General features: G+C 38.2%; 1 protein-coding gene across 11 annotated transcripts; it reads right to left on the bottom strand.

The window, feature by feature from the left end:
* Positions 1–64401: 64401 nt before the first annotated feature.
* On the bottom strand, positions 64402–127160 carry KLF8 (KLF transcription factor 8). 11 transcript variants are annotated; one of them, XM_058535973.1, is made up of 8 exons: positions 126812–127158; positions 126289–126531; positions 118154–118184; positions 104405–104478; positions 88607–89171; positions 85356–85467; positions 84566–84705; positions 64402–70651 (listed from the first exon to the last, which is right to left on the bottom strand). In XM_058535973.1, exons 2-8 carry the CDS (start codon positions 126352–126354, stop codon positions 70470–70472), a joined length of 1170 nt encoding a protein of 389 aa, XP_058391956.1. In that variant the 5' UTR covers positions 126355–126531; positions 126812–127158; the 3' UTR covers positions 64402–70469. The 11 variants fall into 11 exon arrangements, with proteins under 11 accessions (XP_058391956.1, XP_058391958.1, XP_058391957.1 ...); XM_058535975.1 differs by having other exon boundaries at positions 126289–126472; XM_058535974.1 differs by having other exon boundaries at positions 126831–127158.
* Positions 127161–144179: the final 17019 nt, after the last annotated feature.

Genomic DNA, 144179 nt, shown 5'->3' with positions numbered 1-144179 from the left:
CTATCCTTCTCGAACTCTTCCAAAATATTGAGGAGGGGGGGAGCTCCCTAACTCATTCTATGAAGCCGACATTACCCTGATACCAAAACCAGACAAGGACAACACAAAAAAAGAAAACTACAGGCCAATATCACTGATGAACATCGATGCAAAAATCCTCAACTAACTACTAGCAAGTCGCATACAACAATACGTTAAAAAGGTTATATACCATGAGCAAGTGGGATTTATTACAGGTATACAGGGATGCTTTAACATTCACAAAACAATCAAGGTGATACACCATATTAATAAAATGAAGAATAAAAATCACATGATCATCTCAATAGGTGCAGAGAAAGCATTTGAGAAGATACAGCATCCATTTATGATAAAAACTCTGAATAAAATGGGTATAGAAATAAAGTACCTCAACATAATAAAGACCATTTATGAGAACCCCACAGATAATATCATCCCCAATGCTGAAAAACTGAAAGCTATCCGTCTAAGAACAGGAACCAGACAAGGATGCTCACTGTCACCACTCCTAGTTAACATAGTACTGGAAGTCCTAGCCAGAGCACTCAGGAAAGAGAAAGAAATAAAAGGGATCCAAATTGGAAAGGAAGAAGTGAAACTGTCACTATTTGCATATGACATGACTTTATATATAGATAACCCTAAGGAATCCACCAGAAAACTTTTAGAATTTATGAACGAATATGGTAAAATTGCAGGATACAAAATCAACATACAAAAATCAGTTGCATTTCTATATACTAACAACGAAGTAGCAGAAAGAGAACTTAAGAATACCATCCCATTTACAATGGCAACTAAAAGAATAAAATACCTAGGAATAAACATAACCAAAGAGGTGAAAGAGCTGTACACGGAAAACTATAAAACATTGCTGAAAGAAATTGAAGAAGACACAAAGAAATGGAAAGATATTCTGTGCTCTTGGATTGGAAGAATTAACCTACTTTAGATGTCCATACTTCCTACAGCCATCTATAGATTCAACACAATCCCTATCAATGTTCCAACTACACTTTTCACAAAAATAGAACAAAGAATCCTAAAATTGATTTGGAACAACAAAAGACCCCAAAGAAGTAAAGGAATCCTGAGAAAAATGAACAAAACTGGAGGTATCACACTCCCTGATTTCAAAATATACTACAAAGTTATAGTAAGCAAAACAGCATTGTACTGGCACAAAAACAGACACACAGATCAATGGAATAGAATCGAAAGCCCAGAAATAAACCCACACATCTATGGACAGCTAATCTTTGACAAAGGAGCCAAGAACATACAATGGAGAAAAGAAAATCTCTTCAACAAATGGTGTTGGGAAAACTGGACAGCCACTTCCAAAAAATTGAAAGTAGACCCTTACCTTACACCATACACAAAAATTAACTCCAAATGGATTAAAGACGTGAATGTAAGACCTGAAACTATGAAACTTCTAGAAGAAAACATAGGCAGTACGCTCTTCGACATCAGTCTTAGCAACATATTTTCAAGCACCATGTCTGACCAGGCAAGAGAAACAATAGAAGAAATAGACAAATGGGATTACATCAAACTAAAAAGCTTCTGCATAGCAAAGGAATCCATCAACAAAACGAAAACACAACCTCACAATTGGGAGAAGATATTTGCAAACCATACTTCTGATAAGGGCTTCATCTCCAAAATATACAAAGAACTGATGCATCTCAACAACAAAAAAAAACTAACAACCCAATCAAAAAATGGGCAAAAGGCCTGGACAGACATTTCTCCAAAGAAGATATACAGATGGCCAACAGGCACATGAAAAGATGTTCAAAATCATTAACTATCAGGGAAATGCAAATCAAAACTACAATGGGATATCACCTCATGCCTGTCAGAATGACTATAATTAGCAAGACAGGAAACAACATGTGTTGGAGAGGATGTGGAGAGAAGGGAACTCTCATACACTGCTGGTGGTAGTGCAAACTGGTGCAGCCACCATGGAAAACAGTATGGAGATTCCTCAAAATATCATGGATAGAACTACCATATGATCCACCTATTCCACTGCTGGGTATTCATCCAGAGAACTTGAAAACACCAATGCATAAAGATATATGCACCCCTGTGTTCATTGCAGCATTATTCACAATAGGCAAGACTTGGAAGCAACCTAAGTGCCCATCAAGGGACGAATGGATAAAGAAGCTGTGGTGTATATACACAATGGAATACTACTCAGCCATAAGAAACGATGAAATCCAGCCATTTGTGACAACATGGATGGACATTGAGGGTATTATGCAAGGTGAAATATGTCAGAGGGAAAAGGTCATATACCGTATGATTTCCTTCATTAAGTAGTAGATAATAACAACAATAAACAAACAGATAGAGACAGAGATTGGATTGGTGGTTACCAGAGGGGAATGGGGGAGGGAGGAGGGCAAAAGGTATAAATTGGCACATGTGTGTGGTGATGGGTTGTAATTAGTATTTGGGTTGTGAACATGATGTAATCTATGCACAAATAGAAGTATAATGATGTATACCTGAAATTTATACAATTTTATAAACATATGTTACTGCAACAAACAAAAAATTAAAAAAAAAAAAGAATGTATCAGTGAGCTGGATGAAAGACTAGAGGAAATCACTCAAACTGAACAGATATAACAAATAGAATTAAAAAGAAAGAGGACACTCTAAAGGACATCCGGGACAACATCAAGCACACTGACATCCATGTTATAGGTGTCCCAGAAGGAGAAGAAAGAAACAAAGGAGCAGAGAATCTATTTGAAGAAATAATAGGTGAAAACTTTCCTAACTTAAGGAAGGAAACAGATATTCAGGTACAGGAAGCACATAGAGCACCAAAGAAGAGAAATCCAAAGAAGCCCACACCAAGATACATCATAATTAAAATGTCCAGAAATAAAGCTAAAGAGAGTATCCTAAAAGCCACAAGAGAAAGGCAACAAGTTGCATACAAAGTAAGCCCCATAAGGCTATCATCTGACTTCTCAGCAGAAACCTTACAGGCTAGACGAGAGTGGCATGATATATTTAAAGAGCTAAAAGTAAAAAAGCTATAGCCAAGAACACTCCATCTGGCCAGGTTATCTTTCAAAATGGAAGGAGAGAGATAGAGATTCCCAGAGAAGCAAAAATTAAATGAGTTTATCACCAAAAACCAGTCCTACAAGAAATGGTAAAGGGATTTACTTAAGGAGGAAAGAGAAGACCACAAATAGGATAAAACTACCTATTTCCATGATAAGAGTGTAATGGATACAAATACACAAAATACAACAAATACACAAAATACAACAAAATACACAAATACACAACACTCCTCCCACATTTTATGTTATAAAATCTATATTATGTTATATTTATCTATAAAATGTAGGAGGAGTGTTGTAAAAGAGGAGAGCTTTTAGAAAGAGGTCAAACTGAAGAGACCATCAACTTAATGTAGATTGCTGTATATGTAGGTTATTACACGTGAAGCTCATGGTAATCACAAAACAGAAACCTATAATAAAGACACAAGGGCCGGCCCTGTGGCTTAGCGGTTAAGTGCACGCGCTCCGCTGCTGGTGGCCCGGGTTTGGATCCCGGGCGCGCACAGATGCACCACTTCTCCAGCCATGCTGAGGCCGCATCCCAGATACAGCAACTAGAAGGATGTGCAGCTATGACATACTACTATCTACTGGGGCTTTGGGGGAAAAATAAATAAATAAAATTATAATAAAGACACAAAAAACTAAGAGAAAGGAACCCGAACAGAATACTAAAGAAAACCATAAAACCACAAAACCACAAGGGAAGAGAGCAAGAGAAGAAGAAAGGAAGAGAGAAGACATAATAAAACACCCAGAAAAAAAAGTAACAAAATGGCAATAACTATCAATATTTACTTTAAATGTCAATGGATGAAATGCTCCAATCAAAAGGCATAAAGTGGGCAAATCAATTAAAAAACTGGGACCATATACATACTGCACAGTAGAGACACACTTCAGACATAAAGACACTCACAAACTGAAAGTGAAGGGATGGAAAAAGACACTTCATGCCAATGGCAATGAAAGGAAAGCTAGTGTAGCAATACTTATATCAGAGAAAATAAACTTTAAAAAAAAGCTGTAGCAAGAGACAATGAAGGGCACTACATAATGATCAAGGGAATAATCCCACAAGAGTATATAACACTTGTAAATATCTATGCACACGACATCGGAGTACCTAAATATATAAAGCAATTATTAACAGGTAAAAGGAGAAAGAGACAGTAACACAAAATAGTAAGGGACTTCAACACTGCAATAAACCAATGGATAGATCATCCAAACAGTAGATCAATAAGGAAACAATGGCACTAAATGACACACTAGACAAGATGGACTTAGTAGATATACACAGAACATTCCATCCAATGACCTAAGAATATACATTCTTTTCAAATGCAAATGGAACAGTCTCCAGGTTTGATCACGTATTAGGCAACAAACCAAGTCTCTATAAATTTAACAAGATTGAAATAATACCAAGCATCTTTTCTGACCACAACGGTATGAAACTAGAAATCAACTACTGGAAGAAAATTGTAGAAACCACAAATATGTGGAGGTCAAAACAAAATGCTACTGAACAACGATTGGGACAAGAAGGAAATCAAAAGAGAAAACAAAAAATCACTGGAGAGAAATGAAAATGAAAATACAACATGTCAGGATTTGTGGGATACAGCAAAAGTGGTTCTAAGAAGGAAGTTTAGAACAATACAGGCCTACCTCAACAAACAAGTAAAATCTCAAATAAGCAATCTAACAGGGCACCTAAAGGAACCAGAACGAGAAGAAGAAACAAAGCCCAAAATCAGTAGAAGAGGGAAATAAAAATCAGAGGAGAAATAAATGAAATAGAGACTAAAAAAATAGAAAATATCAACAAAATGAAGAGCTGGTTCTTTGTAAAGTTAAACAAAGTTGACAAAACTTTAGCTAGACTCACCAAGAAAAAAAGAGAGAAGGCTTAAATAGTTAACATCTGAAATAAAAGACGAGCAATTACAATGGACATCTCAGAAATACAAAAGATTGTGTGAAATTACTACAAAAAGCTATACATCAACAAATTGGATAATCTAGAAGAAATGGAGAAATTCATAGGATCAGGCAACCTTCCAAAACTGAATCAGGAAGTAATAGACAATTTGAATAGACCAATCAACAGGCCAATGTCACTGATGAATATTGATACAAAGATCCTGAACAAAATACTAGCAAGTCTAATACAACAATACATTAAAAAGATCATACACTATGATCAAGTGGGATTTATACGAGTGATGCAAGGATGGTTTAACATCCAAAAATCAATCAATGTGATACACAACATTAATAAAATGAAGAATAAAAATCACATGATCATATCAACAGATGCAAAGAAAGCATTTGACAAGACACACCATCCATTTATGATAAAAAAAACTGAATAAAATAGGTATAGAAGGAAAGTACCTTAAATAATAAATGCCATATATGACAAACCCACCACTAATATCAGTCTCAATGGTGAAAAACTGAAAGCCATCTCTCTAAGAACAGGAACCAGACAAAGATGCCCACTTTCACCACTCATATTTAACCTAGTATTGGAAGTCCTAGTCAGAGCAAACAGGCAAGAAAAAGAAATAAAAGGGATCCAAATTGGAAAGGAAGAAGTGAAACTGTCACTATTTGCAGATGACATGATTTTGTATATAGAAAACCATAGAGAATCCACAAAAAACTTTTAGAAGTAATAAAAGAATATGGTAAAGTTGCAGGATACAAAATCAACATACAAGAATCAGTTGTATTTCTACACACTAACAACAAAGTAGCAGAAAGGGAATTTAAGAATACAATCCCATTTACAATTTCAACAAAAAGAATAAAATACCTAGAAATAAACTTAACCAAAGAGTTGAATGATCTATACACTGAAAACTACAAAATACTGTGGAAAGAAATTGAAGACACAAGGAAATGGAAAGATATTCCATGCTCTTGGTTTGGATGAATTAACATAGTTTAAATGTCCATACTTCCTAAAGCAATCTATAGATTCAGTGCAATCCCTATCAATGTCCCAACAACATTTTTCACATTAATAGAACAAAGAATCCTAAAATTTATATGTAACAACAAAAGACCCTAAATAGTCAAAGGAATCCTGAGAAAAAGAACACAGCTGGAGGTTTCACACGCCCTGCTTTCAAAATATACTACAAAGCTATAATAACCGAAACAGCATGGTACAAGTAGAAAAACAGACACAAAGATCAATGGAATAATATCAAGAGGCCAGAAATAAGCCCACACATCTATGGACAGCTAATTTTCAACAGGGGCGTCAAGAGCATACAATGGAGAAAGGAACGTCTCTTCAACAAATGGTGTTGGGAAAATTGGACAGCCACAAGCAAAAGCTTGAAAGTAGACAAATATCTTACACTATACACAAAAATTAACTTGAAATGGATTGAAGACTTAAATGTAAAACCTTAAACCACGAAACTTGTAGAAGGAAACATAGGCAGTATGCTGTTTGAAATCTGTCTAAGCAGCATATTTTCAAATACCATGTCTGACCAGGCAAAGGAAAGAATAGAAAAAATAAACAAAGGGGGCTACATCAAATTAAAAAGCTTCTGCGCAGCAAAGGAAACCATCAACAAAATGAAAAGACAACCTAACAATTGGGAGAAGATATTTGAAAACCATATAATCTGGTAAGGTTTTAATATCCAAACATATAAAGAACTCACACATTTCAACAAAAAAAAAACTAACAAGCAAATTAAAGAATGGCACAAGATCTAAACAGATATTTCTCCAAAGAAGACATACAGATGGCCAACAGGCACATGAAAAAATGTTCAACATCATTAACTATCAAGGAATTACAAAAGAAAACTACAATGAGATAGCACCTCACTCCCATCAGAATGGCTATAATCAACAAGATAGGAAACAAGAAGTGTTAGAGAGGATGTGGAGAGAAGGGAACTCTCATACACTGCTGGTGGATGTGTAAACTGGTGCAGTCACTATGGAAAACAATACAGAGATTCCTCAAAAAATTAAGAATAGAACTTCTATATGATCCAGCTATTCCACTGCAGGGTATTTATCCAAAGAACATGAAAACACAAATGTCTAAAGATACATGCACCTCTATGCTCATTGCAGCATTATCCACAATAGTCTAGACATGGAAGCAACCCAGATGCCCATCAAGGCACAAATGGATGATTAAGATATGGTATATATACAGAATGGAACACTACTCAGCCAAAAAAATGGATGAAGTCTGGCCATTTGTGACAACATGGATGCACCTTGAGTGCATTATGCTAAGTGAAATACGTCACAGAAAGAAAGTCCAATACCACGTGATCTCACTCATAAGTAGAAGATAAAAACAACAAACAATCACATGGAAACAGAGATTGGATTGGTGGTTACCAGAAGGGAAGGGAGGAGGGCGAAAGGGATGATGAGGCACATGCATGTGGCGATGGATTGTAATTAGTCTTTGGGTGGTGAACATGATGTAATCTATACAGAAATCGAAATATAGTGATGTGCACCTGAAATTTATATAATGTTATAAACCAACGTTACCATACAAAAAAAGAAAAATGGATCATTTACCATAATCAAGTGGGATTTATTCCTCGGATACAAAGATAGTTTAACATATGCAAATAAATAAATGTGATACATCACATTAATAGAATGAAAGAAAAAATATATGAACATCTCAATAGATGCAGGAAAAGTATTTGACAAAGTTAAATCAATTCATGATAGAAACTTTAACAATTTAGGTAGAGAAGGAAAGAAAGCCCATTTATAAGAAAAACACGTAAATATCACACTTAATGGTGAAAAGTTGAAAGCTTTTCCTCTAAGATCAAGAACAAGATAAGGATACTTATACTCATCCTTCTTAGTCAACATTGTACTGGCTTTCCTAGCTAGAAAAATCAACAAGAAAAAAAATAAAATGCATCCGAATTGGAAAGGAAGAAATAAAATTGTCTCTATTTGCAGAGGACATGATTTTATATATAGAAAATCCTAAAGACTTCACCAAAAAAAACCTGTTAGATCTAATCAACAAATTCAGTAAAGTTCCAGGATACAAAATTAACATATAAACATTATTAGCATACCTGTACACTAACATTGTATTATTTGAAAAAGAAATAAAGAAAATAATCCCATTTACAATAACATCAGAAGCAATAAAATACTTAGGAATAAATTTAACCAAGAATTTGAAGGACCTCTGCACTGAACACTACGTGACACCAGTGAAAGAAATTGAAGAAGACACAAATAAATTTGAAGATAACCTGTGTTCATGGATCAGAGGAATATTGTTAAAATGTCTTTACTACCCAAAGTCACCTATAGATTCAATGCAATCCCTATCAATATTCCAATGGTATATTTTACAGAAGTAGAAAAAACAATCCTGAAATTTCTATGGAACTACAAAAGAGCCCAAATAGCCAAAGCAACCTTGAGAAAGAATAACAAAGCAAGAAGCACCACACTTACTGACTTCAAGCTAAATTATAAAACTATAGTAATCAAAGCAGTATGGTATTGGTGTAAAAAAAGACACATAGGGACTGGCCCAGTGGTGTAGTTGTTAAGTTTGTGCATTCTGTTTTGGCAGCCCGGGGTTCACCTGTTCGGATTCTGGGTGTGGAGCTACTCACTACTCATCAAGCCATGCTGAGGTGGCATCCCACATAAAAGAACTAGAAGGACCTGCAGGAGGAGAAGTCAAGATGGTGGCATAAGCAGACTCTGAACTCACCTCCTCCCACGGACACAGCCAATTTACAACTACTTGTGGAAAAATTACCCCTGAGAGAGGACTGAAAACTGGATAAGAGGAACTCCTGCAACAAACGACAATCCTACTTGAGGTGGAAGAGGCAGAAATTCCCTTCTGGAGAGAAAAAAATGCCACCTTCACAAGCTGCCAGCTTCACAGTCACCCGGGAGCAGCCCTAAGGCACACAGCCCTGCCTGGAGGAGCGGGGCCCTGAGCCGGGGAGTGCTCCCACTATAGGTATTTTGTGGATCCAGCACAATCAAGACGAGTGGCATAATATCTGACTTGGCCCGCTACTAAAAGACTGGGGAGTACACCCAGAAAAGCTGGTTCACAAAAAAAGTAAAACCAGTTATTAAAGGGCCCACACACAAATTCACCTGTTTCAGAAAGCAACCTAAATTCACCAGAAAGAAATGTACATAGTGCTTTGGTGAAAAGAGACTCACCTGATAGGTTCTGAGTGCATCGCAGTGAGGGATGAGACCTCTCCAGGGACTGGGACTGCGGCGGCGGCCATTGTTGTGGTTTGGTGTGGGCATGCTGACACAGACACCATTGAAGTTCTCCCTGGGGCCTGAGAGCTCAGGGTCCGCCGCACCCACTAGAGCACCAATTTAATCCAATTCAGCCAGGACAGGCAACCCACGCAAGGGAGTGGCCCCACCCAACAAGCTCTCAGGCAACTTGTGGGCCTGCATAGAATGGTGAATAGATTCTCAGAAGCCTGGCGACTGAGCCCACTTCAGTGGGGCAAGGCAAGCACAAGGATTGCGTGGAGAGTGTGGGGCACTGGTGGAGTGTGTGGGGCCCCTGCTGTGGGGAGACTGGGTCCACTTCAGGAGGTTGGGGCACACACACTGAGCAGGACTGTGTTGACTGTGTGTGTGCGGACCAGTGGGTGGCAGGGCTTGTCAGCTGCAGAAGACTTGTGCTTCTCAAAGACCCACATAGGGGGTTTGCCCCACCTTCCAAAGCCTGAAACAATTGAGCACTCCCATGCCTGATACCAGCCTCACCCAGCTGCAATCCTCAGAGAGCTGACAAGAGATCTAAAGGCTGCAGGTTTATAGCAATTGTAAGCCTCTGAGCCTAACAAACTGCCACGCTGGGGGCCTACTCACTTAAAAGAAGTACTGCAACACAAATGTGGTATTAGAACTTGCAGCCAACTGTGCTGGGGCTCCCCACACCTGATAAAGAGACTGAAGGGCCCACAAAAACTACAATCAGATGAGCATTACAACAGCTGATCAGGAGCATAACTCAGCCTCCCTGGGCACCTACAGGGAGACCAAACACGTCACAACAGAAGGACACACGAAGCCCACATAGGGGTCACCCCTGGAACATTGAGAAATGAGGGAAGCACACTGCGGGCCTCCTAAGGCATTACTTATATAAGGTCACCTATCCAAGAGCAAGAGACGTAGCTGACCTACCTAATACATAGACACAAGCAGAGGGAAAGAGGCAAAATGAGGAGGCAAAGGAATATGCTCCAAGTAAGGGAACAGGACAAAACCCCAGAAAAGGAACTAAGTGAAACAGAAAAGAGCAACTTACCTGACAGAGATTTTAAACAAAGAGTGTTAAGGATGCTCACTCTTCTTGGGAGAAGAATGGATGAACTCAGTGAGAACGTCAACAATGAAATGGAAGATAGAAAAAAGAACCAATCAGAAAGAAAGAATACAATACTGGAAATAAAAATTCACTAAAGAGAATCAAAAGCACAGAAGAACGGATCTGTGAGCAGGACGGAAGACTGGAAGAAACCACCCAAGCTGAACAGGTAAAAGAAAAAACAATTAAAAAGAGTGAGGACAATCTAGGGACCTCTGGGACAACATCAAGTGCACTAGCATCCATGTTATAGGTGTCCCAGAAGAAGAGCAAGACAACGGGGCAGAGAATCTATTTCAAGAAATAATAGCTGAAAACTTCCCTAACATAAGGGAGGAAACAGACATCCAGGTACAGGAAGCACAAAGAGAACAAAACATGATAAATCCAAGGAGGCCTACACCAAGACACTTCATAATCAAAATATCCAGAATTAAAGATAAAGAGAGAATCCTAAAAGCCACAAGAGAAAGACAAGTTACATAGAAAGGAAACTCCATATGGCTGTCAGCTGACTTCTCAGCAGAAACCTTACAGGCTAGAAGAGAGGCACGATATATTTAAAGTGCTAAAAGGAAAAAACTTACAGCTAAGAATGCTCTACCCGGCAAAGATATCATTCAAAATGGAAGGAGAGATAAAATGTTTTGCAGAGAAGCAAAAATTAAAGAAGTTTGTCACCAAGAAACCAGTACTACAAGACATGCTTAAGGGATGTATGCAAGGGGAAAAAATAAGACCACAAATAGAAAAATTATTTCTATGATAAGAGGGTAATGGATACAAATGCACAAAAAAGAGGTTAGATATGATATCAAAAACATAAAATGTGGGAGGAGGGGAGATAAAGTGTAGACCTTTCAGACAGAGGTCAAAGTAAAGAGACCATCAATTCTGTATATGGACGCTATGGTAATCACAAACCAGAAACCTATAATAAATACACAAGAAACTAAGAGACAGGAACCCAAACATAATACTAAAGAAAGCCAGCAAATCATAAAGGAAGAGAGCAAGAGAAGAAGAAAGGAACAGAGAAAGATTAGAAAAACACTGAAAAAAAAAGTTAAAAAATTGCTGTAAGTACATACATATCAATAGCTACTTTAAATGTCAGTGGACTAAATGCTCCAATGAAAAGGCATACGGTGGCTTATTGGACAAAAAAAAACAAGACCAATATATATGCTGCATATAAGAGACACACTTCAGACCTAAGGACATTCACAATGTGAAACTGAAGGGATGGAAAGAGATACTCCACACAAATGACAATGAAAAGTAATCTGGGGTAGGAATAATAATATCAGTTAAAATAGACTTTTAAACAAAAACTGTAACATGAGACAAAGAAGGGCATTACATAATGATCAAGGGAACAAGCGAACAAGAGGACATAATACTTGTAAATATCAATGCACCCAACATAGGAACACCTAAATATATAAAGCAATTATTAATAGACATAAAAAGAGAAATAGACAGTAACACAATATTAGTAGGGGACTTGAACACTCCACTTACACCAAAGGACAGATCATCCAAACAGAAGATCCATAAGGAAACATTGGCCTTAAATGACACACTGGAACAGATGGACCTAGTAGATATACACAGAACATTCCATCCAAAAAGCACAGAATACACGTTCTTTTCAAATGCACATGGAACATTCTCCAGGATTGATCACACATGAAGCCACAAAACAAGTCTCCATAAATTTAAGAAGATTGAAATAATACAAAGCATCTTCTCTGACCACAATGGTATGAAGCTAGAAATCAACTGTAGGAAGAAAATCAGAAAAGCCATAAATATGTGGAGATTAAACAAAATCCTACTGAACAACGACTGGGTCAACGAAGAAATCAAAAGACAAACTAAAAAATACCTGGAGACAAATGAAAATGAAAATATGACATGCCAGAATTTATGGGATACAGCAAAAGCACTTCTAAGAGGGAAGTTTATAGCAATACAGGGCTACGTCAACAAACATGAAAAATTACAAATAAACAATCTAACAATGCACCTAAAGGAACTGTAAAAAGAAGAATAAACAAAGCCCCAAATCAGTAGAAGAAGGGAAATAATAAAAAGCAGATCAGAAATAAATGAAATGGAGACTAAAACAATACTTGAAAAAATTATTGAGACCAAGAATTGGTTCTTTGAAAAGGTCAACAAAATTGACAAACCTTTAGCTAGACTCACCAAGAAAAAAAGACAGAAGGTACAAATAAGTAAAATCAGATTGAAAGAGGAGAAATTACAACAGACACCTCATAAATATAAAAGATTATAAGAGAATACTGGGAAAAGCTATATGCCTACAACTTCGACAATCGGGAAAAAATGGACAAATTATTAGAATCAGACAACCTTCCACAACTGGATCAAGAAGAAATAGAGAATTTGAATAGACAATCACCAGTAAGGAGATCAAAACAATAATCAAAAACCTCCCCATAAAAAGCCCAGGACCAGATGGCTTCCCTGGTGAATTCTACCAAACATTCAAAGAAGATTTACTACCTATCCTTTTGAAAATCTTTAAAAAATTTGAGGAGGCAGAGAAGCTCCCTAACTCATTCTACGAAGCCGACATTACCCTGATACCAAAACCAGACGAGGACAACAACAAAAAAAGAAAATTACGTACCAATATCACTGATGAACATCGATACATAAATACTCAACGAAATACTAGCAATTCGCATACAACAATACATTAAAAAGATTATACACCATGATTAAGTGGGATTTATTCCAGGTATGCAGGGATGGTCAACATTTGTAAATCAATCAACGTAATAGACTACATTAATAAAATAAAGAATAAAAATCACATGATCATCTCAATAGATGCAGAGAAAGCATTTCACAGGATACACCATCCATTTATGATAAAAAAAAAAAAACTCTGAATAAAATAGGTATACAAGGAAAGTACTTCAAGATAATAAAGGCCATATATGACAAACCCACAGCTAATATAATCCTCAATGGTGAAAAACTGAAAGCTATCTCTCTAAGAACAGAAATCAGACAAAGATGCCCACTCTCACCACTGCTATTTAACAGATTACTGGAATTCCTAGCCAGAGCAATCAGGCAAGACAAAGACATAAAAGGGATCCAAATTGGAAAGGAAGAAGTGAAACTGTCACTATTTGCAGATGACATGATTTTCTATATAGAAAACCCTAAAGAATCCACCAGAAATTTTTTAGAAGTAATAAACAAATATGGTAAAGTTGCAGGATACGGAAATCAACATACAAAAATCAGTTGCATTTCTATACACTAACAACGAAGAAGCAGAAAGAGAAATTAAGAATACCATCCCATTTACAATTGCAGCAAAAAGAATAAAATACCTAGGAATAAACTTAACCAAAGAGGTGAAAGATCTGTACACCGAAAACTATAAAACATTTCTGAAAGAAATTGAAGAAGACACAAAGAAATGGAAAGATATTCCGTGCTCTTGGATTGGAAGAATTAACATAGTTAAGATGTCCATACTTCCTAAAGCCATCTATAGATTCAATGCAATCCCTATCAAAGTTCCAACAACATTTTTCACAGAAATAGAACAAAGAATCCTAAAACTTATATGGAACAACAAAAGACCCCGAATAGCTAAAGGAATCCTGAGAAAAAAGAACAAAGCTGGAGGTATCACACTCCCTGATTTCAAAATATACTACAAAGCTATAGTACCTAAAACAGCATGGTACTGGCACAAAAACAGACACACAGATCAATGGAATAGAATCGAAAGCCCAGAAATAAACCCACACATCTATGGACAGCTAATCTTTGACAAAGGAGCCAAGAATATACAATGGGGAAAAGAAAGTATCTTCAACAAATGGTGTTGGGAAAACTGGACAGCCATATGCCAAAAAATGAAAATATACCATTACCTTACATTATACACAAAAATTAACTCAAAATGAATTAAAGACTTGAATGTAAGACCTGAAAATATGAAACTTCTAGAAGAAAACCTAGGCACCAAGCTCTTTGACATCGGTCTTAGCAACATCTTTTCAAATACCATGTCTGACCGGGCAAGAGAAACAGTAGAAAAAATAAACAAATGGGACTACATCAAACTAAAAAGCTTCTGCACAGCAAAGGAAACCATCAACAAAACGAAAAGACAACCTAACAATTGGGAGAAGATATTTGCAAACCATTCATCTGATAAGGGTTTAATTTCCAAAATATATATAGAACACATGCACTTCAACAACAATGAAACTACCAACCCAATTAAAAAATGGGCAAAAGTCCTGAACAGACATTTCTCCAAGGAAGAGATACAGATGGCCAACAGGCACATGAAAAGATCTTCAACATCATTAACTATCAGGGAAATGCAAATCAAAACTACCATGAGATATCACCTCACGCCCGTCAGAATGGATATAATTAACAAGGCAGGAAACAACAAGTGTTGGAGAGGATGTGGAGAGAAGGGAACTCTCATACACTGCTGGTGGGAGTGCAAACTGGTGCAGCCACTATGGAAAACAGTATGGAGATTTCTCAAAAAATCAAGGATAGAACTACCATATGATCCAGCTATTCCACTGTTGGGTATTTATCCAAAGAACTTGAAAACACCAATTTGTAAAGGTACATGCACCCCTGTGTTCATTTCAGCATTATTCACAATAGCCAAGAATTGGAAGCAACCTAAGTGCCCATCAAGGGACGAATGGCTAAAGAAGATGTGGTATATATACACAATGGAATACTACTCAGCCATAAGAAACGATGAAATCCAGCCATTTGTGACAACATGGTTGGACATTGAGGGTATAATGCAAAGTGAAATAAGTCAGAAGGAAAAGGTCAAATACCGTATGATTTCCTTCATTAAGTAGTAGATAATAACAACAATAAACAAACACATAGAGACAGAGATTGGATTGGTGGTTACCAGAGGGGAAGGGGGGAGGAAGGAGGGTGAAAGGGATAATTCAGCACATGTGTGTGGTGATGGGTTGTAATTAGTATTTTGGTGGTGAACATGATGTAATCTATACAGAAATAGAAGTACAATGATGTACACCTGAAATTTTTTACAATGTCATAAACCTATGTTACTGCAATAAACAAAAATTTAAAATAAATAAATCAAAATAAAAAATAAAACACCCGCCCCCCAAAAAAATCATATGATCATCTCAATAGATGCAGAAAAAACATTTGACAAAATACAAGACCATTTCATGATAAAAACTCTCAACAAATTGGGTGTAGAAAGAACATACTTCAACATAATAAAGGCCATATACAACAAAATCACAGCTAACAACATTCTCAACAGTGAAAGTTTGAAAAATTTTTCTAAGATCAGAAATAAGACAAAGGTGCCCATTATCACTACTTGTATTCAACATAGTACAGGAAGTCCTAGCTAGAGCAATCAGACAAGATAAAGAAACAAAAGGTATTTAAAGTGGAAAGGAAGAAGTAAAATTGTTTTTCTTTGCAGATGATACGATTGCATATACAAGCATAACTCGTTTTATTCTGCTTCATTTTATTATGCTTCCTAGATATTGTGTTATTTACACATTGAAGATTTGTGGCAATCCTGTGTTGAGCAAGTCTATGAGCACCATTTTCCAATAGTATTTGCTCACTTTGTGTCACATTTTTGGTAATTCTCAAAATGTTCCACACTATTTCACTATTATTATATTTGTTATGGTGATGTGTGATCAGTGATCTTTGATGTTACAATTGTAATTGTTTTGGGGCATCACATACTGCACCCATATAAGACAGTAAACTTAATCGAGAAATGTTGTGTGTGTCTTGACTGCTACACTGATTGGCCATTCCCCCATCTCTCTCCCTCTCCTCAAGCCTCCATATTTCCTGAAACACAACAATATTAAAATTAGGCCAATCAAGGAGTGATGTCAGCATCATGGAGTAGTGAGTACTTCCCTTAGTCTCTCCCCCCTAAGGTATAATGAAAAGGACATTCATAAAGCAACAGAGGACATTCACACAACACAAAAGATGTCTGAGAGACCCGCACAGCCATATGTCTGAAGGTGGAGGTGCGGGACACCTGGGGAGGAAGTGGAAGGAGTTAAGGAGATCTCCTCTCCCTCCCCAACAGTGACTCAGGGCCCAGGACCACGGACATGCAGCTTTGAGAAAAGAAGGGGGTGCAGCTCTCTGTGGGAATGCATTTGCTCTCCAAGTTCCTTCAGAGCTGGTGGGAAAGCCCCACACAGAGGAGGCTAAGCTATTGTGGGGGTGTCTTCATCAAGCCAGCACCCCAGAAGAGCAGATTGTGAGGGCAGAACGAGAACATCCCAAGGATTGCACACTCAAAAGGAAGCACTCTTCCCACTGCCTGGCACTCCAGTGCAGCCAGGTGGCCAGTGTGCCCACACATACGTTAGAAAAGCAGCAGCTACTGATGCCAGGGAATGCAGTGAGCTCCGCATATACAGGTCCTGACCACCTCCCAGTGGTGGCAGGTGGAATCTGTGACCAAATACTATCACTATGCAGAGGCACAGATCCACACCATAAAATATTATGAAGAAATACTCCAGACCAGAAGGAAAAGGACAAGCACCCAGAAATCAATCCTGAAGGCACAGAAATTTACAATGTAAACAACAGAGAATTCAAAATAATTATCATAAAGTAACTCAACAAGTTAAAAGGAAATGCAGATAGACAGTTCAACGAAATCAAGAACAAAATTAATGAACAGAGGGAATTCTTCACAAAGGAGATTGAAACTAGAAAATAGCAATCATATATGCTGGAGATGAAAAAAACAATAGACGAGGTAAAGAAAATCTGGAATCACTGAATAACAGAGCTGATATTATGGAGGACTGAATTAGCAACTTGGAAGACAGAAATATAGAAATGCTTCAGATGGACGAGGAGAAAGATCTAGGACTAATAGTAAATGAGGAAATTCTCCAAGAAATATCCAACTCAATTAGGAAATGCAACATAAATAATATAGATATTCCAGAAGGAGAAGAGAAGGAGAATGGAGCAGACAGCTTGTTCAAAGAAATAATAGCTAGGAAATTCCCAAACCTGGGGAAGCAGCTGGAAATACAATTGGAAGAAGATAATAGAACTCCAAAATATATCAGTGTAAAAAGACATTCTTCAAGGCATATAGTGGTAAACTGGTAAAATTCAATGACAAAGAAAAAATATTAAGGGCAGTAAGACAAAAGAAAATAACTTACAAAGGAACCCCTAGCAGGTTTTCAGCAGATTTCTCAGCAGAAACCTTACAGGCCAGGAGAAAGTGTTATGATATATTCAAAATCCTGAAAGACAAAAACTTTCAGCTAAGAATACTCTATCAGTGAAACTATTCTTCAGATATGATGGAGAAACAAAAACTTTCCCAGATAAACTAAGGGAGTTCAGCCCCAGAAGACCTCCCCTACGAGAAATGATCAAGGAGGCCGTCATGCCTGAAAGGAAAACAAAGGGTCTACAAAGCCTTGAGTAAGGAGATAAATAGGCAGACAAAATCAGGAAATTGCGCCTCTCTATCAGAACAGGTTAGCAAACATTTAATTATAAAATTAAAGATTAAAGGAAGAAAAACATCAAAAATAGTTTTAATCTTGTCATTTTAAAAACAAACTCACAACACAAGATGGAATAAGTTGTGACAACAATAACTTAGAAAGGGAAGATGAAAGGGATGGAATCAGCTTAGAATAGGGAAATAAGAGACTATCAGAAAATAGGCTATCAGAAAATAGACTATCACATCTATGAGATTTTTTTATACAAACCTCATGGTAACCACAAAACAAATAATCAGAACAGAGACACAAATGAGAAATCAAGTGAAAAATGAGACAACCATCATAGAGAACTAACCAATTGAATTGGTAGTCGGAAAGTCACAAGATAAGAAACAAGGGAAAGACAGAACAACTGGAAAACATATGATAAAATGGCAGCATTAAGCCCTCATTTATCAATAATCACTCTAAATATAAATGGATTGAATTCACCAATCAAAGGACACAGCATGGCTAGACGTATTAAAAAAGAAGACCCACCAATATGCTGCCTCCAGGAAACATATCTCAGCTCTAAAGACAAACAAAGGCTCAGACTGAAGGGAAGGAAGATGATATTCCAAGGTAACGGCAAACAAGAGAAAGCAGGTATTGCCATACTTAGACAAAACAGGCAAAACAGGCAATGAGACACAAAGAGGGGCAATATATGATGATAAAAAGGGAACTCCACCAAGAAGACATAACACTTATACATATACATGCACCAAACACAGGAGCACCAAAATACATAAAGCCCTATTAACAAACCTAAAAAGAGATAGTAACAAGACGATAACAACAGGGGACGTTAACACCCTACTTATAACAATGAATAGATCATCTAGACAGAAAGCCAACAAGGAAATAGTGCAATTAAATGAAAAACTAGACCACATGGACTTAATAGATATATGTAGAACACTCCATCCAAAAACAGCAGAATACACGTTCTTCTCAAGTGCACATGGAACATTCTCAAGGATAGACCATATGTTGGGAAACAAGGCAAGCTTCAATAAATTTAAGATGATTGAAATCATAACAAACTTTTTTTCCAACCATAATGCTATGATACTAGAAATCAACTACAAGAAAAAAGCTAGGAAAGTGACAAATATGTACAAACTAAACAATATGCTACCAAACAACCAATGGACCATTGAAGAAAATTAGTGGAGAAAGAAAAAGTATCTTGAGACAAAAGAAAATGAAAACACCATACCAACTCATATGAGATGCAGCAAACGTGGTCCTAAGAGGGAATTCATAACAATACAGGCCCACATGAAAAAACAAGAAAAATCTCAAATAAACAATATTAAACTACACCTGACATATTTAGAAAAAGAACAAACAAAGCCCAAAGTCAGCAAAAGGAGGGAAATAATAAAAATTAGAGCAGAAATAAATGAAATTGAAACTAGAAAAACAGTAGAAACGATCAGTGAAACTAAAAGCTGTTTTTTTGAAAAGATAAAATTGACAAACTCTTAACCAGATTCACTAAGAAAAAAAGAGAGAGGGCTCAAATAAATAAAATTAGAAATGAAAGAGGAGAAATTACAACAGATACCACAGAAATAGAAAGGATTATAAGAGAATACTATGAAGAAATATATGTCAAAAAATGGGACAATCCAGAAGATATTGACAATCTAGAGGTAATGGATAAATCTTTAGACTCATACAAACTCCCAAAACTGAATCAAGAAGAAATAGAGAACCTGAATAGACCAATCACAAGTAAAGAGTTTGAAAAAGTAATCAAAATCCTCCCAAAGTCCAGGACCAGATAGCTTCTCTGGAGAATTATACCAAACATTCAAAGAAGATTTAATACCTATATTTCTCAAACTATTCCAAAAGTTCAAGAGGGAACACTTCCTAACACATTTCACAAGGCCAACATCACCCTAATACCAAGCCAGACAAGAATAATAAGAAGAAGGAAAATTACACGCCAATATTGCTTATTAACATAGGTGCAAAAATCCTCAACAAAATATTGGCAAATCTTACACAACAATACATTAAAAGGGTCATACACCATGATCAAGTGGGACTTATACCAAGCACGTAGGGATGGTTCAACATTCACAAATCAATCAATGTGATACACTACCTTAACAACATGAGGAGTAAAACCACATGATCATCTCAATACAAGCAGAGAAAGCATTGGAAAAGATATAACATCCATTTATGATTAAAAAATCTCAATAAAATGGGTATAGAAGGAAAGTAACTCAACAGTAAGGCCATATATGACAAACCCACAGCCAACAGCATATTCAATGAGGAAAAACTGAAAGCAATCACTCTGAGAACAGGACAAAGACAAGGGTACCCAATATCATCACTCTTATTCAACATAGTACTGGAGGTTTTGGTCAGAGAAATTAAAAATGAAAAAGAAATAAAAGGAATCCAAACAGGGAATGAAGAAGGGAAATCTGAGCATTTGCAAATGACATGATTTTATATATAGAAAACCCTAAAGAATCCATTGGAAAACCAGTAGAAATAATCAACAACTACAGCAAAGTTGCAGGGTACAAAATAAACTTAGAAAAATCAGTTGCATTTCTATAGTCTAATAATGAACTAAGAGAGAACTCAAGAATACAATCCCAAGAGGCGGAGTCAAGATGGCGGCATAGGCAGAGTCTAAACTCACCTCCTCCCGTGGACACAGCCAATTTACAACTACTTGTGGAAAAATTACCCCTGAGACAGAACTGAAAACTGGATAAGAGGAACTCCTGCAACAACGGACAATCCTAACTGGGGTAGAAGAGGCAGAGACACCCTTCCGGAGAGGAAAAACGCCGCCTTCACAAGCCGCCAGCTTCACGGCTGCCGGGAGCAGCTCACAGGTACGCACCCTCCCTGGAGGCGTGGGGTCCTGAGGCGGGGAGTGCCCCCGCTGTGGGCATTTTGTAGACCCAGCAAAATAGAGACCAGCTGCATAATATCTGACTTTGCCTGCTACTAAAGCAGTGGGGAGGACCCCCAGAAAACCCGGTTCACAAAGAAACTAAAACTGGCTCTTAAAGGGCCCGTGCACAAACTCACCCGTTCCAGAAAGCATCCTAAAATCACCAGAAAGAAAGGTGCACAGTGCTTTGGTGACAAGAGACTCCCCTAATAGGCCCTGAGTGCATCTTGGTGAGGGGTGAGACCTCTCCAGGGACTGGGACATTGGCGGCGGCCATTGTTGTGGCCTGGTGTGAGCGTGCTGACACAGACACCATTGGAGTTCTCCCTGAGGCCTGCTAGCCCGGGGTCTGCTCTACCCACTAGAGCACCGATTTAATCCAGCTCAGCCAGGGCAGACAGCCCACCCTAGAGATTGGCCCCACCCAACAACAAGCCCTCAGGCAACTTGTGGGCCTGCATAGATTGGTGACTGGATTCTCTGCAGCCTGGCAACTGAGCCGACTTGAGCGGGCAGGGTGTGCACAAGGAGCGGGTGGAGAGTGTGGGGTGGTGGCGGAGTGTGTGGGGCTCCCGCCGTGGAAAGACTGGGTCAGCTTGGGGAGGTCGGGGCGCTCACACGGAGCAGGACTGTGTTGGCAGTGGTATGGACCTGGGGGCAACAGGGCTTGTCAGCTGCAGAAGACTTGTGCATCTCAAAGACTCACATAGGAGGTTTGCCCCACCTTCCAAAGCCTGAAACAATTGGGTGCTCCTGTGCCTCAGGCCAGCCCCACCCAGCTGCAATCCTCAGAGAGGTGACAAGAGACCTAATAGGCTAGAGGCTTACAGCAATTGTAAGGCCCTGAGCCTAACAACCTTCCACGCTGGGGCCCTACTCAGTTAAAAGAAATACTGCAACACAAATGTGGTATTAGAACTTACAGCCAACCGTGCTGGGGCTCCCCACACCTGATAAAGAGACGGAAGGGCCCACAACAACTACAAGCAGCTGAGCACTACAACAGCTGGCCAGGAGCATAACTCAGCCTCCCTGGGCGCCTATAGGGAGAGCTAACAGGCCACAATAGAAGGACACATGTAGCCCACATAGGGGTCACCCCTGGAACATTGAGAACTGAGGGAAGCACACTGGAAACCTCCTAAGGTATCACTTACATAAGGTCACCTATCCAAGAGCAGGAGACGTAGCTGACCTACCTAATACGTAGAAACAAGCACAGGGAAAGAGGCAAAATGAGGAGGCAAAGGAATACATTACAAGTAAGGGAACAGGACAAAACCCCAGAAAAGGAACTAAGTGAAACAGAAATGAGCAACCTACCTGACAGAGAGTTCAAACTAAGAGTGTTAAGGATGCTCACTGATCTGGGGAGAAGAATAGATGAACTCAGTGAGAATGTCAACAAAGAAATGGAAGATATAAAAAAGAACCAATCAGAAATGACAAATACAATACTGGAAATGAAGAATTCATTAGAGGGACTCAAAAGCAGAGTAGAGGATACAGAAGAAATCATCTGTGAGCTAGAAGAAAGACTAGAAGAAATTACCCAAGGTGAACAGGTAAAATAGAAAAGAATTAAAAAGAGTGAGGACAGTCTAAGGGACCTCTGGGACAACATCAAGCGCACTAACATCCGTGTTATAGGTGTCCAGGAAGGAGAAGAGGGAGACAAAGGGGCAGAGAATCTATTTCAAGAAATAATAGATGGAAACTTCCCTAACCTAAGGAAGAAAACAGACATCCAGGTACAGGAAGCACAGAGAGCCCCAAACAAGATAAAACCAAAGAGGCCCACAGCAAGACACATCATAATCAAAATGTCCAGAATTAAAGATAAAGAGAGAATCCTAAAAGCCGCAAGAGAATGTCAAGTTACACATAAAGTAAACCCCATAAGGCTATCAGCTGACTTCTCAGCAGAAACCTTACAGTCTAGAAGAGAATGGCACGATATATTGAAAGTGCTAAAAGGAAAAAACTTACAGCCAAGAATACTCTACCCAGCAAGGTTATCATTCAAAATGGAAGGAGAGATCAAAATTTTCCCAGATAAGCAAAAATTAAAGGAGTTTGTCACCAAGAAACCAGGGCTACAAGAAATGTTAAAGGGAATGATTTAAGGGGAAAAGAGAAGACCATAAATAGGAAAAATTATTTATTTCCATGATTAAAACGTAATGGATACAAATGTACAAAAAAGAGGTTAGATATGATATCAAAAACATAAAAGGAGGGAGGAGGGGAGTTAAAGAGTACAGCTTTCAGACAGAGGTCAAACTAAAGTGACCATCAATTCTGTATAGAAGAAGGAAGGAACAGAGAAGGACTACTAAAACACTGAGAAAAAAAAAAGTTAAAAAATGGCAGTAAGTACATACTTATCAATAGCTACTTTAAACGTCAATGGACTAAATGCTCCAATTAAAAGGCATAGGGTGGCTGACTGGATAAAAAAACAAGACCCATATATATGCTGCATACAAGAGACACACTTCAGACCTAAAGACACTCACAAACTGAAAGTGAAGGGATGGAAAAAGATACTCCACGCAAATGGCAATGAAAAGAAAGCCGGGGTAGCAGTACTCATATCAGACAAAATAGACTTTAAAACAAAAAGTGTAAAAAGAGACAAAGAAGGGCATTACATAATGATCAAGGGAACAATCCAACAAGAGGATATATCACTTGTAAATATCTATGCACCCAATGTAGGTGCACCTAAATATATAAAGCAATTATTAACAGACATAAAAACAGAAATAGACAGTAACACAATAATAGTAGGGGATTTTAACACTCCACTTACACCAACGGATAGATCATCCAAACAGAAGATCAATAAGGAAACATTGGCCTTAAACGACACACTAGAACAGATGGACCTAGTAGATATACACAGAGCATTCCATCCAAAAACCGAAGAATACACGTTCTTTTCAAACGCACATGGGACATTCTCCAGGATTGATCACATATTAGGCCACAAAACAAGTCTCCATAAATTTAAGAAGATTGAAATAATACCAACCATCTTTTCTGACCACAACGGTATGAAACTAGAAATCAACTATAGGAAGAAAATCAGAAAAGCCACAAATACATGGAGATTAAACAAAATGCTACTGAACAACGACTGGGTTAACGAAGAAATCAGAGAAGAAATCAAAAAATACCTGGAGACAAATGAAAATGAAAATACGACATGCCAGAATTTATGGGATACAGCAAAAGCGGTTCTAAGAGGGAAGTTTATAGCGATACAGGCCTATCTCAACAAACAAGAAAAATCTCAAATAAACAATCTAACAATGCACCTAAAGGAACTGGAAAAAGAAGAACAAACAAAGCCCAAAATCAGTAGAAGAAGGGAAATAATAAAAATCAGAGCAGAAATAAATGAAATAGAGACTAAAAAAACAATAGAAAAAATTAATAAAACCAAGAGCTGGTTCTTTGAAAAGATCAACAAAATAGACAAACCTTTAGCTAGACTCACCAAGAAAAAAAGAGAGAAGGCACAAATAAGTAAAATCAGAAATGAAAGAGGAGAGGTTACAACAGACACCTCGGAAATACAAAAGATTATAAGAGAATACTATGAAAAGCTATATGCCAACCAATTCGACAATCTGGAAGAAATGGATAAATTCTTAGAATCATACAACCTTCCAAAACTGGATCAAGAAGAATTAGAGAATTTGAATAAACCAATCACCAGTCAGGAGATCGAAACAGTAATCAAAAACCTCCCCAAAAATAAAAGTCCAGGATCAGACGGCTTCCCTGGTGAATTCTACCAAACGTTCAAAGAAGACTTAATACCTATGCTTCTCAAAATCTTCCAAAAAATTGAGGAGGATGGGAAGCTCCCTAACTCATTCTACGAAGCTGACATTACCCTGATACCAAAACCAGACAAGGACAACACAAAAAAAGAAAATTACAGACCAATATCACTGATAAACATCGATGCAAAATTCCTCAACAAAATACTAGCAAATCGCATACAACAATACATTAAAAAGATTATACACCATGATCAAGTGGGATTTATTCCAGGTATGCAGGGATGGTTTAACATTTGCAAATCAATCAACGTAATACACCACATTAATAAAATGAAGAACAAAAATCACATGATCATCTCAATAGATGCAGAGAAAGCATTTGACAAGATACAGCATCCATTTATGATAAAAACTCTGAATAAAATGGGTACAGAAGGAAAGTACCTCAACATAATAAAGACCATATATGACAAACCCACAGCTAATATCATCCTCAATGGTGAAAAACTGAAAGCTATCCCTCTAAGAACAGGAACCAGACAAGGATGCCCACTGTAACCACTCCTATTTAACATAGTATTGGAAGTCCTAGCCAGAGCAATCAGGCAAGAGAAAGAAATAAAAGGGATCCAAATTGGAAAGGAAGAAGTGAAACTCTCACTATTTGCAGATGACATGATTTTATATATAGAAAACCCTAAAGAATCCACCAGAAAACTTTTAGAAGTAATAAACGAATATGGTAAAGTTGCAGGATACAAAATCAACATACCAAAATCAGTTGCATTTCTGTACACTAACAACGAAGTAGCAGAAAGAGAAATTCAGAATACCATCCCATTTACAATTGCAACAAAAAGAATAAAATACCTAGGAATAAACTTAACCAAAGAGGTGAAAGATCTGTACAATGAAAACTATAAAACATTTCTGAAAGAAATTGAAGAAGACACAAAGAAATGGAAAGATATTCCGTGCTCTTGGATTGGAAGAATTAACATAGTTAAGATGTCCATACTTCCTAAAGCCATCTATAGATTCAATGCAATCCCTATCAAAGTTCCAACAACGTTTTTCACAGAAATAGAACAAAGAATCCTAAAATTTATATGGAACAACAAAAGACCCCGAATAGCTAAAGGAATCCTGAGAAAAAAGAACAAAGCTGGAGGTATCACACTCCCTGATTTCAAAATATACTACAAAGCTATAGTACCTAAAACAGCATGGTACTGGCACAAAAACAGACACACAGATCAATGGAATAGAATCGAAAGCCCAGAAATAAACCCACACATCTATGGACAGCTAATCTTTGACAAAGGAGCCAAGAACATACAATGGGGAAAAGAAAGTCTCTTCAACAAATGGTGTTGGGAAAACTGGATAGCCACATGCAAAAAAATGAAAGTAGACCTTACCTTACAGCATGCACAAAAATTAACTCCAAATGGATTAAAGACTTGAATGTAAGACCTGAAAATATGAAACTTCTAGAAGAAAACATAGGCAGTACGCTCTTCCACATCGGTCTTAGCAACATCTTTTCAAACACCACATCTGACCGGGCAAGAGAAACAATAGATAAAATAAACAAATGGGACTACATCAAACTAAAAAGCTTCTGCACAGCAAAGGAAACCATCAACAAAACGAAAAGACAACCTAACAATTGGGAGAAGATATTTGCAAACCAAACATCTGATAAGGGTTTAATCTCCAAAATATATAAAGAACTCATGCATATCAACAACAAAAAAACTACCAACCCAATTAAAAAATGGGCAAAAGACCTGAACAGACATTTCTCCAAAGAAGATATACTGATGGCCAACAGACACATGAAAAGATGTTCAAAATCACTAACTATCAGGGAAATGCAAATTAAAACTACAATGAGATATCACCTCACGCCCGTCAGAATGGCTATAATTAACAAGACAGGAAACAATATGTGTTGGAGAGGATGTGGAGAAAAGGGAACTCTCATACACTGCTGGTGGGAGTGCAAACTGGTGCAGCCACTATGGAAAACAGTATGGAGATTCCTCAAAAAATCAAGGATAGAACTACCATATCATCCAGCTATTCCACTGTTGGGTATTTATCCAAAGAACTTGAAAACACCAATTTGCAAGGGTACATGCACCCCTGTGTTCATTGCAGCATTATTCACAATAGCCAAGACTTGGAAGCAACCTAAGTGCCCATCAAGGGACGAATGGATAAAGAAGATGTGGTATATATACACAATGGAATACTACTCAGCCATAAGAAACGATGAAATCCAGGCATTTGTGACAACATGGATGGACATTGAGGGTATAATGCAAAGTGAAATAAGTCAGCGGGAGAAGGTCAAATACCGTATGATTTCCTTCATTAAGTAGTAGATAATAACAACAATAAACAAACACATAGGGACAGAGATTGGATTGGTGGTTACCAGAGGGGAAGGGGGGAGGGAGGAGGGTGAAAGGGATAATTTGGTACATGTGTGTGGTGATGGGTTGTAATTAGTATTTTGGTGGTGAACATGATGTAGTCCATGCAGAAATAGAAGTACAATGATGTACACCTGAAATTTTTACAATGTTATAAACCAATAAAAAAAAAAGAATACAATCCCAGTTGCAATTGCAACAAATAGAAGAAAATATCAAGGAATAAATTTAATCAAGGAGATGAAAGACTTATACAATGAAAGATATAAGACATTATTGAAAGAAATTGACGATGACATAAAGAAATGGAGGGATAGTCCATTGACATGGATTGGAAGAATAAATATAGTTAAAGTGTCCAGACTACTTAAAGCAATCTACAGATTCAATGTTATGCCAACTAGAATCTCAACGACATTCTTCAAGGAAATAGAATAAAGAATCCCAAAATTCATATGGGGCAACAAAAGACTGTGAATAGCTAAAGCAATCCTGAGAAAAAAGAACAAAACTGGAGGCATCAAAATCCCTGACTTCAAAATATACTACAAAGCTATAGTAAACAAAACAGCATGGTACTTGTACAAAAACAGACACACAGATCAATGGAACAGAATTGAAAGCCCAGAAATAAAACCACGCATCTATGGACAAGTAATCTTCGATGAAGGAGCTAAGAACATACAGCGGAGAATGGAAAGTCTCTTCAATAAATGGTGCTCGGAAAACTGGACAGCCACATGCAAAAGAATGAAAGTAGACCATTATCTTACACCATACACAAAAATTAACACAAAATGGACCATAGATTTGAAGGTAAGACCTGAAACTATAAAACTTCTAGAAGAAAATGTGGGCAATAGACTCTTTGACATTAGTCTCAGAAAGATTTTTCAAATGCCACGTCTACTTGCGCAAGGGAAACAAAAGAAAAAATAAACAACTAGGACATCATCAGACTAAAGAGCTTCTACAAGGCAAAGGAAACCAGGAACAAAATGAAAAGACAACCCACCAACTGGGAGAAAATATTTGCAAATCATATATCTGACAAGGGGTTAATCTCCAAAATATGTAAAGAAATCAAAAAACTCAACAACAAAATCAAGCAACTTGATCTAAAGATGGGCAGAGGATACGAACAGACATTTTTCCAAAGAAGATATACAGATGCCCAACAACCACATGAAAGTATGTTCAACATCACTAATCATCAGGGAAATGCAAATCAAAACTACATTGAGATATCACCTTACACCCGTTAGATTGGCTGTAATTGCCAAGACAAAAAACAACAAATGTTGGACAGGATATGGAGAAAAGGGAACCCTCATTCACTGCTGGTGGAAATGCAAACTGGTGCAGTCTCTATGGAAAACAGTATGGAGCTTTATCAAAAAATTAAAAATAGAAACACCATATGATCCAGCTATCCCACTACTGGGTATTTATGCAAAGAACTTGAAATCAACAATTCAAAGAGACTTATGCACCCCTGTGTTCACTGCAGCATTATTCACAATAGCAAAGACATGGAAGCAACACAAGGAGCCTTCTATGGATGAACGGAAGATGCGGTATACATATATACTACGGAATACTACTCGGCCATATAAAAGACAAAATTGTCCCATTTGCAACAACATGGATGGACCTCGAGGGGATTATGTTAAGTGAAATAAGCCATATAGAGAAAGAAAATCATCGTATGATTTCACTCATATGTGGAAGATAAACTAACACATGGACAAAGATAACAGACTAACTTTTACCAGAGGTGAAGGGGGTTGGGGGATGGGCATAAGGCATAAAGGGGTACATTTATATGGTTACTGACAAAGGATAATGTACAACTGAAATTTCACAATGTTATAAACTATTACGACCTCAATAAAAAAAATTAGGCCAATCAATAACCCTACAATGGCCTCCAAGTATTCAAGTGAAAGGAAGTGTTGCACATCTCTCTCTTTAAACCAAAAGCTAGAAATCATTAAGTTTAGTGAGGAAGGGATGTTGAAAACCAATATAGGATGAAAGCTAGGCTCTTGTGCCAAACAATTAGCCAAGCTATGAATGCAAAGGAAAAGTTCTTGAAGGAAGTTAGAAATGCTACTCCAGTGAACACACGAATGATAAGAAAGTGAAACAGCCATATTGCTAACATGGAGAAAGTTTTCGTGGTCTGGATAGAAGGTCAAACCAGCCACAACATTCCCTTAAGTCAAAGGCTAACACAGAGCAAGGCCCTACCTCTCTTCAGTGCTGTGAAGGCTGAGAGGGGTGAGAAAGCTGCAGAACAAAAGTTTGAATCTAGCAGAGGTTGGTTCATGAGGTTTAAGGAAAGAAGACATCTCCATAACTTAAACGTGCAAGGTGAAGCTGCAAGTGCTGATGTAGAAACTGCAGCATGTTATCCACAACATCTAACTAGGATAATTAATGAACACTAAAGAACAGATTTTCTTTTTTTAATTTTTTGTTTACTGCAGTAACATTGGTTTATAACATTATATAAATTTCATGTGTACATCATTATACTTCTATTTCTGCATGGATTACATCATGTTCTCATGTTCACTACCCAAATACTAATTAGAATCCATCACCACACACGTACCTAATTATCCCTTTTGCCCTCATCTCTCCCCCCTTTCCTTCTGGTAACCACCAATCCAATCTCTGTCTCTGTGTGTTTGTTGTTGTTGTTGTTATCTACTACTTAATGAGTGAGATCATACGGTATTTGACCTTCTCCCTCTGACTTATTTCATTTTGCATAATACCCTCAATGTCCATCCATGTGGTCACAAATGGCTGAATTTCATCATTTCTTATGGCTGAGTAATATTCCATTGTGTGTATATACCATGTGTTCTTTATCCATTCGTCCAATGATGGGCACTTAGGTTGCTTCCAAGTCTTGGCTATTGTGAATAACGCTGCAATGAACACAGGGGCGCATGTATCTTTATGCATTGGTGTTTTCAAGTTCTTTGGATAAATACCCAGCAGTGGAATAGCTGGATTGTATGGTAGTTCTATCTTTAATTTTTTGAGGAATCTCTATACTGTTTTCCATAGTGGCTGCACCAACAACAGATTTTCAATGTAGACAAAACAGCCTTAAATTCAAAGAAGATGCCATCCAGGACATTCATAGCTAGAGAAGTCAAAACCTGGCTTCAAAGCTCAAAGGACAGGCTGACTCTCTTGTTAGGGGCTAATGCAGCTTGTGACTTCAGGTTGAAGCCAATGCTCCTTTACAATTCTGAATATCCTAGGACCCTTAAGAATTATGCCAAATCTACTCTGCCTGTGCTCTATAAATGGAACAATAAAGCCTTGATGACAGCACATCTGTTTAAAACAATGGTTTGTTGAACATTTTAAGCCCACTGTTGAGATTTACTGCTCAGAAAAAAAGATTCTTTTCAAATCATTATTGCTCATTTACAACGCATCTGGTCACCAAGAACTGTGATGGAGATGTGCAATGAGATTAATGTGGTTTTCATGTTTGTTAACACAACATCCATTCTGTGACCCATGGATCAAGAAGGAATTTCAATTGTAAAGTCTTATTATATAAGACATTCATTTCATAAGGCTTATGTATACTTAATTTTTTGAGGAATCTCCTTATTGTTTTCCATAATGGCTGCAACAGTTTGCACTCCTACCAGCAGTGTATGAGAATTCCCTTCTCTCCACTTCCTCTCCAACACATGTTGTTTCCTGTCTTGTTAATTATAGCCATTCTGACGGACGTGAGGTGATATCTCATTGTAGTTTTGATTTGCATTTCCCTGATAGTTAATGATGTTGAACACATTTTCATGTTCCTGTTGGCCATCTGTATATCCTCTCTGGAGAAATGTCTGTTCAGGTCTTTTGTCCATTTTTTAATTGGGTTGTTAGTATTTTTGTTGTTGAAATGAATGAGTTCTTTATATATTATGGATATTAACCCCTTATCAGATGTTTGGTTTCCAAATATCTTCTCCAAATTGTTCGGTTGTCTTTTCATTTTGCTGATGGTTTCCTTAGCTGTGCAGAAGCTTTTTTTTTTTTTAATTTTTTGTTTATTGCAGTAACATTGGTTTATAACATTGTAAAAATTTCAAGTGTACATCATTATACTTCTATTTCTGCATAGACTACATCATGTTCACTACCAAAATACTAATTACAACCCATCACCACACACATGTACCGAATTATCCCTTTCACCCTCCTCCCTCCCCTCTTCCCCTCTGGTAACCACCAATCCAATATCTGTCTCTATGTGTTTGTTTATTGTTGTTATTCTCTACTACTTAATGAAGGAAATCATATGGTATTTGACCTTTTCCCTCTGACATATTTCACTTTGCATTATACCCTCAATGTCCATCCATGTTCTCACAAATGCCTGGATTTCATCGTTTCTTATAGCTGAGTAGTATTCCATTGTGTATATATACCACATCTTCTTTACCCTTTCGTCCCTTGATGGGCACTGAGGTTGCTTCCAAGTCTTGGCTATTGTGAATAACGCTGCAATGAACACAGGGGTGCATGTATCTTTATGCACTTGTGTTTTCAAGTTCTTTGGATAAATACCCAGCAGTGGAATAGCAGGATCATATTGTACTTCTATTCTTGATTTTTTGAGGAATATCCATACAGTTTTCCATAGTGGCTGCACCAGTTTGCACTCCCACCACCAGTGTATGAGAGTTCCCTTCTCTCCACATCCTCTCCAACACATGTTGTTTCCTGTCTTGTTAATTATAGCCATTCTGACGGGCATGAGGTGATATCTCATTGTAGTTTTGATTTGCATTTCCCTGATAGTTAGAGATTTTGAAGATCTTTTCATGTGTCTGTTGGCCATCTGTATATCTTCTTTGGAGAAATGTCTGTTCAGGTCTTTTGCCCATTTTTTAATTGGTTGTTAGTTTTTTTGTTGTTGAGATGCATGTGTTCTTTATATATTTTGGAGATTAAACCCTTATCAGATGTATGTTTTGCAAATATCTTCTCCCAATTGTTTATTGTATTATTTCAATCTTCTTATATTTATGGAGACTTGTTTTGTGGCCTAATATGTGATCAATCCTGGAGAATGTTCCATGTGCATATGAAAAGAAAATGTATTCTTTGGTTTTTGGATGGAATGCTCTGTATATATCTACTAGGTCCATCTGTTCTAGTGTGTTGTTTAAGGCCAGTGTTTCCTTATTGATCTTCTGTTTGGATGATCTATCCGTTGGTGTAAGTGGAGTGTTAAAGTCCCCTACTATTATTGTGTTACTGTCTATTTCTGTTTTTATGTCTGTTAATAATTGATTTATATATTTAGGTGCACCTACATTGGGTGCGTAGATATTTACAAGTGTTATATCCTCTTGTTGGATTGTTCCCTTGATCACTATGTAATGCCCTTCTTTGTCTCTTTTTACAGTTTTTGTTTTAAGGTCTATTTTGTCTGATATGAGTACTGCTGCCCCAGCTTTCTTTTCACTGCCATTTGCGTGGAGTATCTTTTTCCCTCCCTTCACTTTCAGTTTGTGAGTGTCTTTAGGTCTGAAGTGTGTCTCTTGTATGCAGCATATATATGGGTCTTGTTTTTTTATCCAATCAGCCACCCTATGCCTTTTAATTGGAGCATTTAGTCCATTGACATTTCAAGTAGCTATTGATAAGTATGTACTTACTGCCATTTTTTAACTTTTTTTTTCAGTGTTTTAATAGTCCTCTCTGTTCCTTTCTTCTTCTATACAGAGTTGATGCTAACTTTAGTTTGACCTCTGTCTGAAATCTGTATGCTTTAACTCCCCTCCTCCCTCATTTTTTTGATATCATATCTAACCTCTTTTTTGTGCATGTATCCATTACGTTCTTATCATGGAAATAGAAAATTTTTCCTATTTGTGGTCTTCTCTTTTCACCTTAAATTATTCCCTTTAACATTTCTTGTAGCACTGGTTTCTTGGTGACAAACTCCTTTAATTTTTGCTTGTCTGGCAAATTTTTGCTCTCTCCTTCCATTTTGAATGATAACCTTGTTGGGTAGAGTATTCTTGGCTGTAAGTTTTCTCCTTTTAGCACTTTCAATATATCGTGCCATTCTCTTCTAGACTGTAAGGTTTATGCTGAAAAGTCAGCTGATAGCCTTATGGGGTTTCCTTTCTATGTAACTTGACATTCTCTTGCGGCTTTTAGGATTCTCTCTTTATCTTTAATTCTGGACATTTTGATTATGATGTGTCTTGGTGTGGGCCTCTTTGGGTTTATCTTGTTTGGGGCTCTCTGTGCTTCCTGTACCTGGATGTCTGTTTCCTTCCTTAGGTTAGGGAAGTTTCCATCTATTATTTCTTGAAATAGATTCTCTGCCCCATTGTCTTGCTCTACTCCTTCCGGGACGCCTATAACACGGATCTTAGTGCACTTGATGTTGTCCCAGAGGTCCCTTAGACTGTCCTCACTCTTTTTAATTCTTTTCTATTTTACCTGTTCACCTTGGGTAATTTCTTCTAGTCTTTCGTCCAGCTCACAGATCGGTTCTTCTGTATCCTCTACTCTGCTTTTGAGTCCCTCTAGTGAATTTTTCATTTCCAGTATTGTATTCTTCATTTCTGATTGGTTGTTTTTTATATCTTCCATTTCTTTGTTCACATTCTCACTGAGTTTATCTATTATTCTCCCCAGATCAGTGAGCATCCTTAACACTCTTTGTTTGAACACTCTGTTGGGTAAGTTGCTCATTTCTGTTTCACTTAGTTCCTTTTCTGGTGTTTTGTCCTGTTCCCTTACTTGTAATGTATTCTTTTGCCTCCTCATTTTTCCTTTTTCCCTGTGCTTGTGTCTGTATTTGGTAGGTCAGCTACATCTCCTGCTCTTGCATAGGTGACCTTATGTAAGTGATGACTTAGGAGGCTTCCAGTGTGCTTCCCTCAGTTCTCAATATTCCAGGGGTGACCCCTATGTGGGCTACGTGTTTCCTTCTGTTGTGGCCTGTTTGCTCTCCCTGTAGGCATCCAGGGAGGCCGAGTTATGCTCCTGGCCAGCTCTTGTAATGCTCAGCTGCTTGTAGTTGTTGTGGGCCCTTCAGTCTCTTTATCAGGTGTGGGGAGCCCCAGAACATTTGGCTGCAAGTTCTAATACCACATTTGTGTTGCAGTATTTCTTTTAAGTGAGTAGGCCCCCAGGGTGGCAGGTTGTTAGGCTCAGGGCCTTACAATTGCTGTAAGCCTCTAGTCTATTAGGTCTCTTGTCAGCTCTCTGAGTATTGCACCTGGGTGGGTCTGGCCTCAGGCACAGGAGCACCCAATTGTTCCAGGCTTTGGAAGGTGGGGCAAACTCGCTATGTGGGTTTTTGAGAAACACAAGTCTTCTGCAGCTGACAAACCCTGCCACCGACAGGTTCACACACACAGTCAAAACAGTCCTTCCCCGTGTGCATGCCCCGACCTTCCGAATTGGACCCAGTCTCTCCATGGTGGGAGCCCCATACACTCCGCCACCGCCCCACACTCTCCACCTGCTCCTTGTGCACACCCTGCCCTGCTAAAGTCGGCTCAGTTGCCAGGCTGCAGAGAATCCAGTCACCAATCTATGCATGCCCACAAGTTGCCTGAGGGCTTGTTGTTGGGTGGGGCCAGTCTCTAGGGTGGGCTGCCTGCCCTGGCTGAGCTGGATTAAATCGGTGCTGTAGCAGGTGGGGCAGACCTGGGCTTGCAGGCCTCAGGGAGAACTCCAATGGCGTCTGTGTCAGCACGCCCACACCAGGCCACAACAATGACCGCCGCCAATGTCCCAGTCCCTGGAGAGGTCTCACCTCTCATGGAGATGTACTCGGGGCCTATTAGGTGAGTCTCTTTTCACCACAGCACTGTGGACCTTTCTTTCTGGTGATTTTAGGATGCTTTCTGAAACGGGTGAGTTTGCTTGTGGGCCCTTTAAGAGCCGGTTTTAGTTTCTTTGTGAACCAGCTTTTATGGGGGTACTCCCCAATGTTTTAGTAGCAGGCAAAGTCAGATATTATGCCGCTGGTCTCCATTGTGCTGGGTCCACAAAATGCCCACAGCAGGGACGCTCCTCGGCTCAGGGCCCTGCTCCTCCAGGGAGGGCTGCGTACCTGTGCACTCCTCCTGGCGGCCGTGAAGCTGGCGGCTGGTGAGGGCAGCGTTTTTCCTCTCCAGAAGGGGGTCTCTACCTCTTCCACCTCAATTAGGATTGTCCGTTGTTGCAGGAGTTCCTCTTATCCAGTTTTCAGTTCTGTCTCGGGGTAATTTTTCCACAAGTAGTTCTAAATTGGCTGTGTCAATGGGAGGAGGTGAGTTCCGAGTCTGCCTACGCTGCCATCTTGAGTTCGCCCTGCGGAAACTTTTTAGTTTGATGTAATCCCATTTTTTTTTTTTGTCTATTGTTTCTCCTGCCTAGTCAGACATGGTACCTGAAAATATGTTGCTAAGACCGATGTTAAAGAGAATACTTCTTATGTTCTCTTCTAGAAGTTTCATCATTTCAGGCCTTAGATTCAAATCTTTAATCCATTTCGAGTTAATTTTTGTGTATGGTGTAAGATAATGGTCTATTTCCATTTTGTTGCATGTGTCTGTCCAGTTTTCCCAACACCATTTGTTGAAGAGACTTTCCTTTCTCCATTGTATGTTCTTGGCTACTTTGTCGAAAATTAGCTGTCCATAGATGTGTGGGTTTATTTCGTGGCTCTCAATTCTATTCCATTGATCTGTGTGTTTGTTTTTGTGGCAGTATCATGCTCTTTTGGTTACTGTAGCTTTGTAGTATATCTTGTAATCAGGGAGTGTGATACTTCCGGCTTTGTTCTTTTTTCTTAAGATTCCTTTAGCTATTCAGGGTCTTTTGTTGTTCCATATAAGTTTTAGGATTCTTTGTTCTATTCCTGTGAAAAATGTTGTAGGAACTTTGATAGGGATTGCATTGAACCTATAGGTTGCATTAGGAAATATGAACATCTTAACTATGTCAATTCTTCCAATCAAAGAGCATGGAATATCTTTCTATTTCTTTGTGTTTAATTTCTTTCAGCAACGTTTTTTAGTGTATAGATCGTTTACTTCTTTGGTTATGTTTATTCCTAGTATTTTATTCTTTTTATTGCAATTGTAAGCGGTATTGTATTCTTAATTTCTCTTTCTGCTGCTTCGTTGATAGTGTATAAAAATGCAACTGACTTTTGTACGTTGATTTTGTATCCTGCAACTTTACCATATTCATTTATAATTTCTAAAATGTTTTTGGTGGATTCTTCATGGTGTTCCATATATAAAATTATGTCATCCACAAATAGTGACAGTTTCAATCCCTTTTATTTCTTTTTCTTGCCTGATTGCTGTGGCTAGAACTTCCAAGACTATGTTACATAAGAGTGGTGCAAGTGGGCATCCTTGTCTGTTTCCTATTCTTAGAGGGATAGCTTTCTCTTTTTCACTATTTAGGATGATGTTAGCTGTGGATTTGTCATATACGGCATTTACTCTGCTGAGGTATTTTCTTTCCATGCCCATTTTATTCAGAGTTTTTATCATAAATGGATGCTCTATGTTGTCAAATGCTTTCTCTGCATCTATTGAGATGATCATGTGATTTTTATTCTTCATTTTGTTAATGTTGTGTATCACATTGATTAATTTGCAGATGTTGAACCAACCCTTCATCCCTGGAAGAAAGCACACTTGATCATGGTGTATGTTCTTTTTAATGTATTGTTGTATTCGACTTGCTAGTTTTTTGTTGAGGATTTATCATCGATGTTCATCAGTGATATTGGCCTGTAATTTCCTTATATTATTGTCCTTGTCTGGCTTTGGTACAAGGTAATGTTGGCTTCGATTTAGGGAGCTTCTCCCCTCCCCAAATTTTTGGAAGAGTTTGAGAAGGATAGGTATTGTCTTCTTTGAATGTTTGATAGAATTCACCAGGGAAGCCGTCTGGTCCTGGACTTTAATTTTGGGGGAGGGCTTTGATTACTGTTTCGATCTCCTTACTGATGATTGGTCTATTCAAATTCTCTATTTGTTCTTGATTCAGTTTTGGAAGTTGTATGATTCTAAGAATTTATTCATTTCTTCTAGATTATTCAATTTGTTGGCATATAGCTTTTGGTGTATTCATTTATAATCTTTTGTGTTCCTGAGGTGTCCATTGTAATTTCTCATCTTTCATTTCTGATTTTATTTATTTGAGTCTTTTCTCTTTTTTTCTTGGTGAGTCAGGCTAAAGGTTTGTCAATTTTATCTTTTCAAAGAACCAGCTCTTGGTTTTATTATTTTTTTCTTTTTTTTTTTTTTTTGGTCTCTATTTCATTTATTTCTGCTCTGATTTTTATTATTTCCATTCTTCTACTGATTTTGGGCTTTGTTTGTTCTTCTTTTTCCAGTTCCTTTAGGTGCATTGTTAGATTGTTTATTTGAGATTTTTATTGTTTGTTGAGATATGCCTGTATTGTCATACACTTTAAACTTAGAACAGCTTTTGTTGTGTCTCATAAATTCTGTCATGTCATGTTTTCATTTTCATTGGTCTCCAGGTAGTTTTTTAAAAATTTTTATTGATGTCATAATAAGGAAGTTTATGACCATATGAGGTTATAAAAATGTGAGATTCTAGTTGTACATTATTATTTGTCAGTCACCATATAAATGCTCACCTTCACCCCTTATGCTCACCTCCCAACTGCTTTCCCCCTGGTAACCACCAAACTGTTCTCTCTGTCTGTGTGTTAGTTTATATTCCACTTATGAGAGCGGTCATACAGTTTGTCTTTCTCTGTCTTGTTTATTTCACTTAATATAATACTCTCCATGTCCATCCATGTTGTTGCATATGGGAAGAGTTTGTCCTTTTTATGGATGAGAAGCATTCCATTGTATATATATACCACATCTTCTTTATCTAATCATCTGTTGATGGAAACTTGGGTTGCTTCCACGTCTTGCCTATAGTTAATAATGTTGCAATGAACATAGGGGTGCACAAGCCTCTTTGGGTCATTGATTTCAAATTCTTTGGATAAATAACCAGAAGTGGGATAGCTGGATCATAAGGTGTTTCTATTTTGAATTCTTTGAGGAATCTCCATACTGTTTTCCATAGAGGCTGCACCAGTTTGCATTCCCACCAGCAGTGAATGAGGGTTCCCTTTTCTCCACATCCTCTCCAACGTTTGTTATTTTTTTTCGTTTGTTTATTGCAGTAACATTGGTTTATAACATTGTATAAATTTCAGGTATACATCATTATACTTCTATTTCTGCATAGATTACATCATGCTCACCACCCAAATACTAATTACAGCCCATCACCACACACATGTGCCGAATTATCCCCTTTTGACCTCCTCCCTCCCCCCTTACCCTCTGGTAACCACCAATCCAATCTCTGTCTCTATGTGTTTGTTTATTGTTGTTATTATCTACTACTTAATGAAGGAAATCATACGGTATTTGACCTTCTCCCTCTGACTTATTTCACTTTGCATAATACCCTCAATGTCCATCCATGTTGTCACAAATGGCTGGAGTTCATTGTTTCTTATGGCTGAGTAGTATTCCGTTGTGTATATATACCAACATTTGTTATTTTTTGACTTGGTGATTATAGCCATTCTCACGGGTGTAAGGTGAGATCTTAGTGGAGTTTTGATTTGCATTTCCCTAATGATTAGTGATATTGAACATCTTTTCATATGCTTATTGGCCATCTGTATATCTTCCTTGGAAAAATGTCTGTTCATATCCTTTGCCCATTTTTTGGTCAGGTTATTTGTTTTTCTGTTGTTCAGATGTGTGGGTTCTTTATATATTATGGAGATTAACCCCTTGTCAGATATATGGTTTACATATATTTTCTCCCAGGTGGTGGGTTTTCTCTTTTCACTTTGATCCTGGTTTCATTTGCCTTGCAGAAGCTCTTTAGTCTGATGAAGTCCCACTTACTGTTTTTTTTTTTTGTTTCCCTTGTCCGAGTAGACATTTGCTTCGAGAAGATCCTTTTATGACCAATGACGAATAGTGCACTGTGTACATTTACTTCCAGGAGTTTTATAGTTTCAAGTCTCATCTTCAGGTCTTTGATCCATTTTGAGTTAATTTTGGTGTATGGCGAAAGAAGATGGTCTACTTTCACTCTTTTGCAAGTGGCTGTCCAGTTTTCCCAGCATCATTTATTGAAGAGACTTTCCTCTCTCCATTGTATATTCTTTGCTCCTTTGTTAAAGATTAGCTGCCCGTAGATGTGAGGTTTTATTTCTGAGGTTTCAATTCCGGGGTTTCTATTCTGTTTCATTGATCTGTGTGTCTGTTTTTGTAGCAGTACCACGCTGTTTTGATTGCTATCACTTTGTAGTGTGTCTTGAAATCAGGGATTGTGATGCCTCTAGTTTTGTTCTTTTTTCTCTGGATTGCTTTGGCTATTCAGGGTCTTTTGTTGCCCCTTAGGAATTTTAGGATTCTTTATTCTGTTTCCATGAAGAATGTCATTGAGATTCTGATTGGGATTGCATTGAATCTGTAGATTGCTTTAGGTAGTTTTAAACATTTAATAAACATTTTAACTATGTTTATTCTTCCAATCCATGTGCACAGGATATCTTTACATTTCTTTATGTCATCATCGATTTCTTTCATCAATGTCTTATAGTTTTAATTGTATAGGTCTTTCATCTCCTTGGTTAAATTTCATCCTAGATATTTTCTTCTTTTTGCTGCAATTGTAACTGGGATTTTATTCTTGAGTTCTCTTTCTGTTAGTTCATTATTAGAGTATAGAAATGCAGCTGATTTTTGTAAGTTTATTTTGTACCCTACAACTTTGCTGTAGTTGTTGATGATTTCTACTGGTTTTCCAATGGATTCTTTAAGGTTTTCTATATATAGCATCATGTTATCTGCAGACACTGAGAGTTTCACTTCTTCAGTGCCTATTTGGATTCCTTTTATTTTTTTCTCTTACCTAATTGCTCTGGCCAGATCTTCCAGCACTATGTTGAATAACAGTGGCAAGAGTGGGCACCCTTGTCTTTTCCCTGTTCTCAGAGGGATGGCTTTCAGTTTTTCCCCATTAAGTATGATGTTGGCTGTGAGTTTGTCATATATGGCCTTTACCATATTGAGGTACTTTCCTGTTATACCCATTTTGTTGAGAGTTTTTATCATAAATGGATGTTGGATCTTGTCTAATGCTTTCTCTCCATCTATTGAGACAATCATGTGGTTTTTATTCCTTGTTTTGTTAATGTGGTGTATCACATTGATTGATCTGTGGATATTGAACCGTCCCTGTGTCCCTGGTATAAATCCCACTTGATCATGGTGTATGATCTTTCTAATACATTGCTGTATTCAGTTTGCCAGTATTTTGTTGAGTATTTTTGCATCTATGTTAATCAGTGACATTGGCCTCTAATTTTCCTTCTTTGTATTGTCCTTGTCTGGCATTGGTATCAGGGTGATATTGGTTTCATAGTATGTCCTAGGAAGTGTTCCATCTTCCTCTATTTTTTGGAATAGTTTGAGAAGGATAGGTATTAAATCTTTGAATGTTGGGTAAAATTCTTCAGAGAAGCAATCTGGTCCTGGACTTTTATTTTTTTGAAGGTTTTTGATTAATTTTCAAACTCTTTACTTGTGATTGGTCTATTCAGGTTCTCTATTTCTTCTTGATTCAGTTTTGGGAGGTTGTATGAGTCTAGGAATTTATGCATTTCTTCTAGATTTCTAATTTGTTGGAATATAGTTTTTCATAGTATTCTCTTATAATCCTTTGTATTTCTGTGGTATCTGTCGTGATTTCTCCTCTTTCACTTCTACTTTTATTTATTTAAGCCTTGTCTCTTTTTTGCTTGGTGAGTCTGGCTAAGGCTTTGTCAATTTTGTTTATCTTCTCAAAGAACCAGTTTTTGTTTCATTGATCTTTTCTACTGTTTTTTTGGTTTCAATTTCATTTATTTCTGCTCTAATTTTTATTATTTCCCTCCTTCTGTTGACTTTGGGCTTTGTTTGTTCTTCTTTTTCTAATTCTGTTAGATGTAGTTTAAGATTGCTTATTTGGGATTTTTCTTGTTTGTTAAGGTGGGCCTGTAGTGCTATGAATTTCCCTCTCAGGACCATTTTTGCTGCATCACACATGAGTTGGTGTGGTGTATTTTCATTTTCATTTTTTGCCAGATATTCTTTGATTTCTCCATGAATTTCTTCAATGATCCATTGGTTGATCAGTAGCATGTTGTTTAGTCTCCACATTTTTGTCACTTCCCACCTTTTTTCTTGTAGTTGATTTCTAGTATCATAGCAATATGGTCGGAAAAGTTGCTTGTTATGAATGTAATCTTCTTAAATTTATAGAGGGTTGCATTGTTTTCCAACATATGGTCTATCCTTGAGAATGTTCCATGCATGCTTGAGAAGAATGTGTAATCTGTTCTTTTTGCATGGAGTGCTCTCTATATATCTATTAAGTCCGTGTGGTTTAGTTTTTCATTTAACTCCACTATTTCCTTATTGACTTTCTGTCTGAATGATCTATCCATTGATGTAAGTGAGGTGTTAATGTCCCCTACTATTATTGTGTTGTCATTGATATCTCCTCTTAAGTTTGTTAATAGCTTCTTTATGTACTTTGGTGCTCCCGTGTTGGGTGCATATATATTTATAAGTGTTATGTCTTCTTGGCGGAGAGCCCCTTTTATCCTTATATATTGCCTCTCCTGGTCTCTCATTACCTTTTTTATCTTGAAGTCTACTTTGTATGATATAAGTGTGGCAACACCTGCTTTCTTTTGTTTGCCATTAGGGTGGAGCATTGTCTTCCATCCCTTCACTCTGAGCCTGGTTTGTCTTTAGAACTGAGATGTGTTTCCTGGTGGCAGCAAATTGTTGGGTCTTGTTTTTTAATCCATCCAGCCACGCTGTGTCTTTTGATTGGGGAATTCAATCTATTTACATTTCGAGTGATTATTGATATATGAGGGCTTAATGCTGCCATTTTAGCTCTTGTTTTTCAGTTGTTATGTATTTCCCTTGTTTCTCATCCCATATATTTTGGACTGCTAATTCAGTTTGGCGGCTCTCTATCATGGCTTTCTCAGTTTTCTCTTTATTTGTCATTTGTGTCTTTGTTCTGATTTTTTGCTTAGTGGTTACTGTGTGGCTTGTATAAAAGATCTTAAAGATAAGATAGTCCATTCCCTGATAGCCTCTTGTTCCCTTAGTCTAAGCAGGTTTCATCCCTTTCCACTTCCCCTTCTAAGTTGTTGTTGTCACAACTTATTCCATTATGTGTTGTGAACTTGTGGTTAAAATGAAGTGATAATATTTATTTTTGATGTTTTCTTTTCCTTTATCTTTAGAGTTATAATTCACAGTTTGCTAATCTGTTCTGATAGAGTTGCAATATCTGATTTTGTCTGCCTATGTATCTGCTTGCTCAAGGCTTTGTAAACCATTTCTTTCTTTTTTTTTCAGGTATGAGGTCTTTCTAGATCAAATCTTGTGTGTGGTGGAGGTCTTGTTGCAAGGAACTCCCTCAGCTTTTGTTTATCTGGGAAAATTTTATTTCTCCATCATATCTGAAGGATATCTTTGCTGGATATAGTATTCTTGGCTGAAAGTTTTTGTCTTTCAAAATTTTGAATATTTCATTCCACTCTCTCCTAGCCTGTAAGGTTTCTGCTGAAGAAATCCACTGAAAGCCTGATTGGGCTTCCTTTATAGGTTATTCTCTTCTGCCTTGCTCCCCTTAATTATTTTTTCTTTATTGTTGACTTTTGCCAGCTTTACTAATATATGCCTTGGTGAAGGTCTTTTTACATTGATGTAATTAGGAATCCTGTTAGCTTCTTTTACATGTAAGTCCAGCTCCATCTCCAGGTGTGGGAAGTTCTCAGGTATTATTTCTTTGAACAACCTCTCTGCTCCTTTTTCCCTCTCTTGTCCCTCTGAAATACCTAAAATCCTTATGTTGCATTTCCTAATTGAGTCAGATATTTCTCGGAGAATTTCTTCATTTCTTTTTAGTCTAGGTTCTCTCTCCTCCTCCATCTGAAGCATTTCTATGTTCCTATCCTCCAGATTGCTAATTCTATCCTCCATATTATCAGCCCTGTTGTTTAAGGACTCCAGATTTTTCTTTATTTCATCCATTGAGCTTTTCATCTCTAACAATTCTTTTTGGTTTTTCTTTATTGTTTTGATCTCTTTTGTGAAGAACTACCTCTGTTCAGTAATTTGGTTCCTGATTTCATTGAACTGTCTTTCAGAATTCTCTTGTAGCTCGAGTCTTCTTATGATGGCTATCTTGAATTCTTTGTCATTTAGATCATAGATTTCCATGCCTTCAGGATTGATTTCTGGGAGTTTGTCTTTTTCCTTCTGCTTTGGAGTATTTTAATATATTTCTTTATACCTTTTGATGGAGTGGATTTGTACTGGTGCATAGTGATAGTTTCTGGATGCAGGTTCCATCTGCTGCCACTTTGGGGGGCAGGACCTATGTAGTCTGAGCCCACTGCAACAATCCCTGTCAGGTGTGGCTGTCTGAGCCTGAGTCACTCCTTGGGATCTCAGTGGCCCTGTGGGGTTTCTGGCAAAATGGGGAAGTAGTCACTTGGGTGGATCAGGGCTACTGCCACCAGCTCTCACATTCCTACAGAGACATGCTTCCCCCTTCACACTTGCAGTGGTACTATGTGTGCTCACAGCAGCTGGGAGCTTATTCACCCAGACTGGGATCTCAGCTGCCCTCTGCTCCTAGGCCGCACCAACTGTTGTGCTTGGTGGGTGGGACTTGCCCTCTGGGGCCAAGCCAAAGCCTCTCTCTGGGACCATGGTGGGGTTGTGGTTTCTCCCACTAGATGAAAGAGTGATCACACAGTGGCTCGGGGCCACTGCTCCCGGTTCTCACAGTCCTGCTGAGACACGCTTCCCCTCTTTGGGGCCGCAGCGGTACTATGGGTATTCACAGCAGCCGGGAACTTGTTCGCTTGAGCAGCAGCGCAGCCACCCTCCACTCCTAGGTAACACCAGCCTTTATTCTTGGGGAATGGGGCTTCCCCACTGGATCCAATCCTGTGCCACTCCCTGTGGCCTGTGTGGCCCTGAAGTCTCCTCCACTAGACAGGGAAGTGATGACACAGGGGGCTCAGGACTGCTGTCACCTGTTTCCACAGTCGCACTGAGGCAAGCTCCCACCCTCGGGGCCACAACAGTCCTATGATGGCTCCAGCCAGGAAAGTAGTAACACACGTGGGCTGGGCTGCCTGGGATCCAGAGGATGCTCACCTATCTCCACCACCTCCTGGTGGGGTAGTCCTTCTACCTTCAGATATACAGCTACTCGGGTCTCTCAGGCATCCTAGTGTGCTGTGTGGGTATCCTCTGCTGATCAATGAATGTTCTTTTAGTTGTAGTTTGAAGGGGGAGAGACACAGGGAACAGCTCACTCCGCCATGTTGCTGCTGTCACCCTTTCTCTAAGTATTTTTTGACTTTTCCTTTGATTTCTTCATTGAGCCAATTGTTGTTCAGTAGCATTTTATTTAATCTCCACGTATTTGTGGCTTTTCTGATTTTCTTCCTATAGTTGATTTCTCCTTTCATACTATTGTGGTCACAAAATATGCTTGATATTATTTTAATCTTCTTAAATTTATGGAGATTTGTTTTGTGGCATAATATGTGATGAATCCTGGAGAATGTCCCATGGGCATTTGAAAAGAATCTGTATTCTTCAGTTTTTGGATGGAGTATTCTGTATATGTCTACTAAGTCCATCTGTTCTAGTGTGTCGTTTAAGGCCAATGTTTCCTCATTGATATTCTGTTTAGATGATCTATCCATTGTTGTAAGTGGAGTGTTAAAGTTCCCTACTATTATTGTGCTACTGTCTATTTCTCCTTTTCTGTCTGTTAATAATTGTTTTATATATTTAGGTGCTCCTACATTGGTTGCATAGATATTTATGACTGTTATATCCTATTGTTGGAATGTTCCCTTGATCATTATGGAATGTCCTTCTTTGTCTCTTGTTACAGTTCTGTTTTAAAGTCTATTTTGTCTTATATAAGTATTGCTACAACAGCTTTCTTTTCATTGCCGTTTGCATTGAGTATATTTCTCCATCCTTTCATTTTCAGTTTGCGAGTGTCTTTAGTTCTGAAGTGTGTCTCTTGTATGCAGCATATATATGGGTCTTGTTTCTTTATCCAATCAGCCACCCTATGCCTTTTGTTTGGAACATTTAGTCCATTGACATTTAAAATAGCTAGTGATAAGTATGTACTTCTTGTTGTTTTGTCACCTTTTTCTAGGTGTTTTATTAGTTCTTCTCTGTTTCTTTCTTCTTCTCTTGCTCTCTTCCCTTGTGGTTTGACGGCTTTCTTTAGCTGTATGTTTGGCTTCCTTTCTCTTAGTTTTTTGTGTATTTGTTATAGGTTTCTGGTTTGTGATTACCACGGGGTTCATATGTAGTAAGCTACTTATATATCAATCTATCTATCTTAAGTTGATGGTTTCTTTAGTTTGACCTCTATCTGAAAGCTCTACTCTTTTACTCCTCTCCTCCCATATTTTATGTTTTTGATATCATATCTAACCTCTTTTTTGTGCATTTGTATCCACTACCTTCTTCTCATGGAAATAGATAATTTTTCCTATTTGTGGTCTTCTCTTTCACCCTTAAATAAATCCCTGTAGCATTTCGTGTAGGACTGATTTTCTAGTGACAAACTCCTTTAATTTTTGCTTGTCTGGGAAACTTTTTATCTCTCCTTCCATTATGAATGATAACTTTACCAGGTAGAGTATCCGTGGCTGTACTTTTTTCCTTTCAGCAGTTTAAATATATTGTGTCACTCTCTTCTAGCCTGTAAGGTTTCTGCTGAGAAGTGAGCTGATAGCCTTATGGGGTTTCCTTTGTATGTAACTTGTTATTCTCTTGCAGCTTTTAGGATTCTCTCTTTATCTTTAATTCTGGACATTTTAATTATGCTGTGTCTTGGTGTGGGCCTCTTTGGGTTTATCTTATTTGGTGCTTTCTGTGTTTCCTGTACCTGGATGTCTGTTTCCTTAGGTTAAGGAAGTTTTTAGCTATTATTTCTTGAAATAGATTCTCTGCCCCTTTGTCTCTCTCATCTCCCTCTGGGACACCTATAATATGGCTGTTCATGTGCTTGATGTTGTCCCAGAGGACCCTTAGACTGTCCTCACTCTTTTTAATTGTTTTTTTCTTTTATCTATTCATCTTGGATGACTTCTTCTAGTCTTCCTCCAGCTCACTGATCTATTCTTCTGCATCCTATACTTTGCTTTCAAGTATCTCTAGGAAATTTTTCATTTCTAGTGTTATATTCTTCATTTCTGATTGATTCTTTTTTATATCTTCCATTTCCTTGTTGACATTCTCACTGAGTTCATCCATTCTTCATCCAAGATAGATGAGCATCCTTATGAATCTTTGTTTGAACTCTTTCAGGTAGATTCCTCATTTCTGTTTCATTTAGTTCCTTTTCTGTGGTTTTGTCCTGTTCCCTTACTTGGAACGTGTACATTTGCTTCCCCATATTGCCTCTCTCCCTGTCCTTGTGTCTATGTATCAGTTAGGTCAGCTACATCTCCTGATCTTGGGGATGTGATCTTATATAGGTGATGCCTTATGAGACACAGCAGTGTGCTTCCCTCTCGTCACAATTTCCAAATGTTCCAGGAGTGACCCCCATGTTGGCTATGTGTATTCTTCTGTTGTGATGGGGTTGCTTTTGCTATAGTTGCCCTGGGAATCTGGGCTGTCTCCCTGGCTGGCTGGTTGTAATGCTCAGCTGACTGTAGTTGTTGTGGGCCCTTCAGTCTCTTTATTGGGTGTGGGGAGCCCCAGCACAGTTGGTTGAAAGGTTTAATAGCACATTCCTGTTGCAGATTTTTATTAAGTGAGTAGGTCCCAAGTGTGGCTGGTTGTTAGGCTCAGTGGCTTACATGTTCTATAAGCCTCCAGGCAATAAGCCTCTTGTCAGCTGTCAGAGGATTGAAGCTGGGTGGGGCTGGCCTCAGGCACAGGAGCACCCAATTGTTTTAGTCTTTGTAAGGTGTGGCTCATCCCTTATGTGGCTGTTTGAGAGGCAGAAGTCTTCTCCAGCTGTCAAGCCCCACCACCCACAGGGCCACACACACAGTCAACACAGTCCTGCCCCATGCACGTGCACTGATGCACTGAAGTGGACCCAGTCACTGCAAGGCAGGAGCCCCACTCACTGCACCAATGACCCACACTCTCCACCCGCTCCTCATACATGCCTTGCCCCACAGATGTGGACCCACTCATCAGGCTGTAAAGAATCAAGGCCGCTTGCTTAGCAGGCCCAAAAGTTGCCTGATGGCTCATTGTTGGGTGGTGCTTGTCCCTAGGGCAAGCTGCTCTCCTAGGCTGAGATGGATTTTATTGGTGCTCTAGTGGGTGGGGCAGACCCTGGGCTAGCAGGCCACAGGGAGACTCCAATGGTGTCTGACAGTGTCTGTGTCAACACACCCATACCAGGCCACAACAGCCACCACCAATGTCCCAGCTCTTTGAGAGGTCTCACCTCTTACTGAGATGCACTCAGACCCTATCAGGTGAGTCTTTTTTCATCAAAGGACTGTGCTCCTTTGTTTCTTGTGATTTTAGGTTGCTTTCTGAAAAGGGTGAATTTATGCATGGGCCCTTTAAGAGTGGGCTTTGATTTCTTTGTGACCATCTTTTCTCATGGTATTCCCTGTTCTTAGTAGCCAACAAATCCTGATATTATGCCACTCGTCTCAGTTGTGCTGTGTCCAAAAAATACCTATAGCAGAAACGCTCCCTGGCTTAGGCTCCCCACTCCTCCAGGGAAGGCTGTGTATATTTGGGTTTCTCCTGGGCAGCTGTGAAGCACTGTGACTTGTGAAGGTGTTTTTCTTTTTTTATCTCTGGAAGGAAATTTCTGCCTCTTCTACCTCAATTAAGATTGTCATTTGTTGCAGGGGTTCCTCTTATCCACTTTTCAGTTGTCTCTCGGGGTAATTTTTCCAAGAGTAGTTGTAAATTGGCTGTGTCTGTGGGAGGAGGTGAGTTCAGAGTCTGCCTATGCCACCATCTTGACTTCTCTCCAAAGTGGTTTCTTGAGATGGAATCTACTTCTGGTGAAGATGCTTTGATTATTGTTGAAATGAATACAAAGGATTTAGAATATTACATGAACTTCATTGATAAAGAAGTGGCAGGGTTTGAGAGGATTGACTCCAATTTTGAAAGAAGTTCTACTATGGTTAAAATGCTGTAAAACAGCATTGCATGTTACAGAGAAATAATTAATGAAAGGAAGAGTCAGTTGATTTGATAAACTTCATTGTTGTCTTATTTTAAGACGTTGCCACAGCCACTCCAACTTTCAGTAACCACCACCCTGATTAGTCAGCAGTCATCAATATTAAGGCAAGACTGTGCACCAGCAAAATGATTATGACTTTCTGAAGGTTCAGATGATTGTTAGTATTTTTTAGAAATAAAGTATTTTTAATTAAGGTATGTACATTTTTTTAGACATAATGCTATTGCACACAATAGTCTACAGTATACTGCAAAGTAAACATAACTTTTATATGCATCAGAATACCAAAAAATTTGTGTGACTCACTTTATTGTGATATTTGCTTTATCCCAGACCCACAAGATCTCTGCGGTATGCCTGTATAGAAAATCCTAAAGACTCAACCAAAAAACTGTTGGAACTAATCAATGAATTCATTAAAATTGCAGGATCTAAAATAAACATGTAGAAATCCATTGTTTTTCTATACACTAACAATGAAATATCTGAAAAAGATATAATAGAAAAACTGCCATTCACGATATCATTGAAAATAATAAAATACTTAGGAATAAGGTGACGTCAGCATCATGGTGGAGTGAGCTTTTACCCTTTAGCATCTCTCCTCCTAAGATACAACAAATAGGACATACATATACCAACAAAGCACACTCACACAACACAAAAGATGTCTGAAAGACCCAAGCAGCTGTACATTTGAAGGTGGAGATGCTGGAACCCCTGGAGGAAGTGGGGAGAGGTAAGGAGAAATCCTGCCCCTCCCCATTCAATTGGCAACTCCGGTCCACACAACTCCCAGAGAGGGGGGGAGGGGCAGCTTTCTGCAGGTAAACTGTTGCTCTCCAAGTTCTCTCACAGCCCATGGGAAATTCCCATATGGAGGAGACTGAACCATTGTGGTGGTGCCATCAACATCTGAGCACCCCAGGAGAGCAGATAGCTAGGGAAATTCAAGAAGCCCCAGGGATTGGACATGCAAAAGAGAGAGCCCCTCTCCCCACATGCCTGGAGCTTCAGCATAACGGGTTAGCCAGAGTGTCCATGGATTGCAGCAGTCTCAAAATACACAGCTCTTGACCCCGCACCCATAAGTGGCAGGTGGAAACCGTAACCAGATATTGTTAGGATGAGGAAAAATAAGCCAAAATCTGCAGGCATGATGCAAAAATATACTAAATTTCCAGACAAGAAGGAAAATGACAAGCACCAAGAATCAATCCTGAAGGTACAGAAATTTATAACCCAAATGACAGAGAATTCAAAAAAGCTATCATAAAAAACTTAACAAATTACAAGAAAATACAGAGAGACAATTCAATGAAATCAGGAATTTCTTCACAAAAGAGATTGAAACCATAAAGAAAAACCAATCAGAAGTGTTGGAGATGAAAAACACAATGGAGGAGATGATAAAGGAAAATCTCGAATCTTTGGGGCCAGCCTGGTGGCGTAGTGGTTAAGTGTGTGCGCTCTGCCACAGTGGCCCAAGGGTTTGCAGGTTTGGATCACGGGTGCACACTGACACACCACTTGTCAAGCCATGCTGTGCCGGTGTCCCATAGAGGGACAGGCATGGATGTAGAGGAAGATGGGCATGGATGTTAGCCCAGGGCCAATCTTCCTCAGCAAAAAAGAGGAGGATTGGCATTGAATGTTACCTCGGGGCTAATCTTCCTCACAAAAAAAAGAGTAAAATCTGGAATCTGTAATGAACAGAGCTGACAATGTGGAGGAATTAATTAGCATTATTGAGGATAGGAATGCAGAAATGCTCCAGATGGAGGAGGAGAGAGAACTAAGACTAAAAAGAAATGAAGAAATTCTCCAAGAAATATCCAACTCAATTAGGAAATGCAACATAAGGATTATAGGTATTCCTGAGGGAGAAGAGAGGGAAAAAGGAACAGAGAGCTTGTTAAAGGAAATAATAGCTGAGAACTTCCCAAATCTGGAGAAAGAGCTGGAAATACCAATGAAGTCAATAGATCTCCTAAATATATCAACATGAAAAGACCCTCTCTAAGGCATACAGTAGTAAAGCTGGCAAAAGTCAATGACAAATGAAAAATATTAAGGGCAGCTAGACATAATAATAATAATAATAATAATAATAATAATAATAATAATAATAATAACATACAAAAAAATTCCTATCAGGCTCTCAGCAGATTTCTCAACAGAATCTTACAGGCTAGGAGAGACTGGAATGATATATTCAAAATCCTGAAAGACAAAAACTTTCAGCCAAGAATACTCTATCCAGTGAAAATATCCTTCAGATATGAGGGGGAAACAATAACTTTCCCAAATAAACAAACGCTAAGAGAGTTCATTACCACAAGACCCCCACTACAATAAATGCTCAAGATGGCCCTCATGCCTGAAAAAAAAATGATAAAGGGGATACAACGTTTTGAGCAAGGAGAAAAATACATAGACAAAATCAGAAAAATTGCAGCTCTTTATCAGGATAGGTTAGGAAACAATTATAAAAATCAAAGATTAAGGGAAGGAAAACATCAAAAATAAATATAACCTCATCACTTTAAACACAAACTCACAACACAAGATGGAATAAGTTGTAACAATAATAACTTATAAGGGGAAGAGGAGAGGGATTGAATCGACTTAGTCTAAGGAAATAAGAGGTCATCAGATAACGGACTATCTAATCCATGAGATTTTTTATACAAACCTCATGGTAATGACTAAACATATAATCAGAACAGAGTCACTTATGATAAATAAAGAGAAAACTAAAAGATTCATCATACAGAACTACCAAACTGAATTGGTAGTCTGAAACACATGGGGCGAGAAACAAAGGAAATGCAAAAGAACTGGTAAATAAGCGAAAAAATAGCAACCCTAAGCCCTCATATATTGATAATCACTCTAAATGTAAATGGATCAAATCCTCCCACCAAAAGACACAGAGTGGCAGGATGGATTTAAAAACAAGACCCAACAACATGATGTCTCCAGGAAACACATCTCAGCTCTAAAGACAGACACAGGCTCAGAGTGAAAGGACAGAAGACAATACCCCAAGCTAATGGCAAACAAAAAAAAAGCAGGTGTTTCAATACTTATATCAGACAAAGTAGACTTCAAGATAAAAAAGGAAGTGAGAGACAAAGAGGGGCAATATATAATGATAAAAGGGACACTCCATGAAGAAGACATATCAATTATGAGTATATATGCACCCAACACAGGAGCACCAAAGTACATAAAGCAACCATTAAAAAAACCTAAAATGAGATATTAACAACACACTCATAGTAGGAGACCTTAACACCCCACTTACATCAATGGATAGATCATCCAGAAAAAAGTCAGTAAGGAAATAGTGGACTTAAATGAAAAACTAGATTAGATGTACTTAATAGATACATAGAGAGCTCTCCATCCAAAAACAGCTGACTACACATTCTTCTCAAGCATGCATGGAACATTTTCAAGGATAGACCATATGTTGGGAAACAAGGCCAGCCTCCATAAATTTAAGAAGATTGAAATCATAACAAGCATCTTTTCCAACAATAATGTTATAAAACTAGAAATCAACTACAAGAAAAAGACTGAGAAAGAGATAAAGATGTGGAGACTAAATAACATGCTACTGATCAACCAATGGATCATTGATGAAATTAAAGGAGAAATCAAAAAATATCTGGATACAAATGAAAATGAAAATACACCATGCCAACTCATATGGGATGCAGCAAAAGCGGTCCTGAGGGGGAAACTCGAAGTATTACAGGCTCACCTTAACAATAAACAAACAAACTACACCTAACAGAACTAGAAAAATTAGAACAAAAAAGTCCAAAGTCAGCAGAAGGAGGGAAATAATAAAAATCAGAGAAGAAATAAATGAAATTGAAACCAAAAAACAGTAGAATGTATCAGTGAAACAAAGAGTTGGTTATTTGAGAACATAAACAAAATTGACAAACCCTTAACTAGATTCACTAAGAAAAAAGAGAGAAGGCTCAAATAAATAAAATTAGAAATGAAAGAGGAGGGCCGGCCCCGTGGTGTAGCGGTTCAGTGCGAGTGCTCCGATGTAGGCGGCCCGGGTTCGGATCCTGGGCGCGCACAGACGCACTGCTTCTCCGGCCATGCTGAGGCCACGTCCCACATACAGCAACTAGAAGGATGTGCAACTATGACATACAACTATCTACTGGGGCTTTGGGGGAAAAATAAATAAATAAATAAAATTATTTAAAAAAAAAGAAATGAAAGAGGAGAAATTGCAAGAGATAGCACAGAAATACAAAGGATTATAAGAGAATACTATGAAAAACTATCTGCCGAGAGAAGTCAAGATGACAGCAAAGGCAGACTTTGAACTCACCTCCTGCCACAGACACAGCCAATTTACAACTACTCTTGGAAAAATTACCCCTGAGAGAGAACTGAAAACTGGATAAGAGGACCTCCTGCAACAAACGACAATCCTAATTGAGGTGGAAGGGGCAGAAATTCCCTTCTGGAGAGAAAAAATGGCACCTTCAAAAGCCGCAGTGCTTCACGGCTGCCTGGGAGCAGCCCAAAGGTACACAGCCCTCCCTGGAGGAGTGGGACACTGAGCTGGGGAGCATGCCTGCTATAGGCAATTTTTGGACTCAGCACAATCGAGAAGAGTGGCATGATATCTGACTTTGCCTGCTACTAAAACATTGGGGAGTACCCCCGGAAAAGCTGGTGCACAAAGAAATTAAAACCGACTCTTAAAGGGCCCAAGCACAAATTCACCCATTTCAGAAAGGTGCACAGTGTTTTGGGGAAAAGAGACTCACCTGATAGGCTCTGAGTGCATCTCAGTGAGATATGAGACCTCTCCAGGGACTGGGATATTGGTGGCGACCATTGTTGTGACCTGGTGTGGGTGTGCTGACATAGACGCTGGCAGATGCCATTAGAGTGCTCCCTGGGGCCTGCTAGCCCAGGGTCTGCCCCACCCACTAGAGCACCGATTTAATCCAGCTCAGCCAGGGCAGAGAGCCCACCATAGGGACTGGCCCCACCAACACCAAGCTCTCAGGCAACTTGTGGGCCTGCTAAGGGAGCTGCCTGGATTCTTCACATCCTGGTGACTGGGCCTGCCTCTGTAAGGCAGGGTGTGTGCAAGGAGCCGGTGGAGAGTGTGGGGTGGTGGTGGAGAGTGTGGGGCTCCTGCCTTGGAGTGACTGGGTCCACTTCAGGAGGTCAGGGTGCACGCACAGGGCAGGAATGTGTTGACTGTGTGTGTGGACCTATGGGCAGTGGGTCTTGTCAGCTGCAGAAGACTTGTGCTTCTCAAAGAGCCATATAGGGGTTTGGCCCCACCTTCCAAGGCCTGAAACAATTGGGTTCTCCCATGCCTGAGGCCAACTCCACCTGGCTGCAATCCTCACAGAGTTAACAAGGGACCTAAAGGCTAGAGGATTATAGCAATTGTAAGCCCCTGAGCCTAACAACCTGCCACGCTGGGGGACAACTCACTAAATAGAAATACGGCAACAGGAATGTCCAATTAGAACTTGCAGCCAACTGTGCTGGGACACTCCACACCCGATAAAGAGACTGAAGGGCCCACAACAGCTACACACAGCTGAGCACTACAACAGCTGGGCAGGGGCATAGCTCGGCCTCCCTGGGGAACTACGGGAAGAATAAACCCCCCACAACAGAAGGACACATGTAGCCCACACAGGGGTCACTCCCGGAACAACTGCAACTGGAAAGGAGAGAGAAGCACAATGGCAGGGCTCCTAAGGAATCACTTATATAAGGTCACCTCTCCAAGAGCAGGAGACATAGCTGACCTACCTAATACATAGACACAAGCACAGGGAAAGAGGCAAAATGAGAAGGCAAAGGAATATGTTCAACATAAGGGAACAGGACAAAACCCCAGAAAAAGAACTAAGCAAAACAGAAATGAGCAACCCACCTGACAGAGAGTTCAAACAAAGAGTGTTAAGGTTACTCACTGATCTTGAGAGAAGAATGGATGAACTCAGTGAGAACGTCAACAAAGAAATGGAAGATAGAAAAAAGAACCAATCATAATGAAGAATACAATACTGGAAATAAAAATGCACTAGAGGGACTCAAAAGCAGAGTAGAGGATACAGAGTAATGGATCTGCGAGCTGGACGAAAGACTAGAATAAATCACTCAAGCTGAACAGGTAAAAGAAAAAAGAATTAAAAAGAGTGAGGACAGTCTAAGGGACCTCTGGGACAACATCAACTGCACTAACATCCGTGTTATAGGTGTCCAAGAAGGATAAGAGTGAGTCAAAACGGCAGAGACTCTATTTGAAGAAATAATAGCTGAAAACTTCCCTAACCTAAGGAAGGAAACAGACATCCATGTACAGAAAGCACAGACAGCATCAAACAAGATAAACCCAAAGAGGACCACGCCAAGACACATCGTAATCAAAATGTCCAGAATTAAAGATAAAGAGAGAATCCTAAAGCTGCAAGAGAAAGACAAGTTACATATGATCATAACCCCATAAGGTTATCAGCTGACTTCTCAGCAGAAACCATACAGGCTAGAAGAGAGTGGCATGATATATTTAAAGTGCTAAAAGGAAAAAAAAAAACTACAGCTAAGAATACGCTACCCAGCAAGGTTATTATTCAAAATGGAAGGAGAGATAAAAAGTTTCCCAGAAAAGCAAAAATTAAAAGAGTTTGTCAGCAAGAAACCAGCACTACAAGAAATGCTAAAGTGACTTATTTAAGAGTAAAAGAGAAGACCACAAATAGGAAAAATGATCTATTTCCATAATAAGAGGGTAATGGATACAAATGCACATAAAAGTGGTTAGATATTATATCAAAAACATAAAATGGAGGAGGGGAGTTAAAGAGTAGAGCTTTCAGACAGAGGACAAACTAAAGAGATTATCAACTTAATATAGATTCCTATATACGTAGGTTACTGTATATGAACCCCATGGTAATCACAAACTAGAAACCTATAATGAATACACAAAAAACTAAGAGAAAGTAACCCAAATATAATACTAAAGAAAGCCATCAAACCACAAGGGATGAGAGCAAGGGAAGAATAAAGGAACAGAGAAGAACTACTAAAACACCGAGAAAAAAAGTTAAAAAAGGGCAGTAAGTACATACTTATCAATAGCTACTTTAAACATTAATGGACTAAATGTTCCAATTAAAAGGCATAGGGTGGCTGATTGGGTTAAAAAACAAGACCCATATATATGCTGCAGACAAGAGACACACCTCAGACCAAAAGACACTCACAAACTGAAAGTAAAGGGATTTAAAAAGGTACTCCATGCAAATGGCAATGAAAAGAAAGCTGGGATAGCAATACACATATCAGACAAAATAGACTTTAAAACAAAAACAGTAAAAAGAGACAGAGAATGTGGTCGGCCCAGTGACACAAGGGCTTAAGAGTGTGCAGTCTGCTGCAGTGGCCCATGGTTCGCCGGCTCAGATCCCAGGCGTGCACCAATGCACCGCTTGTTAAGCCATGCTGCGGCAGCATCCCATATAAAGTAGTGGAAGATGGGCATGGATGTTAGACCAGGGACAGTCTTCCTCAGCAAAAAAGAGGAGGATTGGCATCGGATGTTAGCTCAGGGATGGTATTCCTCTCCCCCCGAAAAAAAGAGAGACAAAGAAGGGCAGTACATAATGATCAAGGGAACAATCTAACAAGAGTACATAACACTTGTAAATATCTATGCACTTAATGAAGGAGCACATAAATATATAAAGCAATCATTAGCAGACGTAAAAAGAGAAATAGACAGTAACACAATAATAGTAGGGGATTTTAACACTCCACTTACACCAACGGATACATCATCCAAACAGAAGATCAATAAGGAAACATTGGCCTTAAATGACACACTAGAACAGGGGGACCTAGTATCTATATACAGAATATTCCATCCAAAACTCAAAGATTACACATTCTGTTCAAATGGACATGGAACGTTCTCCAGGATTGATTACATATTAGGCCACAAAACAAGTCTCCACAAATTTAAGAAGATTGAAATAATATGAAGCATCTTCTCTGACCACAATGGTATGAAAATAGAAGTTAACTAAGGAAGAAAATCAGAAAAGCCACAAATATGTGGACATTAAACAAAATGATACTGAGCAACAACTGGGTCAATGAAGAAATCAAAGGACAAATCAAAAAATACTTGAAGACAAATGAAAATGAAAATACGACATGCCAGATTTTATGGGATACAGCAAAAGCGGTTCTAGAAGGGAAGATTATAGCAATACAGGCTTATCTCAACAAAGAAGGAAAGTCTCAAGCAAACAATCTAATAATGCACCTAAAGGAATTGGAAAAAGAAGAACAAACAAATCCCCAAAACAGTAGAAGAAGGGAAATAATAAAAACCAGAGCAGAAATAAATGAAATAGAGACTAAAAAACAATAGAAAAAATTAATAAAACTGAGAGCTCGTTCTTTGAAAAGATAAACAAAATTGACAAACCTTTAGCTAGAATCACCAAGACAAAAAGAGAGAAGGCTCAAGTAAGTAAAATCAGAAAGGAAAGAGCAGAAATTACAACGGACACCTCAGAAATACAAAAGATTATAAGAGAATACTATGAAAAGCTATATGCCAACAAATTGGAAAATCTGGAAGAAATTGATAAATTCCTAAAATCATACAACCTTCCAAAACTGGATTAGGAAGAAATAGATAATTTGACTAGACCAATCACCAGTAAGGAGATCGAAACATTAACCAAAAACCTGCCCAAAAATAAAAGTCCAGGACCAGATGGTTTCCCTGGTGAATTCTACCAAACATTCAAAGAAGACTTAATACCCATCCTTCTCAAACACTTCTAAAAAATTGAGGAGTGGGGGAAGATTGTTAACTCATTCTACAAAGCTGACATTACCCTGATAACAAAACCAGATAAGGACAACACAAAAAAAGAAAATTACAGGCCAATATCACTGATGAACATCGATGCAAAATTCCTCAACAAAATACTAGCAAATCGTATACAACAATATATTAAAAAGATTATACACCACGATCAGGTGGGATTCATTCCATGGATGTAGGGATGGTGCAACATTTGCAAATCAATCAACGTGATACACCACACTAATAAAATGAAGAATAAAAATCACACAATCATCTCAATTGAAGCACACAAATCATTTGACAAGATACAGCATCCATTTATGACAAAAATTCTCAAAAAATTAGTATAGAAGGAAAGTACCTCAACTTAATAAAGGCCATATGACAAAGCCACAGCTAATATTATCCTCAATGGTGTAAAACTGAAAGCTATCACTCTAAGAACAGGAACCAGACAAGGATGCCCACTCTCACCACTCCTATTTAACATAGTACTGGAAGTCCTAGCCAGAGCAATCTTGCAAGAAAAAGAAATAAAAGGGATCCATTTGGAACAGAAGAAGTGAAACTGTCACTATTTGCAGATGACAAGATTTCATATATAGAAAACTCTAAAGAATCCACCAAAAAACTTTTAGAAGTAATAAACAAATACAGTAAAGTTGCAGGATACAAAATCAACATACAAAAATCAGTTGCATTACTATACAATAACAACAAAGTAGCGGAAAGAGAAATTAAGAATACAATCCCATTTACAATTGCAACAAAAAGAATCAAATATCTAGGAATAAACTTAACCAAAGAGGTGAAAGATCTGTACACTGGAAGTTATAAAACATTGCTGAAAGAAATTGAAGAAGACACAAAGAAATACAAAGATGTTCCATGCTCTTGGATTGGAAGAATTAACATAATTAAGATGTCCATACTTCCTAACCCAATCTATAGATTCAATGCAATCCCTATGAAAGTTCCAACAACATATTTCACAGAAATAGAACAAAGACTCCTAAAATTTATATGGAACAACAAAGGCTCCTAATAGCTAAAGGAATTCTGATAAAAAACAACAAAGCTGGGGGTATCACACTCCCTGATTTCAAAAAATACTACAAAGCTATAGTAACCAAAACAGCATGGTACTGCCACAAAAACAGACACACAGACCAGTGGAATAGAATCGAAAGCCCAGAAATAAACTCACACATCTAGGGACAGCTAATCTTCGACAAAGGAGCCAAGAACATACAATGGAGAAAAGAAAGTCTCTTCAACAAATGGTGTTGGGAAAACTGGACAGCCACATGCAAAAAAATGAAAATAGACCATTACCTTACACCATATACAATAATTAACTCAAAATGGATTAAAGACTTGAATGTAAGACATGAAACTTCTAGAAGAAAACATAGGCAGTAGGCTCTTCAACATCAGTCTTAGCGACATATTTTCAAGCACCATGACTGACCGGGCAAGAGAAACAATAAAAAACATAAACAAATGGGACTACATCAAACTAAAATGCTTCTGCACAGCAAATGAAACCATCAACAAAACAAAAAGACAACCTAACATTTGGGAGAAGATATTTGCAAAGCATACATCTGATAAGGGGTTAATGTCCAAAATATATAAAGAACTGATGCATCTCAACAACAAAAAAGCTAACAACCCAATTTAAAAATGGGCAAAAGACCTGAACAGACATTTCTCCAAAGAAGATACACAGATGGCCAACAGACACATGAAAAGATGTTCAGCATCATTAATTATCAGGGAAATGCAAATCAAAACTACAATGAGATATCACCTCACGCCCGTCAGAATGGCTATAATTAACAAGACAGGAAACAACATAGGCTGGAGAGGATGTGGAGAGAAGGGAACTCTCATACACTGCTGGTGGGAGTGCAAACTGGTGCAGCCACTATGGAAAACAGTATGGAGATTCCTCAAAAATTTAAGGGTAGAACTACCATATGATCCAGCTAATCCACTGCTGGGTATTTATCCAAAGAACTTGAAAACACCAATGCGTAAAGATACATGCACCCCTGTGTTCATTGCAGCGTTATTCACAATAGCCAAGACTTGGAAGCAACCTAAGTGCCCCTCAAGGGAATAATGGATAAAGAAGATGTTGTATTTATACACAATTGAATACTACTCAGCCATAAGAAATGATGAAATCCAGCCATTTGTGACAACATGGATGGACATTGAGGGTATTATGCAAAGTGAAATAAGTCAGAGGGAGAAGGTCAAATACCATATGATCTCACTCATTAAGTAGTAGATAATAACAACAAACAAACACATAGGGACAGAGATTGGATTGGTGGTTACCAGAGGGGAAGGGGGGAGGGAGGAGGGTGAAAGGGATAATTAGCCACATGTGTTCGGTGATGGATTGTTAATTAGTATTTTGGTGGTGAACATGAGAACATGATGTAATCCATGCAGAAACAGAAGTGTAATGATGTACACCTGTAATTTATACAATGTTATAAACCAATGTTACCGCAATAAACAAACAAAAAAACAAAAGGATTGAAAAACTATCTGCCAACAAATTAGACAATCTAGAATAAATGGACAAATTATTAGACTCATACAATTTCCCAAAACTGACCCAAGAAGAAATAGAGAATTTGAATAGAACAATAACAAGTAAACAGATTGAAACAGTCATCAAAAACCTCCCCCAAAATAAAAGTCCATGAATAGATGTCTTCTCTGGTGAATTTTACCAAACATTCAAAGAATATTTAATACCTATCCTTCTCAAACTATTCCAAAAAATAGAGGAAGATGGAACACTTCCTAACACATTCTATGAGGCCAACATCACGCTGATACCAAAGCCAGATGAGGACAATACAGAGAAAGAAAACTACAGGGCAATACCAGTGATGAACACAGATGCAAAAATCCTCAACAAAATATTGGCTAACCTAATACAGCAATATGTTAAAAAGATCAAGTGGGATTTATAGCAAGGACATAGAGTTGGTTCAACATCTACAAATCATTCAATGTGATACACCACATTAACAAAATGATAATTAAAAACCACATGATCATCCCAACAGATGCAGAGAAGGCATTTGACAAGATCCAACATCCATTTATGATAAAACCTTTCAACAAAATGGGTCTAGAAGGAAAGTACCTCGACATAATAAAGGCCATATATGACAAACTCACAGCCAACATCATACTCAATGGGGAAAACCTGAAAGCCATCCCTCTGAGAACAGGAACAAGACAGGGGACCCACGTATAAACTAGAGGAAGGTTGGCACAGATGTTAACTCAGGGCTAAACTTCCTCAAGCAAAAAAAAAGAGGAAGATTGGCAACAGATATTAGCTCAGGGCTAGTCTTCCTCGGGGAAAAAAAAAAGCAAAAATCAAGAAGTGGGATTACATCAAACCAAAAAGTCAGCCAAAGAAACAATGAACAAAATGAAAAGGCAACCTATGGAATGGGAGAAAATATTTGCAAACCATAAACCCGATAAGGGCTTATTATCCAAAATATATAATGAACTCATATAATTCATTAGCAATAAAACAAATAACCTGAAAAAATGTAAAAAGGACCTGAAGAGACATTTATCAAAAGAAGACTTGCAAATGGCCAACTAGTACATGAAGAAATGCTCCACCTCATTAATCAGGGAAATGCAAATCCAAACCAAAATTCGATATCACCTCACACCTTTTAGTATGGTTGTCATCAAAAAGACAAGAGATAAAAAGTGTTGATGAGGATGAGGAAAACAGGGAACACTCGTGCACTCTTGCTGGGAATGTAAATTGGTACAGCCACTATGGAAAACAGTATGAAGGTGCCTCAAAAATTTAAAAATAGAAATACTATATGATCCAGCAATCCTACTTCTGGATATATACCCAAAGGAAATGAAAGCACGATATTGAAAAGATATCTGCACTCGCATGTTTATTGCATCATTACTCACAACAGCCAAGATATGGAAAAAACCTAAGTGTCTGTCATTGGATGAAAGAAGATGTGGTATATATTTACAATGGAATATTATTCAGCCATGAGAAATAAGGCAATCATGACATTTGGGACAACATGGGTGGACCTTGAAGGCATTATGCTAAGTGATATATGTCAGACAGAGAAATACACTTATTCCACTAATATGTGGAATCTAAAAAAGCCAAGCTTGTAGAACCAGAGAGTAGAATGGTGGTTACCAGGAACTAGTGTGTTGGGGACATGGGGAAATACTGGTCAAAAGGTACAATCCTGCAGTTAGTAGATGAATAAGTCTAGAGATCTAATGCACTGTGTTGAGATTATATTTAACAATACTGTATTATATATATATAGTTCAAAGTTTCTAAGAAACTAGATCTTTAATATTCTCACCACAAAAAAGAGGATAACTAAGGAAATGATGGGGGTGTTAGCTACACTACATCATATCACAACATACAAAAGTATCAAATCAATACACTGTTCACCTTAAACTTACACAATGGTATATGTCAATTATATCCCAATAAAGCTGGAAGAGAAAAAGAAACTATAATTTGGAGAAAATGCTGAGGGAAAATATCTAGCCTACAAATAGGATTAAAGTAACAGATCCAGATATTCAGCATGATGAGCTAAGTCATCAGGCCAGTTCTCCTTTCATCCCTCACCTTGTGATAAGGGTGAAAATCCTGTATTCTGGGCCTCCCTTTCCTGGCTATTCTGGCTTCTTATGATCCCTTGGCCAAGATTCAATGATTCTTTGCTTTGGTTTCACCAGGACATGAATCTTTCCCCTTGTTGACCTACTCTAATCCCTTTCAAAATGTACCTAGTCCCATTCTCGCCTATCCCCACTCATTCTCTGCCCAATGACTGTACCTAACCTGATAAATAAATCAGGGTAATATACCTGTGGGTGATAAAATATGAATTTATTTATTAACACTCCCAAGTAAGTCCTGTGTATTTTTTAATAAAATATTTCAGACGAGAGATGTCTTTGCATTCACTGTTCCTTTGACCATATTCTCTGACAGCCTTACAAGTTGTTTCCCTCATGCATTCTCACAGATTTACCTTAAACTCTCAAACTCAGGTCCTTCATTTCTCTCAATACAAAGGCGCAGTTATCTGTTGTGGATTTTCCCAAAACAATGTGATTTGAAGATCATTCCATGTAGGTTAATATAGATCTACCTCATACCTCATTAACTGCTTCATTGTATTCCATAGTATAACTATACCATAGTTTATTAAGTGATTTCCCTATTGATAGACATGTAGGTTGTTTATAATTTTTCATGATTATAATCAATTCTGAAATGAACATCTTTATTGTATACACACCAACCTCTACATAGATGAGAGTTCCTCTACCGTAGACACCAAAAAGTGGAATTTCTGGGACATAGGGTATACGGTCTTTTTCATCAAAATAAATACAGAAAAATTTCCCTCCAACATGACTAACCATATTTTATCTCCAACCAGTAGTGTATAATAATTGCCCATTTCCATATATTTTGTCAACACTTGGTCTAATGAAACTTGCAAATATTTGCCAGTCAAATGAGTGGAAAATGGTTATCATTTTAATTTCATATCCATGATTAGTACTGAGGTTGAACATCTTTTTATATGTTTACCAGCTATATATAATCAATCCGGAAATTATTTCCAGATTATTATTGTTAATTTTTATTATTATTTTCAACTTTATTGTTAATTATTAATTTTTTATTCATGTTGTATATTATGTCTTTTTTCTTATTATTTGTATGATGTATTTATATATGCTGGATATAAATCTTGTGTTATATGTGTGGCTGTCTGTTAACTTTTTTATGGTATCTTTTATTGTTCACACGTTTTTGATTTTCAGAAATATTGACCACACATCTATTATGACATTTAAGACACTGCTGTGTTTTTATTGCATTCTAGTATCCCTCATTAGAAAGTGAATTTCTTGACAGCAGCTGTGTTTTATTCATCTCCATAGCAACCAGCAAAGAGCCTGGATTATTGATACACTTTCAGTCAATATTTGTAGCACCAAGTTGATGATGCTTTTAACCCAAAGAGATGACAATGACTCTTAGAATAAAGAAATTAGTAAAGAAATATTACTGGGAAACCTATAAGCTCTGAGATTTCTTGTTTTATATCTTTTGTAGTGAAAATCCCTTTCTGGTAGCCCCAGAAATAGTCACTCTTCAATCTTTCCTTCCAGCTCTTGGTCTCAATCTCTCTCATAGAATTTTCCCCTTTCTCCTTTTTTTTTCCAGTGTCTCTCTGAAGGACAAAGCTTTCCAAAGCAAAGTCTTCAAAGCAGCTTCCCACATGCCCACCCAGGGCTGGTATTTGTACTGAGGAAGCTTTGGAATTTAAAGCTGTCCCAATACCCTCCTTTCTCATATTATTTCTTAGGAAAAAAACAAAGAAACAAAATGGTGAGAAGAACAGGGATGGGCAGGGAAACCTAGCCAAGTGAGTCTATTTCCCACAAACTCTTATGGTATTCTTTGTAGGAAATATACAAAAAGAGCACGCAGTCTTCATGGAGCCCCATTCAGTGACATGGCTGAACAGCTGCCCAAGAATGGAGAAGTCCTCATGTGCTTACACAAATTATTGTGTTTAAGACATCCCAGCTTGCTTTCTTGCCCCATGTTACTATACAATAGTCTAATCACAACTTTACCCAGTTAAGGGAAAGAAAAAGATCTACTTATGCCATACCATGTTGAGGAAACATAAAATGGAGACAAAGTCAAGATAATAGCCATGGTTTATGAAGTTTAAAATATTTTTATTAATAAAAAAGTATAATAATCAAACAGAAGATTGCTTAGTAACCAAGCACACACCCTGCCTAGATGCCACAGAGGGAGAGTCCCATTGGGCTAGAACAGAGTAACCTCTAAGTGGCCATGATAACTGAAGCAATTCTTGAGTATCTCCAGGTGCATAATAGACTTGTATATGAGAGATTGCTCATGATCCTAGCCTCAAAGCCATGTCTCTGGAACAAGAACTAGTAGAAAATAGAGGAAAAACGGGGTGCTGCTCTAAAGCCCTGAAATAACAAGGCACAAACATAAGAGTTACAGAGACTAAAGCTTAATATACTGTTCTATAATTTCTTTAAACAAACCAACAATGACAAAAAATTCAATAAATCCCTTTACTGCAGGCTCCTTTCCCCAACACACACACACACACATACACAAAAGAGTCAGTTTCTGGCACTGCTTTCCTACTGTGACCTCCTGTCAAAACACAAGGATGGACACCACCAAGGATTCTCTTCCTCTTTTCATTCAGGAATACAATAAAAACAGCACTACATATAACATATTTATAAAGTAATGTCCAACACAACTACTTGTACTGCCTCTGGGAAACATCAACTGGAAGAGAAGGAGAGTTTCTTAACAGTTAACAAAATAGTATCTCTCCCTCTACCCCTGACCCACCACCAGAAAAGGAAATGGAAAGTGAAACCAGTGTTTGATAATCAAAGAAATATCCTGTCATGTGTACAAATTCTATCTTCTTCATCCCACTCCCACCCCAACCACCCTATCCCACTTCCCTCCTACCTATACTGTTCAGGGTACTCTCAGTGGGGAAAGAGAAATTGTAACTAGTGAAGTCAAACTGGCCAAAGTCTGAAGGGCTCTGGGAAATTCCCTTTGTGCTTCTCATAGGGTGACATGTAATATGGTCCAGGCAGAGTAAGGAAAGGGGAAGAATGCAGCTTTTAAAGCAATGGATTTTGCCTACCTGTTCCTTTAGGCCCTAATGTGCTTGGAGTCTGAAAACAGATGAGAATCCTATTGCTAGTAATGAAAAGAATGTAGAGAAAGTGAGAGGAAAAGAAGAAAGAATATTGCTTCCAGTGACCACTCTTCAATTATCCTTGTTACTGACTCAAATTTAGCTCTTTATCACCCAGGAAGCCTAATCCTCTCCTTTCTCTAGGGTAAATATAGGGTACTATACTTATCATTATAGTGATAATCATAATATTTTGTTGTTCATTTAAGGATCTCCCATCATTCTTGCCAACATCCATTAATGAGAATCCTCACAACATTCCTGTGAGGTAGATATTTGGATTCCCATTTTACAGATGAGTTAACTGAGGCACAGAGAGGTGATGCACTTGTCTAAGGTCAACCAAGTGAGAGATGGGAAAATATGGAAGAGAGGTAACTGAGGGTAGCACCCCTATTGTCAGAAAGTCATATTTACCAGTGAGAAAATATAGTGCTATGTGTTTCTTTAAATTGGGCACACCCACTTTCCTCTGTGTCCATCTCTCTCTATAGGTATTAGCACACTGTGGAGGATCAATAATTTCTCTTGGCTTATTCAAGGTTAGGTCAATTTCCAATGGTTTCGTTCTTGAGAAAACTTTTTGGGGACAAAATAGACCCAAACTTCCTGAAACTGAGATCAGAGAAATCTCTAATTTCTAAATTTTTCAGATTACTTTATTTCAAAGAGCTGTTGGAGTTCTAAAAATGTTACTATTGTGTATGTAAGTACTACACTCTAGTCGTTTCCCACAGGTGTACAGGTTAACTAGATACCACAATACATGTATACTGGAACTGAACAATTAAGTAAATAGATGGCAGAGTGTGTGAGCCAAGTTTCTCACTGTTGGAGTGGGAGGTTACAGATAAGCAAAGAAAACAGGTTAGAATAATTCATGTGGTAATGGATTAGAGTTGGAGACATTAGTATGAACTCAAGTTTAGCTTAATAAAGATATGGATGATTACATACAGAAATATTTATAGATACATTTATATACATGAGTTAGTGTACACACATATATTTCCTTCCTCTGTCAGCTGAGATGGCCAAGAAGCAACAATACCCAGTAGTGACAAGCACATCTAAGGCCCAGATCCTGGTTTCTAATATAATTTTCCATTAAAAGAAACTAGGACTCCTTAAAGAAATGGTTGATTATAGAAGTGGGCCAAAAAAATGTACAAGATGAGCCTGGAGCATCTTGTAATGCCAGAAAATAAGGATGTGCTAAAAAAATGATGGGGTATGTCAAAAGGACTTGGGACTCTACCCAAAAGAGTACCCAATGGCCAAAACTGGAACAATTTAGCAACAAAATAAAGTTGTATTGAATTATAACCCAAAGTATGAGATAAATATCCATGAGTCCCTACTGATACAAGTAAATAATTGCATAAATAAATAAATGAGGGAGAAGAGACAAATTTCCCATGAGGAAGAATTCCAAAAACTTTAGGTAGATACCCTCAAGAATGTAGTGCATAACTTACCACTCAAGTGTGGGCTGCACATAGTGATTTCCTTCAAAGAGTACAGTATGAAGCTGGGGGGGGGGAAGAATACAGAGGAGAAATCTGACAAACACTATCTCAGCCAGGTGATCAAGATTTAAATCAAGATTATAAGTCATGTTAATATGATGTGATGAAAATGACAGTTTACTTCTATGTTCTTCCTCCCCCAAACTCATAACCTCAGTTTAATCATGAGAAAAACATCAGACAAATCTCAATTGAGGGACATATTCTTTGGAACTGTCAAGGTCATAGGAAACAAGGAAAGTCTGAGAAACTGTCACAACCAAGAGAAGCCTAAGGAGATATGACTACTAAATGGGATGTGGTATCCTGAATGAGATGTTGGAATAGAAGAAGAATATTAGGTAAAAACTAAGGAAGCTGAATAAAGTTTGAACTTTAGTTAATAACAATGTATTAATATTACTTCATTAATTATAACAAATGTACCATACTAATGAAAGATGCTAATAATAAGAAAAACTGGCTATCAGGTATAGGAAAACTCTCTGTATGATCTTTACAACTTTCCCTAAATCTAAAACTGTTCTAAATTTAAAAATTTATTTAAAAAGTTACTCTCACAAACCTTTCTGTCTTGCCCATAATTCCCTCCACCTAATCCACCCAACCAGTTCCCATTCTTCATAGTTTTTCCTGAAATTTTCAATCATAATTCTCAATAGTTATGTTTAACTGCCAATCATCTACAGATGGAAGAATTCTACTGAAACAAATCCCATGATATTATCCAACCCTATGGAACAAGGCCATTTTCCATGACCTAGGAAACTGTCCACATAATGGTGCTTTGCTGGTGTGAGCACAGAAAATTCAATTAATCCCAAATGCTACCTAAGAGCAACAGTTCCTTTCCATCTCATTGTCTATTTAGCAAAGTTCTATATGCTTTTGGTGCAGTACTCTATTGTACTATATTTGAATCCCTGTACCCTATGAAATACTCTTAATAAATTTTGAAATATTTCTTAAAGAATATGTAAATAATTGGAAGGATTGTATATTATTTGGAGGGGGGAAGGTAATGAGAATAGGGTTAGAATTGTTTCCTGACTATAGACAATTAATAAAGCATTAACAAAGTCCTTCATTACTTTGCAGGAAAAAATTTGAATAAAAGCTTAGGGATGTCAGGGATACCAATATTTGAAATCCTAATTTGATCATCCTAATTAGTACAATAGTATGTTTTATAGCCTTTATTTATAAATAGATCATATGCTCCAATGCAAAAGATCCTGAGGTCTGAGGGGCATGGGTCAGTTATAAACTCTGGAAAAGGAGTCTCAGCATCCAAACTCTGGGGAAAATGGGTAATCCCTTGGACTTGACTGTGAAATACCATTATCAACTACTCAATTATAAGCTTAAATCTATGTATAATGGTAATTCAACTTTAACAATCTGTGTTATAGCTACATAGAAGTCCCCTTTAACAGACTGGCCCTAGATACTTCCTAGTGTTTTAGCAATTAGTCTACAGTGTGGAACTTGCACACGAAAAGTCAGGGAAAAGTCTATATCAAAATAACAATAATAATAGTAAAAATCCACATGTCATTTTGAAAAATATGGCAATTTTTGAATTTTTGAGGGATATGGTTTGGAAAGACATTATAAGTTAAAATGAGGTAAATCAAATGTGAGATATAATAGAAAGTGTTAGAATAGAAAAATTATGTGTCTAATGTTATATGTCAATGACCACAAGCACATTTTACATACTATTTAATCAACGGTAAATGATGTTGTGAGTGGTCTAAAGTTTTCTGAAGCATAACATATAAAATTGGACAAATACTGAAAACAATCATATAAAATTTTCTTTAATTTGGTTTAATAATGTGATCCCTGGGAGAATGGGTGTGCAGGTCTACAAGGCCTCAAGGAAACATCTGGGGAAAGAATCTGACCCGTATTTGTCTCACTTGTAAAATACGAATGATGGGTTAGACTAGATGGTTAATAGGATCCCCTCTTAGTGCTAGAATTCTATGATTTAGTCAGAATGGACGGCCTTGGGAGGTAGTAACAAAAAGTATTAAAGCAGGGACTCGTTGAATTTCCACTAAGGAAAAGGGGTTCACAATGAAGACAACCTTTAGGAGAGAGGCCAAGTCCAAAACTAAGTGATGCAACGCCCCCTCGCCTCCGGGAGAGGAAATATGCCATGTGGAGGTAGATCTGAGGTCCAGGGCCTGGAACAGAGGGTTTTATGTTGCAGAGACTATCATGAAACAGTCTGATTGGGTAACCAAATGTATATATTGTGCAACCTGCTATAATGGCTAAAAGAAATGGCTTAGGCGTTCATAGCAATTACAGAACATCAAATTGCTTTTTGTAGGTCAGTTTTCACTAAAAGCCTCTTATATTCTGTTTGAAGCACAGGAATGCATACTAATAAGGAGTTAACAAAATTTTTTCTTCCAATCCCTCACCTCTGTATAACATGGCCAGTGTGTGATTTCTCATCATGCAATATGCTCATAACAGTTGTTTTATGTAAACAAAGGAATAAACAGTATAGTGCAGCCCCTCAAGACACGAGTATCTCAACAGGCTGCCATTTGAATGAGGTTTGTGATTACAGCACTTTAGATATCCTATACAAATGAAAGTCCCCCTCTATTTGTTTTCAGAAGCATCTTAGGCCTGATTGTTTCTCTCACTTCCCAACATACTCTCCTGAAACATTTTTCTCCCTACTGGCATGTCAATGTGTGTTTTGAGCATCTAACCAAATTTAACCTAACAAAGATTATCATAATTGTGCAGCAAAATCTTTAATCCTGAAAGAGGAGGAAGAATAGGACAAGGACAAGGACAAGAAGATCCCTTCATTCCCTTCAATAGACTTAAGAAGCAGAAGCACCAGCACTGTCTGAAAACCAAACTCTAAGAAGAAATAGATTGGATTTACAAAACCTTTAAGTTTGGTATGGGACTCAGCTTATTTACTGAGAATGTGCTCTATACTCAGGAACCAAATCTCTGTAAATCTTACCAACCAACTACATTGTTATACCCTCTTCTATCTATGAACTTGAAAAAAGTCATTTTAGAACACTACCAAACACTTTTAAATATACTGATTCAAAAATATAGATAATTCCAGAAAACAAGAGAAAAAATAGGAAAAAAAGCAGCATATGTTTGTTCACAGCCTTGAGTTTGATTCCTGTTTTGTTATTGTTGGGAAGATGTCCTATCTCAGAGTAGAGATGGGGGTGGAGGGGCAACCATGAGTGCCACACTGGAATTCTACCCACGTGGAGGTTGAAAAAATTGGGGACTGGACAGTGGAGAGGTGAAGGTGGAAGATGAGGAACCTCCATGGGAGACCAGCTACCTTTTCCTCTAGTCTCATCAACCTGGCGCAGTGATCTGCTCCCATCTCATCCTAGAGGCAAGCTGAAGTCAAACAGTTTCCTCATGACTTCAGCACACACACAGGAAAAAGACCAGTGCAGCTCTTCTAGCACGGTCTGTGCCGCTCACATGGTATCATGGCGCCGGCGGTGGAGGGAGAGGTGGTCAGAGCGAGAAAAGCTACGGTTGCAGTCTGTGCACCGGAAGGGCTTGATGCCTGTGTGCTTGCGGAAATGGCGGGTGAGCTCATCTGAGCGAGCAAATTTCCAGGAGCAGCCATCCCAGGTGCATTTATAAGGCTTCTCTCCTAAAAAAAAGGGAATATGACAAAACAAAAGGAGTCAGAGAAGAGATGTTTAGATACTGGAAAGATAACAGAATACACAACCTTTTATCAAGTCTTTGGTCAAAAGGCAAGGTAATCACTTTGAAGACATGCTCTTGTTCACCTTTACAGAAGTCCTAAAGAGAAGCCAAGATGGTAAAGTGGAAAGCACACAGGATCTAGCTCAAACAGACCTTTGCTTGAATCCTAGCTCTACTACATACTAGCTGTTCAACCTTAAATAAATCACTTCTCCCTGGCTGGGTCTCTATTTTATCATCTCTAAAGGGGGATAAAAATACCTCACAGGGTTATTTAAAACAGTTTCTTTTTTAAACAAAGCTAGTAAATGATAAAACTAGGATCCAAACACAGATCTTTGACACTTTCCACTGTACCACACTGTAGTAATCACATCCTCTTCTCTATTACCTCCCAACAAATAGTCTAAAATAGAGCCATACACACAGGAAGAAGGTGTGATTCACTAGAATGTCATTCACTAGAATGGGCCCTCAGCTAAGGCTACAAGCTTTCTTCTGTGTAAGGTCAGAAACCAAGGGCCTGGAACAAGTTGAAGAGAAGTGTCAGGTCAAACTTTCTGAAATAGCTCCATGCTCAGTATCTCCTGGTTGCACCTGGGTTATATATGGAACATGTATGCTCCTGATAGAAAGCTAAATGAAAAAAAATAGTATAAAAACATTAACATAGTATGACCCCATTATGGTGTATAGATCACACACCACATATTTATATACTCAGAATAAAAGCAATATCAATATACTTAAATGTAAATTGAGAGAAATTATTAGTAGTAAGTGAATATCTGGAAAGTGAGGATGAGAATGGTGGGAAGAGGACTTTTCCTTTTTTACTTTTCACCTTTCTGTATTGTTTGAATGTTGTAACAATCATGATGTATTTTATAATAAAAATTTTAAAATAAAAAGGAAAGAAGCTATATGAGCAAAAATGAATATTAACCGTGGTTAAGTCTAGGTCATAGGATTACAGTAATGTCTGTTTTCTTTTTAATGTGTTTCTCTATTTCCCATGTTCTACAATGAGCATGTATTATTTTATAATCATAAACAAGCAATAATTCAGACACAAAATGCATTGGAATTCTAATGGTTTCTCTTCCTCTGGCTCTTTCTCTTTCTCCTTGTAAATTCTCTGGGGCATTTATTTATTTTTTTTGTGTGTGAGGAAGATCAGCCCTGAGCTAACATCCATGCTAATCCTCCTTTTTTATTTTTGCTGAGGAAGACTGGCCCTGAGCTAACATCTATTGCCAATCCTCCTCCTTTTTTCCCCCAAAGCCCCAGTAGATAGTTGTATGTCATAGTTGCACATCCTTCTAGTTGCTGTATGTGGGACACGGCCTCAGCATGGCCAGACAAGCAGTGCATCAGTGCGCGCCTGAGATCTAAACCCGGGCCGCCAGTAGCGGAGCGCGCGCACTTAACCACTAAGCCACGGGGCCGGCCCCTGGGGCATTTACGTTTATGCTGATCTAAATTCTGGTGGCAATCTAGTTTGCACATACTGTTTTTCAACTTACTGCTCATCACCTACCAATCCTCCCAAGTGTTTACTAATTAACTGTAGAGCTTTAAATTAATGGGCAACAGAATGGAATTCACTGACTCACAGTTTTGGACCATACCCAGGCAACCATTTTGATTAAAGATTAAAGATAACCAAGGATTAAAGATGTCAATTACTGATCATTTCAATATTCAGAAATTGCTGCAGTAGCTGCTAAGAAGAATGAGAAAGTTGGATGTATTGAGACCAAAAGGTGGCCAATGAATTGTTATCAAATGAAAAGAAAAAGCTACTGAATGGCTACACACACACACACACACACACACACAAGGGGATCCCATTTATGTTTTCTAAACCTCTGTACCTCTGTGCCTCTGTGTCTCTCTGTCTGACTCTCTCTCTTTCTCTCTCTCATACACACACACACACCAGACAAAGAAAAGATCTGAAAGAGTACACAGAAAATTATTAACAGTGGGGAAGAGACTGAGACTACAGACGGTGTTGAGAGTGTGTAAATGGGATTTTCACTTTTTGGTCTATGTAATTATATCCCATCTCCACAACTCCCAACTGTTGCATTGCTATAAATTTTGTTGTAATCTCTCAAGAATTTCTCCTGAGAATTCCTATCTTCTCTACACCCAAATGAAGAAAATTTGACTTGTAAAGCAGTGACACCCTGTGGCGATGGGAGCTCATTGCTAGAATACACAGATTACTGTACAGGAATTCAGCAAGGAGACCATTATTCCTATTTCAAAAGTAGTTACATTTCATTATTATTGAATAAGCTCTTGTTTGTGCCAATGTACTTCATATAACACAACTCATGACCTCCATTAACATATCTAAATTGAAGAACAAAGCATACATAGGGAAAACAATTGAAAATATAATGTGTACATATTAACTATATGACAAAGATAGTTAACGTAAAATAAGTTCCAAGGCTAAATAATAATCTGTGGGCTAGTGTGAAGGCATTGAGCTTGAGAAATGGGTAGATTTAATTTTATTTATTTACTTATTTATTTTTAAGCAAATATTGGTTTATAACATTAGATAAATTTCAAATGTACATCATTATATTTTGATCTCTGTGTAGACTACATTGTGTTCACCACCAAAAGTCTAGTTTCCATCCATCACCATACAAACATCCCCCTTTACCCCTTTTGCCCTCCCCTGACACCCCTTCCCCTCTGGTAAGGGGAATCTGTTCTCTGTATCTGTTTACTGTTATTGTTTTTTATCTTCCACATATGAGTGAAATTATATGGTACTTCTTTCTCTATCTGACTTATTTTGCTTAGCATAACACCCTCAAGTTCCACTCATGTTGTCACAAATGATAAGATTTCGTCTTTTTTAAAGCTGAGTAGTATTACATTGTATGTGTGTGTGTGTATATATATATATATACGGAATATGTATTACATCTTTTTTATCCATTCATCTGTCAATAGGCACTTAAGTTGTTTCCAAGTCTTGGTTATTGTAAATAATGCTGCAATGAACATAGGGGTGCATATATCTTTTTGAATTAGTGTTTTTGTACACTTTGGATAAACACTCACAAGTGAACTAGCTGGATCATATGGTAGTTCTATTCTCAATTTTTTGAGGAATCACCACACTGTTTTCCATACTGTCTGTGCCAGTTTACATTCCTACCAGCAGTGTATGAGGATTCCCTTTTCTCCTCAACCTCTCCAATACTTGTTATTTCTTGCCTTTTCAATAATAGCCATTCTGATGGATATGAGGTGATATCTCACTGTGGTTTTGATTTGCATTTCCCTAATAATTAGTAATGTTGAACATCTTTTCATGTGCCTGCTGGCCATCTGTAGGTCTTCTTTGAATAAATGTCTGTTCAGATCCTCTGCCCATTTTTTAATTGAGTTGGTCATGTTTTTCTTGTTGAGTTGCATGAGTTCTCTATATATTTTGCACATTAACCCCTTACCAGATATATAGTTTACAAATATCTTTCCCCAGTCAGTAGGTTGTCTTCTTTTGTTGATGGTTCCCTCTGCTGTGCAGAAGTTTTAAGTTTGATGTAGTCTCGTTTGTTTATTTTTTTTCTTTTGTTTCCCCTGGCTGAGGAGACATATTCAAAAAGATATTGCTAAGACTGATGTCAAAGAGCATATTACCTATGTTTCCTTCTAGGAATTTTATGGTTTCAGGTCTTATATTCAAGTTTTTTAATCCATTTTTAGTTAATTTTTGTGTGTGTTGTAAGATAGTGGTCTACTTTCATTCTTTTTCATGTGTCTGTCCATTTTTCCCAAAACCATTTATTGAAGAGACTTTTCTTCCTCAATCGTATGTCCTTGAATCCTTTATCAAAAATTAGCTGTCCGTAAATGTGTGGGCTTATTTCTGTGACCTCAATTCTGTTCCATTGATCTGTGTGTCTGTTTTTGTGCCAGTACCATGATGATTTGATTACTACAGCTTTGTAGTACATTTTGAAATCAGGGAGAGTGATACTTCCACCTTTGTTTTTTTCCCCTCAAGATTGCTTTGGCTATTTGGGGTCTTTTGTTGTTCCATATAAATCTTAGGATGCTTTGTTCTATTGTAGTGAAAAATGTCATTGGGATTTTAATAGAGCTTGCCTTGAATCTGTAGATTGCTTTAGGTAATGTGGATGTTTTAACTATGTTAATTCTTCCAATAAATGAGCACAGAATATCTTCCCATTTCTTGGTGTCTTTGATTTCTTTCGACAATATCTTATAGATTTCACTGTATAGGCCTTTCATCTCTTTTGTTAAATTTATTCCTAAGTATTTTATTCTTTCTGTTGTGATTGTAAATGAGACTGTATTCTTGATTGCTCTTTCTGCTGGTTCACTGTTAGTATATAGAAATGCAACTGATTTTTGTATGTTGATTTTGTACTCTGTAACTTTATTGTATTTACTTATTATTTCTAAAAGTTTTTTGGTGGGTTTCTTAGAGTTTTCTATATATAAAATCATGTCATCCAGAAATAGTGACAGATTTACTTCTTTCTTTCAAATATCGATACCTTTTATTTCCTTTTCTTGCCTAATTGATCTGGCTAGGACTTCTAATACTATGTTGAATAAGAGTGGTGAGAGTGGACATTTCTGATGGTAGCATCTTATCTTCATTGGCCTATGCAGGTTCTATCCTTTTCCTCTTCACCTTCCACGTTTCTGTTGTCACAAATTATCCCTTTTCATATTGTGAGTTTGTTACCAAACTGAAGTGGTTATAGTTACTTTTAAGGCATCTTTTCCCTTTAACCTTTATAATATAATTAAGTGTTTACTAACCTATTCTGATATAGAGTTGCAATTTCTTGATTCTGTCTATCACCTTTCTCAGAGCTTCGTATACCTTTCCCTTTTCATTTCAGGTAGGAGAGCTTCTTTCAACATTTGTTGTAAGGCAGGTCTAGTGGTGATGAACTCCCTCTACTTTTGTTTGTCTGGCAAAGCCTTTATTTTTCCTTCAAATCTGAAAGATTAATTTGCTGTATAGAGTATTCTTGGCTGACAGTGTTCATCTTTCAATATTTTGAGTATATCTTTCCATTCTCTCCTAGCTTGTAAGGTTTCTGCTGAGAAATCTGCTTATAGACTAATGGGGGTTCCTTTGCAGGTTGTTTTCTTTTTCTCCCTGGTTTATTTTAATATTCTCTTTTTGTCATTGAGTTTTGACAGTTTTATTATCATGTGTCTTGGAGAATGTCTTTTTGCATTGAAATAATTGGGTGTGGTATTAGCTTCATGAATCTGTATATCCAGTTCCTTCCCTAGATTTGGGAAGTTCTCAGCCATTATATCTTTAAATAAGCCCTCTACTCCCTTCTGTCTCTTTTCTCCTTCTGGTATACCGATTGCCCTTTCTAAGGGATAATTCTCTTAGAATTCTCACATTTAATAAAAAAAAAATCTTAGTTCTGTCTCCTCTTCTACCTGCATCATTTCTGTGTTTCTATCTCTGAGCTGGCCAATTTTCACTTCCATATGGTCTGCTCTATTTCCAATGCTTTCTAATGCAGTCTTCCTCTAATTTTGCGTTTCTCAGCTCCAGAATTCCTGCTTGGTTCTTTTTTAGAGTTTCAATCTCTTTGGTAAAGTATTCTTCCTGTTCATTGATTTTATTCCTGAGCATATTGAACTGCCTTTCTGAGTTTTCTTGTAGCTCACTGAGTTTCTTCATGACAGCTATTTTGAATTCTATATCAGTTAGACCACAATCTTACATGACTTTATGTTTGGTTTCTGGAGAACTATTTTCTTTTTGTGATGCCATTTTGTCATGGCTTTTTGTGGTGTTTGGTGAATTATTTGTCTGCTGGCACAGTCATAGTAACATTTTTGTTATTTAGGTATAGCTTTGCTTGTTGATTTTTTTTTTTTTTTGCTGAGGGAGATTGGCCCTAAGCTAACATCTGTTGCCAATCTTCCTCTTTTTGCTGAGGAAGATTGGCCCCGAGCTAACATCTGTGCACATCTTCCTCTATTTTGTATGTGGGATGCCGCCACAGTATGGCCTGATGAGCGGTGCATAGGTCTGTGCCCAGGATCTGAACCTGTGAACCCCAGGCCACTGAAGCAGAGTGTGTGAACTCAATCCCTACACCACTGGGCTGGCCCCAGCTTTGTTTGTTTTGATTGAAACTTTTCAACTGGTTGGATGTTAGAGGCCTTTCTTTTGTTTTTCAGTAGGTAGCACTATAATGCTGGTTTTGGGTTTCTCATTTGAGCTGCCTCTGGCTATATTTGAGCATCTGCATGGTCCATCCTCCACTGCCTCTATTTGGGGTGTTGCTGGTACTCTTGTTGTCACTCCCTGTGCCTCTGAGGGTTACTGGTGCCCGTGCCACTGTGGTCCTTGGCTTCACTGCTAAGAGTACAGGGATGGATGACACCTCCATCACATGTGGGGTCATCTGGGTTGGAAGCTCCATTGCCATGGCTGGGGAGAGGGAGAGTGGGGAGGGAGCTGGGTTCACAGGGTCCCACCTCTGCTGTTACCTGTTACTTTGTGGCCACAAGTGCTACTGCAGTTCATATGTCAGATTCCTGTGCATGCCTCCACTGCTGCTATGAGGCTCTGAGCCATGGCTGGGGTCTGGGATCATAGGCTCCACCTCTGATGCTGCTCCAATCCCTGTGACTGCAGGAGCTGCTGCAGCTAACTGGCCAGAGTTGCAAAGTGTGCCTTTGCTGCTGTCCTCTGGGTTCCCTAGGCCTGGGAGCGGCTGGCTCAGCTGCCACAGCTGAGAGATCAAGGGTTCCTGGGCTCTGACTTTGCTGTTCTCCTGTTTAGCTTTCTCTATGTTCTCCACTCCACTCATCCTTTGTATGTACTGATGTGTGGATCTCTCTGGCCTCCTGACATTTGGGCAATGTAGCCTTTGTTGGGTTTTGGATGTTTTACTTGCTGTAGATTGAAGGAGAGGGACAAAGGGATCCTCTCATCCTGCCATGATGATGACATCTCCATGGGTAGGTTTTAGAGGGTAGAACAGAAGGTGAAAAGCAACCCACTCAGTTGGGGGCATGGGCTGATAAGGTAGTACAGTGAATGATGTATAGGGTCAGCTATCCTGAGACATGGGGTATCTTTACAGAAGTGCTATGAAATGGCCCATATTATAAAGGCCAGACTGAAGAAGTTGGATTTTAGCATGAAAAGTAATGACATAACAAAGGGAGGGGGCAATGAGAGTAGTCTGCCTCAGGTATAGGTAATAAGGGAGATGCATTGACTATAAATAATTTATAAAACAATAATAAAATAGACTAAAAGTGAGTTTGTTTTTTGTTATTGTTATGTTCCAATTGTAAACTATGTCAATGATAAAATACTCCTTCCTGCCATGACAGCTCCCATCACTCTCTCCCTCTTGGTATACCAGTGCCTGAAGGCAATGGTCGGGGGGATGTGTAACACTGAAAAATTTTGAACTCAAGAGTAACTTGGTCAAAGACATACATTGAAATTATCTAGGCATGGTACACAAGATGGATTACATTGAATGGAAAGATACTGGGCTAACCCTACTTGTTTGGCACATAGAGAAGGTGCTCAAAGCAATTATTTATTGAATTGATGAAGGAATCTAGCACAAATGTAACAGAAGATTAAAATAAATAAAAGCAGAAATGAAAGAAGAATCATTACGATGGATGCCTTGGAAATAAAAAGTATAATAAGGGACAACAATGAACAATTTCATGTCAACAAACTAGATAACTTAGAAGAAATGGATAGGGGTTGGCCTGGTGCCATAGTGGTTAAGTTCACATGCTCTGCTTCAGTGGCCTGGGGTTTGCTGGTTTGGATCCCAGGTATGGACCTACACACTGCTCATCAAGCCATGCTGTGGCAGCGTCCCATATACAAAATAGATGAAGATTGGCACAGATGTTAGCTCGGGGCCAATCTTCCTCACCAAAAAAAAAAAAAACAAAAAAAAGAAGAAATGGATAAATTCCTAGAAACATACAATGTACCAAAACTGAATAAAAAAGAAATAGGAGGCCTAAACAGACCAATAAGAAATAAGGAGATTGAATCAGTAATCAAAATTCTCCCAAGAAAGAAAAGCCCAGGACCAGAAGGCTTTATGGGTGAATTCTACCAAACATTCAAAGAAGAGTTCATACCAATTATTCCTAAACTCTTCCAAAAAACAGGAAAGGAGGGAACACTTCCAAACTCATTCTATGAATACAGCATCACCTTGATACCAAAACCAAACCACTTTAAGAAAAGAAAACTATAGGCCAATATCCCTGATGAACATAGATGCAAAGATCCCCAATAAAATACTAGCAAGCTGAATTCAACAGTACATTAAAAGGATCATACACCACGACCACGTTGGCTTTATCCCTGGGATGATGCAAGGATGGTTCAATGTACTCAATCAATCAAACTAATACAACAGGTTAACAAAATTCAAGAAAAAATCTTCATGATCATCTTAATAAATGCAGAAAAAGCATTTGACAACATCCATTCATAATGAAAACTCTCAACAAAATAGGTATATAAGGAACTTACCTCAACACAATAAAAGCCATATATGACAAACCCACAGCTAGTATCATAATCAATGGGGAAAAACCGAAAGCTGTTTCCCTAAGATCCAGTACACAGCAAGGATGCCCACTTTTCTCATTTCTTTTCAACATAGTACTGGAACTCCTAGCTAGAGCATTATACAAGAAAGAAAAAAATAAAAGGCATGCAAATTGGAAAGGAAGAAGTAAAATTATATCTATTGCACAAGACATGATTACACAAATAGAAAACTCTAAAGGCTAAAAAAAAATGTTAGAACTAATTAAAGAATTCAGTAAACTTGCAATATGCAAAATCAACATACAAAAATCAATCACATTTATATGCACAAACAACAAAATATCTGAAAAGAAAGTAATCCCATTCACAATAGCAACAAAAAGAATAAAATATTTAGGAATAAACTTAACTAATGAGGTGAAATATTTGTACACAGAAAATTATAAGACACTGATAAAGGAAATTGAAAAAGACACAGATAAATGGAAAGACATCCCATGTTTATGGATTGGAAGAATTAATATTGTTAAAATATCCATAATACCCAAAGTGATCTACAGAGTCAATGCAATTCCTCCCAGAATTCCAATGTTGTTCTTTACAGAAATAGAAAAAACAGTCCTAAAATTCATACGGAACCACAAAAGACCCTGAATAGTGAAAGCAATTTTAAGCAAGAAGAACAAAGCTAGAGGCATCACACTTCCTGATTTCAAACTATATTACAAAGCTACAGTAATCAAAACAGTATAGTACTGGGGCCGGCCCCATGGCTTAGCAGTTAAGTGCGCACGCTCCGCTACTGGCGGCCCGGATTGGGATCCGGGCGCGAACTGACGTACCGCTTGTTCGGCCATGCTGAGGCGGCATCCCACATACAGCAACTGAAAGGATGTGCAACTATGACATACAACTATCTACTGGGGCTTTGGGGAGAAAAAGGGAAAAAAAGGAGGAAGATTGGCAATAGATGTTAGCTCATGGCCGGTCTTCCTCAGCAAAAAGTGGAAGATCGGCATGGATGTTAGCTCAGGCCTGATCTTCCTCACACACACACACACAAAAAAACAGTATAGTACTGACATAAGAACAGACATATAGACAAATGGAACAGAATAGGGAGCTTAGATATAAATACTCACACCTACAGTCAATTGATTTTCAACAGCATGCCAATAACAAACAATGTGGAAAGGATAGTCTTCAGTAAATGGTGCTGGGAAAACTGGATATCCACATGCAGAAGAATGAAACTGGACACTTATGTCACACCATATACAGAAATCAACTCAAAATGGATTCAAAACTTAAACATAAAACCTGAAACCATAAAATCACTACAAGGAAAGTTTCTTGACATTGGTATGGGCAATGATTTTTTGGATATGACACCAAAAGCACAGGAAACAAAAGCAAAAATAGAAAAATGGGATTCCATAAAACTAAAAAGCTTCTGCACAGCAAAAGAAATAATCAACAGAGTGAAATGGCAATCTATTGAACTGGAGAAAATATTTGTAAAAATCAGATATGTAAACCACATATCTGATAAAGGGTTAATATCCAAAATAAATGAACTCATACAACTCAATAGCAACAACAACAACAAAAAAACAAACAACCTGATTAAAAAATGGACAAAGGACCTGGATAGACATTTCTCAAAAGAAGACATGCAAATGGTCAGCAGGTATATGAAAAAGCCAACAGGTATATGCTCGACTTCATTAATCATCAGGGAAATGCAAATCCAAACCACAATGAGATATCATCTCACACCTGTTAGAATGACTGTTATCAAAAAGACAAAAGATAACAAGTATTGGAGAATAGGTGGAGAAAAGGGAATTCTTGTACACTCTTGGTAGGACTATAAATTGGTACAGCCACCTCGGAAACCATTAAGGAGCTTCCTCAAAAAATTAAACATAGAACTACCATATAATTCAGCAATCTCATATTTGGGTATACATCTAAAGGAAATAAAATTAGTAACTTGAAGATATATCTGCACTCCCATGTTCATTGCAGCATCATTCATAATAGCCAAGATACAGAAACAACCTGAGTGTCCATCAATGAATGAATGGATAAGGAAGATGTGCTATGTACATATATATATATATATATATATCAGAGGCTGGGGGGAGCATGGAGAGAAGTTGGTCAAGGGGTACAAAGTTTCAGTTTTGCAAGATAAATAAGTCCCAGAGATCTAATGTACAACAATGTAACTATAGTTAACAATATTATACTATATACCTGAAATTTGCTAAGAGGGTGGATCTTAGGTGTTTTCACCACAAAAGGTGATGGATATGTTAATTAGCTTGATTGTAGTGTATATTTCACAATGCATATGTATATCAAATCACCAAATTGCACATCTTAAATATATACAATTTTTGCCAACTATAACTCAATAAAGTTAAAAGAAAAAAAGAATAAATTAAGACAAAAAGCCTAACGGGGTGGCAGTGAGACTAGAATGGAAAGAATATGAATAACAGCTAACATTTATTGAATAGTTGCTATATGCCAGATATTATTTTAAGTGTTTTACACTATTAATACTCCTAGATAAGGAAACTGAGGCAAAGAAAGGTGAAGTAACTTTCAGCTACTGAGTGGTAGACTGGGATGTCAAAGCCAGACAGTGTCATTTTACTCTATATGCTCTTGGCTATTATGTCTACATTCTCAATAAAAGAGCTATTTGAAAGAAGAAATAATAGAACTTTAGAAACAAACAACTGAGGGCATAAGAGAATGTTAAGAATCAATGATAAATTTTGAGCCTGGGTAAATGGGTCATATTAAAAACTAAGGCTTGTGTATATGTTTAATGGAAATTATTGTATTTGTATTTTCTGCTTCATATGATTGTAAGCTCAGAGGAGATGAACAGGTGCATTGCATGCTAGAGGCAGTATCCAGATAAGCAAGAGCCTCATGGCTCTCTGCTGAGAGAATATCTACCAGAGACAGAGATATCACTCTCTGGGACTCCTTGCAATGAACTCCAATCTTTGGAGGGCAATGAAGCAGGCATTTCTGCAGCTGCCTCAGTTCCAAAGAACCTGTGGAATACCAGTAATATAAAAAAGTACACCTAGGTTGCACATCAAGGTTTGATTCCAAAAAGGTTTTCCCACTTACTAACTGTGTGATTACTGGCAAACTCTCTATCTCTCTAAATAACATCTCCATCCACCCAGTCACCTGAAACAGAAATCTGAGAGTCATCAGTGTCCCCTCAATCATCAATACACTTCCTTCTCTCCACATCAACTCCCAACATCCTAGTCAGGGTCTCATCATTTTTTTTACCTGGATCACTACAGTAGCCTCTTAAGTGGTCTTCCTCCTTCCACTCTTGCACCCCAATGCTTCCACCACCAACCATTGCACTCAATATGCCCTAGCTATGCTGGGCATATTGTCAGTTATTAGAACAAGGCAAGCTTATTCCCATCTCACAGCTTTTGTACTCTGACTAGCCAAGAACACTCTTTCCTCGAGCTTTTTGCATGGCTGGCTCCTTCTCATATTGATTACATTATTCAATGTGTGAGCCTTGTTTAGATCTTGATTTGAACAAACTTTAAAAAAACATTTATTAGACAATTGAGGAAATCTGATATTAAGGAATTTTTATATGCTAGTAATATTGTGCTTACTTTTAAACATTTTTGTCTTTTAAAGCTATATTCTGAAGTATTTATGAATAAGATGATATGATGTCTGGAATTTGCTTCAAAATAATACAATGGGAGGGGCCAGCCCAGTTGCACAAGCGGTTAAGTGCTTGCGCTCCACTGCGGTGGCCTGGGGTTCGCCGGTTCGGATCCCGGGCACGCACCAACGCACCACTTCTCAGGCCATGCTGTGGCAGCGTCCCATATAAAGTAGAGGAAGAGGGGCACGGATGTTAGCCCAGGGCCAGTCTTCCTCAGCAAAAAGAGGAGGATTGGCAAATGTCAGCTCAGGGCTGATCTTTCTCACAAAAAATAATAATAATACCATGGGGAGTGGGAGAGTTGGTAGGGCTTTAGAAGAAACAAAATTGGCCATATACTGATATAATTGTTGAAGTTGGGTGAAGGGTACACGAAAGTCCAGTAAACTGTTCTACTTTTGAATGTTGAAAATTTAGGTTTAAATACTTAAGAAAAATATTTATATAAAAAATATATATAGTCAGTGGAATCAGCCTCCATCCTACATGGAGGAGAAGCAAACAAAACATCAATAAATAAAAAGAGTGTCATGAGAATGTTGGGACAATGCAGCCTAGAAATCAGTCACCTGGTCATAGCCTCAGGGCATAGCAACTAGGACTCTGGGTCTTTCCATACAAATCCTAACACAGCAAATGTAACACAGTACATGTTTACAAGAAAGGAAGGCCCCTTCCTTGTCCAGGGTGTCCAAGCCTCAATTCTGAGCTGGAGATGATTGGGGAGGAGGAGTATCCAAGGCAGAGGGTACAAACTGATGACTGACAAGCTATATCTAGCCCATAGGCAGGTTTCTTTGAATCTGTGGTATTGTCAAAAAAGTTTAATTAGATGCCAACATTCAAAATCTAAGACATTTCACATAAAAATCTTGATTTTCTGCTTTTCTTTAAAATTTGGAAGACTTGGTAATATTTAGTTGGAGTTGAATGACAGTTCTCCTTCAGATGGGGCAGGTGCCCCCAGTTTGGCACAATCCCCACCAGGTCTGCTTTACTTATTTTTTCTAATGTGCACCCTTTTTCTAATGTGAACCAAAGTATGTTATAGGTTGGTGGATGGTGCTGAGTTCCAAAAGCCTGCTTTAATTGCACTTATTTTAAACTACTTTTGTGCTTTTCAATACTCAGTAATACTAGTGGGGCTCTGGTAGCAAGGGAGGGAGCAATGTCTTAGCTGCCTTAATCTTTGCATAAGTGTTATGACTTCCTAATTAGAAACACCCACAGGTACTCAAAGGGGATGATGACTATTCAGAAGACATCAGGCTTAGTGTTTTCCTAGGCTGGCTTTATAAAAGCTACCTTAGAGTAGGAACAAGACATAGAGGTAAAAGCCATGAACGGAGCTTGGGCCCATGAGTATAAATGGATCAGTCTTTCTTTCAATACTTTCTTCTCTTCCTATCTCTCAGAGACTGTGTGTATGTGTGTGCACATGTGCGTGTATGTTTGCGTGTGTGTGTGCGTGTGTGTGTGTGTGTGTGTGTTGGGGAGTGGGGTGGAGGTGGGCAGACCTGTATGGATTCTGCGGTGGGCTTTCAGGTGAGAGCTTTTGGTGTACACTTTGCTGCATCCAGCAAAGTCACATTGGTGAATCCGTCTTCTCTTGAAGTCAAGGGACTCTTCTCCCTGCATTTGTGTCATTGCTGCTGGTCTGAGCAAAGAAAGAGGAATAAAGCCAAAGAATTATTTTAAAGCGGAGGCTAAATAAATGGACTTACATACAGTGAGACCACCTCATACATGCATTTAATTTATGCAAATTTAACACGAGACCCCCAAGAGAAGAAATAATTTAAATATTTAAGCAGTTCCCTCAACTAGGCCATTCTGCTCAGTAAGTGCAGGTCCCAGGGGGTGGCAATGTTTCCTTGGGTGGTTTCTGCTCCCAAACAGTATGAGCATTTCACTCTAATAAGTCTCATTCTTGTGTTTAAAAGAATGTATTTTTCATACCACATAATTGCTAAAACACAAGCCAACTAATTCATTAGTTCCAACATTAGAAGACAAGGCTGCTTTAAACTTATAAAGAGAAACAGTATGCAACTGTATTTTATAGGAAATTTGCAGATTTTTCAAAGGTAAAATTGATAATCTACAATTAGAACATAATTCTGCCATAATATGCATGTCCATGTCCATGTGTGCACACAAACTCACTCCTTCCCTGGGAAGGCAGTTTACCTATATGTTGTTGTCCTCAAATTCTTACTATTGTGTCTGAGAATTTGTTCCACTTCTACCACATACACACACATATATACACAGAGACAGACTTGAAGTAAAGACAAAAGTACTCACTCTTGCTGTAGTCCTTGAATACCCTGTAAGCCCGAGGATCCACTTTCAATTGTACTCTCCTCACTGTCACTTGGGATCTCCAGTGGATACATGGACGTGGGGTCAATTTTCACTAAAAGAAAAAGAAAAGGAGCAGTGTGGGCTATAAATATATGTGCTTCTGTAATTATTATCAGGATTCCTAGTTTGGCCCACAATGAGAAGTAGAAGCAAGACAGAGAAATAAAGAAAAAGCAAAGATGGAAGAAGAGTATTTGTATGGAAAGAAGAGAAGAACATTTAAAATTTTTAGCATAGCAGGCAACAGAAATTCCTTTGAGGGAAAGGTAGTAAAGAACATTCTAGTACCACTAGAATGAGCTTCTCTAGGATAGTGAGTTTGATAGGACAGTAAGCTTCCCAAGGATAGGGTATGGGTATGATTCAATTATCTCCAGCCCCCAGGACAGGGTATGCTGAAAAGTCAGGTTCAATATATATTTCTTGAATTGAACTTTCTGAATAGTTCCCTGGCTGTCCTAAGATCAATGTCTAGGCTCACCCCACAGGTGAGAATGTCTCCTTTGGTTTCTGTGCTCCTAAATGGAAATGAGTTGATGAGATGAAACACATACCTAGTACCTAATAAGTGCTTGATACATGTTAGCATCCTTCCCTTCTACCTACATTGGGAGAAGCCCTCAAATATTTCTTTCTTTTTTTTTTTTTTTTTGTGAGGAGATCAGTCCTGAGCTAACATCTGCCAATCCTCCTTTTTTTTGCTGAGGAAGATTGGCCCTGGGCTAACATCTGTGCCCATCTTCCTCCACTTTATATGGGATGCCGCCACGGCATGGCTTGCCAAGTAGTGCATCGGTGTGTGCCCGGGATCCAAACCGGCGAACCCCGGGCCGCCGCAGCGGTGCACGCGCACCCAACCACTTGCGCCACTGGTCCGGCCCCTCAAATATTTCTTATTATCAAACACTTATGCTTCTGATCCCTAACAAAACTCAATCAGGTGGTCGGCAGTCTGCTAGATCTAGTGAAAGTTTCAAAATTTCTATATAGAAGAAACTTAAGAATGGCAATAAAGTTTGGGGGGGAGAGTATTTGCTTAGTGTAGTTGCCTCCATACATTGATTGTGTATCATTCACTAAAAAGTTTTAAGCATGTATCTCAAGATGTGTTTGTCTTTGTGCATGTGTGTATGATATAAGTGTACTAATATCCTACAATTTTGTGTACATTATGAAAAATACAAAATATACAAAAAACACAAAAATAACATGTAAAGGGTAAGAAAATACAAATAGAAATTTTGATACTTTATTTTTGTGCTCTAATTGTTTTATGTGACTCCTCCCAAGGTGTAAGTATACCATTTTGGAGACCACTGGGCTAATGGGCTTAGCTTGAAATTACATTGAACACTTTTAAAATTTATTCTGTTTATTTAGAGTGGTTTTGGTGGACTGATGGATATTATGGGGGGAATTCAAAGCCCCGTCAAATCATCCCTTTGTAACTGCCTTGATATCAGCAAATTCTTACACAGGGAATTTTATTTTCCCATTTCCTTTTTTATTTGGCTGTTTCTCCTTATATGAGAATTGATAACCATATTTTATTTTATTATTATTTTTTTTTTGCTGAGGAAGATTCACCCTGAGCTAACATCTGTTGCCAATCTTCCTCTTTTTTTTCTGCCACCACAGCATGGCCACTGACAGACAAGTGATGTAGGTCCATGCCCGGGAACTGAACGTGAGCCACTGAAGTGGACCACTTAACCACTAGGCCACCAGGGCTGGCCCGATAACTATATTTTAATTAACCCCCTCAGGGAATCTCAAAAAGAAGATGGTTATGAATACTTATCATTACCATAATTAACCACTAGTCAATGATGGCATTTTTATTCAAAAGAACACTGCAAAGTGTCAGCAATTTGATGCTTAGTACATTGTTTTTATCAGTCTCCTACATTTAGTGATGGGATGATCACAAGGCACAAGGAGTTTCAAAGGTAGAAAACTCTTAGAAAGTTTTTTTTTATACTGAGCTGAAATCTGGTTCCTAGTCTTTTCCACCCACATATCTCCCCTTTGGTCTTTTCAATTCATGCTAAACATTCATCAGCTCCTCATTTGACAGGGGTTTGAATCCTCTCACCATCTTAATCTCTCTGCTCTGATTATACTACAATTTCCGAACATCCTTTCTAAGGCACAATATCCAAGTGATTGTAATTATACAGAGGTGGTGAAGCTAAATATCTTGAACCACTTCAGAGGCCATATAATTTTCTTTGATCACTCCCGATTACAAACTAAAGTAGATATACCTCTAGGAGGGGAACTGGGTGGCTGGGGAATAATGGTAGAAGGGAAACTTAATTTATACCTTTCTGAATTTTGAATTTATTTTAAAAATTAAATAGAAGATTACAGCATATGAACTCTCTCCTGGACAAATTTTCAAGTTTGTTAATCAAATTATTTGTTTCAAGACAAGTACTATCTACCACTGTGTTAGGATTTCTGGAGATACACAAAGAGAAATAAGATAGAGTCTTGTCCTTAAAGAATTTACAATTCAGTTGGGAAGATTGTCCATGCACTTGTGATACAGGTAAGTACAAAAGTAAAATGGAGGATAACAGATGCCAAATGAGGGGGAAGAGAGGGAAGATGGCAATATTTCAAAGAAGACTATTTTACTGTAGCTAAGAGAAAAGGTACGGTGTTGGGAGAGTCAGGAGATAAGGTTGGCTAAGTATGTAGGGCTAGAAATGTTCTCAACTTTTCCACCAAAGCATTCCTAATGGCATAGAAGAATAAACACATTCTCCTGGGAAGTCCCAGGGTGAGTGTCTTAGTAAGCTTAAAACTATTTTTGAACTTAGTGTTTTGTCTTAAAAGGTTATTCAAGTTTTACATTTTTCTCTTTAACAAAATCATATGTTTAAAATATAAAATGTTTTAAATTACTTACTATCAAATAATATACAGGTTTTAGGAAGATATATAGTATTTCACTCAAGGATATACATATTCCAGTTTGAGAAGCATGGGATAAACAAAAGAGAGGCATTGTACATTGTTAATCATTGAAGAGACATGATCAAAACAGTATTTATGAAAGATTACTCTTGAAGCTCTGTGCAAGAATAATCAGAGGGGGTGAAAAGAGACAGAAGATAGGACAACTCAAAAAGAGAATAGATGGAGAAAAGTGAGGCCTAGGAAAGGGGCACATTGATGCTCACCTGATCCAGCATTTTTCCCATCTCCTCCAATGAGTGGGACTGTAATGGCTGCAGGGCCCCCATCCGCAGGCAAAGTAGTATACACCATGGGCAGCGACTGCACTACCACTGGGATAGTCTTCAAGCCACCCATCTTATTTGGCAGATTGACTGAGGGGACAGTGTGAATCACATGTAAGATCTGCTGGCCACCAGTGCCCTGAGAGGAGGTCAGGATAGAGCCTGGAGTCAGAACGGTAGGGATATTTGCTGAAGTGCCTGTGTCAGATGTTGAAGTGGACACTACAAGGGCCTGGGGAGTAGGCTGTGGCTTGGGAGGACGTACTGGAGCTTGCAGCATGCTAGCAGGCTGGAGAGGAGCCTTGGGCTTGTGAAAGGAGAGGTCGACTGGTTCCACCTGAGGCAGGTTGAAATCGTTAGCCAGAAGTTCTTCTGGGGGCTCAATCTTGATGTCATTAAACAGTGTTGGGTTCTCCATGGGATTAGCATCCAGGAGAGATGGAGATGTCATATTATGTCTGTCTGCTATCTTAGAGGGATCTGTGATCTGAACAGGACCAGTGACCTAAAACAAAAAAACAAATAAATAAATAGTAAGTAAATAAGTAGATAAATAAATAAATGAGAGATGCAAAACAGTCAGTGTTAGCAACCTGGAGAAGATACATGTGAGCAATGCAAGAAAGAAATCTCTATTCTCTTCTCATGGGCAGAATATACAAGGAGTTGAGAGAAATGAGACTAGACTACACAAAAGAGGAAAAAGGAAGGGAAATTTTACTGAACTCCAATACCAGGCACTGTATCAGGCAATTGACACAAATTATTTCATTTAATCTTTACAATAATCCTGCAAGATTATTTAAAGTCAATGCTTTCTGAATATCCCCTATAAGTACTAAGTCCAGTAAGGGCACACATGAATATGCTATAGCCATGAAGTGCATACTAACATACTAACTATAAGGATAGAACAATGTGAGTAGCTTCTAAGTCATACTACAGTAAGTGATGCAGACACATATGCAAAGTGTTTAAGAAAAGGGAACGATTCTTTCTGTCTAAACAGGATCAGAAAAGGGTTTAAGGAGGAAGTGATATTTTAGATGGGTCTTAGAGAATTAATAGGAGTTCTCTAGGCAGAGAAGGGATAAGAAAAATATTCCTGTCTGCAGAGACATAAGAACAGACAATATGCTTAGGGAATAATGATGCAGTACAATCAGTTGTATTATAGGCAAAATCGAACTGTGCAACTTTTAAATTTAAAAAATACTAATTAAATGATCACTTTATAGGTAATATATAAAATAACATAAAACCTCAACTTAATTAAAAATTTTCTAAGAATTCCATGAATTCAAAGGTCAAGGATATTGTGAACTGTGTATGCCATCGCCATGCAACACTCTGGACCTTGAAGACGGCCTTGGAAATGATGGTGCTATGTCAGCCAGTAAACAAATCAAGACTCCATACTTTATCAGGATTATATTTGAGCTACAGGAGTTTTGAATTATGAGAAATGTTCAATAATGCATCCCTTACACAAAATACAACTATCCTTTAGTTTTATATATTTGGAATATGAGGGAAGTTGGAGTTCAAGGAAAGGCTGGGTGATAAAAGATAACTGTTTTGAGGAGGGGATTGACATGGGCAGAGCTATTTCTGTGAGATTTAACTAGTTCCTCAATGAAGGATAGATTGAAGGAGGAATAAGACTGGATTCAAAGAGACCAAAAAGGAAGCAAGAGGAAAAATCTTCGGGAGACATTTATGAGACAATTGGAGAAATCTGAATATTGACTCGATATTGGATGATATTAAGGAATTTATTGTTAATTTTTAAAGGTTTGATAATGATTTTATGGTTATGACTTTTAAAACTTTAGGTGAAAGATAAGGGCCTGAACTCAGAGAATGATCAGGGGCAAGGAGAGGCAGTATCCTCTTGCTCTGACTTTGTTTAAAAAACCCTCAGAGCATGCTGGGAGTGAGTAAAGGCACCAAGAAGTATCCATACTTTATCTACAGAATTTCGCCAGACTGCTACTTTCTCCCTCTGCTATTCTATGACGCTCTTGATTTCTTGATTTATAAGCCCCAGCCCCAACTCAGGCCTTGTTTGTGGTCCAAATATTGCTTTAAGCTGCTCCTCTGAGACATGACTTCTGTGATTTGTCCCACTGTTTCACATACTTCTAATGTAATCCAACCCTTATGGGAGGATTCACTCCATCCAGATAAAGAGGGCAGCAGAATCCTGTTGGTGGGGGTGGGGAATGATAAGGAAAGAACTTGTCAAGAATGACTCTGCTAAACTTAAAAATTCCTTGTCCTCTGAATCTCCCAAATCAACTTTGGCACCTATTTTTCCTACATTTCCCACTTGTGTCTTTACCTGAACAGCTCCCTTCTCAGATTAAAGAAGCAGAAGCCCAAGAGTCTCTAAGGAAGAGTGGGAAGAAGTGTGTCTTTCTATAGTCTCTTTATCAGGGCTGTCAATAACATTGAGAAATAGAATTACAACAGAAAACATGAGATTGGTTGTAATATCATTTTCTATAAGAATGTAGATTGTGGGTACAGCTGTATAAATAAACACTAAGTCTGAAAATATACAATAAGGATCTAGGTAAATTTTTATGGACTTTCTGGACTCTATGCTTTAGGCCCAGAAACCTAAGGAAACTGAAGTTCCGAATACTAAATATAAAATGGAGACTACTTACAGTCTTTTGCTAAACAGAAGCCATCTCCAAGACCCTGAGTGTTGCCTAGAATAATGTTATTAGTTCAAGGCCTTGTGCTTAGCTGGTACTCGATCCACAGTTGTTCATTTTATTGAAAAATATATTATTCAGGAAAATCCACAATGGAAACTTACCAATGAAAGTATAGAAACTGAACATATAGACTATTCTTACTGCCTTGATTAGATAAGATGTTATAGGGCCCTACTTCAGCAAGCAATCATGAGTTACCCTGTAGACTAAGCCCGCCCTGTGGTCTACCAATTCTTAACAAAACCCTGTCCACAATAGGACTTCAATCATTACTCCTCTTATGCTATCATTACAAGACTTTGAAAGAAATGTTGGAAGGCCAGTCGTTTGGGTTTTACTGTTTTAATAGTAACTTCCTCAAAGTATATCATCACATATTCTCTTCTATATATATTACTTTAAAGTGTACCTGTTATGCCTAAGTGAATCCAGACTGCAGCAAGGAATTTCTGGCTTATGAATGATGTATTCTGAAAGTAAGCTTCCTCAGGAAAACAGACTATGCTTGAAAGCAGCTCTCAAGGTTGACCTTACTGTTTCTTGCTTTGTGGCCTGAGGACATAATATGACAAGTATTCCATATCTACACATTACTATTGTGAATAACTTTTTGTGTGCACTGAGAATTCTCTTTTCCATATGGTCAAAATAATTTTAATAAGAAGTCTGATATACAGTTTGATCTCTTCCATATTTTTAATATAACTATGCCTATGATTAAAAAGAAATCAACACACTATCTGTGTTACCTTCTCCCTGTACATAGCATACTATACTTAAAGATTCTGAAGAATACATAAAGTAAGGAGTGAATGCGGTTTTAGCCCTAGAGTTTTGTTGATTTTCAAGAATTCTCACTAAGATGACTCAAGATGGCTCCCCATTCCACTTTTCATTAAAGACAATTATCACAGCTTTAGAAGCTCATCTGATGATTGATTTAAAGCTGTGCCATCAAATTTTTCTCTTTAAATCACATATTTTCATCTTCAACATTCTGTAATGGCTTAAAATTTTAAGTGTTCTGTAGTAAGTCACTACCACTTTTCAAAGAAAGAGAATAGCTACTTTATCCACTTGCTATTTTAAAACTTTAGGCTGCAGCTTTCTAAGATTTCTGAGTCTATGAAGAAGGTTGGGTATAAAAAAATACAGAAACTTGGAGGTGGTTTGGAGAGGTTTTAATTTCCATAGTCTTTCTCCTCAAATGTCCAGAATCCTAATCAGATTTTAATGCAATCTCAGTTGACAAAAAAAAAGAGTTATTTATTGATATATCACCAAAGGTGATGGATAAAGGCATGAAGGACCCTCAATTCTAGAAAGAAACTCAGAGAAAATGTCATCAATTTCACAAATATTTAATTCCTTGAGCATTGATAAAGACAGGTAGAAAGGCCTGGGAAGTGGAGGGTCAGGAGAATTAACTGCTTAAAACAGCTCTGATTTAGAGCTTGAAAGTGGGAAGGCAAGACTGAAAGAAAATGAAAGAACAGGAATTAAAAGAGTTTATCACCAAGAAATCAGTCTTACAGGAAATGCTAAAGGGACTTATTGAACTGGGAAAGAGAAGACCACAAATAGGAATAAGAAAATTATCAAAAAAAAGCAATAAAATCAGTGGTAAAGGCAAAAATATATTAAAGGAAGCAGATCAACCACCTAAGAAGATAATATGAAGGTCAAAAGACAAAAGTATTAAAATCATCAATTTCCATGATGAGAGGGTAACAGATACACATGCACAATAAAAGAGGTTAGATATGATATCAAGAACATAAAACGTGGTAAGAAGGGAATAAAAGTGTAGAGCTTTTAGCAAGAGATAAAACTAAACAGACCACCAACTTAATATAGATTGCTATATACATAGGTTATTATATATGAACCTAATGGTAATAACAAACAAGAAACCTATAATAATACACAAAAAAATGAGAGAAAGGAACCCAAACATAATACTAAATAAAGCCATCAAACCACAGAGGAAGAGAGCAAGAGAAGAAGAAACGAACAGAAAAGAACTACTAAAATACCCAGAAAACAAGTAACAAAATGGCAATAAGTACATTCTTATCAGTAGTTACTTTAGATGTCAATGGACTAAATGCTCCATAATACTATGAAAAGCTATATGCCAACCAATTCGACAATCTGGAAGAAATGGATAAATTCTTAGAATCATACAACCTTCCAAAACTGGATCAAGAAGAAGTAGAGAATTTGAATAGACCAATCACCAGTAAGGAGATCGAAACAGTAATCAAAAACCTCCCCAAAAATAAAAGTCCAGGACCAGACGGCTTCCCTGGTGAATTCTACCAAACATTCAAAGAAGACTTAATACCTATCCTTCTCAAACTCTTCCAACAAATTGAGGAGGGGGGGAAGCTCCCTAACTCATTCTACGAAGCTGACATTACCCTGATACCAAAACCAGACAAGGACAACACAAAAAAAGAAAATTACAGGCCAATATCACTGATGAACATCGATGCGAAAATCCTCAACAAAATACTAGCAAATCGCATACAACAATACGTTAAAAAGATTATATACCATGATCGAGTGGGATTTATTCCAGGGATGCAGGGATGGTTTAACATTCGCAAATCAATCAACGTAATACACCACATTAATAAAATGAAGAACAAAAATCACATGATCATCTCAATAGATGCAGAGAAAGCATTTGACAAGATACAGCATCCATTTATAAAAACTCTGAATAAAATGGGTATAGAAGGAAAGTACCTCAACATAATAAAGACCGTATATGAGAAACCCACAGCTAATATCATCCTCAATGGTGAAAAACTGAAAGCTATCCCTCTAAGAACAGGAACCAGACAAGGATGCCCACTGTCACCACTCCTGTTTAACATAGTATTGGAAGTCCTAGCCAGAGCAATCAGGCAAGAGAAAGAAATAAAAGGGATCCAAATTGGAAAGGAAGAAGTGAAACTGTCACTATTTGCAGATGACATGATTTTATATATAGAAAACCCTAAAGAATCCACCAGAAAACTGTTAGAAGTAATAAACGAATATGGTAAAGTTGCAGGATACAAAATCAACATACAAAAATCAGTTGCATTTCTGTACACTAACAACGAAGTAGCAGAAAGAGAAATTAAGAATACCATCCCATTTACAATTGCAACAAAAAGAATAAAATACCTAGGAATAAACTTAACCAAAGAGGTGAAAGATCTGTACACCGAAAACTATAAAACATTTCTGAAAGAAATTGAAGAAGACACAAAAAAATGGAAAGATATTCCGTGCTCTTGGATTGGAAGAATTAACATAGTTAAGATGTCCATACTTCCTAAAGCCATCTATAGATTCAATGCAATCCCTATCAAAGTTCCAACAACATTTTTCACAGAAATAGAACAAAGAATCCTAAAATTTATATGGAACAACAAAAGACCCCGAATAGCTAAAGGAATCCTGAGAAAAAAGAACAAAGCTGGAGGTATCACACTCCCTGATTTCAAAATATACTACAAAGCTATAGTAACCCAAACAGCATGGTACTGGCACAAAAACAGACACACAGATCAATGGAATAGAATCGAAAGCCCAGAAATAAACCCACACGTCTATGGACAGCTAATCTTTGACAAAAGAGCCAAGAACATCCAATGGGGAAAAGAAAGTCTCTTCAACAAATGGTGTTGGGAAAACTGGATAGCCACATGCAAAAAAATGAAAGTAGACCCTTACCTTACACCATACACAAAAATTAACTCCAAATGGATTAGAGACTTGAATGTAAGACCTGAAACTATGAAACTTCTAGAAGAAAACATAGGCAGTACGCTCTTCAACATTGGTCTTAGCAACATCTTTTCAAACACCACATTTGACCGGGCAAGAGAAACAATAGAAAAAATAAACAAATGGGACTACATCAAACTAAAAAGCTTCTGCACAGCAAAGGAAACCATCAACAAAACGAAAAGACAACCTAACAATTGGGAGAAGATATTTGCAAACCATACATCTGATAAGGGCTTAATCTCCAAAATATATAAAGAACTCATGCATCTCAACAACAAGAAAACTAACAACCCAATTAAAAAATGGGCAAAAGATCTGAACAGACATTTCTCCAAAGAAGATATACAGATGGCCAACAGACACATGAAAAGATGTTCAAAATCACTAACTTATCAGGGAAATGCAAATCAAAACTACAATGAGATATCACCTCACGCCCGTCAGAATGGCTATAATTAACAAGACAGGAAACAACATGTGTTTGAGAGGATGTGGAGAGAAGGGAACTCTCATACACTGCTGGTGGGAGTGCAAACTGGTCCAGTCTCTATGGAAAACAGTATGGAGATTCCTCAAAAAATCAAGGATAGAACTACCATATGATCCAGCTATTCCACTGCTGGGTATTTATCCAAAGAACTTGAAAACACCAATTTGCAAAGGTACATGCACCCCTGTGTTCATTGAAGTGTTACTCACAATAGCCAAGACTTGGAAGCAACCTAAGTGCCCATCAAGGGACGAATGGATAAAGAAGCTGTGGTATATATACACAATGGAATACTACTCAGCCATAAGAAACGATGAAATCCAGCCATTTGTGACAACATGGATGGACATTGAGGGCATAATGCAAAGTGAAATAAGTCAGAGGGAGAAGGTCAAATACCGTATGATTTCCTTCATTAAGTAGTAGATAATAACAACAATAAACAAACACATAGGGACAGAGATTGGATTGGTGGTTACCAGAGGGGAAGGGGGGAGGGAGGAGGGTGAAAGGGATAATTTGGTACATGTGTGTGGTGAGGGGTTGTAATTAGTATTTTGGTGGTGAACATGATGTAATCTATGCAGAAATAGAAGTACAATGATGTACACCTGAAATTTTTACAATGTTATAAACCAATGTTACTGCAATAAACAAAAAATTAAAAAAAAAAAAAGGCATAGGGTGGTCGACTGGATTAAAAAACAGGTCCCATACACACACTGCATACAAGAGACACACTTCAGACCTAAAGATACTCAAAAACTGAAAGTGAAGGGATGTAAAAAGATACTCCATGCAAATGGCAAATAAAGAAAGCCGGGGTAGCAATACTTATATCAGATAAAATAGACTTTAAAACAAAAACTGTAACAAGAGACAAAGAAGGGCACTACATAATGATGAAGGGAACAATCCAACAAGGATATAAAACTTGTAAATATCTATGCACCCAACATTGGAACCCCTACATATATAAAGAAATTATTAACAAGACATAAAAGGAGAAATAGACAGCAATACAATAACAGTAGGGGACTTTAACACTCCACCTACACCAATGGATAGATCATCCAACAGAAGATCAATAGGGAAACATTGGCCTTAAATGACACACTAACCAGATGGACTTAGTAGATATACAAAGACCATTACATCCAAAAACTACAGAATACATATTCTGTTTAAATGCACATGGAACATTCTCCAGGACTGATCACATATCAGGCCACAAACAAGTCTCAATAAATTTAAGAAGACTGAAATAATAACAAGCACCTTTTCTGACCACAATGGTATGAAACTTGAAATCAACTACTGGAAGAAAATTGCAAAACCCACAAATATGTGGAGATTAAACAAAATGCTCCTAAACAATGATTTGGTCAATGAAGAAATCAAAGGAGAAATCAAAAAATACCTGAAGAGAAATGAAAACGAAAATATGACATGCGAAACTTATGAGATACAGCAAAGGTGGTTCTAAGGGGGAAGTTTATAGCAATACAGGCCTATCTCAACAAACAAGAAAAATCTCTAGTAAAAAATTTAACAGTGTACCTAAAGGAACTGGAAAAAGAAGAACAAAGCCCAAAATCAGTAGAAGGAAGGACATAATAAAAATCAGAGAAGAAATAAATGAAATAGAGACTAAAAACACAATAGAAAAAATCAATAAAACGAAGAGCTGGTTCATTGAAAAGGTACAAAATTGACAAACTTTTAGCTAGACTCACCAAGAAAACAAGAGAGAAGGCTCAAATAATTAAAATCAGAAATGAAACAGGTGAAATTACAATGGATGCCTCAGAAATACAAAAGATTATAAGAGAATACTTTGAAAAGCTATGCCAACAAATTGGATAATCTAGAAGAAATGGATAAATTCTTAGAATCATACAACCTTCCAAAACTGAATCAAGAAGACATAGAGAATTTGAGTAGACCTACTACCAGTAAGGAGATCAAACAGTGATCAAAACACTCCCAAAAAATAAAACTCCAGGACCAAATGGATTCCCTGGTGAATTCTATCAAACATTCAAAGAAGATTTAATACCTATCGTTCTAAAACTCTTCCAAACAACTTGAAGAGGAGGGGAAGTTTCGTAACTCATTCTACGAAGCCAGTATTCCCCTGATACCAAAACAAGACAAGAACAACACAAAAAAAGAAAATTACAGGCCAATATCACTGATGAACATTGATGCAAAAATCCTCAACAAAATACTAGTAAATCACATACAATAATACATTAAAAAGATTATACACCACGATCAAGTGGGATTTATTCCAGGTATGCAGGAATGGTTCAACATTTGCAAAGCAATCAAGGTAATACACCACATTAATAAAATGAAGAATAAAAATCACATGATCATCTCAATAGATGCAGAGAGAGCATTTGACAAGATACAGCATACATTTATGATAAAAACTCTGAATAAAATGGGTATAGAAGGAAAATACCTCAACATAATAAAAGCCATATATGACAAACCCACAGCTAATATCATTTTCAATGGAGAAAAACTGAAATCTATCCCACTAAGAACAGGAACCAGACAAGGATGCCCACTTTCACCACTCTTATTTAATATAGTATTGGAATTCCTAGCCAGAGCAATCAGGCAAGAAAAAGAAATAAAAGGGATCCAAATTGGAAAGGAAGACGTGAAACTGTCACTATTTGCAGATGCCATGATTTTCTACATAGAAAATCCTAAAGAATCCACCAAAAACTTTTAGAAGTAATAAACAAATACGGTAAAGTTGCAGGATACAAAATCAACATACCGAAATCAGTTGTGTTTCTATATACTAACAACGAAGTAGCAGAAAGAGAAATTAAGAATACAATCCCATTTACAATTGCAACAAAAAGAATAAAATACCTAGGAATAAACTTAGCCAAAGATATAAAGACTTGTGCACTGATAACTATAAAATATTGTTGAAAGAAATTGAAGAAGACACCAGAAATGGAAATATATTTCATGCTTTTGAATTGGAAGGATTACCATGGTTAAAACATCCATACTTCCCAAAGCAATCTACAGATTCAACGTAATCCCTATCAAAGTTCCAACAACATTTTTCACAGAAATAGAAGAAAGAGTCCTAAAGTTTATATGGAACAACAAATGGAATCCTGAGAAAAAAGAAGAAAGCTGGAGGTATCACACTCCCTGACTTAAAAACAAACTACAAAGCTATAGTAACCAAAACAGCATGGTACTGGCACAAAAACTGACATACAGATCAATGGAACAGAATTGAGAGCCCAGAAAGAAACTCACACATCTATGGACAGCTAATTTTCAACAAGGGAGCCAAAAGCATACAACGGAGAAAGGAAAGTCTGTTCAATAAATGGTAATGGGAAAACTGGGCAGCCACATGCAAAAGAATGAATGTAGACCATTACTTTATACCATACACAAAAATTAACTCAAAATGGATTAAAGACTTGAATTTAAGACCTGAAACCATGAAACTTCTAGAAGAAAACATAGGCAGTATGCTCTTTGACATCAGTCTTAGCAGCATATTCTAAAGTATCATGTCTGACTGCGCAAGGGAAATAATAGAAAAAAAAAGAAAACAAATGGAACTACATCCAACTAAAAAGCTTCTGCACAGGAGAGGAAATCATTAACAAAACGAAAAGACAACCTATCAATTGGGATAAGATATTTGCAGACCATATATCTGATAAGGAGTTAATATCCAAAATATATAAAGAACTCATATATCTCAACAACAAAAAAACTAACCACCCAATTAAAAAATGGGCAAAAGATCTGAACAGACATTTCTCCAAAGAAGATATACAGCAGGCACATGAAAAGATGTTCAACATCACTACCAGGGACATGCAAATCAAATCTAAAATGAGATATCAGCTCACTCCCGCCAGAATGACTATAATTAACAAAACAGGAAATAATAAGTGTTGGAGAGGATGTGGAGAGAAGGGAACTCTCATATACTGCTGGTGGGATGGCAAACTGGTGCAGCCACGATGGAAAACAGTATGGAGATTTCCCAAAATATTAAGAATAGAACTTCTATACAATCCAGCTATTCAACTGCTGGGTATTTATCCAAAGAACATGAAAACAGGAATGCATAAAGGTATATGCACCCCTATGTTCGTTGCAGCTTTATTCACAATATTTAAGACTTAGAAGCAATCTAGTTGCCCACCAAGGGACAAATGGATAAAGAAGATGTGGTATATATACACAATGGAATACTACTCAGCCATAAAATCGGATGAAATCTTGCCATTTATGACATCATGGATGGACCTTTGAGGCTATTATGCTAAGTGAAATAAGTCAGAGGGAGAAAGTCAAATACCATATTATCTAACTCACAAGTAGAAGATAAAAAGAACAACAAACACATAGAGACAGAGACTCCATTGGTGGTTACCAGAGGGGAAGGGGGGAGGGAAGAAGGTGAAAGGAGTGATTAGGCACACCTGTGTGGTGATGGATTTTAACTAGTCTTTGGGTGGTGAACATGATGTAATCTACATAGAAATTGAAATATAATGATGTATATCCAAAATTTATATAATTTTATAAACCAATGTTACCACAATAAAAAAATAAATAAATAAAACAGATCTTAAGAAAGAAAAAAAAATAAAATGAAAGAACAAAATACTTCAGGCAGCACAGTAGGTGAAAAGGAGAGGAAGGAGTATTATCATGGTAAGAAGATAAAACCTAAACTGCTCCCTAACAGAAGGAGGAAAGCTGCTTTTGTACACAGGTCCCTTCTAGCTTCACTCTGGGTTTAGACCAATAATTTTCATGCCTGGGTGCACACATATGCACATGCATACATATATGTGCACATTCATTGTTTAAGTCAAAAAGTCAGTTTAACCTTCTGAAACTCCAATCTTTCTCCAATTAACACATCAGGTGTTTGGGTTTTAGAGAAAGGAGAGGTAGATGGAGTTGATTATTAGAAAGCTAGACCTAATCTAAACTTAGAGGGAATTCAAATCTTATGTTACCATCATCTCAATAACATCAGGAAATGGAGCACTATAAGAGAAAAGTATTCATCACTTTGTATAAACTAACGAACTAGGCAATCCTAAGAGATTGGGAGAAAGTGTGAAGCATAGTAGCAGCCACATCCAGGCAAAATGAGGTCAGAAATATGCATATGTGTATGTACATATGTATGTATGTATATGTGTGCATATATTTATTCATTAGGTATTTGATTAGTACTAGCATGAAAATATGGAAATACTATTACCTAGCATTTCATTCTATGTAAAATATGAAAAATAATAAAATGAAACAGTTTTTCTTCCTCAAAACACCTAAGATGGTTTTGGGGTGGTGCATGGATAAGTTGTTTTATTTTAATAGTTAAATATTTATTTATTTATTATATATTAGAAAAAAATATATACATATAACACATTGTAGTGGGCTCAATGGTGTTCCCCAAAAAGATATGTCCACATCCTAATCCTCAGAACCCATGAATGTTACCTTATTTGGAATGAGTCTTTGGAGACATAATTAAGCTAAGGATCTTGTGGAGATTATCCTGGATTATTTGAGTGGGTGCTAAATTCAATGGTAAGTGTCATTATAAGAGGCACACAGAGGAGAGACACAGGAGAAAGCAATGCAAAGATGCAGGCAGAACACTGAGGCCACAAGCCAAGGAATGCCCACATCAACCAGAAGGTAGAAGAGGCAAGGAACAGATTTTCCCCTAGTGCCCCAAAAGAGATCATGGCACTGACAACACCTTAATTTTGGACTTCTGGCCTCTAGGATTGTGAGAGAATAAATTTCTGTTGTTTTAAGCTACCTAATTTGTGGAAATTTGTTGTGGCAGTCCTAGGAAATTAATACCCCACATCAAACCCAGAATTCTCCAGATTGCTTGGGACAAAACTAATATAGGTATTTATTCATTTTTAAATGAGCTAATTTTTAACAAGTAAATAATATTAATGATAATGATATGGCAAAAATTGTGAAGGTGGTATATAAATAATTTAAGTTTGAAAGACAAAGAATATCATGTGAAAACGAGATATTTACATGAAGCAGTTGACAATTAGAAAACAAGTAATAAGCAGAGCCATGTGAGTGACTGATACAGACAATTTAGCATTCCAGGCACTCAAGTGTACTAGAGATTAATGAGAGTTGGAGTTATCAGTAAAAGTTTTATAGAAGAGATAGAATTGGAATTTGGGCCCTAAGGAAAGTGTAGGATTTGGTAAATTAGACAGGCTGATTGAAGCACATTCCAGGCAGAAAGAACAGTGTGGGAAAAGGTGTCACTGAGAACCTTTTAAAAATGTATGACCCAATTAGATAATGTTATAGAAATATTGTTAATTTTCTTCGGTGTAATAGTATTGTTGTAGTCATGTAGGAGAATGTCATTATTAGTAGGTGATGCATGCTGAATTATTTAGTGGTAAAGTTGCTTGATGCAAATTATTTTCAAAGGTAAGAAACAAGAGAAAAAGAAACAGAGAGAGATAGAAATGGGGGGGGCATAGAGAGAGCGAGAGAATATATGCAACTATGTGAGAATATGTGCCAAAATGTTAACAATCTTAAATTGGAGGGGGGAAGACATGTATAATACAATATGAACCCTAAAGCTGCTCACACACTTTGTCTAAGAAATCCTACTTTTAGGAAATTATCAGAAACTAGAAACAAAGGGCAAGTGATAACAAAGTGCTCATTTGTTATATGATATAATGATGTAGGAATTCAAAGGAGGAGCAGTACATGTGTACTGAACTAGACAGCCACCCACCAATCCTACCTCATGACATAAACAAATCATATAATGAACCAAACCAGGAAGCTTCTACCCACTAGGCTGTTACCAGCATTGTACTGCTATAGAACACAAGATCTGGACCTTTGTCCCTTGGACACGGCCATGTACCACAAGCACCCTAGCTTTACTAAAAGCAAGATATCTTGGAGATGTCAAGAAACAAAAAAAGTGCTTAGATCATCTATTATCCACAATTTTCTACACATTGAGTGAATTTCAAAGTGCCTTCCAATTCTGGAACCTTAGTATACTTAACCCATGGAAAAACATTTTTTGAATTGTACTTAGGTATACTGAGATTTCAAAATAAGGTAGCTATGTATGCTTGACATTTCACTGAGTATTTTTTTATTACAATTCCAGTAGATTTTTATCTAACACTTATACTCAGCTTCCTCTTAGTATTAACTATGACTAAGCACCAGAAACCAGCAGATATTTTGCAACAATTCGCAAGTTTTGATGTGCTCATAGTCCCTAAATGGCATCAGCTACAAGTAAGGTAAACAAGACATTAAATTGGGTTTAATACCATTAAAACAGTACAAAAGCATCTCATCCATATGCACATGTAACAAATTCAATTGTATACCAAGGGAAAAACATTTAATGATTAAAAACATTTTTTTTTGTAAAATACGACTCCTAAATGTAAGCCAGATACTTTATCTGATGACTTAAGTAAAGAAACAGATCAGTACTGGATACGCAAAACTGTATACTCAACTTTATAGGTGATTTAAAGGATTTTCAAGGGTAATTTTGACTGTATTTGGGTTTCACTTATGTGACGACTTTAGAACTCAACCCTGAGCAAAATGGGACTTCCACATCTAACAGAGTGCTTGGCTGTAAAAACCAGATAATCTGTTTTGAATCCTTATTCCAGGAATGTCCTAGGTCACAATTTTCTTATCTGTAAAATGAGAACAATGAGAATACCTATCTGTGATGGTTAATTCTATGTGTCAAGTTGGCTGGGCCACGGTGCCCAGGTATTTGGTCAAATATTATTTGAATATTTCTGTGAAGGTGTTTTTTGGGTGAGATTAACGTTTAAATCATTGGACTTTGAGTAAAGCAGATTACCCTCCATAATGTGGGTTGGCCTCATGCAATCTGAAGTCCTTAATAGACAAAGATTGACCTCCTCCAAGCAAGAAAGAATTCTTTCAGCAGACTGCCTTTGGACTCAAACTGCACTTCTTCGCTGGGTCTTCAGCCTGCCGGCCTTCCTCATGAGATTTTGGATTCACCAGGATTCTACAATCATGTGAGCCAATTCCTTAAAATTTCTCGACAGATAGGTAAATAGATAGATAGAGATAGATAGAGATATATTTTTATTATATATATGATATCTTAAATACAAAGATATATATTTTATTTATATCTATAGATATATATAGATAGAGATATATATTTTATTTATATCTATAGATATATAGATATATATAAAGAGAGAGATTGAGACATATACATTCTGTTGGTTCTGTTTCTCTAAAGAACACTGACTAATACACTATCCAACAGAATTGTTGTGAAGATTATTAAATAAGACAATGCATTTAATCTTCAGAGTGCCTGGAATATTGAATAGTGCTAGATAAATTGTTGCTATTGTCTACCAAGTGTCTAATCTTGCCCCTATAGCCTTGATCCTAGAGGCTATGTTTCTTTTAGGCCAGAACTACTCCCTATTTGAACCTGAAATCCAGGCATTTAGGTACTTCCTAGAAGCCTCCTTTTCTTCACCCCTTCTCAGTCCTCAATATGCTGTTAGGAAGCAAAATGAGCATCAGCTCTGTAATGACTACCAGGTACTCAACACTATTATGGCTCAATATTATTATCTCATTTTCCTAATAACTAACCTGTCTGAATACATGCATTGAGCCACTTTCCGAATTTAGTTGGACCTCCAAGTTGTTTATGAGTTGATCCATATCTGGAAAAGAGACAAGGGAAAGACAATTTTAAAACAAGATCTAACTCACTATATGCATATAGTATGCCACTTACCTTTGGTTACACTTGTTTGTGTTCTATGAACATTATTTTTCAGGACTTATTAGCTACTGAGAAGTCAGCATTTGGACAACATTATAATTTATATATTCTACTCATCAAAATGGCCCTGACTTGTCCGGAGCGATATTAGCTGTCTCCTCCCCTCAAATCCTGTATGCATATGAATTTGTTTCTTCTAAACTTTCCAACCCTTCCTATCTCCATAGGAATATCAGCTTAGCTACATAGTTTCTAGAATCCTCCCTTTCCTGGCCTAGTTCTCATTCTAAGGTGTTCTATGTTCCTGTATGGATATTTACCCTGATGAAATTGTTTATATCTCAGTGCCAAATCTCTCTAAAGAAGCATTTTATCTGTCTATCTCTCTTAAACATCCAAGCCAGGTGGGGTTAATATAAGCAGTCTTCTATTTCCTTGTTAGATAGCTTTCCCTCCTATGAAAGGAGAGACTTGGTGGCCTCATTCAGCTGCCCTACACTATCACAATCATTCCCACCAAAAGCGCCTATCAGCACCTCTTCAACCAGATTTCCTTTGATGTATCGAGTCTAATCTCACTAGAGAGAAAACATAGGGCAAAGAAGAAGAATCCACAGCTTGCTTATAACTTAACTTGTCAGATTTCAGATCATGCTGTGTCTCCAAGTCAATTACAATTAGTTTCCTCAGTTATGACCTGGTTGCATTTCAAAAGGTGTTCCATAAATCAATTAATTATTTGGAATGTCAAATACATTTACCCACAGAAGTGTTCATTTTACAGGTCACTTCACAATAGCCATTTAAGACCTAATGCAATTAAAATACAACAAATGCACAATTAGCAAAGAAACAAAATTATACTATAGCCACACAAAAAAGTAAAAGATAAACCTAAAAGCAATTCCTTTATTGATTGAATGTCAGGAATTGAGGAACCAGTCCTAATTAGATGGCAATAACACACAAAGAATCTTCTATTCAGATTATGAGGAAAACTTCTAGGCCACTATCAAACAGTTTGCAGAATTCTAACACTTTAAAATATTTCCAATTTTATCTCAAAACACATGGATTTTCTTTTCTTTCATTCAAATATGAGTAGAACTGCTCACATATACATCCATCATTCACTAAATATTTATTGCAGGAGAAGTCAAGATGCCAGCGTAGGCAGACTCCGAATTCACCTCCTCCCATGGACACAGCCAATTTACAACTACTCTTGGAAAAATTACCCCAGAGAAAGAACTGAAAACTGGATAAGAGGAACTCCTACAACAAACAACAATCCTAATTAAGGTGGAAGAGGCAGAAATTCCCTTCTGGAGAGGAAAAACACCACCTTCACAAGCCACAGTGCTTCATGGCCACCCATGAGCAGCCCAAAGGTACACACACAGCCTTCCCTGGAGGAGTGGGGACCTGAGCCCGGGAGCGTGCACACTATAGGCAGTTTTTGGACTCAGCTCAATCTAGGCGAGTGGCATAATATCTGACTTTGCTGGCTACTAAAACATTGGGGAGTACCCAGAGAAAAGCTGGTCCACAAAGAAATTAAAACTGGCTCTTGGGCCGGCCCTGTGGCTTAGCGGTTAAGAGCACGTGCTCCGCTACTGGTGCCCCGGGTTGGGATCCCAGGCACGCACCAACTCATGGCTTCTCCAGCCATGCTGAGGCCGCCTCCCACATGCAGCAGCTAGAAGGATGTGCAACTATGACATACAACTATCTACTGGGGCTTTGGGGGAAAAAAAAAAAACTGGCTCTTAAAGGACCCACACACAAATTCACCCATTTCAGAAAGCAAACTAAAATCACCAGAAAGAAATATGCACAGCCCTTTGGGGAAAAGAGACTCACCTGATAAGCTCTGAGTGCATCTCGGTGAGAGGTGAGACCTCTCCAGGGACTAGGACATTGGCAGCGGCCATTGTTGTGGCCTGGTGTGGGCATGCTGACCCACACGCTGGCAGATGCCATTGGAGTTCTCCCTGTGGCCTGCTAGCCCAGGGTCTGCCCCACCCACTAGAGCACTGATTTAATCCAGCTCAGCCAAGGCAGGCAGCCCACCCTAGGGACTGGCATCCCCCTACTACACGCCCTCAGGCAACTTGTGGGCCTGCTAAGTGAGCTGCCTGGATTCTCAGTAGCCTGGCAAGTGGGCCCACCTCTTGGGGCAGGGCATGAGCAAGGAGTGGAGAGTGTGGGGCCATGGTGGTGTGTGGGGGGCTCCTGCCTTGTAGAGACTGGGTACACTTCAGGAGGTAAGGGCGCATGCACTGGGCAGGACTGTATTGACTGTGTGTGTGGACCTGTGGGCAGTAGGGCTTGTCAGCTGCAGAAGACTTGTGCTTCTCAAAGAGCCACATAGGAGGTCGGCCCCACCTTCCAAAGCCTGAAACAATTGGGTGCTTCCATGCCTCAGGCCAGCCCCACCCATCTGCAATGCTCAGAGAGCTGACAAGAGACCTAAAGGCTAGAGGCTTATAGCAATTGTAAGCTCCTGAGCCTAACAACCTGCAACGCTGGTGGCCTACTCACATAATAGAAATACTGCAACACAAATGTGCTATTAAAACTTGAAGCCAACTGTGCTGGGGCTCGCCACAACCCACACAGAGACTGAAGGGCCCACAACAACTACAAGCAGCTGAGCATTACAACAGCTGGCCAGCGGAATAGCTCAGCCTCCCTGAGCACCTATGAGAAGAGCAACCACACCACAACAGACGGAAACACATAGCCCACATAGGGGTCACTCCTGGAAACCTCGGAAGTGAGGGAAGGGCACTGCTGGGTCTCACAAGGGATCACTTATATAAGGTCACCTCTCCAAGAGCAGGAGATGTAGCTCACCTACCTAATACATAGACACAAGCACAGGGAAAGAGGCAAAATGAGGAAGCAAAGGAAAACGTTCCAAGTAAGGGAACAGGACAAAACCTCAGAAAAGGAACTAAGTGAAACAGAAATGAGCAACCTACCCGAATTAAAACGAAGAGTGAATTCAAACAAAGAGTGTTAAAGATGTTCACTGCTCTTGGGAGAAGAATGGAAGAACTCAGGGAGAATGTCAACAAAGTAATGGAAGATATAAAAAAGAACCAATCAGAAATGAAGAATACAACACTGGAAATGAAAAATTCACTAGAGGGTCTCAAAAGCAGAGTAGGCGATACAGAAGAACAGATCTGCAAGCTGGACGAAAGACTAGAAGAAATCACCCAGGCTGAACAGATAAAAGAAAAAATAATTAAAAAGAGTGAAGACAGTCTAAGGGACCTCTGGGACAACATCAAGCACACTAATATCCATGTTATAGGTGTCCCAGAAGGAGCAGAGTGAGACAAAGGAGCAGAGAATCTATTTGAAGAAATAATAGCTGAAAACTTGCCTAACCTAAGGAAGGAAACAGACATCCAGGTACAGGAAACACAGAGAGCACCAAACAAGATAAACACAAAGAGGCCCACACCAAGACACATCATAATTAAAATGTCCAGAATTAAAGATAAAGAGAGAATACTAAAAGCTCTAAGAGAAAGACAAGTTACATACAATTGTAACCCATAAGGCTATCAGCTCACTTCTCAGCAGAAATCTTACAGGCTAGAAGAGAGTGGCACGATATATTTGAAGTGCTAATAGGAAAAAATCTACAGCCAAGAATACTCTAATGGCAAGGTTATCATTCAAAATGGAAGGAGAGATAGAAAGTTTCCCAGACGAGCAAAGATTAAAGGAGTTTGTCACCAAGAAACCAGTACTACAAGAAATGCTAAAGAGACTTATTTAAGAGGAAAAGAGAAGACCATAAATAGGAAAAATTATCTATTTCCATAATAAGAGGGTAATGGACACAAATGCACAAAAAAGAGGTTAGATATGATATCAAAAACAGAAAATTTGGGAGGAGGGGAGTTAAAGAGTAGAGCTTTCAGATAGAGGTTAAACTAAAGAGACCATAACCTTAATATAGATTGCTATATATGTAGGTCACTATATATGAACCCCGTGCTAATCACAAACCAGAAACCTATAATAAATACAGAAAAAACTAAGAGAAAGGAATCCAAACATATTAAAGAAAGAGATCAAACCACAACGGAAGAGAGCAAGAGAAGAAGAAAGGAACAGAGAAGAACTACTAAAACACTGAGAAAAAAATGTTAAAAAATGGCAGCAAGTACATACTTATCAATAGCTACTTTAAATGTTAATGTACTAAATGCTGCAATTAAAAGGCATAGAGCAGCTGATTGGATTAAAAAACAAGAACCATATATATGCTGCACTCAAGAGACATACTTCAGAAATAACGACACTAACAAACTGAAAGTGAAGGGATGGAAAATGATACTCCATGCAAATGGCAATGAAAAGAAAGCTGGGATAGCAATACTCATATCAGACAAAATAGACTTTAAAACAAAAACTGTAACGAGACAAAGAAGGGCATTACATAATAATCAAGGGAACAATCCAACAAGAGGATCTAACACTTGTAAATAACTACGAACCCAATGTAGGAGCAGCTAAATACATAAAGCAAATATAACAGACATAAAAAGAGAAATAGACAGTAATACACTAATAGTAGGGCACTTTAACACTCCACTTACACCAACGGATATATCATCCAAACAGAAGATTAATAAGGAAAAATTGGCCTTAAATAACACACTAGAATAGATGGACCTAGTAGCTATGTACAGAACATTCCATCCAAAACCCAAAAATTACACATTCTGTTCAAATGCACATGGAACATTCTCCAGGATTGATCACATATTAGGCCAGAAAACAAGGCTACATAAATTTAAGAAGACTGAAATAATACCAAGCATCTTTTCTGACCACAACGGAATGAAACTGGAAATCAACTATAGGAAGAAAATCAGAAAAGCCACAAATATATGGAGATTAAACAAAATGTTACTGAACAACGATTGTGTCAATGAAGAAGTCAAAGGAGAATTCAAAAAGTACCTGGAGACAAATGAAAATATGACATGAGAGAATTTGTGAGACACGGCAAAAGCAGTTCTAAGAGGGAAGTTAATAGCAATACAGGCCTATCTCAACAAACAAGAAAAGTCTCAAATAAACAATCTAAAATGCACTTAAAGGAACTGGAAAAAGAAGAACAAATAAAGCCCAAAATCAGTAGAAGAAGAGAAATAATAAAAATCAGCAGAAATAAATGAAATAGAGACTTCAAAAGAACAGAAAAAATGAATAAAACCAAGAGCTGATTCTTTGAAAAGATAAATAAAATTAACAAACCTTGAGGTAGACTCACTAAGAAAAAAACAGAAAAGCCTCAAATAAGTAAAATCAGAAATGAAAGAGGAGAAATTACAACAGACACCTCACAAATACAGAAGATGATAAGAGAATACTATGAAAAGCTATATGCCAACAAATTGGACAATCTGGACGAAATGGATAAATTCTTAGAATCATACAACCTTCCAAAACTAGATCAAGAAGAAATAGAAAATTTGAATAGACAATCACCAGTAAGGAGATCGAAACAGTAATCAAAAACCTCTCCCAAAATAAAAGTCTAGGACCAGACGGCTTCCCTGGTGAATTCTACGAAACATTCAAAGAAGACTTAATACCCATCCTTCTCAAACTCTTCCAAAAAACTGAGGAGGAGGGGAAGCTCCCGAACTCATTCTACGAAGCCCATATTACCCTGATACCAAAACCAGACAAGGACAACACAAAAAAAGAAAATTACAGACCAATATCACTGATGAACATCAATGCAAAAATCCTCAACAAAGTACTAGCAAATCGCATACAACAATACATTAAAAAGATTACACACCATGAACAGGTGGGATTCATTCCAGGGATGCAGGGATGGTGCAACATTCGCAAATCAATCAACGTGATACACCACATTAATAAAATGAAGAATAAAAATCACATGATCATCTCAATAGATACAGAGAAAGCATTTGACAAGATACACCATCCATTTATGATAAAACTCTGAATAAAATGGGTATAGAAGGAAAGTACCTCAACATAATAAAGGCCATATATGACAAACCCAGAGTTAATATCATCCTCAATGGTGAAAAACTGAAAGCTATCCCTCGAAGAACAGGAACCACACAAGGATGCCCACTCTCACCACTCCTATTTAAAATAGCATTGGAAGTCCTAGCCAGAGCAATCAGGCAAGAAAAAGAAATAAAAGGGATCCAATTTGGATAGGAAGAAGTGAAATTGTCACTATTTGCAGATGACATGATTTCATATATAGAAAACCCTAAAGAATCCACCAAAAAACTTTTAGAAGTAATAAACGAATACAGTAAAGTTGCAGGATACAAAATCAACATACAAAAATCAGTTGCATTTCTGTACACTAACAACGAAGTAGCAGAAAGAGAAATTAAGAATACAATCCCATTTACAATTGCAACAAAAAGAATAAAATACCCAGGAATAAACTTAACCAAAGAGGTGAAAGATCTGTACAGTGAAAACTATAAATCATTGCTGAAAGAAATTGAAGAAGACACAAAGAAATGGAAAGATATTCTGTGCTCTTGGATTGGAAGAATTAACATAGTTAAGATGTCCACACTTCCTAAAGCAATCGATAGATGAAAGGCAATCCTTATCAAAGTTCCAACAACATTTTTCACAGAAATAGAACAAAGAATCCTAAAACTTATATGGACCAAGAAAAGACCCCAAATAGCTAAAGGAATCCTCAGAAAAAAGAACAAAGCTGGAGGTATCACACTCCCTGATTTCAAAATATACTACAAAGCTATAGTAACCAAAAAGCATGGTACTGGCACAAAAACAGACACACAGATCAATGGAATAGAATCAAAAGCCCAAAAATAAACACCCTCATCTATGGACAGCTAATCTTCGACAAAGGAGCCAAGAACATACAATGGAGAAAAGAAAGTCTCTTCAACAAATGATGTTGGGAAAACTGGACAGCCACATGCAAAAAAAAATGAAAGTACATCCTTCCCTTACACCATACACAAAAATTAACTCAAAATGGATTAAAGACTTGAATGTAAGACTGGAAGCTGTGAAACTTCTAGAAGAAAACATAGGCAGTACGCTCTTTGACATCAGTTTTAGCAACATATTTTCAAGCACCATGTCTGACTGGGCAAGAGAAACAATAGAAAAAATAAACAAATGGGACTATATCAAACTAAAAAGCTTCTGCATAGCAAAGGAAACCATCAACAAAACGAAAACACAACCTACCAATTGGGAGAAGATATTTGCAAACCATACATCTGATAAGGGCTTAATCTCCAAAATATATAAAGACCTCATGCATCTCAACAACAAAAAAACTAACAACCCAATTAAAAAATAGGCAAAAGACCTGAACAGACATTTCTCCAAAGAAGATATACAGATGGCCAAGAGACACATGAAAAGATGTTCAAAATTATTAACTATCAGGGAAATGCAAATCAAAACTACAATGAGATATCACCTTACGCCCGTCAGAATGGCCATAATTAACAAGACAGGAAACAACATGTGTTGGAGAGGATGTGGAGAGAAAGGAACTCTCATACACTGCTGGTGGGAGTGCAAACTGGTGCATCCACTATGGAAAACAGTATGGAGATTCCTCAAAAAATCAAGGATAGAACTACCATATGATCCAGCTATTCCACTGCTGCGTATTTATCCAAAGAACTTGAAAACACCAATGCGTAAAGGTACATGCACCCCTGTGTTCATTGCAGCATTATTCACAATAGCCAAGACTTGGAAGCAACCTAAGTGCCCATCAAGGGACGAATGGATAAAGAAGATGTGGTATATATACACAATGGAATACTACTCAGTCATAAGAAACGATGAAATCCAGCGATTTGTGACAACATGGATGGACATTGAGGGTATTATGCAAAGTGAAATAAATCAGAGGGAGAAGGTCAAATACTGTATGATCTCACTCATTAAGTAGTAGATAGTAACAACAACAAACACATAGAGACAGAGATTGGATCGGTGGTTACCAGAGGGTAAGAGAGGAGGGAGGAGGGTGAAAGGGATAATTAGGTACATGTCTTTGGTGATGGCTTGTAATTAGTATTTGGGTGGTGAACATGAGAACATGATGTAATCCATGAAGAATTAGAATTAAATGATGTACACCTGAAATTAATACAATGTTATAAACCTATGTTACTGCAATAAACAAAAAAATATTTATTGCATGATTACTACGTGTCAGACGTTATATACGCACCTTGTTATCAGTCTGGGATCTGCGACAACCAGACATGGAGAGTCAGCATGTGTAGCAGAGAGCACTGACCTGGGAGTTAGATGCCCAGGAATCACATCCCTTGTCAAGGCCTTTTTCTTTCTAAGCCTCAACTTCTCCATCTAGAATTAAAAGATTTAAAACTGTTCTCTGCAAACTCTTAAGGTTCTATGAACTCTCTTTGGGAGTGGGGGTTGGGGTTAATGGGGGAAGAAGTGTAGCAAGGAATAAGCACAGTAGAAGTCAAACACACAAAAGTCTGATTTCCATTAGACTGTAAACTTTTTGCTGGAAGAGATTTTAATATTTTATTTTTTTTCCAGTGATATATTTCAAGGGCTCAGAACAGTGCCTAGAACATGGTAGGTGTTCAAAACATTTCTGAAGGTTTTTGATTAGAGTGACAGAAAAGGAGAAGTGAGGAAGCATGAGGAAGTCTCAAGGAATTGGACAAGTGTGGGAAAGAATGAAAGAAAATTAGAGAGGTTATATGTCAGAGACGTTTGAGGTGTAATTAACTATGAAGTATGAAGTGCCAGAAAGGGCAGCTTTTTATGATTTCAAGGAGGAGGGCAAAAGGAGGTACTATGGTAGAAAAAGAATGTTAGGTCAGATAACTCAGATAATCCACAGAGGGGCACCGTGAAGCCAGGAGATCTTGCTTGGTTGCTGCCAGAAAAATCTGTAGGAGAGAGTGAAGAGAATTCAGTTCTTCCTCTCCATTCATGTATTCTTCAACTAGGCCTCACTATTTCTAGCCAGGACAACTTACAAGAGCCATCTCCTATCTGGTCTTCTTCAATTCCTATGGATTACAAAACAGCAGGGTTGAGGAAGCAGAGTAACTCTGACAAGCTGTTTAGTCCCTATGAACCTGTTTTTTCACCTGCCAAGAGGAGCGTAAATGGTACTGATTTAGAAGAGTTAACGTCAGAATTCCATGAACTAATACATGTGAATGCACTTAAAACAGTTCTTGGCATATAAAACATTTTCAATATAGTTATTATTATGATCACCATTATTACTGTTGATGGCCAGAATCTTGAGCTCTGGCCCCCAGAGATATCTCCTAGGCATCAAACAGGTCCTTTACACTCAATGTGCTCAAAAACCTTCTCCACCTCTTATATTTACAATGTAAATTTTTAGCACCACTATCAACCCAGTCTCAGTCAAAAAACCTGAGAGTCAGTCACCCTTGACTCCTCTCTCTCCATCTCTAGCTAATTGGTTATCAGCTGCAATAAGTTCTACTGCAGAAATATCTCTTAAACCTAGCCCTTCATTATCTCCCAGTCACTTCCTCTTCTAGTCCATACTCCACATTCCTCCCCAAGTGTGTTAAAAAGGTGTGGGCGCTGGAGTTAGTGCCTAGGGTCATATCCTGGCTTTACAACTTCTTAACAATAAGAGCTTGGGCAAGTTTTTCTACCTCCCTGTGTCTGTTTCCCCATCTGTAAAATGGGAATAATAATAGTACTAGCTCATAGGGTTATCATGAAGATTTATCAAGTTAATATGTGTTCAAGTGTTTACAACAGTACCTGGCACAAAGAGATACTGTCTGTCTGTTTCCCTCACCATTAGGTGAGCCCCTCAATATTTACCTAGTCTCGTTCTTATCTGTAGCCCTATCTTTTAGGAAAGTATCTCCTCCATACAATATGCTAATGTCCAGTGAATGAATGATCATGGGAATAAGGAAGGTTATTTAATAGCAGCAAGATTATAATATTAAACATTAATATTACTTAATAGCAATAATCAAGGAGTCTGAAAAATACTTCTTGCCTCCCCCTATATCACAAATATTTTTGTGAAGGGGCCTAAGGGGGATAGCTGACAATTAGGAATGTCTCAACCATTTCTGGTTAGTGTCTTCTCATCCAAAGAACAGCCAATTGGAATAGCCATTAGATAACCCTGGACAACATTCTAAATGTTGGTAGGAGTGAGTATAGGAAAAGCTATCAGGAAGGTGTATAACCTTCTCTTTAAAAAACAAAATTGTTCTCTTTAATATTTAGTCAGCCAAAATTTAAAACTGAAGGAAATTAGGGCCTACAGAATAGTCTTAAAGACAGCTTAGTTTTGTAAAAAGAGGACCTTGTAAGTCTTTTGCTTTCCTCTAGAGCTGGAGCTGCTGCTTATCTAAGTGTCTGGGACCAGACCTCTGCACAGAAACTGTGAAGGAAGAGATGAGGAAATACCCAAAGGGGTTTAGGGTATGTCTTGGGCCACTGAAATGTGAATCACAGAGGCAGGAGGGCTTCAGAACTGCTAATTACCTACTTGAGATAATAACCATTATTTTGCCTAGATTGGCTCTTCAAGCCTTTGTGTCTGGAAGCTGGACTTTCTGGTCCTTCTCCTAAGGGAGGGGTTACTGGAGGAGGAAATGGAGGAGATAGGGAGGAAGAATGAGCCCCATCCACAGTGGATCAATGTCTCATATATGTAGAACATCACAAACAATATTCCAGGGACCATGGCCATAGAAATTTTTGTGTGTGTGTGTGAGGAAGATCAGCCCTGAGCTAACACGTGACGCCAATGCTCCTCTTTTTGCTGAGGAAGATTGGCCCTGGGCTAACATCTGTGCCCATCTTCCTCTACTTTATATGGGACGCCGCCACAGCATTCCTCAACAAGCAGTGCATCGGTGCACACCCAGGATCCAAACTGGCAAACCCCGGGCCGCTGCAGCGGAGCGCACACTTAAAGGCTTGCGCCACCGGGCCGGCCCCATGGCCATAGAAATTTGATAAGATTATATTACTTTTGTCATGTTCCCAAGTTTATTTTGTTATCCAAGTGGCATTTTTCATAGTGATGTGCTTGTTTTATGAAAGTGAACATTGCCTTCAAGGGATAGGAAAAGGTGGCTGGCTGATAAGAACACATCCCACCCACTGACAGGCCTGAGAGGGAAAAAATGTCTAGGGATGAAGTAAGAAGTTAAACCTTTAAGGGGGAAAGCAAAGCAGAGTCACTGAGGCCTACAACTTCAAAAGAAAGCAAAGCGTTGGGAACCCTGACACAGACCTAAGAAGGTAACCAGTGTCTTAACAAGATAGAATATTTGGACAATACAAATAATAATCTCTCATGTGCATCTACATAGCTTTACAGTAGAGAAATAGACAGCTTTAATATATCTTTCCCATTCACAAATAATGAATTTGGAGGCCCAAGGTCACATAGCTTAGAAGTGTTGGAATCAGAACTGGAACTCTTATCCCCTGACTCAAATTACAGTGCTCCCTCACTACTTTCTAATATCCCAAATCTGGTGAGCACCTTCTTTCTGAAAAACTGTCTGCTAAAAGAAGAACAAGTTTAAAGACAACAAACCAATCATTTCAGAAGACCTTGAGCAGGTATCATTCACTTTCAGCCTCTGACCTATAAGAAATGCTGGAACTGTTGAAAAATGAAAATCAATCATTTAGGGTTTTGAGATTATAAGTAGTTTTTAAAAATTATTACCTACATTTTTAATATTAGAAAAAAATAAAGAACTAGAGCACACATATATTTTCAGACAGTTTAATTGTATATCTTCCAGGGGAATAGACAGTAGTTGGGGGATGGGCCTCTGGGGAAACTTCCAGGATTGAGGCTACTCTGCAGCATGATATTAACAATAGAATGGTGATAAAAGAATAATAATTGCCAACGTTCACTGAGTACTTACTATGTGCCAGGTACTGTTTTGTTAAAAGAACAAATACTTATATTAGCTCATTTAATCCTCATAATTCTAGGAGTGGGCATATTATTTCCCCATTTTTAAAATAAGGAAACTGAGGTACAAAAAGATGAAGTAGCTTATCCTCAAATTACCCAACTAGTAAATGGCAGAACTGAGATTTGAACCTCAGCAGTCCAGAGCTATAAGGAAGCTACAATGCTCCTTGACCTGGGTGTCAGTGGGATTCCCCCAACCTCTGCTTGAAGCAGATCACATAATAGAGGATAAATGGTTGCTAGAAACAAACTACCTAATAAAAGGAGATTGCAAGATCCTCTAGTTTCTCTCATTCCCTCCAAAGAGGGTCACACCTATCACCATAGGAACTACTGGAAAACCCAAACTCAAAGAAAGCCCACTTGTGGCATCTCAGCAGGTAGCATAATATGACTTCCTTGTTCAAGAGTTTCAACATACACAAAATCTGGAGGGTGTCTGAGGTACTTAGTTCAAATTATAGGAACCACCACCAGAGCAGGTACTCATAAGTGGCTCCAAGAAAGGAAATGCCTTCAGCTTGCCTTCTCAGCATTCCTGGAATGAGATTAAAGGAAGTAGGGGCCAACTGAAATGCTGAGAAGAATACGAATTTAGGAAAGAACATAATACCACAAAAATAAGTGAAGACTGACAGCACATACCATGTGTGGATGATAGTGAAAGAAAGAATTAAATTAAGTATTTTGCATCATTACTACAATAGCCAGCTAAGCTTGAAGTAGTGAAGAAGTGTAAGGTAATGAAAAGAAACAGCCACTTGTGACAACATGGATGGACATTGAGGGTATTATGCAAAGTGAAATAAGTCAGAGGGAGAAGGTCAAATACCGTATGATTTCCCTCATTAAGTAGTAGATAATAACAACAATAAACAAACACATAGAGACAGAGATTGGATTAGTGGTTACCAGAGGGGAAGGGGGGAGGGAAGAGGGCAAAAGGGATAATTGGGGACACATGTGTGGTGATGGATTGTAATTAGTATTTGGGTGGTGAACATGAGAACATGATGTAATCTGTGCAGAAATAGAAGTATAATGATGTACACCTGAAATTTATACAATGTTATAAACCAATAAAAAAATAATAAAATTAAAAAAAAAAAAAAAAGAAACACCAGAAAAGAGCTGTATGAATTTGGGCAAGCCATTTGACTTTTCTATGCCTCAGTTTTCTCATCTGCAAAGTGGAGATACATCAGCCTAGCCCTGCCCCCTCAGAGACTTGTTATGCAGACCATCATGATAACACATGTAAAAATTCTTTATAAAATGTAAATGTGAAATCTCCATATAAGTTTTTAGGATTACTTTTGTTAGAAAATCCAAAAATAAAGTACATAAAAATACATAGTCACATTTTTAAGATCCAAACTATTCACAATAACAATACCTATCTTACGATGTTTGATATATTTATCTCTGTTCACTTATGAGTTCATGTTCTATAAAATCACCTGCATAACCTCCAGTGCTTTCAGCCACTTTCCTTCCCCTCAAATGCTGATGTTAAGCCCCATTTTCTCTTCCACAAAAAGAAAACAAATATGCGTGAAAGAAAAATCACCTTGGAATGTGCTAGAGATTGAGTCTTCATTCTGGAAAAGATGAAAGTTAAGGGGAATTATTATAAAAGTCTAAAACTAGTAATACAAGTCTATTTGAGGTTCAGTGAACTCCAGGCCTCAGTTTCAGTTCTAGTTTAATCACCAAATTGTTGAATAACTTTGGACAAGTCCCATCACTTAATATAGAAAGTGGAAATAACTCCTGCTCACTTACCCCATAGGATCATTTTGAGGATCAACTGAAAGAACAGATTTAAAAATATTGTACAAAAGTATTGTATAAATATAACCTCAGATTTCTAGAACTAGTCCTCTTGTCCTGCATCCCCATCAAACAGGGAAATTTATTTTTAAATAAAACTTAATCTTACATGCAATAAACTGACAGAACTTATGTTAAAAGTGCTATAGTTAAAGAAGATAGTGTGAAACAATGGGAAAATCTTTTAACTAGGAGCTGGGAGACCTGGGTTCTACTCCAGGCTCCACTGTTATTTAGCAGTGTCATTTTGAGTAAACTACTGAGCCCTTTTCAGGTCTCTTCCAGTTATAACATTCTATGATATATGATTCTATGATAAGGACATAGATGGAAGATCTATAATATCTTTCCAAGTTTCTGCTTAATCTGTGAGGTTGATGTCAAGAAAGACAATTAAACTCTCCACAAACCATTAGGCAAACTTAGGTCTCTCCCATAGCATTAACAAAAAACAACTTTTTATTATGTATAATTTCAAATGCATACAAAAGTAAAGATGAACCCCCATGTGCCTATTCCCAGCTTCAAAAATTTTCAGTTCATGGAAAATCTTGTTTCATCTGTTCCCTCAACCCACTCCCCCCACCTCAATGGGTATTTTTAGGCAAATCCCTTTTGCAATGATATATCATTTTATTCCTATGGCATTTCCAATGGGAAATATTTAATCTTAGCAATCTCTGTGAGGTAGCTACTACTGTTGATTCCATTATACACATGAGGAAATAAAGGCTCAGAGAGATTAAGTAATCCTAAGGTCAAATAGCTGGTAAATACTGGGATTTGAATCCAGGAATGGTGTCCAACACCAAAGCCATTTTTCTCCCTTAAAGTAATTGCTACTACCCTGCACTTTGGAACAGTTTGATGATGTTGAAAATAATAATAATGGAGATGTTTTTATACCGTAGCAGTAAGCTCTATGGTTGAACATCTGCAAAGAATATTAAAGGATTCCCACTAATCACGATGTTAATTATCAGATGAAGTCTCTAGGAATACAGAGCTTCAGGATGGCACTGAGGCATCAGTTTAGAAAAAGGACAAAGAGCCATAGCAGTACAAGCTCATTGCTCTGCAACAACATGTAAAATTTCATACAATCCACTTCGTTACTTTACACCGTCGTTTCACGCAACAGTTTCCTCCAACAAATTAAACGTGGTGCCACTGCAGCAACTAAAAAGAATGTACACCACCACGGTGGTCCTTGTCCATGGCTTAGCATAATAGATACTTAAGGGCAGAGACTTTATCTCTTAAATGGCCTTTCCACTCACTGTCTGAGCTACCTGGCTCAGGAGCACTCAGTCAAGTAGACCTATAACAGTCCTGGGCCATCTCAACTTGTAGGACACCAGGAGGTCAGGTTAATGAAGGGACCAATATTAATAATCATTATTATTATTTTCAAGGCTACATATTGATTCTAGGATCTAGCTCCTCCTCCTAAGAGGAGCTACATTCTGTATATTCATCAGAACTAGTTTAAAAAACAAGAAAATGAATAGATTCACATCACACATTCCCATTCTAACTGAAGATAAAACAACTAGATCATTGACAGCACAGAAAGAAACAAACGAGCTGGGATAATCAGCTCTAAATAATCAAAAGTTAAGTATATGCTCAGCAATTTGAAGACCTTTCTGAGGATATTGTACCTTGTCCGTGAGTTTGTATTTCAAGACAAATGAAATGGAAGAGAAATGCAGAAAAAAAAAAAATGAAAGAAACCCTAGAGAAATAAAGGATCAATTTTTTAAAAAGAAAAAAAGTGGAGCTAGGTCAAGAAATTTGGATGGTTACATTTGGAAAAAAGGAAGTAGGGAAAAAGAAGGCTGTCCTGATAATTGTCTTCAATGGCACATGTTAAGTATTTGGAGAAAGCAGAACTGCTATATTACTACCGGAGATTACAGTAGACTTAAAGAGGAACTTACTGATGATAATCAAGTCTTTACAGAGAACCTACTAAATAGCCAACACTGTGTGTATGTATGGGGAAAAAGCAGATAACACCAGGTTTCCACATGGTCTCTACCTGGTCTCTACTCTAAGGGAATTTGCAGTCTATGTCAGATAGAGAAAATTAGCAGCCCACTACAGATGCTGACCAGGTTCTCACAGTGATGTTAAAAATTAAAATCAAATTAGCTGATAACTTTCAAAAGCAGATTTCTTTTTTCAAAAATTCTATTTCTTGCTTTTCTGAAAAAGTTGGGAGATCCTACAACATGGGGTCTACATTGGCACAAGAAAAAATCAGCTGGAGCTGATCAGTGGCTACCCCCTTTATACAGGACATGCTTCTTTCATTTTATTTGGCCCTGCAGAGATATGAGATCCCAGGTCTATGTGGTGAGATAAAACTATATATAAAACAATAGCAACTAAATATTATTAGATGATAGATGCTGCAGCGCTGAGTTATGATTTGAGGCTATGAGAACTAATTAGAAGAGGAGATAACTGAAAGTCAAACAGAAAAAATTCCAAACAAATGGTCAGTGGTGAGGTGGGCCTTGAGGAACCAGGATCAGTCAAGAAGAGACAGAAAGGAAATCCAGATGAGAGGAACAGTAGACTATACACTTTATGAAGGCAAGAGTCCCATCTAAATCATTCACCACAGTAACCCCAGTTTCTAGTATAATGCCTGGAACTTTGTAGGCACCAAGTAAATTATTGTGGAGTGAAGGAGAGTGGCATAATAAAAAAATGTGTTTTAAAGAAGATATCCTAGTGTGGTCTATAGAATAGAGAAGGCAGAAATAATCAAGGTAGAACTAGAAGTTATTGAAATATTCTATGTGTATCGTGGTAAGAGCTTACATAGGTGTCAGAAATTCAATACGTAGAGGGGCCAGGCAGGTTAAGGTTACCTAGGCCAGATGGGAAATACGGTGAACTGAGAATACATGTCCTGTCAGAAAAGGGAGGGAGAGAGCAGTTCATCAACTCTAGGCAGTTGTTCACAAGAGGGAATACTGGTCCAGTATCTTCTAATTATTCAAGAGAAGCTGGAATTCTAGAGTTTTAAGTAAAATACGATTTTGAAATGTTGGCAATCAACCATTTTTTAAAATGTGGGACTGAGTAAACTGACATGCTGCTATAGACTTAATTGTGTGTGCCCACCCTCCCCCCCAAATTCATATGTTGAAGTCCTAACCCTCAATGTGACTGTATTTGGAGATAGGGCCTTAATGGAAGTAATTAAAGTTAAATGAGGTTATAAGGGTAGGGCCCTCATCCAATGGGATTAGTATCCTTATAAGAAGAGACACCAGAGAGCTCACTCTCTTTCTCCATGAGCACAAAGAAGAGGTCACGTGAGCACACAGGGAGAGGCAGCCATCTGCAAACCAGAAAGAAGGCCTGCACCATAACCCGACCATGCTGGCACCCTGATCTTGGACTTCCAGCCTCTGGAATTGTGAGAAAATAAATTTCTGTTGTGTAAGCCACCCCATCTACAGTATTTTCTTATGGCAGCCTTAGCAGACTAATATACATACTTAAAGTGTTTTTTTTTAATGCTATTGCAAACAATGCTGCAAAAGTTTGGAACTATCTTAAATGTCATTCAATAGAAGACTGTTTAAATAAATCCTGGCTCATCCATATAGTGAAAAACCATGTAATCACAGAAAAGAATGAAGTATTTCTTTATATAGAGATATGGAAAGGTCTCCGAAGTATATTTTTAAGTAGACAAAGCAAAGTATAGAACAATGCAGAGTGTGTTACTATCTGTGTATAAAAGGGAAGGGGGAGAAAAACATATATACTCATTTGTTTAATATGCATAAAATGTCCGTGGAAGGATTCCTAATAAGCAGATAACTTTAGTTATTTCCAGTGAGGCACAATGGGTGGCTAGAGGATAGGACTAGGAGAGAGACTCTTCACTGTATATTTTTTTGTGTATTTTGAATTTTGAGCAATGTTGAATACATTTCCAATTTAAAATACATTTTTTAAATGAAAGTTTTAATAATTTAGAACAAACAAAACATGTGTGGCCTGTCTTTGGTCTGTAGGCTAATTGTTCGTACCCCTGGATTAAATTAAGGTGGTGGCAGTTAGAATAAAAAGAAAGGAACTAATGCCAGATATAAAGCGAAAAAAAAACAACAGCCCTTGCAACTAAATAGATGAGGAAATTGAGGAAGAGGGAAAAGTTGATGCCAGCATTTTGAGCATGGCCATACTCCGTGGTTCCCATACTAACCACAACAACCATGTTTCCCCACTGCTTACTATGCTGTCATGCATTCTTCTAAGTGCTTTACAAAATTAACACATTTATTTCTTACTGTAATCTTAGTATCTACTATTATCCTCAATTCACAGATGAGAAAACTCAAATGCAGTGTTTAAATAACTTCACCAAGATTATGATAATGGTAAATTGCAGAACCAGGGAAGTGAAAAGGAACAGTCTTAAATGAGGGGTGGGGGAAGAGTCTAGAGGTGATGCTAGATTCTGTTTTAGAAATGATAAGTTTGAGTTACAGCAAAATGTCAAAACGCTAGTGATTTGATATCTGGATTGGTATCAAATACCTAGATTTGGCTCTAGAGTTATGTTATAGCTCCTTAATTTGAAGTGTTTAATAATCCCAGAGTTTGGTTTGCCTGCATTACATCTATTTTGTCTAAGTACACAGATAATATCTTTTAGTTTATTATACAAAGAACCTAGCATGTTACAGACATCAAATTCAGCTTCCTGTCCCACTAATCTACCTTCTTCTTCTTCAAACATACAAGCAACATTTAAATAAAATAAAGTACTCAAAGTAACAAAAATGATGAGACCGTCCACTTATGAAATATGTATTAGAAGTCAGGAACCGGGTCCAATGTTTTACTACATTATTTATCATCATAAATTACCATATCATTTTAGAGGTGAGGAAACTGAGGCTAAATGACAAAGCAGAATTGGGAATAATAAACATATCAGAAACTCAACTTCAGGTATAAAACCCAAATTTAAAACATTATGAGACATCATATGAAAACATTTGAGAGTCAGAAAGTAAATAAAACAAGGTCTCACACTGTCTTTGGGTAAACTAATAAGTCCAATACGATAATGTTACTCATTCATACCCTACTTAGTAATGAGATGGTAATTGTACTAGATGATCATCTAGGTCAATCATCCCAATCAAGTTTTCCTTTATTGACAAAAACATGACATTTTGGAGCTAAATCTCAGAAGATCATCCAGTGTTTACATGGGAAAGGTAACTGGGTAAGTACTTTGAAGATACAATCATAGTACATGTCCTCAAGCAACTTTCTGTCTGAAAAAGGGGTAGAGGCTTAGATATGAACACATATGACAATAGTATGGGGAAGAGAGTAGTGTAGCTTCCAGATAACGCAGGTAAAGTGATATGGAAACTCAAGAGCTTATTTCTATATGCAAGGATCAGCGAAAGTGTCATAGAAATGGCATTTGATTTGCGATTAATAATGGAGGGAATAATATTACTACTGTTTTAAGGAAAAATAATGACAACAAGTATATTACTGGGAAGTTCATTTATGATAAACATCAACTGAGCAGAACAGACAGTGATGTACAATTTCTAAGGAACAGCTGAGGAGATAAGGAAGGCTTGATGTGGGGGCCAAGGACCAAAATAGGACTTGAAGGAAGTTGGGATTTAGATGGGACGGGAGGAAAAAAGAAAACATTTAAGATGGAAGGAATAGAAAAATGAGTTTTTAACAATTTTCTCATTGCCTGACACATAGTATGCCAACACATATTTGCTAAATGAATTATATACCCAAAAGCAATCTTCCCCATTCATCAATTTAAGTGAGGTAATAAACTACAAATGACTCAAGGCAAGGGTGAATATATGAATGTGTCAAATAATAATAATGCCCCTGTCAGAATGAGAAAGGATAAATGGTTGATATCCCTCACTACCAAACACACACAGCCTGGAGAGATGAAAGATGACTAGACTAGGCTTGGTGGCTTGGATATTGGAATTCAATTAGCTGAACCAACAAGGGCCCCATCTCAGAAATGTATATACTAGAATGACAGGGGTAGGGGGCGAGTGTTGGTGGTGATCTAGTTCACGTTTTTTCTGCAATTTTCTTTCCATTGTATCCTGAAAGCCTAAAGAAGAAGGACCTATAGCTCCCCAGAGCTCTGAAAGTAGAGCCATTAACTAGTTTGGTCTTGAGAATGGACTAGATGCACATGTCACTTTTACCTTTGAGTTTATATTTCTGCCCTTCCTATGTTTTCTGCCTGTCTGCCCTCCAAACTAACCTGAAGATACTGTTCCCAGCTCATTCTCTGTGTCCCCAACAGTCACCAAAGATTAACAACCCTCATATATAAGGGTACCCCCCAAAATCCTGAAGAATGGGATGAGGTCATTTGTGAGTCACTGGTTTCTGTTCTGTTCAAAAGTCTTGTTGGTTATATCATCCTGGTTAAGTTGCCCAAAGAATGATGGGAAAGGCAGGCTAGTGGCCCTTTCTCACAGAGGTGCTAAAGTCCAGTGGGAACAATGTTAAATCAGAAGCAAACAAAACCTGTGTTCTAGCCTCAGCCTAGGGACAAGCTAATTCAATCTTCTGAGGTCTCCTTTCACCCCACCTGAAAGATGTCTTAAGGACATCAAACTACTAATTCTATCAGCAGTGCTCCAGGGAAAGAGTCTCAAATTGAGAAGGAAAAGGAAGAGAAACTAAGATATACATGGAGTGGCAGCCTCTGTCACATACACTATGGTATTTAATCTACCCAAATATCTTTTGACATAACATTTTTAATCCACATTCTCTAGAGGAGAATAGCAATGCTCAGGATCACACAACTAGTAAGTGGTGGTATTAAAGTTTCAATGCAGATCTCTCTGTTACCCCAAACCATTATAGTCTCCATCAGTTTCAAATCCAAACTTAGAGATGATTCTCTTTGCCCAGTTATTATCACACTGAGTGACATCATTCAGGTGCTTAATAAATGCTTTTCTTTACAATGAAGACAATATCAAAGTAAATAACAGATCATTCCTTTGACCATCTGTTTGGATTTATTTTTCCAAAGAATAAATTTTATTTGTGGTTTATATTTTCCCCCATTCTTAGGGTTAAAAAAAACCACCACAAAAAGAGAACTCTTCAAGTGATCATTGCAAGTTGATTCGCTCCAGGAGTCCCAGCAATCCAGCCCAATCTTCCACCTACACAGATGAACCAACTGCCTTGGCCACGTCTTAAAGAGCCAAGGCAGGGCCTAGGCTTCCTCCTCCAACCAAGCCCAGCCCCTCCTTAAAGAGCCGGCACGCCCAAAGCAGCTCCTCCCCAGCGGCTGCCTCCGGAGCCTCCCCGTTTGGCGCCCCCAATAGCCTGGGCTCGAATCTTAACCCCCTGTCCGCTCCTCCTTTCTTTTAGAAGCATCTCTAAGTACTCGCTACTGCTTAGGGGGGTTACCTGGGAGCGTTGGGCTCTGAATCCTGTTTTCTCTGGCTGCAACTTTGGTTATATGGGGTTAAGTCAAAGACATGCCTTACCGCTTAAGGAGAAATGAGAGCGCCCAGCTAGGGCGGACTAAATTAGACAAATCCATCCATTCTTGCCCTCCTTCATTTCTCACACTAGGCTCCCCAAAGTACCCTTCCCCTTCCTATCTCGTCTTTGCTCAGCCCTTTAGCAAAGTCATTTTCCTTTGAGTTTCATTTGATTCCACATAGTGTTCATACACTTCGCTCCCCAACCCCCCACTCCCGCTGCTAAAACCTTAAAGGGAAGTGGGGGTGGGGGAAAGAATCTAGACGGAGGAGATAGGAGTAGATAGGTTCCAATCCCAGAGTCACTTACCGCCCATGTCAGTGGCTGGGGACTCCTGAAGCGTCCGGAGCTCATGCCGTCCTCCGGGAGGCTCATACTCCAGAGCTGATCGCAAGACAGCCGTTTCCTTCAACCCGCCCCTGTCTGACAGCGCGCCAGGCGACTCGCTCTTGCTTTCTTTTTTTCTGCCTCCCACCTCCCCTTTTTCTCTTCGCTAGAAAATGGGGAGGAGGGCCAGAGAAGAAGGAGTCGATTCGGATCAGCTGGGCCACCCTCGAAACAAGGAAAACAAAGCTCTCAAGCAACCAACCCCAAATCGGGGGGCCAGCAAAGCAGACTTTCTAAACAGAATCCTCCCCCTGCTGCCAATGCAGCTCTTTTCCTCTTGTAAAAATAAAATGGGTTTGCTGGGCCGAAGTGGACAAGGCTGAGGATCCTCCGTTCCCCTTTCACCTCCACCAATTCAATTCCGGCCAAGCCCACTCTCCACCCATCCTCTGAACTCCACACACCTTTGAGGAGAGGGCCGGGGGTAGGAGCTAAGAAAACCAACCCAAATCCAAAAGCACTACTTGAATACAAAGTTGAGGCAGAGAAGCACTCCTTCAACACAGGAACCCACGAGAAGATATCACGAGGGGAGTCCTTTACTGACGCTGTTGCCGCTGCACACCCCAGCGCCTTCCTAAAAAGAAAGAAGGAGGGGCAAATGCCTACGATTGGTGGAAACATATAGGGGCAACCCCAGCCCAGGGCAGGGGCTTCAGTGAAAAATGGCAACGACTAGTGGGGGTCCTCTGGGGCGAGACTTCTTGGAGGCACGTAGCTGCCCCACTGGGGACCTCGTGCCTATGCGGGTCAGAGCCTAAAGTGCTCGCTGGGCAACCTGAGTGGAGGGGTGGCTCTGTCTCCGCCCCGGCTAGACCCCGAGGAGAGGTGTGACTATCGTGAGGGTGGAGTTCTTTAAAACGGACAGCCGGCTGCTAGAGGAGAGTGCAGAGTGGGAGGAGGTGGAGAAGGGTGGGGCTGAGACCAGGGAGGGTTAAGGGAGGGTGTAGGGCGGGGCCCTGGGCTGAGAGCTCTAGTCTCGCCCCTGGCGGCGGCCTCTTTCGGTGGCCAGCATCAGCGGGTATAACTCGAATCAATTTCAGTTCCTTATCCGTCCCAGAAAGAGGCTTGCAAGCACACTGCTTGGTCTATCCACTCGGATTAAGCTAACTCACCAAGGAAGGGTGAAAGTGATGCGGGGATTGGGAGTGGGGGCTGTCTAGGAAGAGAGGAATGGGGAAAGGGAAAAGCAAGAAAACTAGCAAGTGGAAGCATATTTATCCTCCTAGCTCTCCATGGTAACAGTATGACACCACCAAGGACAGTGAGGTCACAGTACAGTGTCTTCTCAGGGAGACTAAGAGCAAAGGAGAATGGAGCTGGAGGCATTTTGTAGCAAGAGATAAGGGAAGGAGGTGAGGGTGAAAGGGTGGGTGGCGAAGAAGGAGGAGTTGGAATTGTGAATAGGGAAAGGCTCTTTTACTCTCCCAGATACCATACCTCTAAGAATAGAGTTGTCAACCCCTTGAGACTGCCTGTCAGCCAGGCATTGGTGAACATCCCTGTAGAGCTGAAGCCATAAGATAACAGCCACATTTCCAGGTTTTCTTTGCCCTTGCCTGAAAGTCCCTCTCTAGGTCATTTTAACAGGAGGCCAGGAAGTCAGAAGCAACCATAGACCCTTTTCAGTGCTTCTCCCCTACCACAATTCTTTTAAAGGGGAGGAAAGAGAAGAGAGAAAAGAAACCAAGCAGAGAGACAGGAGAAATAATAATAGCTACTGTGTATTCAGCACCTAACATGGACAAGCCACTGAGCCAGGTGCTTTTACATTCATCATTTCTCATTTATTCCTGATAACAACCATGGAAAGTAGGTACTATTATACTCTCTAAGCCCCTTTTTTAAAACAAGGAAACAGGTTCAGAGCCCAGTACTTCCTGACACATATGCCCACTCGCTTGATATTTCTACCTGAATGTCTAATAATAATCTCGTTGTCTCCTACCCCACCCCAAACTCTATTCTTCTCCAGGTAGTTCACCAACTACATGAATGGCGTCACCATGCACCCCAACATCCAAGGCGGCACCCTGGGACTCATCCTTTAACCTGCTGTGATTTGGACTCTGCCTACCTCTCAAGCAGCAGATCTTTTGCTGCTTTCCTGGGCCTTCCTTATATTACAAATCCCTGAGAATGCCAGACTGTTTCCATCCTCTATGCTTTGGCTCACCCTGCTTTCTCTGTCTGAAATGTATGTCCACTTTCTTGAAAGGACTAACTGAAGATCATCTCCCCTCCTTACTTAATTCATCTAAGCAGAACTGACCATTGCTTCCACTGAGCCCTTCTCTTCCACAGGGTATATATTTGTTGATAAAATTGCCTCCTCCTACTAGACTATGAAGTCCCTAAGGTTAGGCACCGGGTGTTATCATTTCTGTAACCGGGTACCAGGTATTAATATTAACAACAATAATAGTTATTGAGCATTAACTATATGCCAAGCTCTATTCTAAGCCATATATATATATATATGTATGTGTGTATGTATATGTGTATATATATGTATACACACACACACACACTCATTGAATCCTTCTGACCACCTTATGGGTAGGTATTATTACTATCCCATTTGGCAGATAAGGAAACTAAGGGACAGAGATTAGATAACATGCATATGTATTTGTTGAATGAAAGAATATCCCTGTAGTGGGGGGTTTATAAAGAACTCCCTATTTCACTATACCATATATTTTCACCATCATCTGCCCAGTTTACAAGGTAAGATGTCTTCATATGGAACCATATAGATAAATGTACACATTCTTTAAAAATGAATCACTTCATCCTATGGAGCCTTAGTATCTCAATGTATAAAATTTAGGGAGTTCTACTCAACAGAGAATTCCCACCACTCTAACCAACACTATTTTCAGCAATACTGGAAAGCTTTCTGTTAGATTCAAGTGCATAAAACTACGTTGAGCTGTTTATATCAAGAATGAATGCATTTTTTTGATGCACAGATGAAAATGAGCATATAACTGAAGTAAAATTTTGAAAAGAGCAGTCACTAGACTTCCCTATTTAGGCTAGGTGTGCCGCAAGGTCATGAGTTCCTTGTTCAATCTGGAAAGGCTTCTTAAGAAGCTATCCATCTGCAGATAGCTAAACAGTTTACATTCTTTTTTTTTTTTTTGTGAGGAAGATCAGCCCTGAGCTAACATCTGCCAATCTTCCTCTTTTTTTTTTTGCTGAGGAAGACTGGCCCTGTGCTAACATCCATGCCCATCTTCCTCTACTTTATATGGGACGCCGCCACAGCATGGCTCAACAAGCAGTGCATCAGTGTGCCCCTGGGATCCGAACCGGCAAATCCCGGGCTGCCACAGTGGAGTGCGCGCACTTAACCACTTGCGCCACCGGGCCGGCCCCAACAGTTTACATTCTTATTAAAAGCTTTCTTAACTAATTTATTTTAAGCCCTAGTTTTTTGTTTGTTTGTTTGTTTTAGTAATACTGCCTCAACTTTAATTGTGAGAAAACTAAGACCTCGGATGGCAAATTTAGTTTTTGAAAAACATCAAGTAAATTATTGAAACTTGGGAAAACAAACCGAAGATTCTTCCCTGTCCATTCTTCCATCTATTTAGTCTATAAAATGCATTCAACACTTGTGCTTTATCAAGAACCATGCTAGGTGTTAGGGGGGGAAATAAGAACATCCATCTTCTCCAAGAGGCACCAGTGAAGGAGCCCTTAGTTTACCATACACAGCACATTAGTCCACATTGCCCTTTAGTCTTTTAGAACTGGCTTCTGTCTCAAATTTGTACTCAAAGATAGCTCACAGAGAACTATGTATCCCATGACGACAGTTAATGGCAAAGGTAGGACTTTTGCTTTATATTGTTTGCTTCTTGACACATCAATAACCAGCATGTGGCTGGTGTTGTATAAGTCATAGGAAAAGGTGTGGGGAAGCAGGTATGGAGAACTAGAAGTTATGATCAGTTTCCCTCTCCTTCTAGGAAGCACCACAGGCTCTCCTTTGTATTAGCTGACTTAAGAAATAAACCAAATAGCGACATGCAATATCTTCAACACCTTCCATCCCACCCTGAACTTTAGTGAGACTGCCTACTTGGAGTAACAGCCTGTGCTTTCCTCTATATAACCAAAGAGTCAGATGAGGAGTATAAGAGTTACATTAATCATGGAACCTAATGAAACAACAGCTAAGAAATATGCAGACACCACATGTGTCAGAGCCCACTTGATGCTGTTCTTCCCTTTCCCTCTTCCTCTTCATTCTCCTGCTTCTCCTCCTCCTTTTCTTGAAAGCCAGCTGACAAGCTGCTAGGGTGGAGCCCAGTCTAAGGGCTGGAGGGAGGGGAGGAAAAGCCTCAGTAAGAGCACTCCACCCTCCCTGCTCCCAGTAAAACAACAACAACAAAAAAGAAGGCTTTGGGAGCTGGGGCTGAGAGGAAGGTGGGGCAGAATAGGTTGAACTGAGAAAAAGTGGGGAGAGCGAAGTTAGGGGCCCAGCAGGGTAGAGCTGGTCTAGGGAAGGGAGGGAAGTCAATCAGTATATAAACAGAAAAGCCTGCATTCTTGTCACTGTTGTTCATGGAATAACAAAAGTTTAGCTGAAACCAGTGCATAGCTCAGATCTAGTGGGAACAAAATTGCCCTCCTCACCCACTTCCTTCTTACTTGGCAGTTCCCCAGAGGGCATATTCCCTCCACAAGCTTAGCTAGAAGGAGACCTTTTGCCCCTCTGCTAATGTGGAACCAGTGTTAAGTTCCTCACACACCCCAGAGGACAGTGCCAAGGTTACTGCTAGAAAAGGATAAGGGTATTTTGGAGAAAGAACTCTAGTTAGCTGAGAAGAGAGAGCCTGGAAGGAGATTGTGGGAGAAAAACAATGACTTAGCTTACAAGCTGTACAACCTTGGGCAAGTGACTTCACTTTTCTGAAAGTCAGTTTCCTTACCTATTTCTTTTAAAGGTATACTACTAGTACTTACTTCTCAGATTGGTCAAAAAGATTAAATAAAATGCAAAGGTGGCTTTACAGTGAAATTAATAAAGCTTGAGCTTCAGGGCCCCTCATTTGAATGGGCCATTTCCAAAACCCTGGGAGGGATCTAACAGTTTGTTTTTCTTAAAGAGGGTCTCCAAAGTTGTATAAGCTTCAGGCCTCACAAAACCTGGATCTGCCCATGATGAGATTATGGCCTGCAAAGCACAGTGCCTGGCACAAAGAAAGCACTCAATAAAAGATAACTATTATTCTTAGCAATGGCAGCTCTTAAATCTACTAGCTTTAGATTGAGTCTCTTTCTTGCCACAGATATTGGGAAAATGTTTCCCATAACTCCCATCCTTGTATGTATGAATAAACCAACTTATAAAAATTAATAACTAAACTGCTTTCTGGAGACATTCAGAGGCATGAATAAATTCAGCTTAGGAATGGCCAATTGTCCAGGAGCAGATGACCAGGGTTTGAAATTCTCCTGGCAAAGCACCATCCCAGGCAAGCTCTAGCAGGCCTGCTAACTCCCACAAGTTTAGTTGTGCCTTAGGCTTCTAACTTTATGAGCAAAGAGCTAGAAGAGGGTGTGTGTGTGTGTGTGCATATCTGTGTGTGTCTGTGTTTTGGGGGTAGGGGTTTGGGTATGTATGGATTTTTCATACCAGTTTAGACCCCAAATGCTACCACATCCATAAATTGGAGGAGGGAAGAGGCTTTATAATCAGCGACCAAGCCAAACCAGAAAAACTGGAATCTTCAGCTTCATCTGCAGGAAAGGAATAACACCCTTGGCCTGGTCCCCAAAATGTATATTCCTGAGTCAGGGAAGAAACTTACTGTACAAGAAAAAGACTTGCCTTCTTGCTTTCATATTAAACAAATATACAAGATTGTCTTAGGAAATGTATAAATAGAACAGGAACCTCTTTATCACTGAGCAATCCAGAGAGGTGACAGGGCCCTGAAGGCCTTCCAAAATCAGGCTTGTGCTTATCATCCTTGCATTACCACAAGCACGTCTCACTTCCCTAACAGAGGGGTTGTGTCCATCTCCCACTGTCCCCCAAACCAATGGGAGATTGGCCTTCACCCTTCTGCCCATTGCAGTCTTATCACTTTCCCCAGAAAGTAAAAGGGAGAGAAGAAAGAAGAGGAGTATGTCTTTGGTGCTTTCTTAAAACATTTTCACTAATATTCCTATCAAAGTACTGTGCTTTTACTCTTTCCTTCCTCTGCTGTTTGTTTGCCCAAATGGCCCTGTATTGTGGTAGTCCTTTCCTCTCAAGTCAATATCACAAATATAGTTAGAGCAGCCTACCATGAAGCCACAATGACAGGACATTACCTTCTCAAGTCAGACTAACAGTGAGTTTAAAAGAGTAAGGCAGGCAGATTAGCAGTAGTAATTCACTTCCTAAGGTGAGATAAGAGATTTGATCTAGGAAGAGAATCTAATTAGTATGTCATGGGGATTTAGGCAACTACACCTGTCTACGTGGTATAAATGCACAGCTGAAACAATCAGGATTATGTGAACAACAGGTGGAAAGAATATACACAAATATGCTGAAAATAAAACATTAGAGGCATACATTGGAGGCAAGAGTTATTCACCCAAGCACAGAATGTTGCTGTAGGAAGGTCCTGAAGAGGTTTTCATCCAATGTTTTTCAACATGTGCTATGCATACCAATAGTGGTATAAAGGATTATCTTAGGTAGTACATAGATAAATATTTTCTAATAGTATGCATTTATTTTTACGGCTGCTTTCTATTTTTGAAGAGTAAAACTGGTTTTCTATGTATGTTAGTGCTATTTTTGATGAAAATTTTTGAGTAAAATAAGTTTATTTAAGGAAGCATATTAAGTAAATAATGGTACATGTGATACTCAGATATGGTCTAAATCATGAAGGTGAAATATAAATAATTGAACTTTAGCAAGCAATGATTGAATCCAATTCTCCCAATTCAGAGTTCTTTTACCAGACACCTTGGTTTAGAGGAGGGTCTAACCCTGAATCAATAAATATATAGCAAGCCTGCCTCTTCCTCCTGAGCCCATGGCAGAATTGCTAATAGAACATGGATGTGTTCCACTAAACTTAGTGGAAGACTTATACTCTTTCTAAACACTCTTCTACAGGAGATTTTCCTTGAACCGCCAGTTTGGGCTAAGGGACCCTCTTTTGGCCCCTATAGCACTCTAACATACTTCTCTCATAGATCTCACCACATTATAGTACACCTATCTTTTTACACGGCAGTCTCCCCATTTGACTGTCAGTTCCTTGAGGTCAGGAGTTCAATCATCAGTAGTTGAATCATCTTTATACTTTTAGCTCTGAGCACAATGCTTGTCATATGACAAGTATCCAATAGAAGTTTGCAGAATGGAATAATTTAGAACCACAATGCCTGGGTGTGAATACTGGCTTCATCACTTACTAGCTGTGTGACCTTGGACAAGTTATTAATGTATCTGGGCCTCGATGTCTTCATTTATAAAATTGGAATAATAATAGTATCTACCTCATAGACTATTGAAAGGATTATGTAACTTCATACATGTACCTGTAACATGCTTAGAACAGTACTTGACACAGAGTAAGCACTATATAAATTTTTGCTTTTATTATGTTAAACTGAAATATACCTCAAGATTTCTTCCTATTAGTCGTGGGGCTGACCTCTGGAGAAACATAGAGAATGTTACCATTCCTCAAATGTCTCACCTTCTTTTCTCTCCCATAAACATCCCTGATTGCTTAATCCATCTCTTATATAATATGATTTCCATACTCTCAACCACTTGTTTTCTTTGTTGATTAGAGCAAAATGATAAGGGCTCCCAGCCTAGGGATGCTATTTCACAGAGAACAATATTCCCATATTGTTTACCAGGTAAGCAAGTGCGAGGGTGAGTATAAATATTTTCATTACCAGAAAAGGAGAGATGCGGACAAAGGAAGGTCATCCCAGATTTCAATATAATAATGAAAAGTTGGAAAGAATCAAGATGTTCACAATAAGATACTGGGTAGCTAAATAATAGTACACCCATATGATAGATTATACAGCCATTAAAATATAAGTTTTTCAATAATTCTCAGTGACTATGGAAAATATTTATTTCATGATGTTAAGTGTAAAAACAGGACACAGAAGTACACTTACACTATCATTTAAATTTTGTTCGACATACATGCCACACATTTTAACACAGAAACAAACAAATTTAAGTATTAAAAAAGGATAGCAGTAAGATTATAAGAAAATTTTATTTAAAAATCTTCTAGGGGCTGGCCCAGTGGCACAAGCGGTTAAGTGCACACGCCCCGCTGCGGCGGCCCAGGGTTCGCCGGTTTGGATCCCGGGCATGCACCGATGCACCGCTTGGCAAGCCATGTTGTGGTGGTGTCCCATATAAAGTGGAGGAAGATGGGCATGGATGTTAGCACAGGGCCAGTCTTCCTCAGCAAAAAAAAGAGGAGGATTGGCAGATGTTAGCACAGAGCTGATCTTCCTCACCAAAAAAAAAAAAAATTTCTATAATGAGCATGTGTTACTTTTATAATTAAAAAAAATGTTTGAGTTGGACATAGGATTATATTTATAGGTGGTTGAAGGATTATGGGAATTTTATTTCCTTTATTACACTTCTCTGTTTTCTAGATTTTCTATAACAAATTTCTATCATTTCTATAATTAGAATAAAACAAATAGGATGAATTGTTCGTAAATCAGCATCTTATAATACTCATTTGCTTGAATCACATCAGCTTAAAGATACTTAAGTAGCCTGTATATGTAACACTAGTAATGAACCACTCACATCATTTCTTACCTAGACTACCAAAATAACCTCCTAATTGGTCTCCCTGTCTTCACTTTTGCTCTCATGCACTTCAGCTAGGATTGATCATTCCAAAATCAGAAATTTCTCAGAGGTGTCTCATTGCCCTCAAGATAAAAGCTAAAACCTCTTAGTGCGTTCTACAGGAAAGGTCTTCATAAATGGCTCATTATTTTTCTCCCTAGCCTCATCTCCTCAACTAGATTTGCCAACTGCTCAGGACAATGCTTTTCAAGACAAAGAACAGGAATTCTGGCTGAGTGTCCCTGCTCTCCCTACACATTTGGCAGAACGATTTTCCTTAGTAGTAATAATCATAATTTGTAATTAGGTATGCTATGCATTTGTGTGATTATTTTTTCTATACCTGTCTCTTCCACTAGACCTCTTTCTGTGAAGGCAGAATACAGGTCAATTTTACTCACAGATGTGATCCAGTGCTTGAAAGACAGTAGTTGCTAAATAAATATTTATTTATTTATTTTGTGAGGAAGATCAGCCCTGAGCTAACATCCATGCCAATCCTCCTCTTTTTGCTGAGGAAGACTGGCCCTGGGCTAACATCTGTGCCTGTTTTCCTCCACTTTATATGGGATGCTGCCACAGCACGGCCTGACAAGCGGTGCATCATCGGTACACGCCCGGGATCCGAACCTGGGCCGCCAGCAGTGGAGCGTGCGCACTTAAACACTACGCCACGGGGTCGGCCCAATAGTTGTTTGCTGACTACCTGACTGAATAATATCCTCATTTGCTTTTTTTGAATGTAAAGTGTTTATCTTTGACTTCTCTGATCTACAAAGCTCCTGAACGTGCCCGAATGGCAAGGGGTCATATTAGTGGAGGTAGAGTAGAGTGGAGTAGTTTTTTCCCATTAATGATAATCGAGGAAAGAGCTTGGGGCTAAAATTAGTCTACATTTCTGTAATAATAATAATAAAACATGAATGGGGTACAGTCACTGTTCTAAACACTTTATATGTAATAAGGCATTTAATTCCTGAAACAACTCTACAAGTACCATTATCCCCATTTTACAGAGGGGGAAATTGAGGCAGAGAGAACTTAAGTAACTTTGCCAAGATCACATAGCATACTACCCCTTTCAGTTATCTGATTGTATATGGTTCCAAGGAACATGGGACATGCCCCTGGATCCTCAGGAATAGGTCCTAGAGATCTGGGTAAGGAACTATTTTAAACCTACACAAGTTTTGTCAAATGACAGTCCTTTTTGCATGTTCACATCTGGCCTTGGCTACACTGCGTTGGAATGAGAACAGAGAAGTTTCATCTAATGACCCCAGTAGGAATGAAGCTGGAGGTACTATTTCATGGTGACCAAAAAGGCCATTTGCTGTGGAGTTATTTTTGCATTTAGTTTGCTTGAAAGTCCTGACAATTCCAGCCATTATTATTGTTCTCATTTTAGAGTGTGAAAAATGCACAGTGTTTGTGAAAAAGTGCCTCACACAGAATCAAGATTTTGTGACAGCACTTAAAATTCCAGTATATCATGGTTCTCACACTTCAGTGTGCATTAGAATCACTTGGAGATCTTGTTAGAACACAGATTACAAGGTTCCACCCCTAGAGTTTCTGATTTGGTAGGATGTGGGCTGGGCCCAAGAATTTTCATTTCTAGCAAGTTCCCAGGTAATGCTGAAGGCTGCTATTCTGGGGACCATACTTGGAGAACTAATGGTCTGGGATTTTTGCTCATTAGGGTAATGGGAACATACATCCTGTTAGCCTGTAATTGCCCTATAGGTGTTAGAAACCAAGAATTGATCCTTAAAAACATTTTTTGTTGATTTTCTGAACAAGCAGTGCTTTCTCTAATTAATTTAGAATTTTTTTCCATTTTATAGAAACAGCTAATAATAATGGCTACCATATCTGAGTACCTACTCCCCTGCTAATCACTTTTTAGACGTTACCTCATTTATTCCTCACTACAACATTGAGACTCCCATTTTGCCCTGGGTAGGGGTTAAAGGCCCAGTGATGAAAAAGGGGGCTGAAGACAAAGGTGGCTCTGAAGAACATAACTGGAGAGAATAAATAATAATAATAAGTAATAATAACAAGAATAAAGGGTTAACATTTATGGAGCACCGTGATAAGCCCAATATTGGCCTTACTTAATCCATGCAACCACCCTCAGAGTTAATATCCCAGTCTTATAGCTAAGTACATGTCAGACTGCCTGTGTGCTCAACCTCTACTGCCTCCTAATGTTCAGAGTCAGTCTCAAGCTATCCGTCGTTTTGAATTGGATAGATGGGGAAGACAGCAATATGAGTGGAAGGAGAGGATACTGGAGAGAGGCTGGAGGTCAGCAAGCATCTCTAGCACTAGTCCCCATCTGAATATCCCTGGACTCTAGCCTTATGATAGCTAAGAATCATAATTTTTTTTTCTTTTATGGAGGTCATTTTTACCATGAGGAGAAAAAATGGCTTTAAAGGCTTTAGCAATGACCCATTCGCAGTTGCTAATACCTAAGGCTTAGAGCCACTCAATTTTAATGATCTATCTTCACAGAACACCTGGTAGATTCACTCGTCCTGCTGGAGAAGCTGTAATAACCACCCACTTATCATCTGTGTTTAACGATACTCATTCTTCAGAGAGGTCTCCAAATAGCTTTAGGTTCCTTTCATGGCCTATCACAGGCAAAGTCTGAAAAAATCATTTGTCCAAGGCCTCACATTCCCAAGAGACATCAAATTTCAACTTTTGCCCTTATTGCCAAATTGCAGCATTTAATTTTTTTTTTTTTTTTGTGAGGAAGATCAGCCCTGAGCTAACATCCATGCTAATCCTCCTCTTTTTGCTGAGGAAGACCAGCTCTGAGCTAACATCTATTGCCAGTCCTCCTCCTTTTTTTCCCCAAAGCCCCAGTAGATAGTTGTATGTCATAGTTGCACATCCTTCTAGTTGCTGTATGTGGGACACGGCCTCAGCATGGCCGGAGAAGCGGTGTGTCGGTGCGCGCCCGGGATCCGAACCCGGGCCGCCAGTAGCGGAGCATGCGCACTTAACCGCTAAGCCACGGGGTCAGCCCCAAATTGCAGCATTTAAAGATTTCATCATACAAATTCAAATGTGGATCCCATGGTTGGACCATACTTCTGGCAGTACACTATTTTTTATATTTATATGTAAGAATGGTTTTTTCACCCTTGTGAATAGCATTGTGTTATGCATGCTTACTAAAAGTATCATTTTGTTTAATGTGAGACTTTAAAATATGTCACAATTTGGGGGATACTATTTTTGATATTTTATTTTTTTAGAAATATTCTGAGAATTCCAACAAAAAGAAGTAGTCCTAATTCCTTTGGCCACCATGAGGTCTGGCCCCATACAGTTACCCCCTTCCCTAAACTGACTCTAGATTCTTTAATCCCACATCTCTACTCTCTCAACATGAAAGCATAACCTAATCCTCACAAACCCTTTTCAGTTCTACAAATCTGTATGGACAGCTTCTGAAAAGGAGATTTGCCTCCTAATTTATCTATAGTTAAATTAAAAGAGTTAAATTTTTCATTGGCCTTCCAACGTTCCTTACTATTTACAACTAATTACAGTGAGGCTAAATAGCAATTATGTGTATCAGTAAACATGTTAGATTAACTTTTACATTCTAGTTTGATTATGTCACTAAAACATTATGGATTCTTTTGATCTTCATAGTATATTGTTCAGATGATCTGATGATGATATGGTGATCTGCTCATAATAAAAAGGAAGAATTATTGGTTTTAAGAGGAGACATTGGTGGTATGTTTATTGCCAGCTTTGTATATAGGAAACATCCAGTTTATTTAGGAGTTCCTATCACAGAACACTTAGTAAACCAGCGAAAGGACTGTTTTTATCATACCCCAGGATATACCTGCTACTGAGCAGGACTCTTTGCTTTCCATCACTCTAACTCAAATTCTGGGTTCAGCTCCCAGAACTCCAGCCTAGGCATATTACCTCACTATCCACTGCTTGAAGCAGAGGGGAATTTGGATACTTTATCTGGTACCTCAGACACTTATAGAGTTCTGAATTAATTTAATCCAAAGCATCAAGGTTACTTCATCCCTGCCCCTAGGAACAGGTTACCTTTGGATCCTCTCTGTACACATACAGGCACCGGTACAAGTTTTCCTTTTTGCTGTTGGTATGTGATGCAAGTCAGATGATTCTGCCTCTTACTAAGGCCACGGCTGCAATGGCTGCTCAGTAGTCCTATCTTAGACCCAACTAGTTTCTGGGATTCTGCCAATTCCATCTCCAGCAGTGATCTCACTCCCACCTGGTCTGTAGCAAGTGACCCTAGCTATAGCCAGGGACGTATAAGCTAGGACCTCTTACCCACCACTCATCCTTCTTCAGTGTACTGTCCCTTTCTCGTTCATCTCTCTCTATATTACCAATCCTAATTTACTTCTCCATTTCAATGTTCTGCCTGTCAGAATATCTGTTAACTCTAATGTTGTTTTCTTCTCTGAAAGACATAATTTCCTCTGTTCAGAAACTTGAATAAGATCCTCAGGAGCAGTGTCCAGGAGACTACTGGGAGGGGTAGTAAATCCTCCCCACAATGCCTTCTGTTTTAACTCTTGGGTCACCAAATATCTTTAGCCTTTTAAAGGTACAAGTGAGAATGTCATGGAAGAATCCTGAATTCTACAATCCCAGTTAGTTGGAACCTGGAGCAATTAGCCTTTCATTTAGTTCTAGTGTATTCTTTCAGGAAAACACTATCAATAATAAATTCCTCTACATAACTCTAGTTGAAGTGAAGATGTTCTGGTTTCTAATGGGCAAACTACATATGAAAAATTACCAGGAAATAGCTCACTATGCTTGAATAGGCCTCCAAAATAGGAAGGCAAAGAGTACTAATTTTTGCTATTAGTTATGCTCTCCAAGTAGGCAACACATACTTTCACTACCATTGTGAAAACAGTTGTGCAGAAGTTCACATCCTTAGCCACCATGAGCAAGCAGAGCCATATTCTGAACAGCATTAGGGCCCTCCTCTTTTGGAATCCATCTTTTTATTTAACTGATATTTGTTTGGCACATACTATATGCTATGAGAGAGAGACCTGAGCTAACAGGGGAGATCAGAGAAAGCTTACCTGAGGATGAGTAAAAGCTAGCTAGGCCCTGAGGGTAGAAAATAGAAAGAAGAAGCATAATGGGCAAAGACCCTGTAGCCGCAGAGGCTATATATGTCCAAAACTCAAAAGTCCAGAGACGTTGAAGGAATTGTGAGTGAGAGTAGCATAAGTTGAGGCCAGAGATAAAGGAAGGAGCTAGACTATACAGGAGTTTATAGAGAACATAAAGAGTTTTTTTTTTTTTTACCATCTTTTTTTTTTTTGGAATTTTTTGTTTATTGCAGTAACATTGGTTTATAACATTGTATAAATTTCAGGTGTACATTATTATACTTCTATTTCTGCATAGATTGCATCACGTTCACCACCCAAATACTAATTACAACCCATCACCACACACATGTGCCAAATTATACCTTTCGCCCTCCTCCCTCCCCGCTTTCCTTCTGGTAACCACCAATCCAATCTCTGTCCCTATGTGTTTGTTTATTGTTGTTGTTATCTACTACTTAATGAAGGAAATCAAATGGTATTTGACCTTCTCCCTCTGACTTATTTCACTTTGCATAATATCCCCTTTGTGCATCCATGTTGTCACAAATGGCTGGATTTCATCGTTTCTTATGACTGAGTAGTATTCCACTGTGTAAATATACCACATCTTCTTTATCCATTCGTCCCTTAATGGGCACTTAGGTTGCTTCCAAGTCTTGGCTATTGTGAATAACGCTGCAATGAACACAGGGGTGCATGTATCTTTACCCATTGGTGTTTTCAAGTTCTTTGGATAAATACCCAGCAGTGGAATAGCTGGATCATATGGTAGTTCTATCCTTGATTTTTTTGAGGAATCTCTATACTGTTTTCCATAGTGGATGCACCAGTTTTCACTCCCACCAGCAGTGTATGAGAGTTCCCTTCTCTCCACATCCTCTCAAACACATGTTGTTTCCTGTCTTGTTAATTATAGCCATTCTGACGGGCGTGAGGTGATATCTCATTGTAGTTCGGATTTGCATTTCCCTGATTAGTTAATGATTTTGAACATCTTTTCATGTGCCTGTTGGCCATCTATATATCTTCTTTGGAGAATGTCTGTTCAGGACTTTTGCCCATTTTTTAATTGGGTTGTCAGTTTTTTTGTTGTTGAGATGCATCAGTTCTTTGTATATTTTGGAGATTAAGCCCTCATCAGATGTATGGTTTGCAAATATCTTCTCCCAATTGTTAGGTTGTCTTTTCGTTTTGTGGATGGTTTCCTTTGCTGTGCAGAAGCTTTTTAGTTTGATGTAGTCCCATTTGTTTATTTCTTCTATTGTTTCTCTTGCCCGGTCAGACATGGTGCTTGAAAATATGTTGCTAAGACTGATGTCGAAGAGCGTACTGCCTATGATTTCTTCTACAAGTTTCATAGTTTCAGGTCTTACATTCAAGTCTTTAATCCATTTGGAGTTAATTTTTGTGTATAGTGTAAGGTAAGTGTCTACTTTCATTTTTTTGCATGTGGCTGTCCAATTTTCCCAACACCATTTGTTGAAGAGACTTTCTTTTCTCCATTGTATGTTCTTGGTTCCTTTGTCAAAGATTAGCTGTCCATAGATGTGTGGGTTTATTTCTGGGCTTTCGATTCTATTCCATTGATGTGTGTGTCTGTTTTTGTGCCAGTACCATGCTGTTTTGGTTACTATAGCTTTGTAGTATATTTTGAAATCAGGGAGTGTGATACCTCCAGCTTTGTTCTTTTTTCTCAGGATTCCTTTACTTATTCGGGGTCTTTTGTTGTTCCAAATAAATTTTATGATTCTTTGTTCTATTTCTGTGAAAAATGTTGTTGGAACTTTGATAGGGATTGCATTGAATCTATAGATGGCTTTAGGAAGTATGGACATCTTTATGTTAATTCTTCCAATCCAAGAGCACAGAACATCTTTCCATTTCTTTGTGTCTTCTTCAATTTCTTTCAGCAGTGTTTTACAGTTTTCCATGTACAGCTCTTTCACCTCTTTGGCTAAGTTTATTCCTAGGTATTTTATTCTTTTTGTTGCAATTGTAAATGGGATGGTATTCTTAATTTCTCTTTCTGCTACTTTGTTCTTACTGTATAGAAATGCAACCGATTTTTGTATGTTGATTATGTATCCTGCAAATTTACCGTATTCTCTTATTACTTCTAAAAGTTTTCTGGTGGATTCTTTAGGGTTTTCTATATATAAAATCATGTCATCTGCAAATAGTGAGAGTTTCACTTCTTCCTTTCCAATTTGGATCCCTTTTATTTCTTTCTCTTGCCTGATTGCTCTGGCTAGGACTTCCAGTACTAAGTTAACTAGGAGTGGTGACAGTGGGCATCCTTGTCTGGTTCCTGTTCTTAGAGGGATAGCTTTCAGTTTTTCACCATTGAGGATATTAGCTGTGGGTTTCTCATATATGGTCTTTATTATGTTGAGGTACTTTCCTTCTATACGCATTTTATTCAGAGTTTTTATCACAAATGGGTGCTGTATATTGTCAAATGCTTTGTCTGCATCTATTGAGATGATCATGTGATTTTTATTCTTCATTTTATTAATGTGGTGTATCGCGTTGATTGATTTGCACATGTTAAACCATCCCTGCATACCTGGAATAAATCACACTTGAACATGGTGTATAATCTTTTTAATGCATTGTTGTATGTGATTTGCTAGTATTTTGTTGAGGATTTTTGCATCAATGTTCATCAGTGATATTGGCCTGTAGTTTTCTTTTTTATGTGTTGTCCTTTTCTGATTTTGGTATCAGGGTAATGTCAGCTTCATAGAATGAGTTAGGGAGCATCCTCCCCTCCGCATTTTTTTGGAAGAGTTTGAGAAGGATAGGTATTAAGTCTTCTTTGAATGTTTCGTAGAATTCACCAGGGAAGACATCTGGTCCTGGACTTTTATTTTTGAGGAGGTTTTTGATTACTGTTTGGATCTCCTTACTGGTGATTGGTCTATTCAAATTCTCTACTTCTTCTTGATCCAGTTTTGGAAGGTTGTAGAATTCTAAGAATTTATCCATTTCTTCCAGATTGTCAAATTGGTTGGCATATAGCTTTTCATAGTATTCTCTTACAATCTTTTGTATTTCTGAGGTGTCTGTTGTAATTTCTCCTCTTTCATTTCTGATTTTACTTATTTGTGCCTTCTCTCTTTTTTTCTTGGTGAGTCTAGCTAAAGGTTTGTCAATTTTGTTTATCTTTTCAAAGAATCAGCTCTTGGTTTTATTAATTTTTTCTATTGTTTTTTGGTCTCTATTTCATTTATTTCTGCTCTGATTTTTATTATTTCCCTTCTTCTACTGACTTTGGGCTTTGTTTGTTCTTCTTTTTCCAGTTCTTTAGGTGCATTGTTAGATTGTTTATTTGATATTTTTGTTGTTTGTTGAGATAGGCCTGTATTGCTATAAACTGCCCTCTTAGAACCACTTTTGCTGTATCCCATAAATTCTGGCATGTTGTATTTTCATTTTCAATTGTCTCCAGGTATTTTTTGATTTCTTCTTTGATTTCTTCATTGACCCAGTCGTTGTTTAGTAGCATTTGTTTAATCTCCGTGTGTTTGTGGCTTTTCTGATTTTCTTCCTATAGTTGATATCTTGTTTCATTCCGTTTTGGTCAGAAAAGATGCTTGGTATTATTTCAATCTACTTAAATTTATGGACACTTGTTTTGTGGCCTAATACGTGATCAATCCTGGAGAATGTTCCACGTGCATTTGAAAAGAACGTGTATTCTTCGGTTATTGGATGGAATGCTCTGAATATATCTACTAGGTCCATCTGTTCTAGTATATCATTAAAGGCCAATGTTT

This window comes from Diceros bicornis, chromosome X (genome assembly GCF_020826845.1).
Source record: "Diceros bicornis minor isolate mBicDic1 chromosome X, mDicBic1.mat.cur, whole genome shotgun sequence".
NCBI classification, from domain to species: Eukaryota; Metazoa; Chordata; class Mammalia; order Perissodactyla; family Rhinocerotidae; genus Diceros; species Diceros bicornis.
The sequence above is the reverse complement of the archived record's forward strand: the minus strand, read 5'-3'. Positions and strand labels throughout refer to the sequence as shown.

What these genes read in the sequence shown, in the direction of transcription:
- KLF8 (XM_058535972.1), bottom strand. Translation starts at nt 126,354, where the DNA reads ATGAGCCTCCCGGAGGACGGCATGAGCTCCGGACGCTTCAGGAGTCCC. An exon ending in TGGGAAAAATGCTGGATCAG is followed by an intron (nt 85,468 to 88,606) that starts GTGAGCATCAAT and finishes TTTTTCTTTTAG; the next exon opens with TGAAAATTGACCCCACGTCC. An exon ending in CCACCGCAGAATCCATACAG is followed by an intron (nt 70,652 to 84,565) that starts GTCTGCCCACCT and finishes CCTTTTTTTTAG; the next exon opens with GAGAGAAGCCTTATAAATGC.